Source organism: Trichosurus vulpecula, chromosome 3 (genome assembly GCF_011100635.1).
Source record: "Trichosurus vulpecula isolate mTriVul1 chromosome 3, mTriVul1.pri, whole genome shotgun sequence".
In the NCBI taxonomy this organism is placed as follows: domain Eukaryota; kingdom Metazoa; phylum Chordata; class Mammalia; order Diprotodontia; family Phalangeridae; genus Trichosurus; species Trichosurus vulpecula.
Genome location: NC_050575.1, coordinates 60,484,909 through 60,598,661, shown reverse-complemented (window position 1 = coordinate 60,598,661; position 113,753 = coordinate 60,484,909). Strand labels below are relative to the sequence as shown.

Below are 113,753 nucleotides of genomic sequence, written 5' to 3'. Positions count from 1 at the left end.
TTCAATTTGACATAATCAAAATTATCCATTTTGCATTTTGTAATGCTCTCTATCTCTTGTTGGGTCATGAATTCTTTACTTTTCCACAAATCTGATAAGTAAACTATTCCTTGCTTTCCCAAATTACTTAGAGTATCAACTTTTACTCCTAAATCATGAACCCATTTTGACTTTATTTTGGTATATGGTGTAAGATATTGGTCTATGCCCAGTTTTTGCCCTACCATTTTTCAATTTTCCCAACAGTTTTTGTGAAATAGTGAATTATTAGCCCAGAAACTGGCCTCTTTGGGTTTATCGAAGAGTAGATTGCTAAACTTGTTGATTTCACCTACTTGTGTACCTATCCTATTCCACTGATCCACACCCCTGTTTCTTAACCAGTACCAGGCAGTTTTGATGACTGCTGCTGTGTAGTACAGTTTAATATCTGGTGTGGCTAAGCCACCATCTCTAGCATGTCTTTTCATTAATATCCTAGATACTCTAGACCTCTTGTTTTTCCAAATGAATTTTGTTATTATTTTGTCCAGCTCAGTAAAAAAAAATTTTGGTAGTTCGATTGGTATGGCACTGAATAGATAGATTAATTTAGGTAAAATTGTCATTTTTATTATATTAGCTCAGTCTAACCATGAGCAACTGATATTTCTCCATTTATTTAGATCTGATTTTATTCGCGTGAAAAGTGTTTCATAGTTATGTTCATATAGGCCCTGGGTTTGTCTTGGCAAATAGACTCCCAAATATTTTATAGTGCCTTCAGTAACTTTGAATGGAATTTCTCTTTCTATCTCTTGCTGTTGGGCTTTGTCAGTAATGTATAGGAATGCTGAGGATTTATGTGGGTTTATTTTATATCCTGCAACTTTGCTAAAGTTGTTTTTTTACTTGATTCTCTAGGATTCTCTAGATAAATCATCATATCATCTGCAAAAAGTGATAATTTAGTTTTTTCTTTTCCTATTCTAATTCCTTCAATTTCTTTTTCTTCTCTTATTGCTACAGCTAATGTTTCTAGTACCAAATTGAATAATAGGGGTGATAATGGACATCCTTGTTTCACCTCTGATCTTATTGGGAATGCATCTAGTTTATCCCCATTACAAATAATGCTTGTCGATGGTTTTAGGTAGATGCTATTTATAATTTTGAGGAAGGTTCCACTTATTCCTATGCTTTCTAGTGTTTTTAATAGAAATGGTTGTTGTACTTTGTCAAAGGCTTTTTCTGCGTCTATTGAGATGATCATATGGTTTCTGCTAGTTTTGTTGTTGATACGGTCAATTATACTAATAGTTTTCCTAATATTGAACCAGCCTTGCATTCCTGGAAGAGGTTTACATTCTAACTTTTACATTGTCTTGTATGTCAGAATGGGGTTGGGGTTAAGGGGGATACAACAAGCGGGCATGAATCCTTCTGATCTTTTGAGGAAGTCCTGGGAAGAAAATGGGGCAAGGATTATAATTCCAGTTTATAAATCAGCACATTGATACTGAGGGAAGTGATTTGCAACAGCTCTAACAAATCACCTTCCTTAATCATTTATCAAGTGCTTACTAGAGGTCAGGTGCTGTGTAAGGGCCCAAGAATAAAAAGATGTATGGCTAGTAAATAGAGGAGCAAAGATGTGCCCAACTAGCTCTTTTCTCCTGTATATGCTGCCTCTGCCTTTACCTGGACGAGTGCTAAAGGAATCCTCATATGCTGGAGGGGAGTGTGCAAAGGAAGGGAGCAGAATAAACCAGGTGGTATTCCCTAGGTGATTTTAGCCCAATGCTGGCAGAGAGAACCTTGCATTCTGCATTTTTAGCCCTTTTCAATGGAGACCTAAATAAGCCTTTCCAAGTGACATGGAAAAATGAGTCAGTTCCATAAGTATGAACTAAATAGATTTTATGTTTCTAGCCTGGTAGGGAGTGGAGGGAGAGCAAAAAGTATGAGGCATGGCTTCTCCCCTGGGTGGGTGGGTGGGTCATGATGGAGAAATGAGTGAAATGGGTAATAAGGTCACCTGTACTGTGTACAGGTCACAAAGGACTAAAGTGAGTGATGGGGACCACAGTTCAGTGAGAGATCTGTGTGAGCTAAACTGGTAATAACTCCCATTTTTATAGGACTTTATGGCTCAGGGATGCATGACACTTTTCTCCCATATTGTAATTGAGGAAATAGGTTCTGAGAAGCTAATCTTTTTGCCTATGGTCACAAGGCTATTTAACCTAGAAGTTAGTATTAAACTCAGATCTGACTTCAGATGCAGCATTCTTTCCGATATGTAATCAACAACGTTTATTAAGTACTTCCTGTGTACTGTCAACTAAGGATAGCCAACAAGCATTTATTAAGCACTTATCTAATACCAAGCAGTCCATTAAGTGATGGGGATATAAAGAAAAGCAAAAACAGCCCCTGCCCTTACATCTCAATTCATGAAACGAAGGAGTTAGCATTCTATTAGGGAATGCAATATATTCATGGATATGTCAATACCAGTTACGTTATTTTTTAAAAAAAAATGATGGAAGGGGAGAGCACCAACTACTGAGGTAAAGAACAAAGACCTCATGGGAGAGAGGCTATGCTTGAGCTGAACCTTGTCAGGAGCTAGGGGGTTTCAAGCGACATGGATGAGAAAGCATTCCAGGCATGAGAGACAGAGGTGGAATGTTGTGTGCATAGAATGGCAAATAGGCCACTTGGATCGGAATGTAGAGTACGTGAGGAGAATCATTGTGTCATCGACCTGAAAAGACAAGCTGGAACTTATTGGGAAGGATTTCAGATGCTAAACAAAGGAGTTTGTCTTTTATTTTATTAGGGGATCTACTAAAACCTGAGCAGGGCAAGTGGCATGGTCAGACCTGTGCTTTAGGAAAATCCCGTTGGCAGCCGGATGGAGGATGGATTGGAGAGGACAGAAACTGGATTCAGAGAGGCTAATTAAAAGGCCATTGCGACAGTCCAGGAAGGAGGTCATGAGGGCCTGAACTAGCATGGTAGTTGTGTGAGTAGAGAGAATGGAATAGATGTAAGATTTGTTGAGCAAGTAGTCGACAGAGCTTGGCATCTAATTAGATATGGGGGAGGAGAGGATGAGAGAGGAATTGAGGAAAGCTTCCTGAATTAAAGGGACTTAGCCTGTTTATTGAAAGAAGGGTGAATTTTTAATAGACACATCTTCCCACCCTTTAGTATTCTTTTGTTACCACTCACTGTAATTGTCAGTAAGAAGGGGAAAGACTATAATTAAACATACTTTTTTCTTTCTTTCCCCCAACCTCTGTCTTCCTACAACCTTAGAGTATTGAGTGAATCTCAGTAAAGAACAGGTTCAAGTTGTGTAAGGGGTTGGTGCCGACCCCGGGGCTGCTGGAACCACTAGCACTTGGCCTGTTTCCTGGGTAAACCAGACAGGCTTAGTAGGAGTGGAACAACATGGCGCCCGGAGGAAGGGCCTCCGCCCTTGAGAAGCCCCTATAGTCTTCCTAGACATGCAGGCAGAGCCTGTCCAGGAGGGAAACACAAGCCCGGAAGGAGAGACCCAGTTGGCCATTGCCTAACGCAGTGCCTTGTTACTTTACTTACTAGGGACATCTTTGATACTTTACGGGGACATCCTGCCTCGTGTCTCACGTAGCCCATGTAGCTCTGGTACAGAGAAGCAGATACCATATTGCAACATGCCCGAGCATTCCCATGCCCTTGTAGATACTATAGTGCAACATTCCTGATTATTCTCATGCCCATGCAGATACCCACACTGCAACATTTCTGTTCTTTCCCATGCTGTCATCCTCATAATCATTGGCCTCCTGCTTATGATCACGCATTGCAAACCCTACAAAAATGGATGATTTCCCCCAATAAATCGGAGTTGCTTCCACCTTGACTCCCACCTCATTCATCGCGTACCGAGACAGGTCCTTGCCAGTCAAGGACTCCCAAAGGAGATCGTAACAAAGTTGAAGCTGCAATCTAATTAGAGGAGAGAAAACAGATAGCTTCATTTCCTACCAGGAACTATACTCTCCTCTGCTGCATTTCCCCAGCTCCTGTCCTCTTGGACATGCTGAGCCTTTTTGGGGGAGGTTATAGAATCATAATATTCAAAGTTTGAAGGAACTTTAAAAATCACCAAGTCCAATTCCCATATGAAGAAGGAATTCCTTCTAAGACATCTCTGACAAGTATCATGTAGCCTCTACTTGAAGATGGCTAGTGAGAGGAAATACAGCTTCTCAAGGCAATCCAATCAATGTTTAGATAGTCTTCAGTGTTGGGAAGCTTTTTCTCATACTTAAGTGGAGCAGTGATTTTATAAGTGTTGATCTTCCTCCAGGGATGCAGATTTCCACTCATCTATACCTATATGCGTCTATATCTATGCCCATTATGTTTGTCTCTTGCCCATATTCTCCATTAGGTTTGTCGGAGGGGACCCACCCAGTGTATTTTCTCTCAATATGATGGCAATACTGGTGGAACACATGTACTGTCCCTCACTCTTGACATATGACCAACTCTCTCTCTCTCTCTCTCTCTCTCTCTCTCTCTCTCTCTCTCTCTCTCTCTCTTTCTCTCTCTCTCTCTCTTTGTCTCTCTCTGTCTCTCTTTCTCTCTGTCTCTCTGTCTCTCTCTCCCTTCCTCTGTCCCTTCTTCCCTCCCTCCCTCCCTCCATCTCTCTCTCTCTCACTCCATACATTTATCTGTTGATGTTCTTTACCCTGGTTCTTTAAAGTTCCTTGTTTGTTATACGTGGAAACTTGCACACACTTCCTGTGTGCCTCTCCACTGCTCTCCTTTTTGATTCTTTGAAGGCTGAAGCAACCATGATTTGTAGACATATGGATTGTTTGAATTGTTTGAATCCTGGCTTTAAAAAGATGAGCCTTTGTTTTTGAGAGAAGATTGGGGTCATTAAAGGACTTTCCCCAAAGGCAATCAATCCCACCCTTCTCTTTAACTTTGGGTTCAGCTCACTGTCCATTTGTACTATCTGCCCAAGAAATATATACTGATAGATGAGTTCTATAGATTTGTAGACCTGAACACCTCTCTCCTAGATTGTTGTATTAGCCTCCAACTATATACAATAATCTGTACAATAGCCCTTAGTCTTCATCCACTTGCTTTTTCTCATGTGGATGATTAGGTGAAACTTTTATGAGTGGTTACAGGTCTTTTGCAGAAGGTTCTTTAATGTTTTGGGACTTGATACAATCAGCACACAATGTCTTCCCCAAACCCATAGGGAATTTTCCTTCAGCTTGGACTCTGGGCTGTACCTCTTCCATGACAGTAGTTAACACCTTTGGCAAGTATACATATCTTTGTTTTATGCCCTACCTGATCTTTGTGATCTTTGTGATCAGAGAGTCATTGAACGAAGTTCTCTTTTAGGTTTTTTTTTTAATTTTTTTTTTGTAGAGGGGAAGGCAGGGCAATTGGGGTTAAGTGATTTGCCCAAGGTCACACAGCTAGTAAGTGTGTCAAGTGTCTGAGGCCACATTTGAACTCAGGTCCTCCTGACTCCAGGGCCGGTGCTCTACTCACTGTGCCACCTAGCTGCCCCTATCTCTTAGATCTTTTTAGGAGTCTTGAAGAATATTGATGTTTGGATAGAAGTCACTTTGCTGGAAAAGTTTTAAGCAACCAAATCAAATGTTTTCTTATAATTAATAAACAATAAGCACAGTAGAGTCTTGTATTCTTTAAATCTTTCAGTTAGTTGTTTGATGGCAAAGACATGGTCTCCTGCGCTAATAACACTTGGAAAAGCTTGCATCTTCCCTACTAATACCTTCATCCATGATGTCTTTGATGTTAATATAGCTAACTCTCTTAACATTTTTATTTAGATGGGAAAGTAGGCATAAATATTGGTAGTTCTTGATATTCTGTCACCTAGGGAGGTATTAATAAAGTCTAGGATTTTTTCCCCACACCTTTAATATCTTCCTCTCCTTTAAATATCCTGTGAATTGATTCCTCACAATTGTCTCCTCCAACATTTATACTTGGCCTAATCTATCTGCTTTTTCCATCTTTGGATTTTTGTTTTTTTTTTATTTTTGATATTCATTTCTTCCTCCTTTACAAGCACAATGTGATTATAAACATTTGTTCCATTTTGATCCTAAATTCCCTCTGATAGCTTTGCTTAGTTGGGTCTCTTGCTCTGCTTTCTTTAAACTAGTTTTTCTCCTGAAACAGTTTTACTGTTTTGAGAGGTGATACTGCTGATAATCTTGCATCATGTTCAAATTATTTTACAAGAGAGTTCAGATTCTTAACTGGCATTGTATTTGGCTATTCTATCACTCCTCACTCCACTTTGGAAGTAAACCAAGTATTTGCTGTTTAGAGTGCTTTATAAAGTTATTTTAGCCTCTTTTTAAAAAACAGCTACTTGTTTATATCAATTAAAACCACTATATGAAATTATTCTATGTTTTTTCATTCATATTTCATTTTTCATAATTGATATTTCATTTGAATGTCATAACTAAAATTTTCAATTGTATATCACACATTTTCCTAATTTTTATTCTATCTTTAATATTTTTGGTCTTTGCTCTAACAGTATAATTCAAGAATAACTCCTACATCAATGATGAAACATTTCCTGTCAAAATATAATCAATTTCATTTTTTTAAATGGTATTATTCAGTGTTTGCCATGTATATAGCCTAGAATAGGAGTTTGGTGAACTATGTTCCATGGGCCAAATATGGCTCACTGCCTGTCTTTGCAAATGTAAAACGTGAAGACCATTTTTAGTTTGCAGGGCATACAAAAATAGGCAGTGGGCTGGATATAGCTTACAAGTCATAGCTTGCCAGCCTCTGGCCTAGCAATTCTTTTTTCAAAGAAAGTATTCATGATATGTAAACTTGAGGTTTCTGTGTAGCCTATAAGCCATTGGCCTCTCTCATGTCTTATTCTGGGTCCATGTTTTCCAGTATATTTAACATAAGCCTCACCTATTCCAACATATGCATTGAAGTCACCAAGTATCAAAGTGTATATTAATTTAATTTGGAATGTTATCAAATTACTGAGTTCTTCATAGAATTTTTTTGCTTCTTCAACCTTTACAGCGGCTATTAGTGCATAAGCTGAAAGTATTTTCATGATGATCTTTTTGCAAATATTCATCATGAATAATATACAAAATGTGCTGTAAGATGACTTACTGTCCCAAGAAAAGACAGTATTAATTGCCTTTGGATACATGAAAATTTTTTCTTCCAGTTTTTTCTTTTGCCTCTCCAAGGAAAATCTATGACATATCCTTCCATTTAGCTTTAATTTCCTTCATTCTTTTGTTTTCATGTATAGCACCCCTTCTGGGATATTCCTCCAATTTTTACTGGCACAATCTGTTTGAGTCTCTACGGGGGTGCCTACCACCTTGGGTTCTACAAGTAATCCATTGAGTCAACATTCCAAACACCAGTTTGCTTCCCATTAACAATCTTCTAATAGACTCAGTTATCTCTTAGGAAATTTTTACTAAAACATCAAAGAAAAAACTGAACTTGGAATCACTTCTACAACATGGTGAAGCATTGGAATAGGACTTGGTGTAAGTCATCCTTACATTGAGATGAAATCTGCTCTTAATTTCTACCCTTTGCTCCCAGTTCTATTTGCTGAGGATAAACAGACCGAGTTTAAAATTAAACTCTTTCATGTGACAGCTTTTCAAATACTTGAAGACAATTATCGCGTGTCCCCCAAATCTCTTCTTCAGACTTCATAAACATCCTGCTTCCCTTCCAGCAATCCTCATATTTAGATTCACCTCAGTATTCTTTCCTGTGGATGCTTTCAAGGTCTTTAGTGTGCTGCCTAAAAGTCATTGCCTAGAATTGGACATAACACTACAGATGGGGTCTACTCAGAACAGAGTACAGCAGGACTATCACCTTCGTTCTGTAAGACTGACCTCTATTCCAACTGAAATCCCATAAGCCTCTTTGATTGTTACGTCACACTCTTGCCTCATTGATCTTGCTTCTACTTTTTTTTTACATGAACTGATGTGTAGCCACATATACCATCCCATAATTCTATAGTTGTTTTTTTTAACTCAAGTGAAGGATTTTATAATAATCTCTCTTAAAAAATCATTCAATGTGTTATTCCTCCCAGTTGTCTATGTAGTTAATAAATACAAATGCATGTAGAGGTGAGCACTGAACTAGGTGTCAGAAAGACCTGAGTTTAAATCCTGCCTTTGGACCCTTACTAGCTCTGTGACCCTGGGCAAGTCACTTATCCTCTGTTGGTTTCAGTTTTCTCATTTGTAAAACAAGGATAATATAGTACCTACCTGATAAGGGTGCTATGAGCATCAAACAAGATAATTTATGTAAAGCCCTTTGCAAAATTATTTATTCATGTAGGGGGGAAGGCAGGGCAATTGGCGTTAAGTGACTTGCCCAAGGTCACATAGCTAGTAAGTGTGTCAAGTGTCTGAGGCTGGATTTGAACTCAGGCCCTCCTGATTCCAGGCCAGTGCTCTATTCACTGTGCCACCTAGCTGCCCTGCTTTGCAAAATTTAAAGTGCTATATAAAAGTTATATAAATAATTCAAATACATATTATTACATGGCACTTGTGCCTTCATCTGGGTCACTGATGAAAATGTAGCTCAAATGAATGCCAAGTAAAGGGACTTGTGGCTACTACTAGAGACCTTCAAGCACAATGGGTCCAGTTGTTCAGTTTTGAACCCACCAACAAACATTTATTAAGGGTTGGCTATGCCAGGCACTGTGGATACAAAGACAGATGAAACAATCCCTTCCCCTCAAGGATCTTACATTCTAATGGGAAGACAACATGTACACATATACGAGTTTACCAAGTAAATACAAGATAATTGTAGGAGGAAGATACTAACAGTGGTGGTGCAGAAGGGAGGAATCAGGAAAGGCTTCATGGGGGAGGTAGAGTTTGAGCTGAATTTGGAAAGAAATTAGGGATTCTCAGAAGCACAGGTGAGGAGGGAATGTATCATAGGCCTAAACAACTGACATGGAGATAGCAGAAGGAACTGTGTGATAAGAACCTACAGACGAGATCACTGTCATACAGACCACACCTGTCAATCTTGTTCACATGGCTGCAGTGAGAGATTGTTGCTGAAATCTAAGTATACTACGTACCTGGCATTTCCCGGATCTACCAGTCTAGTAGCCTTGTCCAAAAAGGAAATGAGGTTGGTCTGGTATAACCTGTTCTTGTTGAACCCATGCTACCTTATAGCCTTTCTAAGGCCTTAAAAACCACCTGAGTTCAAACCTTTCTGGAATTTCCCAAGGATTGTCATCATGCTCCTTGGGCTGTAGCTTGAAGACCTTGAAAATCAGAAAACTTGCTTCATCTCTAGTCTGGCATCACCTTTAGCATCACCTCTGATTTCCCAAGATCACTGAGAGGTACTTAGAAATCTTATTGATAGCTCCAATTTTTTTCCAGTGCCATGGGATATAGTTCAGAGGGTCATCAAATTTAGAGCTGAAAGGAGTCATAGAGACCATCTAGTCTAACCCCTTTATCTTAAAGGTGAGGAACCAGAAGCCCAGAGAAGTTAACTCTCCCAAAATCACACGGGCGGTGCTGACTTGAATTTGGTGAGGGCAGCTTAGTGCTTGCTCTTTTACCATCTCTAATCTTCGGTTTCAATTCCCTATGAAACCCTTTTGTTCTATATTTCTCCTCCTGAGGATCCTTCTCCTTGGTAAACAGAAGTAATGTAACAGTAGAGTAGTTTTGCCTTCTTTTCTTTGTCATTGATCATACATTCTCCCTCAGCTTAACTCAGCTAAGAGAGTTCTTTCTGACCCTTTTCTTCTAAGACCATGCCAGTTTTAAAATCTGAGCTCACTGATGAGTTCCCCCACGCACCAGGCTGATCTCTTCAAACTGGTCTTTCTTCCCTTCCTCCTTCATCAAAATCATAGCACTTAGAAGGACAGAACTTTTTTCTCCAGAGCATCCCATCCCTCCTGAGCATGTGACAGGGTCATAGAGTTAGAAGTGGAAGGGACCTTGGAGGTCACCTAGTCCAACCTCCTTATTTTACAGATGAAGAAACAAAGGGTCAGAGAGATTTGTTCAAGGTTGCGCAGCCAGGAACTTGCAAAACCAGGATCCAGACCTGGGCCTCTGACTCTAATGCTAGCATTCTTTGCACTGCACTACGCTGAATGTCCCCTCTAGAACCTTAGGCCTTGGGAAATAATCTTTCCTTCCTCTGAACTTCTTGAAATCTCCCCCTCCCTCCTAACACACCCTCCCCCACACTCTCCCCCCTCCTCCCCATCCTTCCCACCCATCTTTCCCCTACCCCACACTTTGTTGTTCAGTAATTTTTCAGTTGTGTATGACTCTTCATGACCCCATTTGGGGTTTTCTTGGCAAAGATACTGGAGTGGTTTGCCATTTCCTTCTCCAGCTCATTTTATAGATAAGGAAACTGAGGCAAATGGGGTGACATGGTTTGCCCAAGGTCACACAGCTAGTAAATGTCTGAGGCCAGCTTTGAACTCAGACCCTACACATTATCCATTGTGCCCACCTGGAAGCTCTACAAACACAGACACAGACACAGACAGACAGACAGACAGACACACACACACTCTTGAAGTCTGGGGTAATCTACTTTTCTCTCTTTATCATGAATTCTGAAGATAGCAACTTTGAAGAAAAGCAATTATATTTTAACCTCTAGTTCACTAACCTGTTCTTTCCTTTTTATTGGTCAAAATCAGGTCCGAATCCTTAGTGCTCCTCCTCACTTCCTTTCCTTTACCTGAAATGACATGACCTAACCTTGTGTCTTCCCAGTAAAACAATTCAAGAGAGCCATAACACCCCTCACTGCCACTCGCTTCTCCATCCCCACCCCCTCCCACTGTAGGCACTAAGATAATGCCTAGAGAGGGTTTAGCAGCTCCAGCATGAAATGAAGGCCAGAGATAAATATTAATTAATTAATTAAAATCTTTTGATCCTGCAACATCCCTATGAGGTAGGTACAATTATTATCTACATTTTACAGATGAAACAACTGAGGGAGCCTTAAGTGACTTGCCCAGGGTCACACAGCTATGAAGTGTCTGTGGTAGGATTTGAACTCAGGTCTTCCTGACTCCAGATACTATGCTTCATCCCATGCGTCGGCTAGGTGCCGGGAGTATTAGAGTGGTCCTATCTCAACCTAGAAGGGGAATTATGAAAATATTAGTGTTTAGAAGAGGAAACTGAGGCCGAGAGGGGATGAAATGACACTTTTGCTCAAGGTCACACAACTAGTTAGTAAAAGGAAACTAGAACCAGTGTTCTTTCCATTGTAGTTACCTCCTTTATTTCTTTAACCTCCAATCCTTCCATAAAACTCTTGGAGTGCAGATCAGTAAGGTAAATGTTGCACCTTAATTTAGCCTTTGTGGCTACTTCTCTCCTAAACATCTTCCCCCAGCAGCCCCCAAGCCAGCAAATTGTGTTTTCCTTCACTTCTGAGTCACCCTGTGGCTTTTACTATACCTATCTCCCCATTCCCCCAAACCCTGCCCCAAAACACATAGTGAAAACCACCCTTCCTAAAGGGCAATCTCTTTTTAGACCTCAAGGGTCAAGCCCACCCCCTCAATTTAGAAACCTCCTTTACACCCTAGTCCCAAACTCCCTACCCCCAGATGAAAATATGCGTGGGGGTGGTAGGTGGGGGAGATTCCCTCCTGCACAAAAGCAACTAATTATGGAGAATGGCTTGAGGCAAACTCAATTGTTTACAGAGTGCTGGAAGGTGAGATCTGGTAGTTACTTAGCCAACCACAAACATACCACAGGCACCGTCTCTCTGAGTCTGGAAAGAGAACCCATGGTACCTTAGAATAGCTGAGTTAGGAGGTACCATAGAATATAGAATGTTTAAGCTGAAGGAACCTTAGAGCTAGAAGGCATCTGAGAACATAAAATGCCAGGGCAGGAAGGGACCTTAGAGGGGTCATCTCATTCAGTATTCTCCTTTGTTCTTTTCATTCATCCATTCGCTTGTTTTTAACAAAGATGGAAACTCTGCTCTGGATAAAGACAAAACTGTGCTTTCTCTGTCCTCAGCCCATGATTGCAAAAGCCAGAATGGTAGCCTGGGAATAAGCCTTGTTCAAAGTTGTATTCAGGATTACAAAGTATTTTATATCTGTTATTTGGTCATGACAATAACTGTGGAGTTAGCTAGTAAAAAATTATTATTGCTTGTTTATTCTAGCAAACTAAGGTCCATACATTGGTTTGTCAAAAATAATCAAGGCAAACACTTTTGTTTGGGATGATTCTTCCCCTACGACCAAACTTGTTCCTCTGACTCCCAATCTCACCATCCCAACCGCCTGGACTACATACTGCTAATTGTAGTTTAGCCCTTATCTTTTCTGAACAGTCTTAGGGAAGCTAGCTATAGCAACCTATAGATATGATGAGTGATCCGTGAGTCAAGATTAGGAGGGGAAGTGCTGTGACTAAGAGCTGGGTGACTGAAACCTACAAAGAGCCCCCAAACCCAAGCTGAGCCAATAATTTCCATACCCCTTACCCCATATATAACCCAGTTTGCCTCCCCTCCTCAGAGATGTACAGTAAGTATGGTAGGGGAGAGACCATGGGGAGGAGAGGTTGGGGGAAAATATATGCATACACTTTTAAGTTTAATCTGCATTATTAACACTTTCTTAAGTCTAGGCAATCAACAAAACAATAAATATAGCATTTGCTGACTTCTTGAGGTGTAAATGCTTACACAAATCATGCTGAAAATTTAACAATCTGCTCTGCAAGCCGGTTAGAGCTGGTTCCAGAACATGCCTGATTGACCTCTAGTCTAGAGCTCTTTCTACCACTCCATGATGTTGTTATTAGTTATTTGGCTGTCAAAGGGGACCACGACATCAGGGAGGTAATGCCATGCTAGGGAAGGGTTAACAACCTCTATTTTATTTTTTTGTGGGGGGAGGGAGGAAGTTCCAAGACCTCTGAAAATTCCCCTACTGGGAGGGGGATCCCTCTGACGGAGCGAATGGACCCTAAAGTGAAACCAGGTAAAAATATTTCCCAGACCAGGATGACCTGTGTCTCTTCAATGGCCCTGTGCCCACTCAAAATCCCAAGCAGTCTGGGTTGGGAAGATCCCAAGGTTTTCATTTTACAGGTAAGGAAATAGTGACTTGCTGAAGGTTACACAACTGTTTAAGTGGCATATCTTGTATTTGAACCCAGGTTTTCTAACTCCTAATTCAATGGTCTTCCTTCTATGCCACGTTGTCTATTGGCTCAGTCCAACTCATTTCCTCTTTTCTTGCCAATGGCAGTGTGTAAGGTGCTCTACAAATCAGTGGAGAGTCTGTCCCTCCCCTTGAGGAATTTACCCTTTAGCCTCATTTATCTTACCCTATTTTTCATTCTTATTTCTTTTTTCCTGGCTTTGGCTCCTGACATCTCTTCCTCAAAGCTTTTTCTACCTCTCTCAGGATCAGAGGTCTTTCAGGCCAGGGTAATTAGAGTGTAGTATTTGCATAGTCCTGGGATCTCAGCATTCTGGAAATCCCCCTGGGTGACCAGCGCTTCCTCTCTGAGGTCAGGGTACGTCAACAGATTGCTCCTTCCCCTCTCCTTCTGCTGTGAAGAAGCCAGGAAGTCAGCCTGGGCAGCCTGTTGAGGCTGATGCCAAAGTTACAGCCTGGTACTTGGCGTGGAAAGGGGCTCAATGAGACAACCATCCACCCCTCAAAGATGGCTTAGAAAGTATGAAGGAGAGAAGATGATTTGGGGCTTAAAGACACAGTAACAGGTTCAGAACAGCGGTCCAGATAACCCTACAGTGTATTGTAGTGGAAAGGGAATAGGGCTTGAAGTTTTAAGATATGCATTCAAGACCTGTCTCTGTCACTTACTGAGACTGTGACAAAGTTTCTCTCCATTCTCCAGGTCTCAGTTTATTTATTTATAAGACAGGGGTGGTCTTTAAGGCCCTTTTCAGCTTTAACATTTTAAGTTCTAGGGCAGGTTCCCCACCCCTGTTCTAGAGTATCCATCATCTCTAATGTTCTATGATCTAAGATCCCTTATATCCCTGGCATTCTTTCTAGTTCTTGATACACTTATGCGTTGATGAGATCTGACCACTGCCACCTTTCTCTGTAAAACAGTCCATCTTCTTCTTCTGGGTGCCTAGTCCCCTGAAAGGGGAAGTTCATGGGAGGTTTCAAGGTGTTGTGAAGCCAGGAACTACAGAAGCTGGAATAGCTTTTTGATGGGGGCAGCCAGAAGATGCCAACAGGGTGAGCCCACCTCCCCTTCCTTCCTCATTCTTGCTCTCTCCCTACGGCAATGCAGAGGACAGAGAACTCCAGCTCTCAGTAGTCTAACCAACACCTGAACAGGAAATCTCATATATAGCATCTCATTTAAGTAGTGATTTAAAGACTTTAAAGACCCTAGGGATGACAACTTAAAAAAAAACCAACAAAAACCAACAAAGCTGGGGTGTGGGGGTGGGATAGAGTTATCTTAGATGACCTCCGTGTTCCCTTCTAGCTCAGGTATTCTGTGTTCTTAGGTCCCTACTGGATTTGACATTATATGTTTGTTTTAGGAAACTCCTCAAACAGCCCATTTCCCTCATGGACAGCTTAGATCAGAAAGTTTTCTGAACATCAATTCTCTAAAACACAAAGAGAGGAGACCTTAATGATATTTGGGGGACACACACTTAAGCTAGCCTAGGCCTTTTCCCAGGCCACTAGGTCGAGGTCCTAGATGGGGGTGTCACACTCTTTGGAGCCAAAAAAGAGTAATTTGTCTGAATCAGGGAAGGGAAAATCTAGCCTCTGTCTGAATTCTCTGATGGTGACTGCCTAGATCCCTACCATTGGTAGCTGTGGAAGTTTAGGAAATTTGGGACAGGTTCAGGTTCAAGGACTGGACATCTGAGGGGACGATCTGTCTCTATGTTCTCATTGTGAAGGGATTATTTATTATGTGTGGGGGAGTATGTTTGTCTTCCCTGCTGGGAAGTATGGGTAAATGTATTTGCTGATGAAATCTCTTTAGTTCATTTCCTAAGACCAAACTCAATGATTTATACCACATTTACCGTATAATCTTGAATCTTTCCTGAACTAATAAAGAGGAGCCTGACCTGGGTTCTAGTCTTTGCTCTTCTTCTAATTTGCAGTATGACTTTTGGCAAGTCCCTTCCCCTCTCTGGGCTTTAGTTTTCTGTGTATAAAATGAACGGGGACTGTTCCTCCCATCTCTGATAGTCTATAACTTGCAATTAGAAACCTAGATACTCCCTTCTCTATCCCTGACTCATCCATATAACCTTGAGTCAATTATTTAATTTTCCCCAGCTCCAAGGTTCTTACCTCTAAACTGGGCAATTATCCTGCCTTTGAGAGGAAATACTTTAATGAAATAATAGTGGTGAAAGGACTAAGGCCATTGAAACAGAAGGTAGCAGTAAATGTCATTCCTTTCTTGCCTCTAGGATGAAATACAAACTTCTCTTTGGAGGTTTGTATTTTTTTTTAAGGGCTGTCACAACCTGGCTGCACCCAACCTTTTTCTAATTTATCATGCTTTTTTACCTTCATACATTCCATTCAAGTCAAATGGTTCTCCTTGCTGTCCCTTGCTTATATCTCCCACCTCCATGCCTTTGCCTAGGCTGTCTCTCATACCTGGAATGCTCTTTCTCCTCACCTCTGCCTCTTAGAAAACCTAACTTACTCCAAAGCTCAGTTCCAATGTGATCTCCTACTAGGAACTTGTCCTGATCTTCCCAGTTGCTAGTGCCTTCCTGAAGTCATTTTGTATTTACTTTGTACATGTGTTACATCTACTAATACTAATATGCTAATTCCTCTGTAAAATGTAACCTATGTGTGGGCAGGACCTGTTTCATTTTGAGTGTCTAGAGCATAGTGGGATAGGGCCAAGGACTGAACCTGTGATTTCATTGCCATGGGGAACTCCCAGAGGAGGACACTCCTTCTACCAGTACAAATCAGCACCTTCTCTTTAACTTCTGGTCTTAGAAAGTTGCCTAGAGTTCTGAGGATTTGTCCAGAGTTACACAGACAATGTTTTAGACCCAGATCTTTCTGGCTTCAAGGCCAGCCCCTATCACTATGACATCCTGCCTCTAAGATATATAGTAAGCACTTAATAAATGCTTATCGACTGATTATGTTATGGCAAAATGCATATTGTAACAGTAGAGACACAGACTCATGTTCTGTTTAAGCTGGAAAGAACCTTAGAGATCATAATTCAACCCATCCCCCCTACCACTTATAAATGGAGAAACTCTTTTGAGGAGCTAAGTTCTGCATTTCAGTGAGATAAATTTAATCCAGAATAAAAATTCAGTGACGGGTTTTTCATTGGGTTCTTCAGGAGGTCCTTATACTATTAATTGGGGATTCCCAGCTTCCCCTAAAATGAGGGAGTAAAAGCTGGACTCCTCTCCCTACCTCGATCCCTCTGGAATCCCCACCTTACAGAGAAGTGATCAGACTCCCCTTCGCACCCAGGACACATTCCAGTCAGTAAGTGGAAGCAGAAAGAATGGGAAGGAACAGGAGGAAAGAGTGAGCTGAGCATCTGGAGAGATTTCCTCACCAGACCAGATGAGCCTGGAATCCCCCACTTGCAGCATACTGGGGCAAAACCAAAGTCTGCTGGGAATAACCCAATGGAGGGGCTGGGTTTGAAACCTCTGCCAGTCTCCTCTCCTCCCTCCCTTCCCCCCCACCTCTGGTTTGTGATCCAACCTCTGAATCATCATCTTTCTACCTTCCCTCAGTAGTCCCCCTCCTTCCCCCTCCAAAAGCAGTGACCTCTAATCTGGGAATTGACCAACAAGGGTTGTTTAATAAAAGGGAGTGTGCTTGTGTTTGTGATGTGTGTGAGCGAGTATGTGTGTGTGTAAGAGAGAGAAAGAGCTGAATCTGGAGTCTCAGCTGGGCTTGGTGGGGCTGGCTGTCTGTTGTCTCCCTCTCTCTCGGGGAATTCCCCTCCTGACTAGAAGTCGTCAGCTTTGTGTTCCTTCCTTCAGTCTCTCAGTCAGCTGAGGAGGATTCGGATTGTAACCCCCACCCTGAGACCCTTCCCCTCCTGCACCCTTTGAAACTGGTGAGTAACAGACATTTATTGGACTGGGGGAGAGGGCAAGGAAGGCAACAGGACCCAAGGCTAAGGGTTCTTCTTTCTAATGTCTCTATCATAGTTCCTTCTGGGTCTGAAACGAGAAACAAAGGCTCCCTTTGCTCCCTCCCCCTCCCCATTTCCAATTTGACTCTTCCCAGCCTGGCCAACTGGTCATCTGTCCTGTTCCTCCCTTTACTTTCCTCAGCTTTCTTCTTTTCTCTCCTTTTTCTATTCCATCTCTTTCCTGCTTCCTTCCTTTTTCTTTTTTTCTTTTTTCTCTTACCTCTCCCATTGCTCCTGGATTTGGGAAAATGCAGATTGATTTGGGAAGGGTCTGTTTTACCCTTTGATTTCCTCTGGGAGAAATTGGGATGAGAAGGGGTTCTATGGGAGCTTTGGCTCCTGGATAGGAAAAGGCATGTGGGATATTTAGGGCTGTTGTACAGGATTTTTAAAGTGCTGCCTTATACTTTATTAAGCATAATATTAAAATGAAAGAAGCAGATTCCTCACCCCTGTAAGGAAGCACACTTTAACATTGGGACAATAGTTAGTTACAAGTGATAAAGTTAAGGTCCTTGGTGGTAGTGGTCACAGGAGGATGAGGTGTTCTTTAGTACTTCAATCACTAAGAATGATGGTTTTTCTCCAGCCTACTAGATGAGAGAGAGCTGGGGTATCTTTGGGCTGGGCATAGCCTAGTGGATGAGGAGAAGGGAAGAGGAGAGAATTGAGAAAGAACCAAGCAGGAACATCAGAAGAAGCCTGCCCAAGTGTCTCGTTGTGGAATGAGAGGACCCGGGTTCTAATGTGACCTATCACTAACTGTTGCACCTTGGGGACAATTCAAAGTTTCTTCATCAACAAAATAAGGGCATTGGGCTCCATTTCTAAGGTCTCACCCAGTTTTAAGTCAGGAGGCAGGAGGAGAATGGGACAGAGCCAAAGGAAGGGACTGAAGAAGAGGAGTTGAGGGAGCCAGCAGGGATTGAGAAGAGGAAGAGGGGAAGAACGAGTGGAGGCCAAGGAGACTGGTGGGATGAGAAGTAGGGCTCGGCAGAACGAGGACTTAGTCTAAAGAATTAGGTCAGAACTTTCCAGAATTAGGAAATTAATCTACCCTATTAGTTTCTCTATTCATGTTTTCCCAAAGGCCGGTACTTGACTGTACTCTCTGTTCTCCACATTCTGCTGCCAGATTAGAAGATTAGGACAATCAGATGCAGCTTCCAGTCTTAAAGTGTGAACCTGCCCCAGCCCCTGCCCCCCACGCCTCTGCTTGCTTCAGCCAGAGGAGAGCTAAGGGTCAGTCTCTCTGAGGTCTTCCCAGCAGCTGTCGGAGGGGGAAAAGAATGGCAGTGTTGGGCCTTCCTTCTTGGAAGGCCTGGCCTGAGCTCAACTGGGTTGGGTCCCATGGGGGAAAAAGACAGGGAATTTCCCCCAGTGTTTCTTTGCCTTTTCCTGTTCTTGGGCTCCCCATCAACCCTCCAATGAAAAGAAGGCATGCAAGAGGAAAGGCTAGGGGTTAGGATGTGAAAATAAACCAGAAGGAGAAAGGCATCCTGAAAACACGGAGCAACTTCCTATGTATGTAAAGGGCCAAAACCAAGCTGGCCAGTTCATTTTGCTTCCTATTGGTCTCTTTTCCACTCTCTATGAAGGGTCCAGAGACAAGGTGGACTCGGCCCTCCACAGCTCCAGGGAGAGATTTTGGGGTCCAATGACAATCTACATCGCTCTCCCTCAAATAGTTTCCGGGGATAAGAAGCACTGATTGTGTCTCAGGTTCATAAAGAGGCAGGAGTGGAGAATGGGATAGGGGAAAGGTCACTTAGGACATGGAGACTTTGATTTCAACCCAGGCTCAACAGTGAAGTAAGGTACTGGATTCAGAAGTAGAAGACCCGGGGGTCATATTCCAGGCTCTGCTACTTACTACCCGTGTGACCTTGGGCAAGTCACTTCCTGATCTCTGGGCCTCAGTGCCCTAATCTATTAAATGGATGAGCTGGGTTAGATCAGAAGTTTCCAACTTGGGATACATATATCTCTTCTCCCACTCTCCTGTCCCCCACCATTTGAAGCTTATCAAGAATATTTAACAAATAAGACACAATCCTACTGAAATTAATCTCTTTTGTTTCTCATGTACATATCTCTAGAATTTATTTCCTTTTATTTTGAATAGAGGGCATGGAAATGGGTAGGGGGTAGCTTACCGAAAGCCAAGGGGTATAGGGAAGAAAAATATTAGAAATCCTGGATTAGTTGATCTCAAAGGAACTTCCCAATTCTTAACGTTCTCCAGTCTGTGGCTCAGTCTTCAGAGTTGTCTGCCCCGGCAAACCCCTGGGGGAAACTGTGATAGTCTTTGTAGGAATTTTGAAAGAGTAGTTTTCCCACTTTGTTGAAGTTAATAACAGCTCACATTTTTAGAGGTTTGCAAAGTGCTTTACATACATTTTCTCATTGATCCAGAGATAAGTAGCTAGAGGTTGTACTCCCAGTCCCAGGCTTTGGGGGTTAATTTCCTAACCTGGAAATCCCCTTTCTAGCAGGTGTCTGGGGTAGGGGGGAGCTCCTCCTATTCTCCATTCCTCCTTTTCCAGAGGGGGTGCCCTATTGGGAGCTTCCTGAAAGTAGGAAATCTGAAAAGAGAAACTGGAGGAGAGAATTGTTTAAATGTGGTTGTCGGTGGGTGGACAGAGACTTGTTGGCTGGTTGGTGGGAATTTGATAATTTTGCATTTGTGGGTTTAACAATGGACTGTGGTGTCACAGAAAAAGCCCTAGATTAGGGGTGAAGAGACCTTTAGCTACCATGCTACTGCCTCTCCAGTGTAGAGGACATGATCTGGAGGGATTTGGTTAGGCTGTGGGGTTAAAGGATAGAGCCTTTTACCTCCACCGATCCTACACTGAAGTGATTAACTATGGTTCGAATGTGTTGAGTATCCTGGGCCTGGGCACTCGGCTACCCATGCCTCATTGGAAATGGATCTATTTGAGGTTTTGGAGTATATCCACACCTATCAATGTATGAAAAATTAATAAAAAATATTTATTAAGAGCTTACTATGTACCTTACAAACTCTGTGCTAAGTGTGGGGGACACAAATACAAAATCAAATACAGTCCCTGCACTTAAAAAGATAACCTTCTATTTTTAAAAAAAACACATTTATTTTATTGTACAGCATATGTTTTAGCAATACAATGATTTAAAAATACAAATTGTGTCCATCAATATCAGTCCTATCCAATCAAGGCAGTGCATTGAAGTACTTTTGTTTTCAGTAGCAAAATGATGCAGTGTATTTTCAGTATTCCTTTTTAGAAGTGTGGTTCAGTACCTGAGTTTTAATCCAGAGTTATAGTAATATAATATAGTAATATAATTTCAAGAAATTATATTGAAATAAATGTGGTATACCATAGCAAAATTATCCTTTGTTCTTTCTTTCAAAAATATTATTCTGTCCTTTCATTCCAGTTGAGCAAATTAAAACAAAACTAAACCTAGAAAATAAAGCCCTCATTACATAGCTACATAGTATGATAAAACAATTTTCCACATCGACCATGTCCAAAAATGTATGTCTCTTTCTCCATTTCAAATTCATTGCCTCTGTCAGAAGGCAAATGACATTTTTTTTTCATCTTTAATCTTATGAACTCATGGTTTACCATTAGCTTAAATCCTGATAAAAGGAGAGAATACATACAAAGGAGTGGAAATTGGGGAAGGGTATTTTAGTTCAGAAAGTTACAAGGATTGTGAGTGAAGTATGTGGGGAAGAGTAATACAGTCTTTCCAGGAACAAAGACCAAGTTGATTCCTAATCTTAGTCACAAACACCTGCCCTAATCAGTCCAGACAAGCACCTTCCTTAGTCACACCCTGACACCCTTTACATGAGGTCAAGAGACTTTCCCTCTGTGTGTGAAGCCCCTTCTTACTCTGATATTCTATGACTTAACTGTTTTCTGACAGACTGTATGAAAATTTTTAAAGGGGGGAAGTTTATGTTTGTTTTTGGTTCTTGGTGATCGTCTAGGCTCAACCTCTATCTACTGTTGTATGAAGGTCCTTGATCACTTGGCTATCTACCATCCCACTCTTTGGGGATCAAATTGACAAGACTTATTGGCTGGGAGGAGCTCTGAAAGGATGAAGCCAGAATGTGGGAATCACAGAGTCACAGTCAGTCAGCATTTAAGGGAATATTTGTTGTCATCGTTGAGACGGTTTTCAGTTGGGTCTGACTTTCATGACCCCATTTGGGATTTTCTTGGCAAAGATACTGGAATTGTTTGCCATTTCCTTCTCCATTTAAAAGAATGGGCTCCCCCCAAACAACACTTGCCAAGTCATAAGCCCCTTTTCATTAAATTATTTTTGTCTTTGTAGATCCAGGTAATTTTGGCCTCTCAGATTCTGATCTGAGGGAGGGAGATAATGGCCTTGGGTAGATTCGAAGTTGGGCTGATGCTATCCTTTCCTTTCCTTCTCATCCCCATGCTGGACATGGCACAGGATTTGCTAGGAAGCATGATAACTCCACAGATCTAGAGCTCAAAGGAACTTCCAAGGATCTCTAGTCCAATCTTCTCACTTTATAGAAGCCTCTCTTTTGACTTTCTGAAAACACTATTCCTTTTAGTTAAAAAATTGCATTCAAACCAACACATGGTTTTTTAGTCATCAGTAAGTCAGTTAGTCAACAAATATTTACTAAAATTTACTATTTGCCAAGCCCTGGTGATACCAAAGAAAGGCAGAAACTGCACCCTCCATCAAAGAGTTCACCTTTTTTTTTTTTTAAGGAGCTCACATTCTAATGGCGCTTTTCTTTAGTATTGTTGTCAAAAGCTGAACCACGCAATCAAATGCATGATTGATGATGAGTATTATAGGTGGGTTCCGAAGGCCTGGGGGTTTCGTAGTTCTAAGGCCAGAGTTTTCAGGCTGACCCTGGTCACTGCTCTGAGATCAAAGCTTTCAAATTTTCTTTGTACTCAGGCCACACAGAGAAAAAAAAATGCAAATAGTTACATAACATCCATTAAAAAAAAACACCGAAAAACCAAAAACAAGCACTTTTTTCTGGATAGAGTTTGAATTTCAGGTCTCCTTAGTTAGTTTAAAGAAGTAATAGCTGGAAAAGGTTAGCTGGGAACTGGGTGAGGGAAAGCTAGTAGGATAACTGAGTGGGCTGCTGTATAAGATTGGGCTGGAGCTGGGGACGTGTACAGAAAACTGCATGTTTGGAGGTGTTTCTTTGTAAATACTGTCTTGGGTGTTTTTGAAGTTATGCACAGATTAGAACACATGCATGTGTGTGTAGTTGAAAGCCTAGCTCAACTATCCTCTGTCTTTCTGTGACATTTCTTTCTGGGTTTTGCTACTTCTCCTTTTATTTATCTCCTTTTAAAGCACATTGTAATTATATTTTATTATTTTAATTTTGTGTTTATGTGAACTGAGTATTAAAACTGTTTTGAGATTTTGAGATGCTGCAACACAACTTGGATTGCTGTAAGACCAAGGTTGAGAATCAAGGGTTTAGAGTTTACTAGGGAAGAATATGTGTGTGTTTTAGTGCCTGAGAGGCTATGTGCCTATGCATGTAACTCTATGTGACCCCATGGGTGTGAATGTCTTTGTCTCCATGTTTGCATGTAAGCATTTATGTGCTTATATCCATGTATGTATGTTTACCTCCGAGCATATTTTCTTGTTTGTACATTCAGTTGAACAAATATTTATTAAATCTTTACTAACTGTAAGCCAAAAGGAAGGAAGGAAAGAGGGAAGTAGACAAGAAAGAAAGGAAGAAAGAAAGAACAATTCTTGCCCTCAAGGAACTTATATTCTATTGGGAGATCCAGCAAGTACACAGAAAAGTAAATACAAATTATGTTCAAATTAATGCAGCATAATTTAAAAAATGAGAGCCTTAACAACTTGGGGGGATCGAGAAGAGCCTAATTTAGGATCTGTGCTCTGAAAGAACCTAGGAATTCTATGAGATGGAGGTGAGGAAGAGGGAGGATGGGCCGCACATGGATGACCACCTCTCCAAAGCCACTGAGGCAGGAGATGAAATGTGTGGGGCCTAGTTAGCAAGCCTGTTCCACTAGAACAGATTGCCTAGGAATGGGGAAGTCAAATTAAGTAAGGGTGGTAAATTAGGGAAGGAGCCAGCGTGAGATTTTGTATTTTTTCCCAGGAGCAATAGGGAGCCACTGCAGTTTGTTGTTTTTTTTTTTTAATTAGGGGAGTGGCATGGTCTCTGTTTAGAAATATCAATCATGTCACCAGGTGAAAGGAAGATATGTTGGAGAGGGGCGAGATTAGAAGCTGAGAGACCAATTAAGAGGCTATTATTGCCCGGGCTGGAAGTGATGGGAGCTCAGGAAGGAGAGTGGAGGCTGGATGGGTGGAGAGAAAGCTATTGTAGGATTTACCAGTCTTGCAACTGTCTGAATAAAGGAGGGGCTCAGGATAAGGACGAGACAAGGGATATCTATACTCACATTGTGTGCCTTGGTTTGGTTTGAATGTTTCTGCCTTGCTTTGGATCCCTAACACTTAATAAATGCAGACTGATCCAACGACCGACCCTCCAAGACCCCCCTAGACCAGTGTGGAGTCCTTGACCTCCAGTGAGAATAGTTTGAATTTACGTAGCACGGTAAGCACCAAATAGACACTTTTATTACCTCCATTTTACAGACGAGTAAACCCAGGCACAGAGAAGCTTCGTGACTTGCCCAGGCTGTGAGGTAGGATTCGAACTCAGGTCTTCCTGATTCCAAGTTTTGCACTTGCATTATCCCCCATATGGCCTAGATCCTCGACCACAGCTAAAAGTCTAAATCTATGCTCTCAGGGGTGTATCTGTTTAACATCTATGTCCAAGGGTCTGAATGCGTATGTTTGTGGAAGTGCATGTGCATGTGCAAGTGCACACTGGTGGAAGTGTGCGCGAGTGTGCTTGTGGAAGTGTCTATGTGTGTGTGCATGTGTGAGTGTATGCTAGTGGATGTGTGTGTGCGTGTGTGTGTGCTTGTGGAAGTGTGTGTGTGTGTGTGTGTGTGCATGTGCGAGTGTATGGTGGTGGATGTGTGTGTGTATGTGCTTGTGGAAGTGTGTGTGTATGTGCTTGTGGAAGTGTCTGTGTGTGTGCATGTGCTAGTGTATGCTGGTGGAAGTGTGTGCATGTGTGTGCTTGTGGAAGTGTGTGTGTATGTGCTTGTGCATGTGTGAGTGTATGCTGGTGGATGTGTGTGTGCGTGCGTGTGTGCTTGTGGAAGTGTGTGTGTATGTGCTTGTGGAAGTGTGTGTGTGTGTGTGTGTGTGTGTGCATGTGCGAGTGTATGCTGGTGGATGTGCGTGTATGTGCTTGTGGAAGTGTGTGTGTGTGTGTGTGTGTGTGTGTGTGCATGTGCGAGTGTACCCTGGTGGATGTGTGTGTGTATGTGCTTGTGGAAGTGTGTGTGTGTGTGTGCATGTGCGAGTGTACCCTGGTGGAAGTATGTGTGTATGTGCTTGTGGAAGTGTGTGGGTGTGCATGTGAGAGTGTATGCTGGTGCAAGTGTGTGCATGTGTGTGCTTGTGGAAGTGTGTATGTGTGCATGTGCGAGTGTACGCCGGTGAAAGTGTGTGTGTGTGCATGTTCGTGTGTATGCTGGTGGAAGTGTGTGCCTGTGTGTGCGCGCTTGTGGAAGTGTCCGTATGCGTGCGCGTGACAGCTCGCGTTGGTATCCACACACAAATCAGTCTATGCGAGGCACAGGCAAGCCCAGAGCCAAGGCGCGAGGATAGCTCAGGGACTGGCCTCGGTCTGAGCCCGAGCTCCGCCGAACTGCTCCGAGGAGCGAGCCGAGGCTCGGCTCCCCAGCCCCTCCCACCCCGGCTCCGTTGTTTATCTTCTTTGCCAGCACCTCCCCGGCCCGCCCCCAAGATGGGAGCCCCATAGGGCAGGCTTCCCGTCAATCATCCGGGACTTTCCCAGGGGTGGGGCCGTGGAGCGAGGCCTCCTCACTTCCTCTCTCTCCCGCCCCTCTGCGCGCCCCGCCCCGCCCCCCACCCTCGGAGGAAGTGAAGCCGGAATCCCCGAACCGGGAGCGGAGCCGAGACACCGAGGCCGCGGACCCCGTAGGGTGGGCTTGGCTCGGGTAAGAGCGAACCTGGCGGCGGCCTCAGGGTCTGTCCTGTCGCGGTGATGGGACGGCTCTGCCTGGCCGGGCCGGAGGATGGAGTGAGGGGGGGTGAACGGGGCCGACCTGGGCCCTCGGGGGTGGGGTGGGAGGTGGGGGGAGGTCGTATGTTTAGGTGTGTGTGTGTGCAAGCAGGTTTATGCCTTAACGAGGAGGGGACTGTTTACATACATATCTGTATGTATGTAAGCATCCGTATATAAAAATATATAATATGTAAATAATGAGGCGTCCCAAAAGTCTTAGTGCAGTCCAAAGCTGTTCAAGCCTCCAGCTATACGTCTAGCGTGTATGTCTATACAGACCTCTTCTATATAATCCTCTCTATATTTATAGACACGCGGCGCCCCGAAGGCCTTAGTGCAGTTATAAGCTGTTAAGGCTGTACCTGTATATATCTCCTATTTCTCCACGTAGCGTCCTCTGTGTTTATAGACGTGCTGTCCCAAAAGTCTTAGTGCAGTCATAAGCTTTCATAGCTTACACTGTTAAGCAGCTTAATGGCTACGTTGTACGTCAGTAAATACAGAGGATTATATGTACGCTATCCGTATGATTGATCGTCTACCCGATTACGCTTGTACAGCGTGTGTAAGGGAGCGCGTGTGTGTACGTAGGGGTTCACAGGAGTGTGTATGTTAAGCAGGATTGTAGAGAAGGGGCAGTAAGTCTTTATACGGGCATGGGAGTGATTGTCCACCCCGGACAAGACTCTGTGTGTGCAGCATAACGATGGCAGTGTGTGCACTGGCGGAGGAGGCTGTTTATGCACGAGGGGATAGTTGTTTGTGTGTACGTACATGTATGTGAATATCATATATAAACATGTATCTATTCAGTATGTGAGTGCATGCCTGTAGCGTGTGTGTGTGTGCGTGTGCGCGTGTGAGCGGGTGTGCTGATAAGGTATGAGATAACTTTACTATATCGGAATATTTTTCTACCCAGTTAGGAGCATACAGCACGTTTATGGGAGAGTGAACAGAATACAGTACAGGAATTGTTTGTAGGGGATTTTGAGTCTGGTTTTTGTGTATTTATGTGGGCAGGCACTAATTCGTGAATGCACAAGTACAGTTCTATATATGGCAGTCATACAGCATAGGATATTTTCAGTGCTTGTTTAGGGTGAACTGTACATATAATTGTGTGATGATGTGTGTTTATGGGTATATAGTATAGGAGGGGGTAGGGAACCTGCAGTCCCCAGGCCTCATGTGACCTTCTAAGTCCTTGGGTGTGACCTTTTGACCAAGTCCAAGTTTTGCAGAACAAATCCTTTTATTAAGGGGGTTTGTTTGGTGACGTTTGGATTCAGGCGGAGGGCCCCACTTGAGGACCTAGAGGGCCACAGGTTCCCCACCCTAGTATAGGAGATTTCGTGGGCATATGTGTGTACATTATCTATCTATCTATACCTATATCTATCTATTGAAGAAACTACATGGGGGCATGATCAGTTCCTTTACATATATATGTGTATATATGTGTGCATATGTATATGTGTGTGTATATATATATATAAATATACATATATAATTGCCAACATTATATAGCACCTCAAGGCTTGCAAAGCACTGCACACGTATTCTCTCATTTACAATAACTATATGTATATACATACAAATGAATGTGCATATATAGATGCCTCTAAGTGTGTATGTGAGAAGAGACGATGAGCTTGTGGAAGGCAATAGATGGGTATTCATTTCTTCATCCTTCTCGACTTCTCCCTCTGCTAGAAAGCGCGGGAGGGTGAGGTTAGGAAGGTTGGTGAAGATGGCAGCTCCCTTGGGAGAAGCACCTTGAGGTGAGCCTTAGGGAGATGTCTTAGGTTTTAGCAGCTGCTTTTCCCTCCTCCTTGGCTTACTGTCTGTCCCCTGGAGACCAAGGAGCCCAGGCTGAGAGCTGGTGCTCATGCCTAAATTGCCCCCACAAAATCTGTTGTCAAGTCCTCGGGAGTTTGACATTGGTCTAGATTTAACAATAATAATAGCTTGCCTTTATATAGTGTTTTAATTTCTGCAAAGTGTTTTACAGAAATATCTCATTTGGTCCTCACAACAACCCTGAGAGGTGAGTGCTGTGATTTGACAGATGAGGAAACTGAGGCAGACAGACGTTAATAAGAGACCTGCTAGTGAGTGTCTGAGGTAGGATTAGATTCCCCTGATGGACTCTGTCCTAGGCCCTCTTCTCTTCTCTTTCTGTCCCCTCAGTGATCTCATCAGCTCCTATGGGTTCTCCCCTCATTTATTGGTAGAAATTACATAGGAAGTCCTGGAGGCATCTAAACACCAAAGAGAGATCATTATCCTTCCTCTTCTCAATTTGCCTATTTCTCTTGGATTTGCCAGTATTCTTTAGTCACTGTGACTCAAAAGCTCAAGACCATTCGTGACTCTTCTATCTCCGTTACCCCACATATCCAATATATCAGTGGCCAGGTTTTGTTGGTTCTGCTTCTCAAACATCTCAGCATGTGTCTCTGTCTCTCCCTATCCCTCTACCCCCTCTCCCTCTACCCCCTCTTCTGGTCCTGTACTAGTCTTGTAGCTCTCTCTTTCCAGTCTTTCCCCTCTAATTTATCCTCCAAATATCTGCAAATTGCTGCTCCTAAAGTCAAGGTCTGACCATGCCACTCCCCTGCTCAACAACCTCTACCAACAGGTCCTTCTTACCTTTATGATTAAAAAGTAAACTCCTCTATTTGGCTTTTAAAGCCCTTCACCATCTGGCCACTGCCTGCCATTCCAGTCTTTGCAGCACATTCTCCTTATTCAGGTACACAGTGTACCTGACACACTGGCCTTCCATCTAATGTGTCTGTGCTTTTACACTCCCTCCCCCTCCTCAACTCTGACTCCTGGAATCTCTGGCCACCTTCAAGGATCACCTCAGGTCTCTCCTCCTCTAAGGAGCCTGTCCTGATCCTCTTAGATGTCACAGCGCTCCTCACAGAAATTACTTGGGCCATTTTGTCTGTGTTTTGTATTTATTTATTTTTTGAATGTGTTATTTTCTCCTAATAAAATATAATCTCCCTGAGGTTAGGGCTGGTTTTTTTTTGCCCTTGTATCTCCAAGTGCACTCAATAAAATGCCCTTTGAACAAGTGAAGGCTTATCCCTTATACTTGTTCCTGGGGATACGAGGAGAGAGGCAGTGAGGTGGTGCAGCGGCTGCAGCGCTGGATCTTTGGCCTTGCTAGCTTTGTGATCCTGGGCAAATCGCTGGGGATGATGATAACATCTAACCCACAGGGCTGTTGTGAGGATAAAATAAGATCAATCGATCAGTAAATATCTCTGAGGCACCTACTGTGTGCCAGGCACCGTACTCTGTGCTGGGGAGACAAAGAGAGGCAAAAGACAATCCCTGCCCTTAATGAGTTTGCAGTCTAACGGGGGTAACAGTACTCAAATGAATATATACAAAGCATGCTACACATGGGATAAACAAGAAATAACCAACAGAAGGACCGCACTAGAATAAAGAGGAGTTGGGAAAAACTTTCCAGTGAAAGAAGGGATTTTTAGTTGCGATTTAAAGGAAACCAAGGAGGTCTGTAGGCACGGCAGAGGAAGGAGAGCATTCCAGGGGCGAGGGACTGCCAGAGAAAATGCCAGAATGAGACTAATAAAGTGTTTTGCAAACCTTAAAGCACTATATAAATGCAGGCTTCTATTATTATTGTTATTATGTCTCTTAAGGAGCTTACATTTTAGTGGGAGAGGCTCAGGGAAAGATAATAGAGGGGGGAAGGCAGGGCAGTTGGGGTGAAGTGACTTGCCCAAGGCAACACAGCTAGCAAGTGGGTCAAGTGTCTGAGGCTGGATTTGAACTTAGCTCTTCCTGACTCCAGGGCCGGTGCTCTACTCACTGCACCACCTAGTTGCCCCGACACTGCCTTTTCCCTGGTATTCAGAGGACAGAGGTTGTCAGAAGATCCTTCCTGAATGAGGTAGACCTTAAAAGATAGAAACGTGGCTGTGAAGTTGAAGAGGTAAGGTCCCTTCTCGGGGCAGTAAGAAGATGTGTTATTGGAGTGCGGGGTAGATTGAGGAGAATTATGGCAGACCCACCTAGGAAGATGAGTTAGAACAAGGTGGTTGTTGTCTTAAATGCCAGGGTTTTATTATAGAGGCACTGGGAAGTCTTTGCAGGTTTTTTTGAGCAGGGGAGGGGCATGATGAAATGGCATGATTTCTCCTCTCTCTTGATGGCCATACTACTTTAAATATTCCCACTGATGTGTTATTTCTCTGTGTATTTCTTTTTCTTGTTTCTCTCCCTTCTCACTTTTTTCACATTCATATTTGCTTCCTAAACTTTTTTAGCTTTTTCAACTGATCCGTGCTGCCTTTTCCAGTTTGAACCTCTACTCTGTGTGCTCTTCTCTTGGGCAGAAGAGAGTATGTGGTATGTCTGATGGAAACCTCTATTTCCCCCACCCCGCCTCCATCCCCTCTGGGGACTCATTCTCACCACTACTTCCTCTAGGTTGTTCTCATGTATTTCTGCAAATGTGTTTGTGTGTGTTTGGGGTGGGGGTGGGGAGGACGGAATGTCACAGGAGGATGGAGACCTCTGTACAATTGCCTTCATTTTTTTATTTTCTGCTTTGAAGGGAGAATAGTATGAGGCATTGGATATGTGTGTTAGGGCAGATATTGCAGCATCCTTGTGATGAAATATTGGGCAGATGGTCTCATTTTTTAGTACTCAGTTACACCTCTTTGAGTGCTTAAAAAAACACAAACCAACGACTGGGTTATACTTCCCCCCCAGCTTTCAGTGTTGGCCTGAGCAGCTGGTTCTGCCATAGTAGGAAGTCCATTTGCTTTTACCTTCTTGGTCCTTAGACTGACATTAGCTCCTCCAAAAGGAACTTGTGAACCCTGTTTAGGAAGCTGATGGGCTCTAAAGAGCTCAATCTGAGTGACACCTATGGTTGAAAATTTGCTTAATCTGAGGACTCAACGACCAGAGACTGTTACTCGAGGCAGGAAGCTGTAGACTTGAGTCTGTTCCATTTATGGGTTGTTCACATATAAGGAAAGCAACAGTTGAGGAGGATGGGAATTGTGTCACTGAAGACTCATCTTCAGGAGCCTAGGGTTGGTGTTTTTATAGGGTGGAACTAATGGAAGAGGGAGCCAGTCCATTAATCAGGGAACATTTGTCTGTTTTCTCCACCCACCTCAGGCATGTTCTTTCTTGCAACTCACCAGCCTCAAGATCAAGTACTTTGCCTCTGTCCTTCTAAATCCCACTCACCCTGAGGTACCAGTTATGGACTGTTCTGGGTCTCTGTTCATTTGCTCTGTTTTATCCCCAGAGAATTTGGAAGGGAGGCTTTTGCTTCTCTTGAAGTCTGGTGTCTCTTTCCCTGATTTCCTTTCCCTTCTCTGAGTTTCCTCCAGTTTGAGGAAACTCTCAGGAATCATAGTTGTGTTACTGAGAGAGATGGACAAGCTTATTCTTTGCAAACCAGCCCTAGAAGCTTTCATTATTCAGGGTGAGTTTACTGTCCCTAAACTATGCCTTTAGCCTTCCCATTCGAAGGTCCAGGGAATGTTTGTAACCTCTCTGCTTACTGATCAGCTATATATTGTGCTCAGTAGTATATACTAAGAAACGTGGGAAGTTGTGGACTTTGGTGTTAGGGTTGGGGGGAAGGGAGGACATCAGGGAAGTATTTGGGCAGGGAACCAGTCTACTGACTTGAGGTAATTGGGAAGAGCCTCAATTTCCCCACTTGGAGCGAGATGTTATTAAAGTTACATTAGGTAGTATGGAGGCTGAGGAATGTTTGATTGAGAGAAGCTTGGGAAGGTAGTGGTGAGATGAGACCGAGGTTATTAAATAGGGAAAAGTGAAGGTGTTTGATATTTATGAGACAGTGTCACTAGAGAAGCCCTGTTGTAGTCTGTCAGATCCATTCTGTTTGGAAGGAAAGGGTTCAGAGTGGAGTATGTGACTCTGGTGGTCATGCTTTTGGAGTACTTAGAAACATATCTCCTCTTTTTACCTGTTTGCTGAGACCATGTCTTCTTGGCTTGTATTGGTAAATTTATCTTAATCTGGAAGAGGTACATTGAAATTAACAATTCAGTTCAATTCGGCAGGCTTTTTGTTAAGTGCCTGCTGTATGTCAGGCAGTATGCTAAGAGTGTGTAAGGCTAAGAAAAGTAGAGTAATATGTAATTAAGTAAGGTAGGAAAAGCAGGCCACATAGCAAATGGCTTTATGTAAATTTTTTTTTTTAAGAATCTATTATGTGTAGTCTGATCCGGAGAAGGAAGAGAGATGTGGTTTCTTAGGAAATGGACTGATTCTGTAGGACCTGGGTTCAAATCCCATTTTGTCCTGCTTGCTAGCCATGTGACTTTGGCAAGTCACTTAACCTTCTTGGGTCTCACTTCCTTCAGCTGTAGAATGAAGGAGTTGGACTAGATAGTCTCTGAGGTTCCTTCCCCCTCAAAATCTATGATCCGATCAGGAAGCAATTGCAATAGTCCAGATGAAAGGTCATAACTCAAATTGTATATGGAATGGGAAGAGAGAGAGAGAGCTGTAGAGATGATTTTCTCAAGAGGAATAGGGAAGTTTGAAAAAGGGATGGATTTAGGGGCAAAGATAATAAGTTCCTTTTTAGATATATTGAGTTTGAAATAGCTAGTGGACATCCAATGGAAATGGGCATCCAGTGGAGATGTCCAGCAGCAATTGGTGATGCAGGCCTGAAGCCCAAGATGAAGATTAGGACTGGCTAGTTATATAGTTTTGGGAGTCGTCTGCATAGGGATTATAATTGAGCCCATGGGAACTGATGAATCAGTTAATAGGCTGTGTGTGTGTGTGTGTGTGTGTGTATGTATGTGTGTTACTGTCTAGATCTCATAATTAATTTAGTTGGCTTTTCTTTTAAGTACTTGAATAATAGGCCATCAGAACATGAATATTTAATATTGATATTGTTTTATTTCCTCTGATGTCTTTATAATGTATTTTCCTTGCTTATCTCTCAATGTAGTTTTGCTTTGTTATGATTTACACTCTTGTTTTTTTCGGTTGAGGCTCAGTAATTCTGCCTTAATTCTTCATTTACATTTTAAGTACATTTCTTCCATGTATCAAATTGTTGGGTTTAACTTTCCTAACCCTTCTGCCACTCTCCATTTTATGGGTCAGTTCATCCCATTGACATTCACAGTTAAGCTTGTTATATTTGTTTTCCCTTCCATCAAATCTTGCTATAATTTTTCTTACTTTAGAAAAGTTATTTGCTGTTGGTATTATTAAAACAACCCAATCTCAGTCTCTTCCCTTTCCTTTCCCAAATAGAGCCAAGTTGATGGATCTTGTTTTCCCCATCTTTTTTTGGTGGGGGGGAGGTTAATCAACCTTTTAGTTAGTTTGGTTTACTAGTGGCAACCCCCTTCTCTTCCCTCCTTTTTACTTTTCCCAGCTTAGTCTCAGTTCAGTCCAGTAAGCCTGCTATGTTCTGGGCCTTGTGTCAAGCCCATGCAAAGACACAAAAATCCTGAATAATTCTTGCCTTCAAGGAGCTTTTTAAAAAAATCTTTTCTGTTGGAGGCAGCATATAGACAGACAAATGCAATATTTTTATTTCTTTTTCTTTGTGTCTATATATGTATCTGAAGTAACTTATCAGGAGAAACACTACTAACTAGATGAATCAGAAGAGATCTTTATAGAAGGTGGCACATGAGCTGGAAATTCCAAGATCTAAAGGTGAGGAGAGCATTCTAGGTAGAGAAGGCACAGAAGCTGGAGATGAAATGTCATGTACCACGACTAGTTAGATGAAGACTATCTGAAGTATGATCGTGGGAAATCATTCTGGAAAGTATATTGTAACAAACTTGTGAAGGACTTTAAATGCCAAAAGTAGAAGTTTGTTTTTTATCTTTGAGGTAATAGGGAGCCACTGAGAAGCTACATGAACACCGGGATATCAGTTTGACAGATAATGTAGCCAAGAAATAGTAGACTGGAGGCAGGGAAATCTTTTAGGTGAATATTACAGCATTATAGTGAAGAGGTGATAAGGACGTGAACTAGGGTGCTGGTCCTCTGAGGGGAGAAAAAAGGTTGACTAGATCTGGCAGACCTCACTAAAAAAACAAAGGAGTGAATAGCTTTTAGGAAATGAAAATACACAAAAGTAAAGGACAATCCTCAAAAAGAGAGTCAAAAAGCAATAATATGAAATGAAAGCAGCTTAGAAGCAAGGGCATTGACTAATGTAAGGAAGAATGCAGTGTATTGTTTCCCAGCAGTTAATTTGAATATGACTGTTTTCAAGACTTTGGAATTTATTGCTGGGAAACTGCTTCAAAGAACTGTTTTTAGCACTATGGGACTGTTGTATAGTAACCGTTTGTGTTATATTTGATAGAAATACAGATTTTAAGTTTATCATTTTAAGGTCAAGGTGAGTCGTTTACCGTCTTGAGACATTGTTTTAAAGCGGGGGGGGGGGGGGGGGCCGGTGAACAGAAGCAGAGAGTAGAAGTCATGTGAGAAGATGAGAATCACTAGACAGAAGAAAGAAGCGTAGAAGCTAGAGTAAGTAGCTGAGAGACCTGAGCAGAGGAAGACATGGACAACTGAACTGAACACTGAGACAACTTAGGGCCTGAACATCCGGGCCTAGAGGGGAGTGAGGGAGAGAGGGAGGAAAAGAGGGAGAAAAGAGAGACAAGCTTTGTCAATGGGAGTTGATGAGAGGACAATACTAATGCTGAGAGCTGACTGGAGGAAGAGAGAATCCTCTCTGTGGATGAAGGACTGGATGGGCTTGCCTGCCTTGCTCTTTAGTACCATTTACAGCTTGAAAGAATTGAAACTTAATTCTGCAGGGTTCTTAACTTGCAATAGATTCCACGAAGATCTGTGAACTTCAGTTAGGAAAAATGTCTTTATTTTCATTAACCTCTAACTGAAATGTAGCATTTGCTTAAATTATTTTAAAATTATAGCACCTACTTCATAGTATTGTTGTGAGGATCAAATTAGATAATATATCTATAAAGCATTTAGAGCAAAATGCCTGGTATATAGTAAGCGTTTAATAAATCTTTCCTTCCAGTTTTGAGAAAGAGTCAAAAGCTTCACTAGATTGACAGAGGGTCTCTGATGTAAAGAAAGGTTTTTCTTCAGTTGTTTTCAGTCCTGTTTGACTCTTCGTGACCCCATTTGGGGTTTTCTTGGCAGAAGTACTAGAGTGGTTTGCCATTTCCTTCTCCAGCTCATTTTACAGATGAGGAAACTGAGGCAGACAGGCTTAAGTGACTTGCCCAGGGTCACACAGCTAATAAATGTCTAAGGTTGTATTTGAACTCTATCCACTACACCACCTAGCTGCTTTCAGAAAAAAGGTAAAGAACAGTTAAAAGTCCATTTATTCTGTTAGGACAATGTTCAGCTTTGCAGGATAAATTATTCTTGGATTTCAGGCATTTACCTCTGTATTTTACTATATGGTAGTGCAGTATTTACTTTCTTGTTGCAAATGAATAGGAGCTTCTCGGTGCATGATCTCTCTCTCGTGTCTCTCTGATGTGGGAGCTCTGGTGCTTGGCAGTCATATTTCTGAGTTCATAAGATCATAGAATTAGAACTAGAATGGATCTTAGGAATCATCTAGTCTAAGGGTTGCTAACCTGGAATCCACCAGCCCCACGAGGGGTCCATGAATAGATTCTAAGGGCTCCATGAAGTTGGATAGGAAAAAAATTGCATCTCTTATCACTAACCTCTAATTGATAGTTAACATTTCCTTGAGAACAAATTATTCTGAAAAGCAGTTCATAGGTTTCACCCATAGGGTCTATGATCCAAAAAAAAGATTAAGGATCCTTAATCCATAATCAGCCCTTTTGTTTTACAGATGAGGTTTATAATCTGGTTTCAGTCTACCTTTCCAGGCTTGTTTTTTTCCCCTTTACATACTCCACGTTTCTACTAAACCGTCCTTCTTATTGCTCTGCCTGGTTTTTGCACCTTTGCATAGGCTCTTCTTTTGTTCCTTGTGCACAGGGAGGACCAGCACCTCTGCTGTGAGGGCTTGCTGCTCATCCACCTTCGGTGTCTACCTGTCACCCAACTCTCTCATGTATAATGTACAACACTTGTGGACCTCCTACTTTTACAAAATGTGGGGTGGGAGTGTCTTCTGATGTTTGTTTTTCAAGCTATGTTTGTTCTTTATAATTTTGCAGCACTTGTTTTTGGTTTTTTAATGGTGGTTTCTATTTGCATTGTTGTAATCATTTTGTATATAGTTCTATCTCTATCTGTCTATCTATCTATCTATCTATCTCTCTATCTATATCTTTCCATGCTTCTCTGTATTAATCACATTTGTCATTTCTAACAGCACAGTAATATTCTGTTATATTCACATACCACAAGTTGTTTAGCCATTCCCCAGTTGATGGGCGTCTATCTACTTTATTTCCAATTCTTAGCTATCACATGAAGCACTGCTATAAATATTTTGGTGTATATGAGAACTTTCTTCTTATCAATGACCTTCAGGGTATATAAGCCTAATAATGTAATCTGCGAATTAAGGTGGACATTTTAATAATTTTATTTGATAATTGTTGTGGAATGGTTGTACTAATTTATTTCTCTACTAATAATGTACTACTGTGCCTATCTTCTCTCAGCGTCTCCAACGTTAACTATCCTTTTTTTGCATTCTTGCTAGTTTACAGGATTTAATTTCTATGTACATTGTCGTAATCATTTTCTGTATAGTTAGATCTGTCTATAGATATGGATATCAATGTTGCTTTGATTTACATTTTACTTATTACTAGTGATTTGGCACATTCTTTCAAGAGGTTTTTCATAGTTTGCAATTCTTTTGAGAACTGTTTGTTCATATTCTTTGAACACTCACAGTATCCATGGGGGGAATGGCTTTTGATCTTATATACTAGATGTCCCTGAAGTCTTGTGTGGTTTTAAGCTGTTAGAGCTGAATTGTTTATATGTCTTGCAAATAAATCCCTATCAGAGAAATTTGATACAAAGACCTTTTTACCATTCATTCCAGTGCTTCCTTTCTTATCCTAGGTGCATTAATTTAGTTTGTATAGAGGCTTTTTGGACCCACGTAGTCAAAGTTAACTTTCACCTACTGTAATTGCTTCTATCCCTTGTTTAGTTAAACGTCCATTTCCTATGCACAGCAGTGAGAGGTATTTGATCTGCTTCTCTTCTGATTTTTTGATGGTGTGATCTTTAACATTAAGGTCATATATCCATTTAAAACGTATTGTGGAATATGGTTTAAGGTGCTGGCATAAGCGTAATTTCTGCTGGGCTGTTTTCCATTTTAACCATCAGTTTTTATCAAATAAGGAGTTCCTTTCTAAGTAATTATGTTTTCTGGTTTATTGAACAGTGGGTTATTGAGTTCCATTGTTTCTGATTCTTCTTTGTCTAGTCTGTTCTATTGATAAACCCATTTTTTTAACCAATGTCAAATACTTTGAATGTCTGCTGTTACACAGTATGGTTTAGGTCTGGAAGTACTATTTCTTTTTCATCCCTGCCTTTGTTCATAATTTACCTATTAAGGCAATGTATTCTACCTCTTGTTTTTTAAATGCATTTTCAGTATTTTATTGATTTCTCTAAAATATCTCTTTGATAATTTGGTGGTAGCATTAAACGTATAAATTAACTTGGGTGGTATGGTTACTTTTATTATATTGTCATGACCCCCAAATGAGCACAGAATGTTCCTCTTAAATAGTTCTTTATTTCTTTAAGGAGTCCAATACTTTTCTAAGATTAACTTCTAAACTTTTTTACCTTTCACTCCTTTATGTCTTCCTTCATTTCTTCTATAAGGCCTTCAACAATGCTGGCGGTTCTTGTGTCCGTCCATTCTGTTCTCCTTTCTTCTATTGTCGGTATAGTTACAGAATTATTCTCCTCTTGTTTTAGCCTATGATTCTCTTTCCCCATAGTATATCTTAGTTATATATTAGAGGCTTCTCTTTGCTTGCTTATTTCTTAAATCTTTCTGTTTTTCTCTCCTTCAGGAGTCATCATTTTGAGAATTTCTTTCCTTTCTTCTTTTGATTATTTTACTTTATTTGGTGTGAATTTCTCTCTCTCTTGAGTTGCTGAGCTTTTTTTACACTCATTTCTTCCAGAATTCCTGTGGTGCAGAGCCATTGTACCACTGGCAAAATCTATGAGCCCTCAAGTATTCTATAACCTAACTATGCCAGAGTAGTTTAGGGTACTGGAGAAGGGATGATAGGAGTATGGAAAGATTAAGCAGCCATTCTTAGTTCCTTCTTGCTACTCTCAAAAGAGTTGGAGAAAAAAAACCCCTTTTCTGGTAACCTTCTTACTGCTATCTTCTTGCTGATCAAAATATGTATGGAAAAGACCTGGTGTTTTTTTAGAGCATTGTAAGTTCAGTATGGATCAGCAGTGTAAAACTGGTAGCCTCAAAATCTCATATGATTTTAGGCCGCATTGATAGTATAGTGTGTGCAAAATGAAGAAAATTAAATTCCCACTGTTCAGATCGTATTAAGAATACATGATTCTGATCTTGGTGCCACATTTTAGAAAGAATGTGAGCAAACTGATGGAAGTCCAGGGTGGCAGGGTGACTAGGATGGTGAGGGGACAGCTTGGAACCAAAGTTGTAAAGTGAACTTTGGTCTTACGCAAGTGTGTACATTTAGAATGCGTGGCTCGAGAGAGGCTCATACCTTCACCCTGATTCTCCGCAGATGAGGCAGAGAAACCAAGCTACGAGTGTGGCCTGGACCTTCAGGACTTTAACACTGAAACATATTTGGCACCCCTTGTTCTCCTCCCATGTGGAGTTTGCTTGTATTCATTTAGAACTTACTAATTTTCTTTTCTCTTTTAGTTTAACAAAACTTAATTCCACCATTTTCTACATGCTCTTTGGTTGAGGTAAGACAAAGAACTCTCAAAGTCTAGTGATTTCTCTTGGACTCCAGCTTTTATATAGAGCAGCCTTCTCTGTCTCAACAGAGTATAGGCAGAGATGAGATTGAGACCTTTGTGTGTGGAAAGAAGTCAAAAGGACAGAGAGCTGGGAGAAGGTGTTTGGCTATAGGCTCCAGCTAATGAATGGAGTGTCCTTGTTTGGCCTTCATTGCTTTGGTGTTCTGGGAGGTTCCTTTGGTTGAGGGTCATACTAAATGCCCAGGAAATTGGTTACTTCTAGCGACCAATAAACCTCATAAAGAAATGGTACTGAAGTGTTATCTTCTTCTTTGGCACTAGCACGTGGTGGACCCACAGTAAGTGAATCCCAGAGACCCCAAGAACCAGGGATCTCAGGAAGCCCAGCAAGCTGCTGCCTCCTCATTCTGTGAACACAAGGATAGGTAGTTTATTACACAAGTTTGCAAGTTCCATACAGTACATAGTGAAAAATATGTACTGTCCCTTTTAGGGTTTTGTCAGGATGCCTAGAATTAAACTTGTGCTGTCTTCTTCAGTCCTTTCTTAACATCTGGGGCTGTGGGTTTGAAGCACAGACTCACACATCCCATTGCTGCTACTGTCACTCCTCCCTCCAGAGCCCTTGCACTTTGTTTTAGCAACGTAATCTCGGCTATAACTCTCTGTGGTTATTTCTGGGCCTACCCACTTGTCTGTCTGGGTTGTGAGCAGCCCCCATACCCAGCCTTTTTCATTCTGGTGTGCGGTCCCCTACCCTACCCTGGGAAGTACTGTGTGAGGGGGTGGGGGAAGAAGGCAGGAGGGGAGTTTCAGTCTTGTTTTGGAGAAAAGTAACTGTCTTGTCTCACCTTTGGGTTGTTTCTCTTTCTAAAGTAGCTGATAGGGGGATGGTAGAGATTTTGAGAGGTAAAATTGTGGTTTATTGATTTAATTAAGAGGAAATAATCCCAGATAGTTGTTGAGTTGGGGCTGGCCGCGTGTTGAGAGAGTACTGCAGACATTCCTCACTGAGATCTTAAAGGTGGAGCTAAGATGACTTACGTGACAGCATGGAATAGTTGAAACAGCAATGGACCAGGATTTAGAAGATCTGAGTTCTGTATCTCCTATCTTCTACAAATCACTTAAGTTTCTTTGATGTTTGGAACTAAAGGAATGAACTAGAAGATGCTTATTTAAGGACTCTTCTACTTCTGAGATTCAGTTATTATTTAATTTACAATCCTGAGGACAAAATTCTTATTGTTTTTTAAGGAATAGAAATGATTCTTCCTGACCATGGTTCTCTATATGTTATAATGACAAGGATGCTCCATTCATTATGTAGCCAAACACCTTCTCCTGGCTCTCTGTCCTTTTGACTTCTTTTCACACACAGAGGTCTCCATCTCATATCTGCCAAGCCTCTAAGAACTCTTTTTTGTTTCCAAGTCTTTTGATCTTGGGTGTATGTCGGTATGTCATGCCCTAGAGTGGGCCTGGCTGGGGGAAGAGGTTCCTTGGTGCCAGGAAATGGACTGGCTGAGTGCTGAGCCAAGTGGCTCTGATATCCTGCTGTTGTCTTTACAGTCAGGTGGGCACGAGGTCTGGTGGCTAAGCTGCCCCCATGGAAGGGCGAGGACCATATCGGATCTACGACCCCGGTGGTGAGGGCAAGCAAAGAGAGGAATCTGCAGCTTTTGAGCATCTAGTGGAGGAGAATTCCCGACTGAAGGAAAAAATGCAAGGGATAAAGATGTTAGGTAATGCAGACACCTGCCTTCCCTCTTTTCCCTTTCTCTTCATCCCAAGTATACTCCAAGGTTCTCCTTTCCATGGTCTTGCCATCCAAGGACCTTTACTTGTAGCCTGCTGGGTATCTCCCAAGTGGAAGCTAGCCGGGGAATAAAGTTTGATATTGTAACCTACTCTGGTGTGTACTCCTGGCTCCTTGGAGTCAAGATACTGCTACCTTATGGATCCCAACCCTACCCAAGTGTCTCCCTAGGTCAGTAACTCCTCCCTTTCTGCTCAGGGGAAGTCATTTCCCTGACTGTCCCAGGTGGACAAGATGGAGAACGGAGTAAGGGATAAGGGGACCTGTATTTTTGCTCTTACTCTAAGGATAGGAAATAGAGGGAAGAGGTATTAACTGTCACCTGAGCTCCTAGGTGTTCGACAAGATATTTATGTGGGTGTGCCACTGGCTGCCTCAGTGGCAAAGTGTTAACTTTTAGAGTCCTAATTTCTGGAATTATATAGTAGAGAAACAGGGCACAGGATCTCTGCTCTATCCTGTTTATTCATTCATCCAACATACATTTATTAATTGCTTAATGTGTACAAGGTCCCAAACTAGGTACTGTGGAGATAACAAGGATAAATACCTTTTAGAAATGTGTAACCTATTCTCGGGGGTCAGGTAGTTGATCCCCAGTGAAGAGTGCTGTGATCTTGGGTAGCCAGATTTATTATACTTTTGTCATATAACCACCTTCTTCTGGTTTTGGGATTCAGAGGAATGAAGATACCCCATTTCTTCTCTCTGTCCTAATATCTATTATATTAGCCTTGTCCTCGTGGCTGTTGGGGAAGCGTTCTTCCTTTGGCTTCATGTTTCCAAAGACCCTGAGAAAGCTGCCAAGCTTCTAAGAGATATTTTTTAGGTCTTAGAATTCTATGGGTGTCACCAAGAAAATCTGCCATTCTGGCTAGGCTTATGCTACAGTCACTCCAGGAAACACTACTATGACTTACGCTGTGACTTAAGAGTCACAGGTTGGTGTGGTGTGTAGGGGACTTCTGAAGTGAGCTCTTCCTGCCCTCTCAAGTACTCTTGTTTCTTGCTCCTTCTACCAAGTACCTACCCTAACAATTAGCTATAGAAGTGGTGGAGAGAGATGGAAATGGTGGGTCTAATTTTAAATTAGGAAGACAGTGCAAGATGGGTTATTTTAAGGACAGTTAGATGGTGTAGTGGATAGAGCACCAGCCCTGAAGTCAAGAGGACCTGAGTTCAAATTCAGCCTCAGGCACTTACTAGCTGTGTGATCCTGGGCAAGTCTCTTAACCCTGATCGCCTCCAAAAAAAAAAAAAGAAGGTCATTGCTACAATGGAGCCTATGTCCATTTATGCAAGCTATTTTTCAGACCATGAAGTCCATACTAAAATGCTCCTTTCTCTCCTGGTAATCAGGGAGGGGACACAGTGCCCAGCTTCCAAGGGGAGAGAAGTGAAGTCTGGTAGGGTTGAAGCAGTTTCTCTCCCAATGGCTGCTTCTTTGTATCCTTTTCTAAGGATGGGGAATTGGAAGTAAGCTCAGCTAGTTCACATGAGCAGTTCTAGGCTGTGTTTGAAGCACACAGCTCTGTAATCACTTATTCCTCCATTTCTGGTACCTGCCGTGTGTGGGTTATAGAGTAGTATGATTTTCAAACCTAACCCAATGCAGACATCTGTGACTGCCCCCCTTTACTATAATAAGACACAAGCAGAGAGAGATTCTGACCCTATTGCTGAATGGGCCACAAATAACACCATGCCTTTGAGCCTCAGATGGCCTTTCCACATAATTCCATGGCATTTTCCCTGCAAGCTCTGCTCACTTGTCACATGCCAGCTGATCTTATACAGAGTATAGTGGTGTCATTCTATCCTGATGGAAGTGCTCTTACTTTAGCTTTTATTCCACTTGCTGCAGCCCTGGGGCCATGGGAATATCCCTCGGTAATCTTTCACATGCTATGGAAGATGCCTCTCATGCCCTCCTATGATTCTGCAGTACATCATTCTCCCTTCATGTATTATACCACTAAATACCTCTGCTTCCTTCACATCCTATTTCTTTTCCTAGCCAAATCCTTCAGTTTTATATTATCCAAACTCTTATCTTTCTTATAGGGTCTAACTAACCAGCGTTCTTATGGCAAGATTTTTAGTGGTGAATATAGGAGAGCTCTCTGCTTTCACAGAAAACTGGGCAGATACTTCGTCTTAGGTCCTTGGAGTGCAGGAAGACCTTGGGACAAATGGGCACCTTTGAGCTTTGCTTTGGTGTCCCCATGGGCTTTGGAAGGCATAGTTACATTCTTAGCCAATCCGTGTCCCAAAATAATTGAAAATTATCACCCAAATCTGAGCATTCATTTTAAATAAGTTTTTCCTTATCCACACTGTCAACAGGCAGGCAAGGTGGCTTGGTTTGGGCTTTGTTTCTTTCACCTACTTTCTCCAGCTGGGCTGCTGTGATGAATCCAGTCATGGGAAAAGTGGGGGAAATCCAGGCATTAAACTGGAACATCTAAACTTGGGATTTAGGTAGCTTGGTGGATAGGTGTTGGTCAGGTAGGATAAGAAATACTAAGGGAACTGAACTTTCTTCCTGCACTTTTCTCCCCCTCTGGCCCCAGGGGAACTGTTGGAAGAATCCCAGATGGAGGCATCCAAGTTGCGCCAAAAGGTAGAGGAACTGGCCAAGGACAATGAGCTTCTCCAGCCATCTCCTCCCTCATCTTCCTTTGACCACCTAGCTGAGCTCACAGGTATGATGGTGGTGGGTTACCCTAGGATGGAAGTCCCATTGTGTACCAAAGAGGGAACCTGTTTATCATCCTGAAGTTAACTGTATCCATGTACATTTATTCATGCTCCCATCCAAGTTATGATCTTTTATTTTTAAATAAAGGTTGAGTCTCCCCATCTCAGCCAGGTTGGATGTACAAGGGCAGCTCATGAGCCCAGTCCCATTATGAACTGGCATGGGAGCTTTGATCTTCTCCCTTTCTGACCTGGGCCGTTCACTCTTTAGACAGCTTCGTAGCCTCCCTGCCCCTGGGAGCGCACTGTATTGATCCCGAACTTCATTCAGACACCTGACCTGGACAGCTGAGCTCATAGCAGCTCAGAATTCCCAAAGTCAAGAGGTCTGTCATCTTCATTCAGGTAGCAGGGACCACTGATGTGTGCCACCACACCCTGCTTCACTTGTGATTTTGATACTTCTACAATTTGGGTCTCAGTTTCAACCTTTATAAAATGAAGAGATTAAGAGTCACAGAAATCCTGAGCTGGAGAGGACCAAGAAAGGACTAGAAAGAATCTAGTCCCACCTATAATGAAATAAAAGACTTTCTGCATTATTTCCCACAAATGTTTTTCCGGCCTTTTCTTAATGCCTTCAGTGATAAGGAATCTGACACCCTCTGAGGAAGCCTACTCCATTTTTGGACTTCTTGAGAATGGTTTCATCACCTTTTGGGAAAAAAAACGCAGCTGTTTTCTGCTATTGGTTAGCTTTCTTGGGGTCAGTGTTCGTCCTATCACATTCATTTTGGATTAGGTGATCTCTAAGTCTCCTTTGAGTTCTAACATTCTATGTTCTCAGGTCCCTTTCAGTTCTGATATTTAATGATCTGTGTTCTCAGGTCCCTGCCGTTTCTGTAGTATGTGATTCTGAGTATGCCTCAGATCTTCTTTCTGTGGTCATTTAGGTGTTTACAGTTATTTAAAGGTATGAGAGGCAATATGACATAATGGAGAACCAGCGGGACCTGGAGTTAAGGGCACAGGTTCGGATCCTGCCTCTGACACTTAGTGCTATGTGACCATGGGCAAAATCACTTAACTTAAACCTCAGGGAACTCTCTAAGCCTTGCATACCAAGCTATCCACACCAACAAAAGCAGAGAACTTTGTATGTATTGACATCTAAAGCCAGGGAGATGAACTAGTTCTCTAATTTCACTGTTTTTGTGGAAGAAAAAATGTCAAATGATAAATTATTTAGCTTTCATTGGAAAGCCTTTAAGAGGGAAGACTTCTAATGTTTTTACATGAGAATTTTTACATAGGAATAGTAGAATACAAACATGGTTTTACTTCCTCTCCTTTCCTTCTTTCTCCTCTTCTCCCACTCCCAAAAGGAGTCCACAAACCTTCTTTTTAGCCCTACTTTGCTCCCATGATGCCTAGGATGTTATGTCATTTCTGTGTGTGCCTCAGAGAAAAATTCACGCAAGTGTTGTTCTCAACAGCAGATGAAAACAGCTACTGAAAAAGTTCCCCTTTGACCGTATCGTTTCATTGCCCAAGGCAATATCATATGTTACTTACCAGGTTTATGCAATGGATTCAATTTGTCTAATTAACAACATGAGCGCAAATATGCAGAAGTTCCTTAAAGTGCATATTCTTAAGCACCAGGACTGGTGTCAGGAAGTCCCTGAGTTCAAATCTGACCTTAGATACTTTCTAGCTGTGTGACCCTGGGCAAATCACTTAACCCTGTTTGCCTCAGTTCCCTCATGTATAAAAATGAGCTGGAGAAGAAAGTGGCAAACCTCTCCAGTATCTTTGCTAGAAAACTGCAGAGGGGTCACGAGGAGTCAGACACAGCTGAAGCACAGCTGAACGAGAAGAACGACGAATCCTCGCAAATGTTTGATAATGTCAGTTTCCTCAGCCAACCCCTTTTACAGTTTCAGTTCACTTCAGTATTTATGATTTATGGTGCAATCCCCAGAGGCAGGGGCCATTCCACTTGTCCGTCTGCCTCCATTCTAATTTTGTTTTAGAATGTTCCATATAGAAGATGACTGCTTTTCATGAGAGCTGGCCATCTCCATTAGTGATCCGTTCCAGTGTTGGGCAGGTGTCCTCACATTTCCCTTATATCTAATTTGTCTTGTTTGCTACAGTTCAAGCCCTTTTCCTCTTCAGTGGCAACCATAATAAATGTTCACCTAAATCCTTTCAGTGAGTTAACCCTCACAGCTCCCCTGAAAGATTGTTGGTATGAAAGACTGTTGTTATTCACCACTTCACAAATGAGAAAGTCAAGTGCAAAATGGTTGTCACCTGGTAAATAGTGTGAGCACCCGTAGTCCCAGGAGGTCTATCTTTTTCAGATTATCCAAGGAAGTCAGAATTCAGGAATTTCTTTAAGATTGCTGACCATCCCTTTTTAGAGAACTCTAGCAATCACATTGAATCTTTGCCACAACCCTGTAAGAGCGTAGAATCACAGGAGCATAGGTCTAGAGCTGAAAGGGACCTCAGAGGCCAGGTAGCTCAACATCTTCCCTTTACAGATGGGAAAACTGAGGGTTAGAGAGGGTAAGTAATAAGGTCACACAGGTAGAAAGTGACAGAGCCAGGATTTGAGTTGAGGTTCTGTGACACTGAATTCACCTTTCCATTCTGACCCAGAAGCTATCACTGGCTGCTTGCTTGTTCCCATGATGTTTGATTGGATCCTTGGGAATAACTTAGAACAAAGGAGTTAGAGCAGTTTTGTTTGGCTTTTTGTAGTGACAGGCCTAAGGGATTGTAGGGAACTTGCCCATTTGTGGAGATTTTTTATAATAACTTGTGGAATAATCTGCATAGTTTGCATTTTGAAGAGATCGGACAGGAACAGTGGCCTGGATTCTCAGGAATTTTTCCCAGTCCTCTGTGGAGATGGTGTTTTACAGACTCCTAGTTCTCATAGTCAAGGAAGAAAGAAGATACTCTTCTATTTGAGAGACCCTAAGGAGGTAGAACCAGCCATCCATTTTCTTAAACAAATTACTAAAGCCAGCCTACTGGGAATATTGCTCATAAACCTAGAAAAATCTAAATTGAGAAGTCTGGTCACAGTATCTATTTACTTGGCTTCCCACTTGGCTTCCTTTTCTCTCTTTTCCAGGAGGGAATACAAACCCAGAGTTGTCTCCAGGCAGCCCAGCTGGTTCCAAGAATGAGCAGGTACCTGCAGTTCAGAAGACTCCATCCAGTGTAAGTTCTAGCAGCAAATGTGGTAGATATTGTACAGATTCTCTAGGTTTAAAAAAAAAAGCTGGCACCTAGTCTAGTGGAAAAAAAGTTGGATTGTGATTCAGTAAACCTAGTCATTCATTTATTGTATGACTTTGGGCAAGCCACTGATTTTTTATAGGCATTCCTGTTTTCAATTCTTTTAAATAAAAAAAAATTATGTATATGTATTATTTTATATCACCTTCATTTCCAGATATATACCTGCTCTCCTCTCCAGAGGAAAGAGCCATCCCTTGTAACAAAAATTTAAAAAGAAGACAAAAGCAGTTCAACAAAAGTAACCAATACATCAGTTATGTCTGACAGCCTATCAATATTCCATGCCCAAAGTCTTCTACCTCTTCAATATGGGAAAGGAGATATATTTTCTCAACTCTAATCTGGGGCCAAACTTGGCCATTTTAATTATATAGTATTCAGTTTATTTTTTAAAATATATTTCATTCTTCATTTTAAAAATATTTTCCCCCAATTATACGTAGAGACAATTTTTAACATTCACTATTTAAAATTTTGAGTTCCAAATTTTCTCCCTCTCGCCCTCATCCCTGCCCTCTCTGAGATGGTAAGCAATTTGATATAGGTTATATATGCGGTCACAGCATTCAGTTTAAAAAAAAATTCTTTCCATTTATACTGTTGTAGTCATTTTGTATATTGTTTTCATGGTTTTGCTTATTTCACTCTGTATCAGCTCATGGAGGTCATCCTATGCTTCTCTGAATGCATTATTTCTTTTTGGTGTTGTAATATTCCATTACATTAAAAAACCACATTTAGTCTGTACCCAATCATTTGGCACCAATTTTGTTTCCACTTCTTTGCTACCACCAAAAGTACTGTTATGAATATTTTCTTTGCTAATGTATATCCCCATTTTCAAAATGAATCTTAGGACAAAGGATCCTTGCCCATTCTTAGAAGGACAAACTCAGTAAGTTCAACCAACATTCATTAATGGGATCACATTTATAAATGGCCTCATATGCTCTTTATAATCCGGCTCACCGCCATCTCTCCAAGCCTACTTTATATTACTCCTTTTCATACATTCTGTGTTCTAGCCAAACATGCTATTTTTTATCTCTGTGTCTGTTCCTGGAAAACACTTTCTTCACTTTTATCTCTTAAAATTCCTGGCTTCCTTCAAAGTTTAGCTCACTATCACCCTCAGTAGGTCTTTCCTTAACTGTTCATTGTTAGTGCCTCTTTTATCCTGAAATTACTTCTTATTTACTTATCTTTATACTTGTTGTATCTGCCCAGTAGAATGTAATTTCCTAGAGGGGAGGGACCATTTTTTTTGTCTTTTTATAACTAGAACCTAGGACAGTGCTTGGTATATAGTAGGAGTTTAATAAATGTATATTTGTTGCTGATGTTGAATGATTTGAACATTTCTAAAGCATGGCCCTAGGTAAAGTGAAGGAATTGCCCCATTCCTTTAGGAATATAAACTAAATGCCTCATTTGGTGATGTGTGAGTATAAGGAGAGACTTAGGGTCTACTACTGTTGAAGGGAAGGCCCTGTTAGTATATAAGGCGGGTACCAAAGGTGGGGTTGAGGAACTTGTGTTGATGGATCCAGCGAAGGGTAGTGCCACACTTCCTAAAATATGGACATGAGAGTTGGACACATTAGAAACAAGATCTGGCTGTGTGGAGCTGTGGAAAGGCCCTTGGACTAGGAACCTGGAGAGCAGTGTTGTGATCCCAGCTCTGCAACTAAGTGACCTGGTGATCTTAGAAAAATCACTTCTAAGTGTTATTTTCCATTTCTGTAAAATGAAGGAGTTGATTTGATCTCTAAAGTTCCTTCCATCTGAGACAACTGTGATTCTAAGTCTCTTAAGTTCTTTTAAGCATTGGCCTCTGGGAACTTTGGAGTGAGAATAGAGTGATAGACAGAGGTCTAGTCTGGGTTTTTGAGGTAGGAAGGGGACAAACTCAAAGCTGCAGCAAAATTCCCAAGTGTGCCTGAACCAGATTAAAATGTAATTGGGAAATATTTAACAAAATAAATAAACAAATGATAAACTTAGATGATGTTAATTTCTAGTTTTCTAAGTCAGCATGCTGCCCCCAGGGATACAGAACATAGTAGAGAAAAAAGGCCAAATTCAGACTGTTTAAATTAGCAACCCCACAGATTGTCAGAGTAAACAAACTAAAGTCAGAAGACCCTGCTTATTAATATAATCAATCCTGATTCTGCCCTTGATTTATTGTGTGATCTTGGACAAGTAATTTCACCTCTTGGGGCCTCAGTTTCCTCATTTGTCAAATAAGATATTTTAATGAATCTGTGATTTCATTGTGTACATCCGTATTGTTCCATAAATCTTCACAAAGGACCTACCCGTTAAGCTGAAGGCCTACCTCTAGTTTTGTTTTTTAATATTTCATGGATTCTAGTACAGCAGTAGGCCTGTTGATCTATTACAGTATGCTCTTTGTGGTCAGCCTATCTCCTTTTCCAATCGCATACGTCCTTGGTTGTTACAGTCTCCACTGGGGGTCCTTGACTGGCAAGGACCTGTCTCGGTACGCGATGAATGAGGTGGGAGTCAAGGTGGAAGCAACTCTGATTTATTGGGGGAAATCATCCATTTTTATAGGGTTTGCAATGCATGATCATAAGCAGGAGGCCAATGATTATGAGGATGACAGCATGGGAAAGAACAGAAATGTTGCTGTGTGGGTATCTGCATGGGCATGGGAATAATCAGGAATGTCACACTATAGTATCTACAAGGGCATGGGAATGCTCGGGCATGTTGCAATATGGTATCTGCTTCTCTGTACCAGAGCTACATGGGCTACGTGAGACACGAGGCAGGATGTCCCTAGTAAGTAAAGTAACAAGGCACTGCGTTAGGCAATGGCCAACTGGGTCTCTCCTTCCGGGCTTGTGTTTCCCTCCTGGACAGGCTCTGCCTGCATGTCTAGGAAGACTATAGGGGCTTCTCAAGGGCCGAGGCCCTTCCTCCGGGCGTCATGTTGTTCCACTCCTACTAAGCCTGTCTGGTTTACCCAGGAAACAGGCCAAGTGCTAGTGGTCCCAACAGCCCCGGGGTTGGCACCAACCCCTTACACTTGGTGATGGTTGTTTTTGTGTTATCATTGATAATATTCTAGGGCTTACTTACTCTACAGTGTGCTTCCTCTTTGTTCATCTATGTCAGAGGTGTTAAAATCAAAGGGAACCTGATTAAAATACATTTGGGAAATCTTAAATGAAATAAATAAAACACAGTACAATATGGATCATGTTAATTTTTGGTTTTCTAAGTCAATATGTGCCCCAATCCATGCCTGCTTGAGTTTGACACCACTCATCTACATTTTTTATTGTCAGATCATGCTGTTTCATAATTTGCACCAAGAGACTTTTGGTGTTAAAGATGAATTTTGATGTTGGGAAAGACCTTGAAATCATTGAAGGTTTTCCATTTATAATCCAGTCTACTTTCCTCATCCTTAATTCTAAATCCGAATAAGATACTTGTTGAAATGTATATAGTACTCCAGGAAGTATCTGTTTTTCATACTTTTCCTGTGTTGATTGCTAGGTCAGTCTTATCTGACTAGCCATGAATCTCCTTGACCTGCAGTATTTTGGGACTTGATGCAGTCATCACAAAATCATCTTTAGTTGAACACTTGGAAAACTTCTCCAGGAGAACCTGCGGGGAATTTCTGTTCCATTTGGACTCCACTATCATGGATTAGGAGCTGGGAGGTCATCTAGTCCAGTCTCTTGCCTTTACTCATGAGGAAACTGAGGCTCAGAGGTTAAATGATAAATTCATACATAAGCTCAGCTCTTACAATTCTAAAGTCACACCTCTTTCCATTATATGTAATCTGTATTTTATGAATACTTTCTTTAGAAGAAAGTTACAAGACACTTGATTTGGTGAATAATGAAATATCACAAAAAAAGAAACTATATGTATGTCTGTATATACATGTACATACACACATATATACATCCATCCATCCATATATATACACACACATATATATATACATATACATACATACATACATATATGCATACAGTCAGAAAATGACTCGTTACTAGTATGAGAATAATTTTTGTTCTTAAAATTTTCTTTTCTGTTGTGAATTTAACAAGCACCAGCAAACACAAACATTTCAAAATGATGTGATTTTGAGTGGGATTCAGGGACCCCTCAAGGACTGGAGTACTGGACAGTGTCAACTGGAATGAATTCATAGACTCAAGCATTTTTTAAGTCAAGGTGGCAAAGCTTTATTTTTATGCTTTTCAGCGGGCAAAAGTTCTTAAGGAACCTGTGACCTTAGAAGGGTACAGTCAAAGTTTTTATAGGATAACCTATAGTAAAAACATGTGCCAACTATGCTAACTAAGTGATTCAAGGTGGGATTAGGGAGTGGTTAAGGAGTGGTCAGTTCTTAAAGCAACATACACTTTTTGTATCTACTGTGCTGGTGTTTTACCCAGAGTTCACCAGGAAAAGCCCAAGGAGGGGGGGTGCCACAGGGAGGTGTGGTTTTTCGGTCTGCTACATCACTAAGTTAACTAGTGGTCAGGGCTGACTGAAGATTGCCTAGTCTGCCACCATCAGTGTCTTGTTTGACAAGATAGATGTAGGGAATATACATATGTCTTAAGTCTAGGGCACACATAATGAGGAGTCCAGGATACATATAATGAGGTAGGGAGTTGGTATAGATAGTTCAGTGGTTACTGAATATCTTTATGAGCTAGTACAAAGCCAGTTCAAACTAATAATTCCTACAGGTGTGGTTTGTTACTGTACCAGGGAGAGAGAGAAGTATTTTGCTTGGGCCCACTCATGAGTAATTGTTAGGGGTAGTGTCCTTGGGCTGGAGAGAAATTGCCAGGGATAGTGTTTTGAGACTAGGGAGAAATGTGATCTTGGAATTAGGGTCCAAGCATAGGCACCCAAGCACTCCATCAAGAACAGCAAAGCAGGAAAGAAAATTATATAAGAAAATGAACTTCACTGTACAGTTTTAATAATAGACACACACACATATTAAGTTTAACAAGGCAGCAACAAAATTTCTGTGTCCTCTTTTGCTCTTTTTTTTTCTTCTGTTCATTAAAAAAATTATTTCCTAAGGCTGTTTTTTTCATGTCCATCACTACACACTAAACTACTCTCCCTCTTCGAAGTAGAGATCCTCAAAGCAAATATGTAGTCAAGCAGTGTAAATGAGCACATTGGCCATGTGTGAGAATGCGTGTCTCATTTTGTGTCTGTGTACCATCGTCTTTCTGCCAAGAGGTGAGAGATATGTTTCATCATTAGTTTTTTGATGCTGTGATTGGTCATAGGTTTTTTTGTCCTACTTCATTTCGCTCTGTATCAGTTCATACAGATCTTTCCACATTGCTCTAATCTGTCATTTTCATTTCTTATCCTACAACAAAATTCCATTGTATTTATTTTCCACCCTTTGTTTAGTTACCTGCCAATTGATGGACATCTATTTTGTTTTCAGTTCTTTGATACAACAAAAAGTGCTGCTAAAAATACATGTGGGCCCTTTCTTTTGTCCTTGACCTCCTTGAGCCCCATGCCTAATAGTCATATTAATCACTTCCAAATTAGGTGTCCACATGCATATGCAATCATATTATCATCTAGTTAGAGCAAAGGTCAAAACCAACACCAAGATAGAAATTGTCTGCAGTTTCAGCAGCTCCATCTTGATCTATCATTGAAATGAACTGTTAACTCTGAAATATAGGAAAATGATAAAAGTTAAAACATTGTATTCTCATACATTTTTAGAAAAAGTTTAATGTAAAGTAGTCACCACAATGAGAGGGGTCAAAAGAGTCCAGAAACTGCTTCATCCAGTGAAATTAATAGAGTACAAAATCATTTGTAAAACAGGTAAAGATGTTATCCTTCTTCATTTCCAAGTGCAGGAAAAATTTCTGAGCAATAATCCATATTGAGGGTTTAAGTATTAGACTGTAAGCAATTCCCCATGAAATAGGATGTGTAGACACAGTCTGTCCTTAATCTTTTATGAGAAGTGAGGGGGTAACAGCAGATCTCCAACTCTGCTACAAAGCAATCACGATTTGGAACAGAGGAACAGATGAGGTACATAATATATAGAAGTAAATCAGCATAGTAGTCTTGCATTAGGTAAGTCTAAAGATTCTACTTATTGGGGGAAGAACTTAATATATGACAGAAACTGTTGGGATAACTAGAAAAGAGTATGACAGAAAGTAGGTATAGACCAATATCTCACACTCCACAGTAAGATAAGCTCCAGATGAGTACATGACATAAAGGGTGACATCATAAACAAATTAGAGGGTCTTCAGAAATTTGGATAGGGGAAAAATTCATGACCTAACAAGAGATGGAGAGGGTGACAGTAAATAAAATGAACCACTTTGGTTATATAAAATTAAAAAGTTTTTGCACAAATGAAACCAATGCAGTTAAAATTATAAGAGAAGTGGGTAAATAGGGGGGAAAACTTCGCAGCAAGTTTCTCTGATAAATGTCTCCTTTCTAAGATATATAGGGAAATGATTCAGATTAATAAGAATAAGAGCCATTCCCCAATTGACAATTAAGGGATATGAACATGCAGTTTTCAGAGGATGGAGTCCAGGCTATCAATAGCCATATGAAAAAATGCTCTAAATCACTAATAATTAGAAAAATGCAAATTAAAAACAACTTTGAAGTTCCGCCTCACACATAACAGATTGGCAGAGTTGACAAAAAAAGTATAATGTACATTAATGCACTGTTGGTGGAGCTTTGAACTGGTCTAGCCATTCTGGAAAAAAATTTGGAACACTATCCAAAAAACTATTAAACTTTGCATATTCTTTAGCCCAGCAATATCAAAGAAAGAGAAAAGCACCCATATATACAAAAAATATTCATAGCTGAACAAGTTGTTACATGAATATGATAGAATATATTGTGCTGTAAGAAATGTTAAAGGAAATAGTTTGACAGAAACTTGGAAACTTGTATGAACTGATGGAGAGTGAAGTGAGCAGAACTAGGAGGACAATTTATTTATTTATTTATTTTGCTTTTTTTGGCAGGGTGATTGGGGTTAAGTGACTTGCCCAAGGTCACACAGCTAGTACACGTGTCAAGTATCTGAGATCGGATTTGAACTCAGGTCCTCCCCACTCCGGGGCTGGTGCTCCACTCACTGCACCACCTAGCTGCCCCAAGGAGGACAATTTAAATGATAACATTATTGTAAACAACTTTGAAAGACCTGAAAACTGATCAACATAGTGACCAATTCCAGGGGACTCATGATGAAACATGCTCCCCACCTTCTGATAGAGAGGACATCAACTTAGAGTGCAAATTGAGACATAATTTTTTTGGACATGGGCAATGCAGGAATTTGTGTTGCTTGTTTGTAGTGTTTTTCTTGCTTTCTCAATGAGAGTGGAGGGGATAGGGGTAGGAGAAGTGCTGTAGTGGGGGAAAGGAGGAAGATGGGAGTAGAGAAGTAGAGAAGATTTTTTTTATTAAAAATATTATTTTAAAAAGTTTGTTATGGGAAAACATAACATTAAGTGAAGTAATGTTATATAGAAAGTTGTATCTATAGAAACTGTTACGCTTTAGTGAAGTACATTAATCATATATTGCAAAAAAAATGTTTTGCAAACTATTTGATGTTTACCTGTCTTTGTGAACTTTCCAAATCAGACAGTGTAGATTAATCTTGGACTGCCTCCTTAGAGGCCTTAGATTTGGGGTTCTTACTCTTTTTTATATCTTGTACCCATTTGGCAGTCTGGTGAAGCCTATGGACTCAGTCTCAGAAGAGTGTTTTTAAATAATTGAAGAAAATGCTAAATGTCAGTTACTGAAGTAACTTTTTCCTGCCCAAGTTCCCATAATCCCTGAAATCTTTCAATAAAACTACTTGGAGTGTCCATGAACTCCAAGTTAAGAGCTCCTTCCCTAGAGACTCTGGTTTCTTCTTATTTGGGACTTTCATTGTTTGCTTGGTCTTACCTGGGCATAACCTGGACCTATCTCTTTATCCAGGGTACCTCATCTGAGTTTGAAGTTGTCTCCCCAGAGGAACAAAAATCACCTTCAGATGACAGTGGTAACAATTGCATGTTGGTGAGTTGCCTAAAGAGGTAGAACCCCAGGGTCACCAAAAGGTCTGTGAGATAGGGAGAGTGGTCAGCTGCTTTCTCCCTTCTCTGCCACTCCCCCCTTTACATTTCAGTCACTGCCCCCAAATGAGAAATATAAACTGTTGCCCCCTATCAAAAACCCCAGAGGTAATCAGAGTTCTCTCTTTGGACAGGAGCATCTCATTCTACATGCGTATGTACAGAGTGCATTGATTTCCCTGTTTTAGCTCTATCTGTATCACGTGATTTTGCAAGCCTGGGCATCCTGCCAGTGGGGCTACTAAGGTACAAGGGTGTCTCCAAAAGCCACGTGAGTCAGCCCTTTGGGACACCAAGCCTCCGCACCCAGCTTTAGTAGAAAGGACACAGAAAGTCCTGGATGATGAAAGCCTGTGATTAACCCTTTTACGTTTACCACTCTGGCCCTCCCAAGTAGGCAGTAATTTGCCTTCAGGTCAGGAAGCAAGTAGACAGGCAGGCATTCACTTAAACTAGGTGTTCTCCAGCTCTGTTGCTTTGTCCCCATCTTAGTCCTCAATACATGTTTGTCATCATGTGTCTGTTGGCTTTAGGCTATTATTCCAATTAAGGGCCTTCTGGTGGCTTAGAAGTCACTGAGTTCAAACCAGAGGGAATTGGCCGTTGTGTGTTCTGAATGGCAGCTGGCAGTTTTGTACCAAGATTATAGTCATTCAATAAGTCTCCATTAAGCACTTGCTTTCTGCCCAGCCATGTGCTAGACATTGAGGAAGATCTAAGAAGATTCTCTTATCTCAGGAAATTTAATGCTGAAAAAATCAGTGAGGGAAAAAGTTTTACTTACAGACGTCATGTTAGCACACAGGCATGATGTGATTAAGTGGTAAATTCTGTGGTTCACTGTTCTGAGTATTGTTCAGAGTAGAGTCTGGAGTGAACGGGAAAGATTTCTTGGAGGAATGGAGACTTGAGGAAGGCCTTGAAGGATAGATAGAATTTAAAGAGGTGCTTGTAGGGGATAAGCATAAGGAAAGGCACAGAGCTGGGAAGGAATATGCTATATATGTGTGGGATTGTAAAGAGATGGATTTAACTGGCCAGTGTGGGAAATTGGGCTTAGGGTGGAGCCAGATTGTGGAAGGGCCTGGAGAGCCAGGAAGAGGCATTTTGGACTTCACATAATCAACATTAGGGAATCTCATAGGTTCATGAGCCAGGGGTGAGGTGGAGGGTGGTGATAATATTTCTTCACTCATTAAACATTATGTGCAAGTCCCTGTGCTAGGTGTTAGAGAAGAAACAGATATGAATAATACATAGTCCTGACCCTCAAGGAGTTCATTTGGGAAGATAAGATATGGTCATAAATAACTATAATCCAAAGCGGAGTGTGTTAAGTGTCATGTGACAACTGTAAGAAAGTCCTGTTGGGATTTGGAAAAGGGAAAGATTACTACTGCCCTAGAGGAGGGAAGAAGACAAAATAATTTTCTCCACTTTAAATAATACCTTTAGCTTTCTTTTGGCATAAGGAGATTGGAAAGTACTTTAAACTCAGGAGGAAAAGTGACATCTAAATCTAAGATATGATTATTTCATATGTACTCTGTTCATTGGGCCCTTATCCTCTGCCCTTCACCATTCATCCTGGTAGCCCAGGCAGAGGAGAAACAGCAACTGGGAGCAGTGGAGGAGAGTGGGAAAAACACTGAATATGGTCCTCTGGTGCTTACTAGTTATGTGACCTGTGGCGAGTCATTTAAACTCCTTGTGTCTCAGTTTCCTTGTTTGAAGAATGAGTCTGCTGGAGTAGGTGGTTTCAGAGGTCTCTTCCAGCTCTACATTTCTGATTCTGTAGTCCAGGAAGGGAAAGAACAAAGGTAGCTACCTTGGTGGCTGCTAAGATAGATATCCTCCTTCTAGCCTCCTGCTCCATGAGTCAGTGGCACACAGGAAATTAATGCAACCATGGAATTTCCCCAGTTTTGGACTGGGGCCAAAGTGGGAAACTGAGTCAGGGGAGAAAGGAAAAGCTGGCTTCCTGGATTGATGTGTCACTTCTAGGAAGGCTGCCTCATTGTGACTATAGGGAAGGTGAGGGAATATGGCATAGTTTAGCTAGAGATGAAACTGGACATGCCATAATGGTTTGGGACCTCAGTTTGTCCTTATGTGTCCATTTCCTATCCTTCCTCCCATCCAAGTAAACAATTGCCTTTTTCTTCTTCCTAGGATCTGGCACCCTTGCCCAAGGAGGACAGCAACCTGATGCTACATTTACAGCGGTTGGAGAGCACCCTAAGTGTCTGTGCTGAGGAGCCTGACCATACTCAGGTCTTCACCCACCTGGGACGAATGGCCTTGGAATTCAACCGGCTAGCTTCTAAGGTGCACAAGAATGAGCAGAGAACCTCCATCCTTCAGGTGAGGAGCAACTTGGCTGCTGGGGTGGTCAGTGTGGGCACACAGGGAGTTTGGCAGTGGAGTTAAACAAAGAATTTTTAGTCAGTATCACTTTGGATTGTATAGAGATTTTTTCCCCTTTTTCAAAGTGATATCATTTTAGGCATATACTCTTGTTTTTAGACCAATATATTGCACATACACACACACTACTTTTCATTTCATATAAGAGAATAACTCATGTTTTTCTTGCATGTTATTGACCTAGTTTGAAAGAGCTTATTTTTCTCAGGGAGGATTAGTGTGAGAACCTGAGTTCAAATATGAACTCAGAAAAAAATCCCAACTCTGCTGTTTGCTACTGCTGTGTTACCCTGACTGAATAGTTTAACCTTTCTGGACCTTAGTTTCCTCATCTTTGAAAGGAGAGACTTAGACAAGATGAACTGGGAGATCTCTTCAAACCTTGAAAGTCCTGCTTATATGTAGTGAAACTGAGTAGTGGAGAGTCTAAAAGAAGATGGATCGTGAACTTGTGTGAAAACGAATTGCATCAGATGTAGTTCATTCTTAACTTTTCCGTTTGGTTTTGCTAGGAATCTGAATGTGTGCTTGCAGATAGAAATTTGAGTTCTTCCCAGACATGAGGAACAGGGGAAATATGGGGAGAAGGAAATTGGGAAATGTGAGATCCACGAAGATTTAGTGGTTGAAGTTGACTTAATAGCTTAATGATTCCTTCCCTGATCACTCCCTAGCAGCCTCTCATGCCTGTGATGTTCTAAGTTTGATGATCACCTCACTCAGCAGAAGAGAAAACTCTACTTATAAATCCCTAGACTCTAAAATTTAAAGTAATTTTAAAATTTTAGATGATACTTAGAATTTTAAGTAATATTTTAAGTTATTTAGTAATTTTATAATGTTAAATATTGAATCATGGACAAATAATACTTATTACTCTTTTCTGTTCGCACCTGTGATTTCATTGGTGTTAGAGGTGGCACTTGACCCTTGGCTAATGAGAATTCACTATCTGCATTTTTTTTTTGAGAGGAGAGGGCAGGGCAATTGGGGTTAAGTGACTTGCCCAAGGTCACACAGCTAATAAGTGTGTCAAGTGTCTGAGGCCAGGTTAGAACTCAGGTCTTCCTGACTTCAGGGCTGGTGCTCTACTCACTGCACCTGCATTTTGCAAGTTTAGGATGATTGAAACTACATGGAGCAAAGGACTTGCCCTTGGCAAGTGTCAGAGCCAAGATAGAGATCCAGATCTCAGTCCAAGTGAAAGTACTGTTAGCACCCCACACATGTGCCTCTCAGATACCATTACTGTCCTAGAGAGGTTGGGAAGCCCCAGTATGCTGCCCCTAACTTCCTCCTGATCTCTCTGGAATAGATGGAAATCCTTGTGATCTGAAGACCAAGAGGAGCATTCTTTAGCCTCTGCTCTCTTCAGTTTATCATTTATTACTTCGTGGAGAGGGTTCAAGGTTTTAAAGGGTCTACCTGGAGGAAAAAAGACTTGGGTGGGGGCAGGGAAGTGGCATCTGGTTGCCAGATTTGAGGGACTGTCCTGTAGAAGAACGCTTGTTCTGCTTGGCTTTCAGGGTGGATTTCACTTAATCAGAAGGAAACAGAGCTACTAAAAAAAATCAAATGGGCTACTTCGGGAAGTAACAATCTCATCTGAAGAACTTTATTTTGGTTTTCTATTTTTCAAGCACATTTTAGAGTTGGACTAGATGACCAGTATTGAATTGTCCATTCACTTGGACCATCATTTATTAAATGGCCAGGTGCTGAGGATGCAAAGACAAAATGAAGCAGTTACTGGTCTCAGGGAATTTACAGGCCATATAGAGAACTTGCATTTTTGAAATACCTTGATTTTTTTGAGGACTAGAAGGTTCTTAGGCATGGCGTATGATTGGGGCAGGACTATTTGAGTGAATCAGGGGCTAATGGAGCTGGAGCCTCCTTTACCTGTCTGGCTTCCTTCTCTCACTTCTCCACTTATCTTCTAACAGTGTTGTTGCCTGTCTCTACCTCATAGACACTGTGTGAGCAGCTCCGGAATGAGAATGAGGCCCTAAAATCCAAATTGGAAAAGGACCTAGAGCAGAGGGACCAGGCCACAGAGAAACTTCGGTAAGAATCCCAGTGTTGGGGGTAAGGGCAAGGGGCTTGATTTAAGACAGAGGTACCCAGACTTCAATCATTATGGGCTTCATATCCACACCAGATATTAGAAGCTCTTATTGTCTGACCCCTTCAGGCTCTTTTTTTCTGGCTCTCACATGTTGGGTCCCTCAGTTTCCCTTTCTGCAGGTTGTGCAGAATATATTCTGAAATTACCTTTTGAACACTGGCAGAGCATTAAAATATCCAGAGCTCCTCAGATTAAGGTTTGATGATAATCAGAAACATTCTGAAAAATAGAAAAATACATGTGAAGCTTCTTGGTAATATAGCCCTGTGGTGACTTTTGGAGGTGAGAAAACTAAGTATTATGGTATTCCTTGATCAGTTCTGCCTAGAGCTGACTCCCCTGGCAGTGAGCATAGTCACATTAGGGATACTGTATTCTCAGAGCTTTGCTGCCCCCTGCTGCTCCATATGCTGCCTTCCCTTCCCAGCTTTCCTTGGGCAGCTTCCATGCAAAGGGGGAGCAATCCTGGACTGTTCAAGTTGGAAGTGCCTTTAGAGGTTATCTAGTCTAGAGGTGTCTGACTCACAGCCTGGGCCACAAGTGGCCATCAGAACTCTGGAGTGCTGGCCAGAACCAGATTAAAATGTAATTGGCAACTGTTTAACAAAATAAATAAAAATACAATGTCACATAGAAAATGTCAATATGTGGCCTCAGGGATCCCTTTTTGTTTGAGTTTGACATCACAGATCTAGGAGACCACATGTCTCCTGCTCCTGACCTTTGTACAGCTACTGAGTTTTCCACTTTCTTTTTCCATTTATTCCTCTAGGGAAGGCTTTCTTCCCTAGAAGAATCCTAGGAAAGTGCTTGTTAGTGGATTTGTTTCTTGTGGGGTTCCAAGGAGCTCAAGATCACAATGTGACCCATTAGCCATAAACTTAAAAAAAGAGACTAATTTTGAAATTTTTAGCATGGAAGGATCTTGATTTTTCTATGTTTTTATGATAATATGAATGTCGTTAACAATAAGAATACTTCTTTATTTTAATATTTCAAAAGACTTGTCATTTCATCAATAGAAATACTCTTGCTGCTGAATCATCACACAATCTTTGCATTCCTTAGATGATTTTATGTGTTGATATGGCCAAAAACATCATTCCTTGATGGCCATCCTTTTAGTAAATGACCTGGTCTTTTTTGCTAGTCACATAGTTTCTCATTGAACCCATATTTGAGCCTTCTAGCTTCGTAGGACCTGCCATAAATAATATTTTCCTGGAATAAGCTTCAGGAACTTAGAGACACTTTCATCTACCATCAGAGGACTTCAGTGGAAAGAACAAGAATTCGTAGTATTGCAAAAGTAGGAAGCAGGGCTAAGAGCAGTACTTCCCCAAGTGTACTGTTGTGATGACATGGACCTCTGGTGAACTAAGCAACTGGCCCACAATGCAAGTAACATTTTAAAATATGGTGGTCCTGACTTATACTGGCAGGAAGAGCCAATAGTATTGTATCTAGGCACTATTGTATAGGATGTGGCAGGTTGGGTACTAGGACACAAAAAATCCCAAATCATTCCACCAGGGAATATTTTTTTGAGTACCTGCAGTGTCTCCAAATCCATATAATGCAAAGGCTTATAACATTAATCTCTTTGCTCTCACTCTCTTTCCCTTCCTTCCCTCCCTCTTTCTTTTCCTCCTCCTTTCCCTCTCCTTTCTTCCCTTCTTCCTTTACTTCCTTCTTTCCTTCCTTTCTTCCTTCCTAGACTAGGTCTCCGTATCTTGACCTATGGTCCTCTTGCTGATTGATAAGGAAGCTTTGATCAGCTCCATTTCTAACTTGGGTCAGTTTGCTCCTCTTTAGGCAGCCTTGTGACCCTCTGTTCCTAGGGGCTCCCATGTTAGTGCTGGATTTAGTGTGGACACCTGATAGACTTTAGCCCTAGAGTAGTTTGGATCTCCTGAGCTCAAGCAATCCACCAATTGCAGCCTCCCCAGTACTAGGGATTACAGGCATGTGCTGCCATACCCAGCTAATCTGTCTACTCTCATATTTTCTGCTTCTAATTAGAATCTGTGTTAAGAGGCAAGAATAAGTAGTTAGATACAATATGGCTTTACTAGTGGTGATTTACCCTGACCACAGTGCTACCAACGTGCTGTTTTTTGCAGAAGAAAAGATGTGACTAGAGCCTTTTGCAGTATATAGTGAAATGATTTGTCAACTGGAAAAGTTTGAAATTTATAGGTCTACTGGAATGATGTAGGGATTGGGAGATACTGGTTTGAATTTGGGCTCTGTAACCTTGGAAAATGGTTTGGCATCATAGAATTTAGAATTGGAAGGAACCTTAGAGATCACTTAGTCCAGGCCCCACTTACTTACAGATAAGCAAACTAAAGAGATTTTATACATATATCTATATCTATATCTATACCTATATCTATATCTATATCTATATCTATATCTATATCTATCTATCTATATATATATATATATTTATATGTGCTTTGCAACCCTTCAAGTTATCTATAAATCCTACTTATTATTGTTATTATATGCTGCCACCACCTGAGGTTTTAGGGGCTTGCTGTCTGAAATTGCAGTTCTACAACAGAGCCCCTTTCCCCTATCACCCATGTAGTCTATCAGATACGGACACTCGTTCTGCCTATGAATTGTATTCCAAGTTGAGGGAATTTGAAGTCTGGGATACTGTATCTTTCTTTATAGAGAGATAGAGGTAATAGGAACTGTGGATTTGGAGGCAGTAGACCTGGAATTCAATCCTTGAACTGAATCTGCCGCTCTCTGAGTTGTTTGATTTTGGGCAAGCCTCTTTTAAACCTTCTTTTTCCTTCTTCTTCCACAAAATGGAGCTATTATTATACCTGTAGCAGCTACCTCATGGGGATATTGTGAGGATCAAATTAAAATATGTATAACGTTGTATAAATATTGGCTATTATTCTGATGAGGAGGAGGAAGAAGGGGAGACTTCAAAGTCACTTAGGTAGTAAGTAGCACTGCCTTTTCTGGGGACAAAAGATTTATGGAGAAGTATACAGTTTGCTTGACTTGGCAAGCAGGAGCAGTAGAGGTGCTGGGTTAAGTTTCCCATATAGATTACAAATTTTAAATGCAGAGATTGATGACACTACATATAGCCTTCCACAATGAGTCATGATAAGGTTCCCTTACAAAATTTATTTTTTTATTTGCCTGTGGTCCAGTGAAGAGAACCTGGAGCTAAAGAAGTTGGTTATGAGCAGTAGTGGCAAAGAGGGAGCCTCTGAGCTGCCGGGTGGACTAAGAACGGAGGTCTCAAGCCGGAAGTCCTTGGCGAGGCAGCAGCAGGTATGGAAGGTCAGAGGAATCTGGCCAGATGAATGGGATTACACCATATTTCTCATTTATTCCCTTAATCTCTTGGGTATTTACTAGTGTTGCATCTATGTATTCTATGTAGCCATCAATTGAAGGCTTGGGTAGGAGGTGAGGAGGTGGCAAGGACTGTGATTTCTCTCCGCAGCTGTGGCTTCAGGACACAGCTCTTTCTCCTTATCTCCTGTTTAGTCCAAAATACACAGGTAGTTTAGGTGAATACCAACTTTAAGGGAACTTGGTGTCTGACTTACGGAGACATTTGCTTCTCTGTGGAGAGGCTTTATGGTAAAGTGGAAAGAGCATTGGCTTTGGAGTCATGAAGACTTGGGTTTGAATCCTTTCTCTGCCACTCATTAACTGTGTGATCTAGGGAAAGTGTTCCTGATCTTCTCTGCACTTCAGTCTCTTTATCTTAACAATGAGGTTAATACTTATACTCCTGACCACAAAATTTTGAGAAAAGTGCTATGTAAAATTCAAAACACTATATAAATTTGAGTTATCATTTGTTATATGTTATATTTATTTTATATTTGATATATATTATATGTTATATGTCTTTAGAGCTAAAAGGGAGAGGTTATCAATACTTCAGGAATTTAAGAAATCATGTAGTTTCTAGTTACCCAGCATAGTTAAGATGTGTGGAATAGGATCTCCAGGTTGAGAGGATCCCAGAGATTATCTAATACAGCCTCCCCCTTGATTCAGAAGTCCCCTCTACAGTATTTCTGTCTTCCTCCACTTAACAGTCTCAGTGATGAGGAGCTCACTCTCTTGCTAGGCAATATATTCTTTGTTGGATAGAAAGTCCTTTCTTCTTTGTTGAGCTGAAATCTCCTTATAACTTCCCCCATTTGTCCAGGGTCTGTCTTCTAGAGCCACATAGCGTAAGTCATCTTATTTCTGAAAACATTGAAAGATAGCAGTCATATTCTCAATGACTTTCCTTCTTCAGGCAAAATATATACTGTTCCTTCAGTAGATGCCAAATGACGTGGCTTTCAGTCCCCATACCATCCTGGTCAGTCTTCTCTAGAGCCATTCCTATGATGTTCTGTACAACTAGAAACATCATTATTACAGGTGCCTGACCAGGGCAGATGCCGCAGCACTAACGCGTCCCTCCCTGCTGACGCCAGGCCTTCATCACTGCAGTCAGCCCTCTTAGCAGCTCGGTCTCATTGTTTTTGCATACTGAGCTCATGTGGTTACATTGATTAAGTTGATTCTCTTTTCAGTACTCTGGCTATGTCCTCATCAGCCTTATCCAGGCACTGCTTGTCTTAGGTACTAAAGGAATTTACAGTCTAGGGTGTGGGGATTCAGTCCCTCCTTTTTCAGATGACAGAACTGGGGGCTTTAAGAGGGTGGGGTTCTAGGTCGTAAAGCATGTCTGTGGTGGAGCTTGGGCTGGAACCCGAGTCTCTTGACTCTAAATCCTGCCACCATTTTCCATTCTTCCATTTCATTCTCAGTTCCATTTGCTACAGATTTGCTTTATTACCTAGGCACTTGCCCTCATTTAAAATTGTTTTTTCTGGGTGCCTTTTCTAACATCACATTCATTTCAGAATATATCCCCACCCTACCTACCCCCAACCTACTTCTATCAAGGTCTACCTTGGAACAACTTTTTTAAGTTCGGTAAAACCAGAGGATGCATGAGCTGTTCCTGTCAGCATCTGTAACGTTCCACACCCAAGGGTACATTTTTCACAATCCTTTCTTTACCTTGCATAGCTGCACTTTTGTCCCTTTCATGACCTCCCCTACCTCCCCTGCCCTGTCATTTGTCATCATTGACTGAGAAGTCAGAGTGACCCAATAAGAGCACTGGGCTCGGAGCCAGAAGATCTAGAGCTCTAGGCTCTGAGCACAGAGATGGTCCCTTTGGTCTTGGTGGCCACAGTTTCTAGTCTGGTGCCTTACGGAGAAATACCTAATAGATGGTAGTTAAGTTGAGTTCAGTTAATATCTGGTTACTAGCCAGTTTTCATCAGTGAACCTAGTTCTCTACCCATCTTATCCTGTCCCTTCCAGGGGTACTATATGTTTAAGAATGAAAGAATGTGAAAGGACTACATTGTTCTTAGCCTTTCCTGAAGGAAGGGGAGTTTCTGAGAGGCTCCAGGCCAGCTGCATCCTGCACCATCCCACTCCTGCCTCAGTGCAATAGGACACCATTCTCAGCTAGAAAGGAAGGCCAGAGGCTCACGCGCTCCCCAGAAATGCCTGCTAGGAAGAAGCAGATGAATGCTCTTGGGCTGCAGGCCTAGGACAGAAGTAAAATTTAACAGTGACTTCCAGTCAAGCCTGAGGGTCTTAGAACTCCATCACTACAAGGGACCTGCAAGCCAAGCCATCTGATCCAGACTTTTTATGTGACAGAAGAGGAAACTGAGGTGCAGAGAGGGAAACTGACATGTCTGATGACATAAGGCACATTTGTGGCAGATCCAGGACTCCTATAACTCCTCCTGTGTTGTTCTTTTGCATTATACAGTTTTTTTTCATTTCCACGGGCCTTTTGTTTTCTGTAAGAGAAGAGGTTGTTGTCTGCATGTGAGAGGTGGAGAAGCAGATGTTGGGGACTGGTAGATGCAAGTTGATGAAATGGTGGTATGGGGATGTCTAGAAGGGGGATAGCAAGGATGGAAGCATGAGGGTATTAGAGAATGTTCTCTCATCCCTAATAAACCACTGTTTTCTGTTCTCCCTCAGGCTGGTATGAGCCCAGGTAATATCCCTGAGGCAGGGACTGTGGGAGCTATTGAGAAGAAAGTGAAGGTCCTTGAGCAGCAGCGGAGTGAGGTAACAAGCCCAGAGTAGGGGCAGAAGGAGAAACTTAATTTCCCTTAAAAGCTCTCTGCTAGAATCTTGGCTGTATTTGCTAAAGGAAATACCTAGGAGGGATACTGTGGAGATCACCCATCACATTCTCTTTGATGTCTCCAGACCTGGAATCCATCAGGACTTTGGCTCTGGAATGGATAGGTTTTTACCCACTCTTCTCCCTGAACCAGAAGAAATTGCTTTGGAAGGGAGATTCCAGGTAGAAGCATCCTGGAAAGGCTTCTTATATCAAACATGTGGATACCCAAAGCTATGTCATCATATCTTAAGGCAAATTTCAGCATTTATTGTACAGATGATGAGTGTTGGAAAGAGTACTCACAAAGAAAGATTACAGACTACTTAGCTCTTCAATATAAACTCATAGTGCTTAAATTTCACTGATCAATCCTATTTAGCCCTGAAAGCAACACTAGTTCCTTTATTCATCATCCATTTTATTAACCTGCTGACTGTGATGTGCAACAGTCTATTAAACACTGGACAAGAGAGCTCTGTTCCTGCAGGCTGGTTTGCCTCTTCCATGTATAGACCAGGTTATTTTATGCCTCAAGGCATTGGCTGACTCTGTGCCTTTCCTAGAATGCTTTTCCCTCCTTTCCACCCCTCCAAGGCCTGTCCAGCCTTAAGACCCAGTTCAAGCCCTCCCTGCTCTTCCCTAACTGCTCCATCCCACTCTGATCACTGCCTTTCCTGACCACTACTTCATGTTGTACTAGCTTTGTCTTCTCAACGATACTATAGCCACCTGAAGGGCAGGGACTTTGTTTTCTCCTCTTCTAGCCCTTTGTGTCTAACACAGGACTAGCTGTATAGATTAGATGATGGATACAGATGGGTTGAGTTACACTGTATTGAGCCATGACCTACGTCTTCTCCCACGGCCAAGATTATGTGAAGGTTGTTTGTGTCAGGATTTGTAGAGAGCTGGCCTCCAGGTCCTTGTTAACTCTGGCTTCTTCCCATAGCTTTTGGAGGTGAACAAGCAGTGGGACCAGCATTTTCGTTCTATGAAGCAGCAGTATGAACAGAAGGTAATATAGGCCCCTTTCCAACCATTATGGACTTTGTTTGGATCAGTAGGATATGTTATAGTAGAAATACTACTGGACTCAAATTCAGGAGACCTGTATTCAAATCTTGACTCATACCTCTAAGTTATATGACCATGGTCCCTCACTTCAGTTTCCTCATTTGTAAAAGAAGGACAACAATCCTTGCATTACTTCCTTCATAAAGTTTTGTTTGGAAATCTTTATATAAACCTTATTGGACTGTAGACCTGTGAGTTAGTTAATTAATTGATTTGAGAAGAGGGAAAATATCTTAGTTTTTCACTGCAGTATGCCTGACCATTTTGGTTTCCATCTTCTTTCTCAAAGGCTGAGGATTTCCTGCACCTGAGTCTTGGGATGTTGGGTTTGTTGGGGGCAAGGATGGTTGAGCAGAGGTGGGACAGACCCTGACCTGAGCCTGTGACTCTTTGCTCATTATCGCATTCTCCTTCCTTTACACAGATCACAGAACTGCGACAGAAGCTGGCTGATTCTCAGAAACTGGTGAGCGAACTGGAAGCTGACCGAGAGCAGAAGCAGCGAGACTTTGACAGAAAGCTTCTCCTGGCCAAGTCCAAGATTGAAATGGAGGAGGCAAGCATGGTCCCCTCAGCCCTGGCACTTCCCCCTCCAGTCAGGCCTTTCCCTTATTCTGGTAGACTGTATCAAGGTAGAGTTGGAGAATATCCCAGAGTAGGAATAAGGAGAGCCTAGGAAACCTCAGGACCTAATCTCCCCCTTGAATGGGACTTTGATGACACAGAAGACTAGATGGACATTAAGGGATCATCTGGTTCAGCCCCCTGTCATCCAAGGCAAATAGTAATTGATTCTACCACCTCTTCTGTCATAAAAGCATAGAATTTGAGCACTGGAAGGGACCAGGGCTTAATCGTCCTGAGAATCAAGAAACTCTTCTTCAGAATCATACCTTAACTCATTCTTGTTTTTGTCCAAACATATCTCCTGGCTCTTTTCTATGCCTCAGCTCCTCTCTAGGAGGAATGAGACTCTGAGCTATTTCCATCTTGTCACAGATTCAGGAGGTGGGGTAACACCTTGAAACTTGAACTAAGCCATACTGTGATTCTTGAGCTACTGTTGAATTTCAGCAGTTGGAACCACTGTGTTGACACATGATTGATATCTTAAATGCACTTGTGCCTAGATTTAATGGTCATAAATTTCTGATCATCTATTTAATCAAACTTAAGCCTATAATCAACTCCTGAATCTTTCTACTGGGAAGTGCAGAGGTACAGCAGTAGGAATAATGCAAACGTCATTTCTTTGTGGCTTTGGAACACGTTGTGTGATGATGCTGATTTTTTATAACTGATTGGCCTTCTTAATCCTGTTTGGCTCAATATAATGTTCACATATCTCCAGTCCATCAGCTACATTGAGGGAAGAGCAAAGTGATTCTGAATTTTGCTGGAGGCCATGGCAAATTTGCCTTGCAGTTAAGCAGACATAAATAATCCACAAAATGGTTAATGGGGAGTTGAAGGTGCCAGTTGAGTATGGTTAAACTTAAACACAGGTAGAATAACGGATTCTCCATACCTGTGTCGGTTGAACCTGTTTTCCAATTATAGGGTTCCAGGGATTCCTGGGATCAGAGGAAATGCAATCTCTTCCTTCTACTCAGACCTTGAATGTATTCCTTCCCTCTTTCAGCAAATGTGTTAAGCGCCTGTGTGCATTAGGGTCTTGCGCTACAGAGTGAGGAAGATAAAAGATGAGTAAGACATGATCTCTACCTTCAGAGAGCTCAGAGTTTAGTAGAGAGATAAGACATGTATAATGCGAGTTGTTGTAGTTGTTTGTCCTTCATTCTCAAAGGGGACCATGACATCAGGAAGGTGATGCCATGACATGCATGTGAATTGGATTTAAGTGAGGGAGGGCTGTGCATGTGTGAAGAAATCAGAGAAGGCTTCATGGATGAAGCATCGTTAGAGCTAGACCTTGAACAACAGGAGGAAATGGCGGGGCAAGGCCGTTTCTGGCATAGAGGGTGACTTGAGCAAGGACAGGGAGGAGAGAAGCATGAAGAATATGTAGGAGGAAGTCATAATAGTTCTGTTTGACTGAACCGGAGAGGGGCATGTGATACAATCTTCTGTCTCCTTGGGGAGGAGGAATAGCCGGGGGTTAGTTTCCTAACTCGTCTTACACAAATAGACCTCTTTTCCCCCTTTTCCAGTTTTCACGCATTTTGTTTAGATGGCTGTTCCCGGCAAGATAATCTCTCAGCTTTCTTTGATATTTTTAACCTATTTGACCTTTACCATTAAGAACAGATGTCATGTCTGTGTCTCCCCCTTCCCCCTCTGCTCTTCTCTGCCTAGTTTCTTGTAGGAGTTTACCCCAGCATTCTGACCAGGAGGCTCTTTCTCTGCACTGCCCACACTGACACTCAGGGAAATGGATGAAGAAGACCTGGCCCTTTTCCTCCCCTTCTTGTAGGGCTCTGGCCTTGATTGTGCTCTGGCTCATCCTCCTCAAGCACGAGCCCTGTGGAGCTGAGACCAAACTCTAAGGCGCTGCTGGAGAGGGCCACAAATCTCCCTTTAATTCTGGGGAAAAGGGACCTTGGCATTGTACCTGAGTTATAGTCATGACTGTGTCACTCTCTGACTTGGGCCTGAGTCTCCCTGTCTGTCCCCTAGGGATAATACAATGCCTCTTGTCCTGTACACTTTGAGGATGAGATGAGATTATGGAGGTGGAAATTCTCTTGACTATATAAATTAGCATCATTATTGTGTGGGACCCTGGATTTCATTAGATACCTGTATGGGAGATGGTCATGGGCATGGTAATTGCCTCACCTCCTCATTCTTCTTCTAGAGTCTAAATTGTCTCTATCCAGATGGATTGATGATCTGCCGAATCATGGAATGAGACATTTTCTTGCATAAGGGGACTGTTGTTTTGAGGTGATTAGCCTGTATGTGGGAGTGTAGGAGTGAACCCAATCCTATACTTACATGAATGTAATTTTGTCCTCACTATCAGGAAGGTTTTACCCTTATGCACAGGGCTTCATACAGGGAAGAAATGAGATTTGAGAGTTAAATGGAAGTGGCTATGAGACACAGAGTAAGCTTCTTCCTCGCTCTGAGCCCATTTTCCTTGATAAAAATGGAGGAGTTAAACTAGGATTCAGGGGTGGGGAATCTGTGGTCTCAAGGCTACCTGTGGCCCTCTAGGTCCTCAGGTGCACCTTTTCACTCAATCCAAACTTCACAAAACTAATCCCCTTAATAAAAAGATTGGTTCTATAAGACTTGGACTCAGCCAAAAGGTCACACCCGAGGACCTAGAAGGCCACATGTGGCCTTGAGGTCGCAGGTTTCCCACCCCTCATAGGTGATCTTTCTTTCCAGTGGTGACATTCTGTTTCCTATAACCTAAGGCCCTTTCCAATTCAGTATGTGTTCTAAGGTCCCTTCAAGTTTCAAAATTGTATGCTGTGTATTTTGAGGTCCTTCATATTTAGCACTCCAAGATCTTACAAAGGAAGACAATCTACTTGTTACTTTTATAAAGCTGGGTTCTGAACCTGGGGGTGGAGTTCTGTGAACTTTTAAAAAAAATTCTATTTCAATACAGTTGATTCCCTTTGTAATCCTGTATATTTTGTTTGTGTATTTAAAAACATTATTCTGAGATGGAGTCCATAGTGATTTCAGCAGACTGACAAAGGGGTTTTTGACACCAGAAAAGATGAAGAACCCCTGCTTAGATAGTGTGGAATGAGGTGGAAGGTGAGGGATGGCTTTCTGCTTAGCTCCTACCTGTTTTCTACCCCAGGCTGATAAAGAGAGATTAACAGCAGAAGGCAAGGACCTGAGACAGAGGGCTAAGTACCTCCAGGATCAGCTGACCCCTCTTACTAGACAGCGGGAGTACCAGGAGAAGGAGATCCAGCGTCTGAACAAGGTAAGCATTTTGGTAGTCAGTCTGTTCCCAGTATGCCTTGTCCCTTGCTTGGTGCCCTGGGATAGCTGCCCACCTCCCTTCATTTCCCACTCTATGTTTGCCTTTTTTTTTGTTGATGACCAAGTCTTTGCTTTTTCTCATTTCTCTTCTGTCCAATCCCTACTGATCTTTGGACAGTTCATGGTTGGGGCAGGTGGATCAAACCAGAAATACAAATATTTGGCCACAGATTAGAAAACAACCCAAGGGCCACCATTATCCTATCAGTCACTGCTGCCCTGCTCCACCCCCCACCCAGCCTATCCTGATTACGCTACATGTGTGGCTCTTAAGTGCCAGGCTGGGGGGTTTCCCTTTTATTTTAGAGGCAATAGGGAGTTGTTAAATGTTTTGAGGAAGGAATTGACATGCTCAGACCTGATTATTTTGGCAACAGTGTAGAGGATAGATTGGAGAAGTGATGATGGCCTGAACTAGGGCCATGTAAATGGAGAGTATGGGGGCAGATTTGGGGGATTTGTGGAGGTAGCACTGACAGGACTTGGCAACTGATTAGATGTGAGTGGTGAGAGAGTAGAAAGAATCCAAGGATGGCTCTGAGCTTTCACATCTGGTTGACTGGAAACATGGTAGTGCCATCAGAGATGATTCGTTTAATGTGGGATGTGTGGAGTTTTAGCTGCTGATGGGATAGCAAAATAGGAATGTTCACCAGGCACCTGAAGGTACAGAACTAGAGCTGAAGGGAGCTAAGAAAAATGCTTAGGGGCAGAGACAAGATGGTGAAGTCGAGGGAAGAATAGTTGAACTGTCCCCCATACTTCTTCCACAAAGATCTAGAAAGCGCACCAGACCAAGTCTTGATCAGGAAATCCAAGGAAAAACAGTGAATCATTTTCCCATCTCAGGTTATCATAAAGAGGTAGACAGAAACATCTGTGGCCCCTGAGGATGTGGTGGCCAGGAACAAAGTATGTGGAATATTCTGATGCTAGGAGAGGCTGTGCTCAGGGGAAATGGTCTCAGGGCCAGCACTTGTGTAGGGTACAGGAACAGGTACCAATCGGCAGCTCCATTACTCATTTCCCAGTTCCAGGTCCCAGGTCCAGGGTGGACTGAGGAGGGGACTTATGCCTAGGGGTAGCATTTCAGGGTAAGGAACGGTATACTGAGCTAGGAACGAGTTCAGAAGCAAACAGGAGCTGTGTTGTGATTCTGACCCTAGGGGCAGAACAGGGTCTATTTCTAGTCTCTTGCCCAGTCTGAAGCCTGCAGTAGAATAACCAAGGCAGGAAATCCAGACCAAAGGAGAGCCTACAGTTCTGTCACTCTGACCCCGAAGGCCTCTCCAGATAGCTGATAGTCTGCTGGAACCTTTGAACAAGGACGAGATGACAGAAGTGTCACACACTCTCAGCTCCAGGTCAGACTGGGACGAGAGTGTCCTTGATCAGACCACTTTGGGAGTACTGAAAACTGGCAAGTCAGATTCAGGAATAACCCAATGGACAGTGCCCCAAGAAAGCAGCAGAAGGACCTCAAAGGACAAAAGCTCAGCTGAGGTGTTTCCTCCAGAAGTACAGAGACCCTACTCCTAATGTGAAATCTGAAGTCAGGACACAAACCCAGAGGAAGAAGATGACTCCAAAACATCTATAAGCCAAGCTTCAAATAGAAAAGCAGTTTCAGCACAAGTCCAGAATTATTGGAAAAGATGAATCAAGAGTTTTTAAAAGAAATACTAGAAGATTTGAAAAACCACATGAGAGTGCTGGAGGAAACAATGGAAAAAGCTGTGAGAGCTAAGGAAGAACGAATTGGAAAGAGAACTACTAGCTCGAAACAACAGGTACAAAAGTTTGCCCAAGCAACAAAGTCCCTGAAAATCAGAATGCTCTAAACAGAAGCTAACGATTCCATGAGTCTGTTGGTCAGTAAATAAACATTTATTAAGCATCTGCTCTGCCAGGCACTGTGCACACTGGGGATACAAAGAAAGGTAAAAGATAGTCACTGCTCTCAAAGAGCTCACAGTCTAATGGGCAAGACAACACAAGTGAGCTGTATCCATGAAAAATTTGAAATTATCAGCAGAGGGAAGACACTAGCATTAAGGTGGGTGTGGAAAGGCTTCCTGTGAAAGGTGGGATTTTAACTTAGACTTGAAGAAAGACCGGGAAGCCAGGAGGCAGAGGTGAAGATGGAGAGCTCTTTAGGCCTGAAGGGTGGGGAGAGAGAGATCCTGTGAAAATACTCAGAGTGCTGTCCAGAGTTTGAGGATCCACAAGGAGGTCTGTAGTGCTGGATCATAGAGTATGTGGTGAGGGTGAGGGCTATAAGAAGCCTAGCAAGGTGGAGAAGGTGGGGGCAGGTCATGCAGGGCTTTGAATGTCGAATAGGATTATATATTCAACCTTGAAAGTGATAGAGAGCCATTGGAGTCTGTTTAGTAATGAGGTGACATAGCTAAACCACTACTTTAGGAAGGTCACTTTGACAACTGAGTAGAGCATGGACTAGAGTGCGGAGAAATTTGTTCGGCTGACCAGCCAGCAGGCATTGCACATGAGGGCATGCACCAGGGTGTGGCAGCGTCAGACGAGAGAAGACATGTTTAAAATAGTAAGAAGGTAAAATTATTAGGCTTTGGCTGCGGATTGGATGTGGAGAGTGAGAGAGTGAGGAAATGAGGATAACACCTAGGCTGTGAGCCTGGGTGATTGGGAGGATGGTAGTGCTTTTCAAAGTCATAGGGAAGTTAGGAAGAGGGCGGAGCTTTGAGGGATCCGGAGAATGAGTTCAGTTTGTGTTTAAGCAGCATCTGGTTTGAGATGTTGAATAGACAGTTGGAGATGCAAGTCTGGAAGTGAGGAGAGAGGTTAGGACTGGATAAGAAGATTTAAGAATCATTAGCATAGATGATAATTAAATCTACAGGAGATGGCAAGATCACCAAGTGAAGTAGTATAGAGGGAGAAGAGAAGAGGGCCCAGGACAGAGCCTTGTAGGACACCCATGGTTGGCACATGTGACCTGGATGAAGAGCCATCAAAGGATGATGAGGAGTGGTCAGATGGGAAGAGAACTGAAATATTAAAGTCAAAAGCCTGAAAAAAATAGAAGAAATGTAGGCATGTCTGCAAAAAAAAACTGACCAGAAAACAAATCAAGGGGAGATCATTTAAGAACCATTAGACTACCTGAAAACCATTACCAAAAAATAACCTATTTATCATAGTTTAAGAAACATAATAGAAAATTTCTTAGGACCAGAAGGCAAAGTAGAAATAGAAGGAATCCGCCTGTTACCTAATGAAAGAAACCCCAAAATGAAAACACCCAGAGATATGACCAAAATCGAGAACTTCAAGGTCAAATAAAAGATACTACAGTCAGACAGAATTTAGATACCAAGGATCCTCAGTGAGGGGCACACACAGTTTAGCAACCACCATAATAAAAGTAGTAGAGAACTTGGAATCTGATCCAGAATGCAAAAGATAAAGACGTACAGCCAAGAATAATTTACTCACCAAAACTGAGTATAATCCTGTAGGGGCAAAAATGGTCCTTTAAGGAAATAGAAGACTTCAAAGCATTCCTGATGAAAAGATCAGAGCTGAGTAGAAGCTTTTAAATACAAATACAGGAGTCAAGAGAAACCTAAAGTGGCAAATGAGAAAACAATCATAAGGGACTAAACAAGGATAAACTTTTTACATTCTAATATATACCGATAATACTTATATTTTCTCAGAATACTGTCATCATCAAAGATCATAGAAGGAAGTCTAATTAAACAGGTGGCATAGGAGTAGTTCTGTTATGCTTTGATGATCTTAGAAGAATGGAAAGGGAGGCTAGGAAGAAATTACTGGGGTGGGGGAGGGAGAAGAATGAGGAAAATTAACTCAATTAGGGTGCATAAGTGTAAGTCTATACAAAGAAGGAGGAAGGTATGGGGGGAACAGGTAACGCTTGACCCTCATTCTCATCTGAAGTAGTCGAAGGAGGGATGAATACGCACACAGTCTGGTTCCGAAATGCATGTTACTCAGTAGGGTAACCGAAAGGAAAGGAGAGAAGGGAAAGGGAGGCACAGGAGAGGGAAAATTAAAGGAGGGATTGGCCTTGAACAAAACAAATTCTTAAAGATGAGATGGGGAACAAAGAAGGAAAAGTACAGAAGAATAGGATGGAGGGAAATAGTCAATTAACAGTCATAATGGACTTGGATTGGATAATTGAATTGGATGAGTTCACCCATAAAATGGAAAAGGATGGCAGCAGGCTTAGAAAGCAGAATTCAGCAGTAGATGCACCTAGACTTAAAATGAAGGGTTAGAGCAAAATCCGTTATGCTATAGAGATTGTCTAATAAGAGATTGTTACCAAATAGGTGGACCGAATTCTTCTTTCTTGCCCTCTCCCCTCTTTTCTGGAATGCTTTTTCCCAGAGAGCACATTTGACTGTGGAAACAGTTTGGCACATACATCCCTTCCTTCTGCACATCCTTATGCTAGGTCCCAGGCCTTCACCGTCCGTCCTTCTAGCTTGTCAGAAGAGGGAGTTTGAGTTAGAGGCCCTGGGGTTGCTTGGAGGAAGTAGAGTTTTTCCCACTTTACGGATAACAGTACAAAGATGGCCAGTGGTTCCTAAAAGGGATCTGGCCACGAGATGCTTCTTACAAACTGTCATAACTTGACTGTCTTTGATCCTAAGGCCCTGGAGGAAGCCTTGAACATTCAGGCCTCTCCGTCACCCACACCCACTGCTTTTGGAAGTCCTGAGGGACCAGGGGGGCTTCTGCGGAAGCAAGAGCTGCTCACCCAGAATGAATTATTGAAACAACAGGTAAGGAGGGTGAATGGGAAGGGAAGTCATGGGAACGGGAGAAGTCGGAGATGTGGTTTGTAGTGTGCGTACTCTGGTATCAAAATGAGGGTTAGAACAATTTGCCAGATGTTTCATGGGATTTTTGGCATGATAACGGCATTCTGTATCTAGACCTAGACCTCTAGCTTCACTCCTCCTTGATTCTCTTGGTTGATCGTACGTGAAATTGCAGTCATCCACAGACACAGGGTCTGGCACTCTAAAGTCTTTCAAAGGCCTAGGCCCTCATTAATGCCTCGACCTCTCCCTCCTGTCTGATAGGTTAAGATCTTTGAAGAGGACTTTCAGAGAGAACGGAGTGATCGTGAACGAATGAATGAAGAAAAGGAAGAGTTAAAGAAACAATTGGAGAAGCTTCAGGCCCAGGTTACCCTGTCTAATGCTCAAGTGAGAGTGGGAAACCTTATGGTGAAGTAGGAGGAAGGAGGATGGGGTGATGGAACAGGATGCCCAGGGCAGGCCCCAGGGAAGAAAGGAAATATGGCATAGAAAATGCAATATTCGGAGTGAGTAAGACCTGGGTTCTAGCCTTTCCTCTGATCTATACAGACTGTGTGGGCCTGGTTAACCTCTCATTTAAGTAATTATTCAGTAAATCAGTCCTAGGCTAAGTTACAAAACACTTTTGGTCTACATTGGGAGGAGAAAAGGAAGTTTCCTTAATGGGGCTCCCTTTCACAATGAAATCACAAGTCAGAGTGAAAAAAATCATTACTGATACCTGATGAGAACAGTGATGATTTATCACGACCTGTGGTCAGGTTCATGTGTCTAACAGTGGGAAGGAGGCTATGGATAAATCAACTATACAAGTTTTCTTTCTGAAATTGTGTCTGTGCAACAGAATGAGATATTTATATGGGACTGAACCAGTACTGATTCATTAATAACATGTTGCATTTCACATGTAAGGGACAGTGGCTATGAGATGGCCAGGGAGAAATTGGTATCTAGCACCATTGATGAGTGCAGTGACAAGTTGTGGTGGGCAGAAGCATCCTGGGTGAAAAAGCACGGTCATATGTGGTTGGTTTGGCTAACGTCTACCCTTCTTGCTTCTCCTTAGACTCATGCAAGGCCTTCAGAGTTTATCTTATCTGATCCCCTTTAACATGGGGAAACTGAGGCCAGAGAAGCAATAGGACTGAATATCATGATATTAGTTAGGGGTTAAGGGAAATTAGAATTCCTCAAATCTGATTCCCAATCTAGTATTCTTTCTCCTGTACTGTGTTTTTCATCTTTGGGAATGTCTCAGGCTTTGGAAGCCGAAATGAGGTATGAAGAGGTAGACCTGGTTTAGTGGAAGAAACTCTGGTATGGGAATCAGGTGACCTGAGTTCTAGAATTGGTTCTGCTATTGGTTGCTATGTGACTTTGAGCAAAACATTTCCCCTTTTCTGGACTTCACTTTCCTCTGTGAAACTAGGGAAGATTGGATTAGATAGATTATTAAAATATCTCCAGCTCAAAGATTCTGGATTCACTTAGATCCCAGTTTCACTAAGATCCCTTTCTATTCTAATGTTATGAGTATCTGAACATTCTGGGCACTGTTTTATGACCTTCCTCCTTCCTAAGATGTTCAGTATTTAGTCTTTTCCTAACTTTTCAGGCTTGGCAAACACCTAGACTATATCTGTCCCCGTGCCTTGACAGTTCTATAGACCTAGCTTTCTCAGGTACTGAGTGAAGAACCCTGGATAAGAACTATGTCAGATGGCAGGGTAAATTTTTCAGGGACTGCCTTGGGTGTACCCTCCTGGCTCTGGGCTCTTTGATTGGCCAGGTGCCTTTGTTTTCTAAATGGGTTATCTGTATTTCTCTTAGCTAAAGGCTTTCAAGGAGGAAGAGAAAGCCAAGGAAGCCCTCAGGCAGCAAAAGCGGAAGATGAAGGTATGGAACCCCGTGGTGAAAGTGGGCAGAGGTCCCAGACTAGTTTTTGGATGAAAATTGAGGCTTTTACAGCCCAGCAAGTTTTTTGCTTTGGTATTCTCCTGTTTTGGTTGCAAACCCTTTTCCTTTTGGGTATAGGTAACATATGCAGTGAATGGAATGCTGACCTTGGAGTCAGAAAAGTCAACTTTCAGGCCCATTTCTACCACTGACTGTGACCTTGAGCAAGCTCACTAAGATCCCTTCTAACTTTGTGAATTTATGACATTAATTTAAATTGTATTCCCTAAGGTTCTTGTGATTCTAAATGCTTAGGTGCTGCTGGGTAGAATGAGGTGACCTAGGTCATCTGAAACCTGAACTTGCATTTTGTCCTTCTTTGCAGGCCTCAGGAGAGAGATACCACATGGAACCCCTCCAGGAGCATATCTGTGGGGCCTGTCCCTGTGCATACCCACCAGTACCCCCATTCCTGCACCACCATGGTTTTGAGGACTGGTCAGAAATCAGATACCCACCACCACCAATGGGCACAGAGCATCCACCTCCAATCCCCAACTCCCGCCTGTTCCATCTGGTAAGTTACTTTCCTTGGCATTAGCCTAATCCAGTTCTCTCCTCAGATTTTTTCCTCTTTATGTCTCCCTTCCCTCAACCTACACCTACAGGGTTGGTATGCCTGGACCCAGCCTAGGGGAACTAGACTTCCAGGATCCCTTCCAGCTCTACATATCGATAGTCCTGTGAATTTTGCAGCAGGGTCAGTGCACTGAAAATGTGAATCTTCTCAGTGCCATAATCATTGGCACCAGAACTGAGCCCCTAGCTAGAAGGAGAAACCCGCCTTTGATTCTGGTCTGTGGCTAGGAAATTCTGTCCTTTCTAGCCCTCATGTCATTTCAGGATCTTAGGATTCATCAAGAAAAGATTGAAGGAGAAAGCATGAGCCCCGGCTTGATTTAGTCAAGTCCAAAAATGTCACCCGTTTCTGTCTAGAAATCTTAACATATTTTGAGTCTTGTTTCCAAGTCTTGTTGGCTTCTTCATCCAGATGTTTTCCTGTCTGCTAACTTTCTGTGCAGGTCCTGAAGGCTGGTTTACAGCAGCAACCTCGAAGATTATCTCCCGCCTTTCTCAAGCTCTTCCCCTCCAATCCAACCTGTACCTGACCAATCGATGTTCCTTAAACAGTTTCATTTCATATGTACTCTAAAGGCAGCATGTTCTGGCAGAAAGAACATTGGTCTTGGCATCAGAAGACCTGGAATTTGAGTCCAAATACTGAAATCAGTTGGCTGCGTGATCTTTGGTGAATCACTTTGCTTCTCTGAGGCTTGGTTTCATCATCTTTCAAATGAGCCTGATCGTTACACTCGCCTACCTCACAGGGTTGTGATGGCAAAAGCATTTTGTAAACCTCAAAGCATTGTCCAGATGTTAATTATTATTAATAATTGTTTCCTGTTGTCTGCTTCATCAAGTTAAAATCTTTCTTGGCTTCAAACCCTTCTACAATCAGACCTTATTCATCTGATCTTATCTCTCATTCCTCTAAGAAAAACAACCTCCCTAACAGCCCTGGCTCCCTTTTGAACTCGATAATGCAGGGCTTGTCCCATTTCCATGTTTTATTCCTCTTACCTAGAGTGCCTTTCTTCTTCCCTTTCACTTCTCCAACTCCAGCCTGCCTTTCAAGGTCTAGCTCAAGATCCTTCCTCATCTCTCCATTCCCTTATTATTTCCAACCTGTTTCACGTGTGCACATGTTTTATTTCCACAGCCTGATTATGAGTTCTTTAAGGTTAGAGGCTATGTTTCACACTTCTTTTGTACTCCCCACAGAACCTAGGACAATGCTGGGCAAGTTTAATAGGCCCTCAGTGCATATTTTCTGCTTAAACTGTTGGTGGGTTAGTTAGTGCTTGAATGATAAGTATGAATAAATATTTCAGCCAGAATATGCTTGGCGCCCCCCGTGTGGTGTGATGAGGAACCAGAGTTCCCAGGTGGATGCTGCCCTGGTCCAGCCTTCAGAGCCTGGTAAGGATTCTCTGATTGTCAGTGTTGACCTTTAATTTGGTATAGTTCAACAGTCATTTTTTAAACACTTACTGTATGTAGAACATACAACAGGGGAGATAAAAACTATAGACTGAGATATAGTCCCTGTTCTTAGAGTTTATTGGCTACTCGATTCATTTAAGTGATGGCTACCTCAGCTGTAGATATTGGCTGAATGAAGTAAAAGGTATCACTGACTCGACTTGGTGGGGACAGAATGCTTCAGGTGACCCTGGCCTGAACAATGGGTGGAAGGTAACTGAGAAGTGAAACTCAGGGTACACCTTCACTCCTCCCTTTTCTTCTTAGGTACAAATACTGCTCAAGCAGTGGGCACAAGAACTGTCGGCTTCTCAGGTGATGAGATAGAGGGATAAGAGGGCCCTCCTTGTCACTGTGACTTAAAGGGCCAGGGTTTCTAGCAATGCAGATGGTGGGGCTTAGGAAGAAATGAGGGGACCCATTGTGACCATTCCTCTGTAACCTGGATATCTTCATCTTTCAGAACCGACTGATCACGGATTACCAAAGAACTAGAGGCCAATCTAACCGTATGACCAGAGCTGCTATTGAAACAAAATTGATGGGACAGTAGGAGCACAAGGTGGGGACTGGGCCTTGTGTCTGTCCTTCTCTTCACCTCCTCCCCAATCTGGACCCTTCACAGACCACTGGGTTTTCTGCGTGTTAGGAACTCTTTGTTTTCCAGTGGGAGTGCCCACGGAAGACTTTTGTTTCCTATCTAGAAATAGGAAAGGTGGGATGAGAGAGGAGCTGGGATCTAAATCTCAGAGAAAAGCAGAGTGTTGTTACATGGCTCTGACACTCTGCAGCTGGTCAGAACCCTCCAGGTAACACCGTCAGGAGCTCTGGACTGTATTTTTCCCTTCTCTGACCCGTCTTCCCAAATGGACACATCCTCCCTTGGGCCAGTTTATTAATATGTGTTGGTCAAGGTTAGATCTTTGTTTTCAGACTTTAAAAGTCACTTTCCAGCATCTGCTCCGGAACAGATGCTGTAGAGAGCGCTGTTTTGGTTTAGGAGAAAAGAGTCAACAAGATGTTAATGTTTCTGGTTAAGAATAGCCCCATTTTTGAGCCTTAACTTTTCTCCCAGCACCTGTTTTTTTTCCCCTCCAGCCATGTTGGCTAGATACTTTGCAGGGTCTACTGTGCCTCAGTGTGGTAAGAGTGTTTGGGTTCTCTGCTTGTGGTCACCATGGCCTTTCCCTCAATAGTTCCCAAAGTTTGAAATGAATTTGGGTGTGTGGCTTTGGAATGAGAAGAAGTAAAAGAAGAGCGTGTGGTGGCATGGACTGGAATGTGATTGGGTGGTCCAGACCAGCTGTTGGGACAACTCTGAGACAGAAAACAAAGCTGAAGTTTTTACCTGGCTTTTCTTCACATCCTTTTTTCTTACCTCAAGGAGGGTTAGAATATGGGGCTCTGTGCTCTCTGACTTCCTAAGTCATTCTCTAGCCTGTTTACTTTTGTCACTTAGCCCTTCTCCCTGGTCCCATCTCTGTCCCTTCCAAGAATGAGTCTGGGGATGAACTTTCCCATTCCCTTCACCTTTGGGAAGAACCAGCCAGGGGGTTTGTGGAGCTGGCAAAGTTCCCACTGTCTGTTCTCTGAGGCCCCCAACTCCCACCATAGCCACACACTCTGACAGCTTTTCCTTCCCTAGGAAAGTCCCACTTTTCCAGATGAATACTCTGGACCCAAGCTAGTGAAGCACCTTGAGGTCTTAGACTCTGGAAGTCAGCACATTTGAAAACAGAAAGATAAGCCTTTGGCCTCTCACCAGGGCTGTATGTTAAGTTATGATTTTCATCACTCAGAGTCATGACGCACTACTTGTTTGGGGCTGAAGGGTTACCTGTGTGCTCCCCTCAGACCCACTGGCTAATCTCCCACTGATCTCTCCTCTCTGAGGTCAGGGGCTGTTTTTTGCCACATCTCTTTTCTCTTCCTTAGGACTCTGTACATAGTAGGTCCTCAATAAAGAGTTGTTGAAATAAATTTTCTAGCTCTGCTGTGTGACCTTAAACAAAACCAAACCTTAAACTCCGTTTGGGGTTCTCAGTTTTCTCTAAAATGAGATGGTTGGACTCATGGGACATTTTGTGTTTTGATGGACCCAACATTGCAAAGCTGGTAGCTTCTAATTCATCCCCCCCAAAATCCCTGAAATGGAAGAAACATGGAAGTCTCAGGTGCTGCAGAAAGGTTTTTATTTGTCACCAGTGCGTATGACTCAATGTGGGGGAGGGTGGGGCTAGAGTGATAGGAGAGGGTGAGCATCCCCCTGTAGGGGGCAGCATCCCTGCTTAGGTGTCACAACCTGAATGCACGAAGGGTCATAACACCTTTTGCAGGCTCTGATGGGATCCACCCTGGAGAGGCTTTGGATCCCACCATCATAAAGATGCCATCCCTTACTTTAGGACACTCTCTGTCTTCTTTCACACCAGTCTTTTGCCCTGGCAGAGCCCTTTGGGCAGCTCACCAGTGGGTAACTATGGGGTAGGGCAAAGGGGGTTTAAAGGGGTTGTTCAGAGAAGGGAAAGAAGGCACTCATTTGTACTGAGCTGAGGAAGGGGCCTGTCTTATTTTCAGTGGGTCACTGGGCTTCCAAAGCCTCTTACTTCAGATGAGCTAAGGCAGAGGGGTTCACTGCGGAGTCATGGGAAATTCCAGGACCAGGGTTCTCCTGAGGAACAGATCTGAGAGGTTCAGTAACCTGACTTAAAAGCTGATTTTCCTCTGTGGGTTGGGATTGGAAAACATTAATATTGGAAAATGAGTATTCAGTAGAGCAAGGAGCTAGGGTATGGAGGTGGGTGTCTGTACCTGTCTCTGATCTCATGCACACCTAGGCACCCAACCCCTGAAAATACATCTCTGTGTGTAGGCATTCTGATGTCTGCCCGTGCACCCACACACATTCTCTGAATAGCAGCGTCTTGTGGAGCAGGGTCTCAGGCAGACAGTATAGTCTGGTTAGGGCTTTGGGCTGGGGCGATCCCTTCCCTGAACAGTATCCCTTTTCTACTCCCTGAAGACAGCAGTTACTTCTGCCAGTCTTCAGCAGTCCTGCCTTGGCTGCCACGCTTCCGCAGATAGTCCAAGATGTCCACCTTGACTGTGCTGATTGTGGCCCGGTGGTACCAGCGCATGATGGGGACACCGTCTGGCCCCACCAGGAATTTCTCAAAATTCCAGCGGATGTCATGGACCTTCATGGGCTCCCAGAAGAGTTTGCTGGGTGTGCCCACAACTTCAGAGGGGGCAGGGCAGGAATTCTGCAGGGTACATGGAAGCATAGAAATAATGAGCGCTGGATCTTTTAGAATTAGATGCTTCCCTGCCTCTCTCTTCCCACACTCCCCACAAAATCCTGTGTAATAGTCAAAATACCAGGTAAAGTACTAAGGTCCTGCCCCATACAATAACACTGGATAAGATACTATTGCCCATATTACTGTCCTGTTGACAGATGGCCCTTTGGGAACCCCGCAAACTTGGAACCTTTTTAGCATCAAGACTGGAAAGGACCTTAGGAGTCACCTAAACTGGACCTCAGTTTCCCAGTCTATAAGAGTCTCTAATGTACTTCCTAGCATTGATGTTAAAAAGACCTTCAAGGCACTCCAAAAGCAAGACAGTTAATACAGGAACCCTGCCTTTCCTGTAGTGGAAATAATGTCGTTGTTCATTGGGGACTGGTGGGGAGAAGTCCTGATGGTTTGTGAAGCACTTTTATCAACAGCTCTATAAGGTAAGTAACACAAGTATTAGTGAGAGGCAGTGTGGGGTAATGGATAGAGAACTGGAGAGAACAGGATGATTTGTGTTTGAGCCCTGCCTCTGACGTCCAGTGACTGTATGATCCCTTAACCTCTCAGTGCTCTAGGGGGCTTTACTGAGCCTGTGTCAGAGAATGTGCTGATCTCTACTGGTGAAGGGAATCTCCTTACCCAGTAGTTCTGTATACCAGTGAAACCACAATTCTTGTTCCTGTCTTTTATGTATGAAAAAACTGAAGCCAGGGATAAGGTGATTCTTGCCCCACCCTTTGCATGATGCGGTACTGGAGAATTATAGTTGGCCTACATGGGGAGACCCTGAACTGGTCCTGGGTGCTTAGGCTAAGCATTGGTTCTCTCTACCTCAGGCAACCCACAACTCTCACTCTGGCATTGAACCTCATCTCTTGGGAAATTCTGCCAATAGGCGGCTTGCCCTTGAGAGAGATGAGAAAGAAGAGTGAGAGGGAGGGAGGGAGAGAGAGAGAGAGAGAGTGAGAGTGAAAGTGAGAGAGAGTGTGGGTACTGCAGAGTGCTCCGGAATCATAAGCTTCATGACTCCTCCCTATTGAAAGCAGCCTGAATACATCCCAGGCCACCAAGGCATCAAAAGTTCAGATTATTATTGTCTCATTCCCTGCTCAAACATCGAGTCCCCAGTCTTAGAATGTTCCTTTCCCTACCCCCACTCCCTCCAACCAGCAGGTAAGATGATGTCAAGATGAGTTGCGCGTGCTCTCTCACCCCTCTCCCTCCCCACCCCCATCTGTCTTTCTCTCATTTCTGTTCTGACTCCAGGTGTAATACTGATCCCACTTATACTACAGCTACCCAGAGTCTATGGGCAAGGGGCACCCATCCTGCTGTTCCTGGTGTGAGGTTGGTAGGTTTGTCTGTCCATCTGTCTCTATCTCTCTCTACCCACCTACCCATGGACACATCTAGCCTTTAACTTTATTACCTCACCCCTCAACAGTGTTGCCCCTTGACCATTACTAGGGGGCTGCCCAGGTAAGAAGGGGAATCTACCTCAAACCCTAAACAATTCTTCCTGCTAGAGTGACTGAGAAGCTGCTCAACTCACTCACCTTCAGGAATGTGTAAAACTTCTGTTCCTTCTCTCCATTAACATCTCCTTTCTCAAATAGCTGGAAATTGGGCACGAAGCCTCCACCTGGGCGTACGTACCTATAGTGAACAAAAATGTGGCCAGATGGGTCTGGAGCAAAAGCAAGCAAGGAATGCCAAGCAGGGATTAGGATGTGGTGAGGCCAGGGAAGGGAGGGCAAGGCGGAGCAGCCCAGGGTTGCAAATGGGATGGAGAGGTTTCTTTGGAATAGCTCCCTGAGCCACTGTTTTAAAATCTGTTTGTAATATAATGATTAAACCTCACACCGAAAGCTCTTTTTTTCTGGGTCTGAATTCATAGAGACTCAGACTTGATAAGGACTTTAGAGTTGAAATGGTATTGGACACTTATTGGATCGTACACTTAGAGCTAAAAAAAATTCCTTATTTTATAAAAGAAACAGAGACCAGGTAGGTAAAATAATTTACTTGAGCTCACACGTAACAAAACTAGAATATGAATGTAAGTCCCCTGACTCCAAGGTCAGTGCCCTTTGAGTGTTGAGCCCCCAACGTTTCTTCACTCACAGTTCTCCATCCTGTCCTCCTGCAGGATCCCTTGCCCTGTGCTCACCATGATGCCCATGGCTGTCCTCCCCCACCCATCTTGGCTTCCCATGATAAGAGAGGGACCTGAGCTTTGCTGGATTTGTTGACATGATTCAGGGATGCTCGTCTCCGGGACCACCAGAAACTGGGAAATACCTTCCCCCTCACCCACCAGGCCCAACTCACTTGAGAGCAGGAAGGATTTCTGAGTTCTGTCCTGGTTCTTGTTGTCCAAATTGGTTGCTGGGGAATCCCAGGATAACAAAGCCAAGGGACTTAAATTCTTCCTGTAGTGCATTCAATTCTGACCCAGGGAAAAAGTGAAGGAGGAGAGAGGGGGCCTTAATAGACAGGCAGAAGACCCATGTTCTAGCCCTGGCTCTTCCACTAATTTGCTGTGTAACCTGGTGGAATCACTTCAAGTCTGAGCCACAGTTTCATCCACCGTCAAATGGGGAGAAAAATCCCTCGTGGAACATAGGATCATGGGAGTTGACACATTTGAAAGCATCAGAACAGCAGAAAGTTCTGGATTTTTGCTGGTATAAGCTTATGGTGGGGGTGAAGAAAGGGGCTAGCCTCAGGCCTGAGAATTACCGTTTGGTTCAGCCATTTCTTCTGGGCTTCTGAAATGATCATGTGTGAATGTGTGTGCGTGCACCAGAAAAGCATTGTGGTAAAAATGAAAGTAGCTGTGGACCCCATGGGAGTCAGGAAGTGGGTTCAGATGCTGACTGGTACTTAATTGCCTATGTGACTGAAATTGCCAATTCTGGGTCCTAGTTTCCTCATCTGTAAAATGAGGTAGTTGGACTAGATCTCTATACGGCTTTTTCTAAAAAGATGCCTTCTAAGGTAGCTTCCAGATCTGACATACTGTTTTAGTGCCCCTTCTAGTTCTTTGGATTCTCCAAAGGGAAGGAGGGTTTCTATCAGGCTGGGATTTTTCTGAGAGACTCTTTACTCTCAGACATAAACATTGTTTTCCCTGAAAGTAGAATTGGAGTAAAGCAGAATAGAATACTCCCACCCCCATTCCCCATCCCTCCAGATATCCATAATTGGAATATGCCTAGCTGGTAAACAGTCCCTGCCTGTAGCTCCCGAGGGAGTTGGGAACAAGGCTTACCAAGGTACTGGAGAGTCAGGCCTCAGTAGGTGGCAACATTGACAAAGAGGACGTATTTGCCTGCATATTGCTTGAAAGGGATGTATTCATCACCGTCGATGGTGAGGGCCCCATACTCATAGATGGTACCTGTAATCCCTGGGTAGCAGTCCGTCTGAAACACAAGGAAAATGATGGAGATAGGGTTTTTTTTTTATAATAGCTTGATTTTGATAACAAATGAGGAAACTTTGTCAGGCATGAAGTCTTACATCACAATTTTTAGCTGCCCACAGAGCTACTGGGGAAGGGCACCTTTTTTTCTATCCCTTTCTTGCTACTAAGCCCATGCCCAGCCTCCAGAGAGCTCCATTTGGCCTAGATTCTCTTGGCCCAAGTACAGATGCCCCTTTCCTTCCACTTAGTCACCTGAGAAACAGGGTGGGGTTTTCAAAAGGACTTTACTAGTGATGAAGGGGATAGAGGATAAAATATAAGAAGCATACATAGACTTGCTGAGTTAGAGATACTGGGGATCTGCTCCAGGGGGTGGGGAGCCTCTCCCTGGCCTCACCTAACTCCACCTTCTACTCAAAACTACTTACCTCCTGGCCCCTACCAACCTGCAGCTTCATGACATGGTTAAGGCCTCCACCCACTTTTCTGAATCACTGTTCATATCCTACCAAGAAAATGGTTACCCAAAGCTCCTTTGACCAGGTCCTCAGTCCCTCAAGCACAGTAAGAGACCTCTAAATATGCCTGGTCTTAGGCATATCCAGTTTGGGGGCATTTAGAGGGTGATGGAAAAGGAATTAGTGACCTGAATACGATATAGACTGAATGAGAGAAGACTTGAGGAGACACACAATCACTGTCATCAAACATCATGGGAAGGGAACTTGAACAATTGTGTGGGTCCCCAGAGGGACCAACTGCAGGAGGACATAAGGAATAACCAGGGCTATTAATGAAATAAGATTGTGGCATCGAGTGCTTCCTTCTGAAGGTCAACAAGCAAAGGTTGGATTTATCAGGAACATTGGTTCAGATATAGGTTGGACTCAATGACTTTGAAGTCAGCTTGTACAGCAGGGGAATATGGATGGAACCACACGTGCAGGCCCAGGTCTGGGTTTTATCATCTCTACTACTGCTAGATAGCAAAGTTCTTGAGAGAAGGGGCCTCATTTTATCACATTTAATACTCATTTGTTGTATTGAACTGTTTTCATTGCTTGGGTGAAGGGAGTACATCTTGGTAAACCACATGGGGATGATGTCCCCCATAGGCACACAGTTATGGAAATGGACATGAGCTTTGGTTGACTTTTTCCTTTCTTTGGTTGACTCTGAGGCAGTGTATGTCTCCTAGCCTACAGGTTCAGTCCCACCCTCTTGTCCCAGCTTCACCAGAGCCTCCTCTTGGCCTGGGAAGTCATTTCCACTTCAGAATGCTTCCTACACACCATTAGCTAAGAGTTCTTATACAAACTGGCTTTGACTCTCCAAACCAGAGCCAGAAAGGTGCTTTATTGTGCTAGCTCTGTAGTTCAACACATTTGTGCTCGAGCGCGCATGCACACACACCACACACCACACACACACACACACACACACACACACACACACACACACACACACAGCTGGTCCTGGGCTAGGTGCCTCTCCATCCCTCTGAACTAGGATTCTCTTCATCAGCTTAGTCCCAAATGACCCTGATCTCTTGGAAGAGGAAGTCAGAAAGTCAACACATCATTGCAACCACCACATTTTACCTAAGATCAGAGTGTAATTTTACAATTGAGAAAACAAACCCAGGAGAGTGACTTACTGACGGTCTCTTCCTATCTCTTTCTGTCTCTCTTCTCTCAGTCTTTCTCTGTGTCTCTGTGTCTGTCTGACTGTCTTTATCCCTCCTTCCCTCCCACACACCCTCACATTAAGTGACAGAGCAAGGACTAGGGGCAAGTTTTCCTGACTTGCAGACTAACCTCTATTTTAGGGTCTAAAGGACCTAATTTTGATGTGGTAAGAAGGGGCTTAGTGCAAATGGTCAGGGAAAGAATGTAGGGCTTGAAGGGAACAGAGATCACCTAGTCCAATCCCTTTACTTTAGAGTAAACTGAGGCTCTGAGAGATTAAATGATTTTCCTGAGACTGTATAGTAAGTACGTAGCAGGTGGTGGGTTAGATGACATTTCTAGTTCAGGCTTGACTTTGGGCAAATTGCTTTCCCTCTCTCCTCATTATTGTCCAAAGGAAAATATTTGTTTCCCTTCCCAGGGCTGTTCTCAGGAGTGGTCAGATGAGAGACGAAAACTAATTTGAATGATAAGAATCCAAGAATGAGGACTGGATGATCTCTAAGGTTTCTCCTACCTCTCCAGATTCCATATCTATTACTTAATGGATCAGGATTAAGCTGCCTACTGTCACCAGGCTAGGAAAGCGCTGAATCTTTTTCCAGTTGGTATTGAAACAACTGCAGACAGATTAAGCATTCACTGTCTCATACAATGAAGCCATTAGAACCACGAGCCCTTTGAACTGTGCCTCCAGCACTTGAGACGACTGCATACTGTTGTCTCTATGCGTGAGACCGGTGGCTTGCATTTTCAGAATGGCTAATTGGAATCAAGACCAAGTCTGTGACCTGGGCCATGGTTTGGACTCCGTTAAATTCAACAAACATTAATTAAGTACTTATGTGGGAGGCACTGTGCTAGGTGCTAGGAATAGAAAGCAAAAAACCAAACAGGTGGCTCTCCATTTTCCTGGGAAGATAGAACATGGTTACGGAAAGCTGAGTCTGAGGGGAGGAAGAACATCAATGCCTGGTGGGTTGGAGAGTGGTTGGTTATTGGGCGAGGCCTCATGGTTCCATACGCTACCTGAGCTGAACCTCCAAAATAGAAGTGATTCTGAAAGGCAGAAATGAGGCAGATGTAGAAGCCAGGCATGGGAGATAATGGCTCATGTGGAGATACAGAGACAGGAGGTAGAATGTTGATCTCAGGGAAGAGCTAGTAATCCGGTTTGGCTGGACTATGGACTACATGAGGGAAATGACATGAAATAAAGTTGGAAAGGTAAGCTGGACCCAGATTACAGAGAAGCTTAAACACAAGGATGAGGATTTTGTACTTTATCCCAGAGGCAATGGGGAGTCACCAAAAGTTTTTGGGTTGGGGAGGGAGGAGTAACATAGCTCTCGAGCTGTTGGAGATCCTTTGAGATCATCCAGTCCAAACTCCTCATTTTATAGTTGAAGAGCTAAGGCCAGAGAGGTAGTGACTTGCCCAAGGTCCTACAGCTAGTAAAATGGCTGAGCCTGGTTTTGAACCCAGATCCTCAGACCCCAAATCCAGTGATTTTTACATTGTAGCATGCTTCCTCCTTATATCTTAGAAAAATTATTTTGGCAGTTATGTGATGGGCATATTGGAGAAGCAAAAAACTGTGGGCAATGAAAACAATTAGGAGGCTAGAATAATAGCATAGATGAGAGAGATGATGAAGGCTTGAACCAACGTGATGGTCATAAATGGAGAGAAGATGAATGCAAGAGAGATCGTGTGGATATTTTGACAGCACTTTGCTACTTGAAAAAAGAGGAAGAAGATATCCTTAGATTTGGAACTTGGTTGCCTGGAGGGGTGCTAGTCTCCTCATCATAAACAGAGAAGTTTGAAGATGTGAATGACTTGGGGGGAATCCAGAGTTCTCTTTTGGATATGGTCAGTTTGAGATACCAATGGTCTAATAAAGATGGAGATGGCAGGAAAGGTGGAGCAGGCAATTGGCAATGCAAGGCCTCATGAAAGAGATCCTTGCTGGATAATCTTAGAAATGACCATTGAACCCATATGATCACCAAGGGTCACAGTGTGGAGAGAGAGAGGAGTGGGGCCAAGGATAAATCCTTTGGAGACATCCATGCTTGAGGGGAGAAGATGGCAAAGGAGTCTGAAAGGGAGTGGTCAGAAGATAGGAGGACCAGCAACAGGTAGTTTTATGGAAGTCAAGGGAGGGGAGGGAATGATCTTATTTCAGTGGCTGCAGAGACAAAGGAGGATGGGGACTGAGAAAAAGGTACTGAATTAAGCAGTTAAGAAAAAGGAATTTAATAGGTAAGCAATAGGATTTTTAAGTGGTTGAGGAGTGAGCAGGTGGTGAGGATGCTGAGATAGTGAGAGAAGACTCATGATTGAGACTGAAAAGCCTAAGTGGGATTGGGTGATAGACTGAGGGGATGATACAGTCAAATGACTTTGTGAGGGGGGGGGTGGGTGGGAGTGGACCTGGCCATATTTCTAGGAAGCAGAGAAGCTAGTAGCTAGGGAAAGGTTGCAGAAATGGGGCAAGCTTCCATTGGAGAAGGGAGAGAGAAAATTGAGGGCACAAGTAGAAAGGCTTTATTTAGCCTTGGCAAAAAGACACACCTCTTCCTTAGAGACTGGACCAGAGGAAGGCTGAATTTACCTGAGAGATTCAGCAGAGTCTAAAGGTATGAAGTATGAGAGCCAAGGGGATACTACTATCATCTGTTGAGAGACTAGGGCTTTGGGATGTTGAGGGCTTGGGGAGAACATGTGGAACAGCAAATGGAGAATGTGAGTTAACAAGGGAAAAATAAAAGGATTGTCATGGAGCAGTAAGAGACCGGTTAATATTAAAAGATGGGAGTTTGCGGTGGACCCACTTGGCTCACTTGCATGACTTCCTCCACCAATGTCCAACAGCAAATCATTTAGTAGTAACTGAACTAAACAGAGAAAGTGGATGGTGAGAATGACCCAGAATGAACTGGTAGGGCATGAATAGCAGTAGAGGGGGTTGTGGGAGAGTGGGGGGGGTAGGGCAAAGAATTTAAGTAGGGTGGAAGACAGTGAGTAGTTGAATTGCTCAGCTAGAGGGTTAAGGGAATAAAGAGAGACCAGAGCAAAGGCTGGGAGATTTTGTGTGTGTGTGTGTGTGTGTGTGTGTGTGTGTGTAATGATAGGGGGAGATGATTAAGGCGAGAAATATGTTTTGGAGGAATGAGGCAGAGGGCAAGTTGGAAAGATAGGAGATTGTTATCAGAGGGGAGAATTTCAGAATCCAAAATCCTGGAGGTGGCACAATTTGGGATGATTATAGTATCTAAGGAATGACCACCCCTGAAGGTAGCTGTGTCAGCAGATTTGAAGGTGTTGAACTCAGAGCCCATGGTGTTCAAGAGGCCAGGAATTAGTTTATGGTCTGGGCTAAGAGCAGTTAGTTCTATCACTGTAGGGACATAATTTATTCAGAACTAGAACCAGGGGTGGGAGTCAGTGAAGTCAGCAGCTTCCTAGGGCACAACTTCAAAAGGGAAGCAATTAGGCACATTTAAAAATATATAAACACACATTTTAAAAAACAATTTTGCTTTGTTGGCATGTCAGTCCAGCCTAATTCACTTTCAGTTCTCTTGCCCACCATTCGTACTCTTAACTCTCCTATCTCCTTGCCTTAACTCTCAACACAAGTTACCTAGAAACTGGCTGTGTTCAGACTGCCATAGTCCCGAGCTAGAGCTTGTGCAGAGTTGTCTTGAGATGTCAGATAGACAGGACTCTGTTTGGCAACTGGTCCAGGTTCTTTCCACCACACCATAAGACTTGGTGAATAGTGGGTCACTGGTGCTCTTTGGCTTCCCACAATGATTAGCACCTTTGAGAGAGGAAGTGGGTATTCAGATTTCAAGGAAGCACATTTCTCCTTAAGCTTAAGCATCTCAGAGCAATAGGCTGCTCTCTACCACATGCCTGATAGCAGGGTTAAGATTTCTGTATCACAGCAGATAAATTTCATGGTAGCCTCTAACTTAAAAATATAATTATTTTTGCAAATATTTATCATATCTCCCTCCCAACCTCAATTGAATAATTAAGAAAAAGATAATCCTTATAACAAATATGCATAGTCTAGCAAAGCAAATTTCTACATTGGCCATCCATGTCGAAAAAAAGTGTGTCCTGTACTGCATTTTAAATCAATCATCTCTCTGGCAGGAAGTCTCCCCTAACTTTTGAGGGGACTTGGGAAGTTCACAAAGGTTTCACCAACTCAGATAGCCAGACACCCAATCTTCTTGGCCTGTAACCAGCCTATTGATGCAGAGTTGAGTGCTGAATGAGGAAGGAGTCAGAAGAACTGGGCTCAAGTACTAGCTCTGTTACTATGTGACCTCCCCTCTCTCTGGGCCACAGTTCTCCCTCCTTTTAATTGAGGATATTGGTTTTGCTTGACAAAGCATATTTGTTGCAAGTGTTTTTTCTCTTCCAGTGGGGAGGTAGGAAGGAAGAAAAGAAAATTAATTCTTATTAATTGAAAAAAAAGCATAGCCACTCTTTCAAATAAAGAAGGTAAGACTTAGATAATTCTTAAGGTCCTTTCTAGCCATGACAGTTTATGTTCGATCTCCTCCAAGAAACTTTGCTCAGACCACCACACCACACTGTAGATCTTAGCCCCTACAGCCCCTTAGAGTAGAATTCCTTATGGTTGTACTGAGACCTGTAAGTTTCTGGTTTTAGTGTTCTTAGGTCCCATCTTCCGTGTGAGAAAAGGCCCATGTTTTTATTCTGTTCCTGGGTTTCCTCCAAAGTGCTTAGTTAGCCCAGACTTCACCCATAGACATTACTGGTTCCATGGTGTTGGCACAGATATTCTTTCAGATATGTCCTGCTCCTGCCCTTGGGAGGAAGTGCTGCCCTCAAATATCTGATGAACTGAGGAGAATGAGATGGAGGATAGGAAGAAGGAAAATAGGACTTCATACCCACAACCACCCAACTTCTGTACTAAATCCAGTGAGAAAAGGTGGATGGAGACTGGGAGATTTCTAGAGACTAAAGGAAAAAGAGACTGGTGAATAGACCAGGGAGCACTATGGCTCCACTTTGGACATCTTGGAGATGGAGTGAGTATATCTATGTGAAGTTAGGATGCTCTCCAGCCTTGGCTTAGAATCTAGGTCTCAAGCTTGACCAAGTCTTCTCCCTCCTGCTTTGGAAAGAGAGTCTCTAATTCCTTACCATGTTCCACTGGCGAGCCCTGTCTTGGACAGACCAAAGACTACCACTCATGATTGTCCATAGGCCAAGCTTCACCATAGTCCCAGCCCCAAATCTGGCCCCCACCAACTTCACCACCCCACTCCTCCACCCCCCCTACCCCCCCCACCCTCCACCCCCACCCAATCTCATGTTTCTAACCAGTCCTAAACCTAGCCAGGATCAACCTCCTTCCCAAGTGCCTCCCTCCCCGCCCCCCCCAACGCTTGGGTAGTAATCCCTACCTCCAAGTACTATAATACTCAGCTTTCTCTTCACAGCAAGCCCCTACCCCTACTGAAGCTCAACCCAGACTACTTCATTGCTTTCAAAGGCAATGATCCTTGTAAGAAGACTGGGGCCTGAAAAGACTCTCTTCTGTAGGAAGGAGGATAAATATAAGGCCCTGCCTCAGGTCATTTTCCACCAGCCCACCTCATTCTTGGCCAGTAGCTGCTTTAATAAGAAGCATTCTGCATTGAGGCTTCTTTTTAGTTATGTTTGTTCAAGTCTGGGGCATAGGGTTGCAGAGAAAGAGGGGTGGGGACATAGTTCCTCCAAGACCAGACTTGGGATAGTATTGCCTACTGACATAGAACCCATAACTGGAAAGGACCTGAGAACACAAAGCATAAATTTGCAGGGACCAAAGGAAAAGAGAGCATGGTGGATGGGGGAAAAACAATTAATTTAGAGGCAAATCACCCGGGTTCTAAACCCTTGTTTGTTTGACTTTGGGGTCCAGTGACGATCTTTCTGGGCTTCTGTTTTCCTCTATAAAATGAGGGGGATGGTCATGATCTCTAAGGTCTGTGGCAGCTCTAAATCTCTGTATCCATGCTAAAACAAGGTCAAAGCTGGACAGACAATACCAAAGACAGAACTCTGGCAACCAGTCCAAGTTCTTTCCACCACACCATAAATGCACGCCCTCTTTACTTTGAATGGGCATTTTCCTTATGTTTATCAGTGAAGCTATCCTCTTCCTATTCTCAGGGGCAGTCTAGAATAGACTAGAATACTTTCTTTGGGCGTCAGCCTCCTTAGGGTTATACAGTCTTATTCGGACTGTTGGCTTGAGGGCTTAATTTAAAGAATATTTTTCATAGCTAAAGAGTTGGCTTCCTTTTAATCCCTCGTATCTTATTTTATGCTTTAAGACCATTATTCTGAGAGAGTCTCCCAGGCTTCACCAGACTGACACGAAAAGGTTAAGAATCCCTGCTTTAGCGGTTTGGGAACCAGTTTCCTCAAGCCCCCAGCACGAGCAAATCTCAGGATGCCACGTCCTTCTTCCTCGATCCCTATCCCTGAAGATGTGGCTCGGTTGTTGTCCAGAGGATCCTGAGGGGCTTCCCAAGTAGGAATAAGGTAGAAATGGGGAGCGGAAAAGAACGCGGGAGGTGGAGGGAAAGAAATATGGGGAAGGACCCCTCCCCCCCCCCCCCCCCACCACAAGGATAAAGACTCTTCATTACACCACTCCCTTCAAGATAGCCTAAGAACAGACCCAATTGCTTGCGCACGGTTCAGTCCTGGGAAGAGGGAAGAGACTCCTCAGTAAGGTAGAGAGAAAAGTGGATAGCGAACCGACCCTTCCCACCTGTCTGTCTCCCGATAGCTCCAGGGAGACAGCCTAACCGGGCAGGCAAGGTGGAGCGGACCCAGCGGGGCAAGTGCTCTCCTTAGCCTTTCCAACAGTCTCGGGGTGGCAGGGTCCTCCTTACCTTCATCCTTTCCTGGCCCCGGATGGGCTGGACGAAGGCGGACAGGACGAGCGGGAGAAGCCAAGAGACCTGGAGGGTTCCTCCCGCCATGGCTACGACGAAGGGGAAGCCCCGGGACTGGGAAGGGTCTGGGTCGCGAGCACCACCTCCCTGGGGCACTCACTGAGTGATCGAAGGCTCGGCTGCTTTATGAAACTCACCACCACCTTCCCGACCTGCAAGAGGAGACCAATCACAGTGTGCACCACGTCTTCCCAACCAATCGAAGACAAACAGGGGGTGTCCGGAGAGATCGCTATCATCATCCTCCGCCTCCAGCCTCAGGCGAGACTTGGAGACAAAATTGTTGGGAAATCTAGAGGGCTGCGCCAGTGCCCGTCACTAAACCGTAGCTTGGTTAAGCGCCCTGGGCACCTCACCCACCTCAGCGTGCCGCCCCCTGCTCATCCCCTTTGGCATTTGGGCAGAAGAATTGAGGCTAGAGTTGGAATCACAAAACTCTGCTGGTCAGACATTGTCTCTGAGCTTCAGCTGCCCCGCCAGCAAAAAGAGGCTGTAAGACTAACCCCGTATATGCATTTTTGACACCATCTCCCTACGCTTTTTACAATCCAAAATACGGGCCCCCCAGGATCTGATCTTGTGCCATCCACGGAAGAGAAGTAATCAGAAAGAAGGCGACTTAAGTACACGTTCTCTCTGAACCTCAGTTTTTCTCTTCTTAAAAAATTAGGGTTTATTTTTAGTAATCCCTAAAAGCGTTTCAGGTCCGACAAGCCTTAAATCTGAGCTCTTAAGTCTGGGAGTTTGCTTATTTAAAAATACAGAATACAAGACCCCAGGATCGGAAGGGGCTAAGAGCATAGAACATAAAACTTCACTGGCACCCTATTACCTACCAAAGTCCTCTGCCCGGCATTTGAAGCTTTCCAAAACTTGGTGCCACGTTAATTTTCCAGGCCTATTTCATGTTCTTGCCATTGACACACATACTGGGCACACTCCAGTCACACGAGGTTGCTCTTCTTGCGCAACGCTCCGAGCATAATCCCTACCTTGGACTGAGACCACCATCTTCCCTGTGCCTACAGTCTTCCTTCTTCCTCGTAACCTGTTGAATTGAAAGGCAGTAAAGAAGTCCGGGGGGCGGGGGTGGGGGGGGAAGCAAAGGATTTTGGAGTCGGAATCAAATATCTCATATGTCGCATCAGCAATGACGTTTGAGCTAGAAGGGATTTTATCAGTCCATCCATCAATTAATACCCGAACATTTACTTATGGATGTTCCAGGCACTATACCAGGTGATGTGAATATACAAAAACAAAAATGAAGTCACTCCTGCCTTCAAGGAGCTTATTATGTTCTGTGGGGGAAGTAAAAATGTATATAAATAAATACATATCCCAAATGAATACAAGCTAATTTGAGGTAAGAGGGCACTGGGAGGTATTAGGAAGGGCTTCATATGGAATGTGGCCTCTGGAGCTCAATCTTGAAATAATGGAATCTAGGATGTATAGATTTGGTCCCGGCATGGATAACAGACTGGACAAAAGTATAGAGTTGGGAGATGGGCCATTGCGTGTGAGAAATAGCAAGAAGGTCAAAATGGCTGGACCCTAGAGGATGGGAAGAGAAGCAATACACAATAAGGCTGGAAAGTTACATTGGGGCCAGTTTGCAAAAGGCCTTAAATGCAGACAGAGTAGTTTGCATTTTATTCTAGAGATTAACAGGGATCCACTGAAGTTTTTTGGATGGGAAGAGACACTTTACTTTAGAAAACTGACTTTGTTCTATTGTAGAGGGGAGACACTTGAGGCAGGGAGATCAATTCAAAGACTATTATAATAATCCAAGTGAAAGGTAAGAAGGGTCTGAACTGGGGGAGTTGTTGTGTGAGTAGAGAAGAAACTGAATGAGGCAAATATTGTGGAGGTAGAAACAGCAAGATTTGGAAAGTGAATGGTTATGTCAGGTGAGGAAGAGTGAAGAGTCAAAGATGATGCTGCAGTTGTGAACCTGGGAGACTAGAAAGGTAGTGATGTCCTTAACAGAAATAGGGATGTTTGGAAGAAGGTTGGATTTAGGGAGAAAGATAATGAGTTCAGTTTTGAAAATACTGAGTCTGATTTATCTACAGGATATCGGATTTGAAATATCCAGTAGGGATATATATGGGAACTAGATCTCTGGACTACAGAGCTCTGGGAATCATCTGTATAGAGATGATGGTTGAACCCATGGGAGCTAATGAGGCCATTGAATGGGAAGAATGTAGAAAAAAGGGCCCAAGACTGAGGCTTGGGGTCCCCTTCCAGTTAGAGAGTATAATAAGGATGATAACCCAGCAAAGGAAGATAAAGAATGGTTAGATTAGAGGACAAACAAAAGAGAACAGTGTCATGGAAACCCAGAGAAAATATTCAGGAGGAGAGATGGAGTCAACAGTTTCAATAGTTCTACTGGTCCCACCTCACCCTCCCAACCTAACCTCCAGCAGATTGTCAGTGACAGTATGTCTAGTGGGCCCCAACCATCCAATCTCATCTTCCTGCCATGTTGCTGATGAGGTCACCAAGCGTAAGAGTATAGTGTGGAAGTGTATGAAAAGCCTCTTTTCTCATAAAAACTAGGGCCAGGTAGAACAAAAGCTAGGGCCTTTTTGTTTCTTTAAGGGAAATTGATTAAGCAAGGATGATAACCAAACTTAACTGTTACCAAGGGAAGTTTGTTACCTTTCCAGTCATCTGAAGTGGCTAGTGTTACACCTACCCAAGGGAAGAATTCTTGGTTTCAGTGGTTCTCAAAGTGTGTTTTGGGACCTGAGGGTCTTCAAGACCCTTTCAGGGGATCTTCAAGGTCAAAACTATTTTCATAATAATACTAAGATGTTTTAATTTGGTAAATTAATATGGTAAATATTAATAGATATAGTCCACATAAAAGCTCTTGAGAAGTCCCCAATGATTTTTAAGAACGTAAAGGGGTCCTGAGACCAAACTATGTAAAGACTGTTGCTTTATTTCAATGAAAGGGAGGCACCCTCACTCCTATTCAAAAAGGATTCTCAGTATTAATCTCTCATGGTCCCTTGAGGATTCAGGAGGGAATAGGATGGTGACTTGGTTATTCGAATATTCTGGAATCTCAACCCAAATTGTATTTTTACATATTGTGATTTTCTTCTTTGAGACTCCTGTTATCTGAAATCATTGTGGGAGTCACGTCAGAGGGCATGGGGAATTATGCCTTTCCCCAACCTACAAATACTTGGATTTAAGAATAAGGTTAAGTGGGCAGCTAGGTGGCACAGTGAGTAGAGCACTGGCCCTGGATTCAGGAGGACCTGAGTTCAAATCCGGCCTCAGACACTTGACACATGTACTAGCTGTGTGACCTTGGGCAAGTCACTTAACTCCAATTGCCCTGTCTGCTCCCCTCCAAGAATAAAGTTAAGTTAAATAAAATTGTTTCTGGAAGACAGGTTTAAAGATGCACAGCACTAATATATTTTTCTTCTAAAATAGAGTAAGAAGAGAAGGGCATAAGGAGAAAAAGGGAGATCAGAACTGGAAGAGATCTAGATAGCTGCACTCCTACATTGTATAGATGAGGAAACTGAGGCTCAGAGAAAAGAAATAGCTTGCCTCTGATCGTATGCCTTGATATAATATATTTTGGAAAAAATTACATATTATTTTAAAAATTATTTGCTGTTTTGGAATTACCTGTGGTTCAGTCTGAGAGCTGACAGTCCTTTGTTAGGCAGGGCTGGTCTCTGGCTCAGGACCTTCTCTGCTGTCTCACAAACTGTTCTCTTTGAATAAATCCACATGATCTCCAACTCCTACCCAAGAAGGATACTGAAAGGAGAGGTAATGTTATTATTGGGTTTAGAATAAATGACCTTTCAAGAAGACGGCTGCTGATTTGTGCAATGTCATTTCTAACAACCTTACCTGGAAGTCCAGTAAAAAGAGCACTGGTCAGAACACTTGGGTTCTAATATCGGCTATGTTGTTGACTCAATATATAACCTGGGCCTCAGTTTCCTCATCTGTAAAAAAACTCCACCTTTAGCTCCTTCTCTCTAATAGGGATGTTGTGAAGATCAAATGAACAGATGATGTACCTTGGAAAGTTAAAAGCATTATACCCACGTACATATTTAAAACTTTTTTTTTATTGTGAATTTATCAAACACCAAATGTTTCAATATACAAAGAACAGAAAATAAGATTATATATGAAACTATGAGCTATTACATAATTTGTTTTTAGAAGTGTATGTGTAACACAGCAGTGAACTTCCTTCTGCTTTCTTCTATGTATTTTTAAAAATTTGTTGATGTAGTTTTCTCTCTTCTTTTTTTTTGTTTTTCCATCATTACTATCACTACTCATTCATCCTTTATCTTCCTCCAGCCCCCAATGAAGACCCCCCTTTTAACGGATTAATGCATAGTCAAGCAAAATAAACATGCAGTTGGCCGTGTCTGAAAATGTATGTCACATTCTGCACCTCGGCTCCACCAGAAGGTGGATAGCATGTTCCACAACTGGTTCTCTGGAATTGTTATAGCTGGTCATTACATTGATCGGAGTTCTTGAGTTTGTAAAGTTATCTGTCTTTACACCGTTGTTATGTATAGATTATTCTGGTTCTGCTCACTTCTGCTTGTATCAGTTCACACAAGTCTTCCCAGGTTTGTCTGAAACTATCTCTTTTGCCACTTCTTACAGTGCAATAATATTCCATTTATATCACAAAATTTGCCTAGAACCCCTTTTAAAAATTATTCTTTTTCGTTCTGAATTTAAGAACTATCAACAAATTTGAATATATCAATAAATGAAGAACAGAAAAAGGGTCATGTATGAAACTGAACTTATGTACAATTTTAAGTAAATATCAAATTTTATATAATCATAACAAATCTGCTGTAATCTAATCTAAATCTGTATATCTGGTCATCTGCCTTCTCCTGCGTATTTTAAAAATGTTTCTTTGGTGTTCTTTTCTTCTTTTTTTTTTTGCATCACTCGAATTACTAACTCCTCTCTTCCTTCCCTTTCCCACAGAAACCCTCCCTTGTAACCAACAAATATAGTCAAATAAACAAATCAACAAATTGACTTTGTTTGCAAACTTATATGTCTGTTAGGATCTTTAGTTCACCATGACTCTGCCAAAAGGTGGGTGGTATGCTTCCTCATCAGTCTTCTGAAATCATGTTTGGTCACTGCATTGATCAGAGTTCTGAAGTCTTTCCAAATTGTTTTCTTTTACATTATCATAGTCATTATGTACATTGTTCTCCTGGTTCTGCTCACTTCCCTCTGTATCAGTTTATACAAGTTTTCTTGGATTTCTCTGACCTGTCATATTCATGATAATATTCCGCTATATTCGTAAACTATCATTTGTTCATAAACTGTTGTTTCATCTGTCCTTCAATTAAAAAGTAACAATATATTTTATTGCTATCTTCTGTTTTTACGACAGCTAAATTTCTTCCTGTATCCCTCCTCCTCTCTTTTCCCAGAGAACCACCCCAATTTAAAACGCATTTTAAAAAATGAAAAAGATAAAGAGGAAAAACCCAGCAAAAGTGATATCTTAGTAGCTCTAAGTCCTGAACAACATCAAGTCCTCAGTTATCTCCCGTTCCTGCAATACACATATATACAGCTTTGTGTGAGGGGCTAGTCAGTCTAATAATGGAAGGAGACAATTCACAGCAAAGGAAAAAGAACTTCATTCTTTTCCCGGACTCTGATCTCCTCTCTCTGCACTCGAGGCAGGAACTTCTTGGCTTCATCCAATACAGGAAGAATAGAAAGAGCTTTGGACCTGGAAACCAAGATATTTGTGCTTGAGCCAAAAACTAACTATGCAACTTTGGACAAATTACTTCATCTCTTCCACTTGCTCATCAGTAAACTTGGATAATTATACTTGATGCTATCTCCTTTACGTTATTGTTATGAGAAAAGCAAACCATAAATCTCAAGGAAGGGCTTTTAAGGAGGACAGCTTACTCCAACCCCTATTCAGTACAGAGATCAACCTCTTTTGGAGAATCTTAGGAAGGGAAGGGACCTTCAAGCTCAACTTTACCTGAGCATGAATTTCTTCCACAACATCCCTGGGAGACAGGAATCCAGGTTCATCAAGCTATCCAGTGACAGGTAGTTACTATTCGCTGAGTTGTCCCATTCTACTTTCAATCCAACCTAATCCCACAAACATTTATTAAGTGCCTCCTGTGTGCCAGGCACTGTATTCTGGCTCTTGGAAAGGTTTTTTTTTAAATTTAGAAATGTGAGCTGTTTACTACTGTTATCATTATTATCATCATCTTATTTAATTCCTTTATTCATTTCCCTTAAATCAGAACTAGAATCCTGGAGCTGGAAGGGCCTTGAGGAAAGGATGTCTATCTAATCCAGCCCACTCCTTAATGCAGGAATCAGTCTCCTCTCTGAAAGTGGCTCTTCTCACAGAATCTCTACTTAATCACCAGTTCCTTCCTGCCTCACTGGTCACAGAAGAATCCTCCAGCCCAGGTCTGTCAGTAGAGTTAAGTCTAGCCATTCAGATGTGATAATGCTCCCCCATTTTTTGCTGCCTCGATGGCATCTTCTTATCCTACTAGTTCTCTAGGTCAGCCCAGTCTAGCATCAATTTGGTTAAATGGATAATTACCAATGACTCCATAGATACCCTGTCCACCCCTTCCCTCCCTTGTTCCAAAGTACCACCCGGTGTCCTTGAGAGAGGATGGAGAGAGGGAGAATTAGGAGCACAGTTAGACCCAATTGACAAAGACCAAAGCTTTTCCGGGCTTCAACATAGATGAAAGACCTGACCTTGTATAATAAGACATTACTCACGTTAATTCTAACAGTAATAATAATTCAAATTTAGGTAGCATTCATTATCTCACAGTAACTAACTGGGAGGCTGGGCAGGCAGGTGTCTCCATTTCACATATGAGGGATACTCTGGGGAAATGGGTTGCCTAATGTCACCTACAGAAGGTAACAGAGCTGGAACTGAAGATCTTTTAGCTCCCCCCCACCCCAGCCCAGGGCCTGTTCTACCTCTAATCTCTGTACACCCAAGGTCACTAGCTAAATAATAGCTCGAAGTCATGAACCTTGGACATGCCGTATTTTCCTTCTCTCTACCTCAATTTTCTTTAGTTAATTTTCTCCGGAATGAATCCCAGGGGAATGTGCACTTAAAGAGTAATGAAGCATATTTATGTACTTAGTTCAGCAGTTTTTAACAAGGTGCCCATGGATAGATGTTAGGGGGTTCCTGAATTGATTTGTTGAATATTTGGATAATCATATTTCGATATAATCAGTTTTCTTTGTAACCCTTTGTATTTTATTGTATGTTGAGAAGGGGTTCATAGGCTTCACAAGACTGCCAAAGGGAGTCCATGATGCAGAAAAAAGGTTAAGAACCCCTTGAACTAGGAGGACCCTGCCCTGTTGGCCCTTTTTAAGGTTCAGAAGGAGAAGCGGGAGGGGCATAGCCCTGATCCACTCTAACAGAACAGTAATATCTTCCAAGGTCAACAGCTCTGGCTTAAGAGTCAGGAACTCAGAGTTTGAGTTCTAGTTCTGCCAATAGATTTGTTGGGTGACCTTGTGCAAGTCACTTACAGATTTCACAGAATTCTAATTACTATGATTCAGTTTCTTAGCATGTTAGATAGGGGCAATAATCTTTGCCATGACTCATAGGAATCTAATGAGATAGTGGTTGTGAAACACTTTAGGAATGTATAACCCCATACAAACATCTGGGGATTGTCGCCTGGCCCTCCACTGGCCCCTCTCCCTTTCTTCCAGGGGATTAGGGAGAAAACCAGATAATCTTTAATTCTCCCCAAGCACTATCTTTTCCCACCCCGCTGGTCCCTCACAATGAAGCTCTCCCTCCCTTTAGGGACCAATGCCAAATGGGTTGGGCTTCTGGCTTGAGATAAGTGCCTGTGGAATCCTAGCCTTTGTGAAATGGTCTGGGAGACAGAGGCTGATCTGTTTCCTTGGACTCTTCCCTCTGGCCTGGGGCCTTTAATCTTCTGGGACAAGGACATCTGATCCCAAATCTCTTCCGGGCAGACTTTAGGAGAGTTTCCCCATCCTATGCCAAGGGAGTTGCCTTGCTCACGTCTCCCCTCCCGTCACTTTTACTCCTGTTTTGCCCCTCTCCACACTGAAAGCAATAGAAGCTTCTTCTAAGGTGGGAAACCTTAGAAGACCCTCAGATTCACAGGCCAGGACATGCTGATACTCAACAAAAGAAGGGAGACAGTAGTTCTAAGTGGTTCAAGGAATTGACTGCTGGATCTGCAGGCAAGAAGACAATTCTTCCTCAGACTGTCACTACCTGGGTAACCCTGGGCAAGTCACTTGTGTCAAACAACAAAGTTGAGGAAAAAACAGCAGATGCAGTGACCAAGTCTAACAGTATATATAACATTCTTCTCTCCTAATTCTGCACCACTGCCCACCCCCTTTTGGAGAGCAAGAAGAGGGAGGTCTATATTTGTTCTTCCAGACCATTATTAATAAGTTTTCTAATTACTCAGAATTCAACTTCCTTTTAGTGACCTTTTCCCCCTCATTTTAATTGTTGTAGACAGGGGAATATCATTTTCTGGTTCAGGTGACTTTATTCTGTGTCACTTCATATGCATTTTCTGGACTTTCTTCTCACCTCCCAGCCCCAGACTAACCACAAGTTTATTGATGCAATATAAAACCAATTATTCTCTTTACAAACCCTTTTCCTTAAGGTAAACCCATATTAATATTATCCTCATTTTACTAGATAAAGAAGTTGAGGTTTAGAGAATAAAAGTGATTTTCCCATTTTCACTTAGCTAACGTCAGAGCTGGATTTGAACCCAGGTCTCCAGACTCCAAGCTAGGCAAGTCATTCTCACTGTTGAACTTGAGCTTTTTCATCTGTAAAATGGGGATTAAAAACATACCACCTACCTTATAGGGTTGTCTTATGGAAAATAGTGACTAAGAGAACAAGACAAACAACTTTGGAAGATTGAAGAACTCTGAGCATGGAAATGACTGACCAGGATTTCTAGCCTTTAGAGGATAAAGCATGCCATCCACCTCCTGACAGAGAGTCTGGTTTCTGACCTTATTCCATAGAAATGCATCTCTCCAGTGTTATCAGTGATCTCTGAAACGTCAACTCTAAAAGATTTTTTTCAATCTTCATTCTTCTTGATCACTGCAACCTTTGACATTGTCAATGACTCTTCTCCTTCATACTCTTTTTTCTCTAAGTTTTCATGACACTACTCTCTTCTGGTCCTCCCTCTAACTGTCTTATCATTCCTTATTGGATCATTATCCATGTAAGGCCAACTAACTGTGGTTGCCCCCAGGGCTCTGTCGTGGGCCCCCTTCTCTTTCCCTTCTAAATTGTTTCTCTTGGAGATCTCATCAACTGGACTCAGTGATCATCACTACCTCTATGATTCTTAGATCTACTTATCCAGGCCTATCCAACCTCTCTCCTGACCTTCGGTCTCTCATTTTATTAATTTTGTTGTTATAGTCCAGGGCATTACCATCCTACCAGCCACCCAGGCTCAAAAACTAGGTTTCAGCCTCAACTAATCACTCTCTTTCATGCCCCTCCCCCCCATCTCACTGCCAAGTCCTGTCATTTCTACCTTCTTAACATCTCTCCCTTTTCTTCTATAATATCACCACCACCCTGGTGCAGGCCCTCATCACCTCCTACCTGGACTGTTGCATAGCCTGCTGGTGGGTCTACTGCCTCATGTCTCCGCTCCAGGCCATCCTCCACTCAGCTGCCTGTAGTGGAAGTCTGACTGTGTCACCCCCTCCCTGTTCCCCTTTCCCCATTCAGTCCATTCCAGTGACTCATTGCCTCCAGGATCAAATATAAAATCCTGTGTATCATTCAAAGCCCTTCATAACCTGGCCCCCTCTTAATTTTCCAGTTTTCTTATCACTTACTACCTAACACATGTTCTGCATTGCAGAGAAGATGCCTTCTTTGCTGTTTGTCAGACATGAGACTGTATCTCCATATTCTGCATTTTCACTCCCTGTTCCCCATGCAGGCAGAACATCTCCTGGCTACCTGGCTTCCTCCAAGTCCTGGATAGAATCCCATCTTCTATAAGAACCTTTCCTATTCTCCTTAATGCTAGTGCCTTTCCTCTGTTGATTATCTCCTATTTTTCCTGTATCTTTCTTGTTGTGTAGGTAGCTGTTCACGTGTTATTCCCTCACTGAGAGCAGAGACTGGTTTTGTTATGTTTTGGCTTTTTGTCTTTCTGTATATTCCCAATGCTTAGTGCAATGCCTGTGATGTAGTAGATGCTAATAAATACTTACTGACTGACTGACATGGCTAATATGGGCATTTGTTTTATTTGACTACCAATATTTGTTACAAGGGTTTTGCTTTTATTTTTCTTTTTCAGTGGTGGAGGGGAAAATAAGTGTTTATTGATTAAAAAATAAAATGTAGCTAATAACCAAAATCTTTCACATTGATCTAACTAGCTTTATGGTTTACAAACCACTTTGTCTCCATCATCTTTCAGTACCTCACAGCTCCCCTGTGAAAGAGGTAGGGGAGAGACAACTGTTTCCCTTTTGTAGTTGAGGAAATCAAGGCACAATGTGGTTAGATGATTCACCCAAGGTCACACAGCAAATTAATGTCAGAGCATAGACTAGAACCCAACTTTCTAGATTTCCAGTCCAGGACTTCTTTTTATTTTGTCTGAAGGCCCCTCAAGCTTTCCTTCCTGGTTCTACCCCTATTTCTATCTCTACCACTCCTGGCCAAAGGCAGTTATTTTTTTCTCATTTGATGAGAGAGAGAGAGAGATTGGGGCGAGAGAGAGACTGCTTAATGGGTCTAAATTTACTTCTTGGTTTGGGGTAGAATCTGCTTTCCCAGCAGATATCTAAATGCTAGTTGAGGATTTTATGCTCCCTCAAGTTCAGGGGTGGGGAACCAGCAACCTCAAGGCCATAGGTGGCCCTCTAGGTGCTCAAGTGTGGCCCTCCAAAGGATTCAGTCAAGAGGCTGAACTTGAGGACCTAGAGGGCCAGCTGTGGCTTCAAGGTTGATGGTTCCTCAGCCCTGCTCAAGTTCTACCTAAAGGCTTTCTCTGACATCCTGAGCCTGCTACTTCCTTCTCTTCCCAGGTGACTCTGGTGAAAGCAGCTGCTTTTCCTGCATTTAAAATACTGAGCTCTTTTTGTTGTCCTTTCCCTGAAGTTAACCATGCCATCCTTCGACTCGGTGCCTCGAACACGGAGTGACTTTATGAAAGCAGATTTAGAACCTCCTTTTTAGTAAAACTGAAAAAAATATGATAATTTTTTCTTTAGCCCCTTCCAGAGTCCTAGAAACAGCCTCTTGGAAAGGTAGATGACCTGAGGGATGTGGATTGAAGGTGATGACCAAACTTAAGTCATGTCCAAATAGGATTGTTTTGTCCCAGCCCACCCGTATGCAAAGGAGACATCCTTTCAACCTTCAGGAAATTGAAAAAAAAAGATTCAAAAAGGCCTCCTGATATCGATCCTTCAAAAGTAATGGTCCAGGATGGAGTAGAAATAGGATGGTGATTCATCTTTCTTTTCTCTTTCTTCCTTCCTTTCTTTCTTTCTTTCTTTCTTCCTTCCTTCCTTCCTTCCTTCCTTCCTTTCTTTCTTTCTTTCTTTCTTTCTTTCTTTCTTTCTTTCTTTCTTTCTTTCTTTCTTCTTTTCTTCTTTCTTTCTCTCCCTTCCTTCCTCTCCCTTCCTTCCTCTCCCTTCCTTCCTCTTCCTTCCTTCCTTCCTTCCTTCCTTCCTTCCTTTCTTTCTTTCTTTCTTTCTTTCTTTCTTTCTTTCTTTCTTTCTTTTTTTCTTCTTTCTTTTCTCTTCTCTCCTCTCCCTTCCTCTCCCTCCTTCCCTTCCTTCCTTCCTTCCTTCCCTTCTTCCTTCTGTCCTTCCTTCCCTTTCCTTTCTCTTTCTTTCTTTCTTTCTTTCTTCTTTGTTTGTTTCTTCCTTGCTTGCTTGCTTTCTTTCTTTTTTCTTTCTTTCTTCTTTTTCTCTCCCTTCCTTCCTTCCTTTCCTTCTTTTTTCTTTCTTTCTTTCTTTCTTTCTTTCTTTCTTCCTTCCTTCCTTCCTTTCTTTCTTTCTTTTTTCTTTCTTTCTTCTTTTCTTCTTTCTTTCTCTCCTTTCCTTACTTTTTTCTTTCTTTCTTTCCTTCTTTCTTTCTTTCTCTCCCTTCCCTTCTCTCCCTTCCTTCCTTCCTTCCTTTATTATTTCTTTCATTCTTTCTTTTTTCTTTCTTTCTTTCTTTCCTTCTTTCTTTCTCTCTCTTCTTTTCTCTCCCTTCCTTCCTTCCTTTCTTTCTTTCTTTCTTTCTCTCCCTTCCTTCCTTTCTTTCTTTTTTCTTTCTTTCTTTCCTTCTTTCTTTCTTTATCTCCCTTCCCTTCTCTCCCTTCCTTTCTTCCTTTCTTTTTTCTTTCTTTCTTTTTTCTTTCTTTCTATCCATCTTTCTTTCGTTCTTTCTTCCCTTCTCTCTTTCTTTCTCTCTCTTCCTTTCTCTTCCTTCCTTCCTTCCTTCCTTTCTTTCTTTCTTTCTTTCTTTCTTTCTTTCTTTCTCTCCCTTCCTTCCTTCCTTTCTTCTTTCTTTCTTTCTTTCTTTCTTTCTTTCTTTCTTTCTTTCTTTCCCTTCCCTTCTCTCCCTTCCTTCCTTCCTTCCTTCCTTCCTTCCTTCCTTCCTTCCTTCCTTCCTTTCTTTCTTTTTCTTTTTTATTTGAGCATTTTTGGAATGCTAGCATGAACTGTATTTTTAGATATTGTGCTTTCTTTCCCCTGTTCAGGATTCCCAACAATGTGATCTACAATCATTCGAGGGCGGTCGTGTTGGAGGACCTGGGGAACTATGCTACTTGGGACATCTCTCTCTCCAAACTTGAAACTTGGATATTAGATAAATATTAAATGAAATAAAATTGTTTGTGATGGACTTGAGCCTAAAAATGCAGAAAGGAAGGGAAGAAGCATTTATTAAGCACCTACTATATGCCAGGCACTGCTCTAAGAGCTCTACAAATATTATCTCATTTGATCCTCACAACATCTCTGTGAAGTAGGTGGTATTATTATCCCCATTTTACAGTTGAGGAAACTGAGGCAGATGGGTTAAGTGACTTTCCCAGGGTTGCTCAGGAAGTGGCTGAGGCAGTATTTGAGATCAAATCTTCCTGATTCTACAACCTGCCTTTATGGCATTCTGTACTCAGAGTACAGAGGTAATATTTTTTTTCCCTTTGACAACCTTAGAGAATACAAGAAATCATGGGATCAGGGGAAGAACACTTTACTGGAAACTGGGAAATGTGCTTTCCTGACTGTCACCAACACATTGAGTAACCTTGGGCAAGTCACTTCACTTAATCTGGGCCTCGGTTTCCTCCTTTGAAAATGAGGGAGTTGAACCAGGTAATCTCCAAGATCTGGTCTCACTTTGGAATTTTGTGGTTCAAAATCAAATCATGCATTTGATTAATGTCAGGTTCTTCCAGCATTCCGTTCCTCCTTCTTGAACTCCTCCCCTCCCCACCCCCCGCTGCCCCACACCAAGAGTGGGTGAGATATAATTACACCATCAAAGGACAGCATGTTTTCATCCTACCATGGTCTCGCTGTTCCTTCCTCAATGTTCTGTTTCTCTAAATGACTTTTTCATTTCCATTAATCATCGAGTCCTAGCTGCCAGAGTCAAAAATCCAAATGAATTCCCAGGGGAATTCATTCAGGTAGGGCCCTGGCAGAGGCCAGACTAAACACTAGAATTGTACAACCTCAGACTGAATTGTAAACACCCCCAGGAAGCCACCTCATCCAACCCTGGCTAAAGCAGAAATACCCTGCAAGTGGGTAGTGTGGTTCATGGCAGGGTGTTCATTAGCCGCTGAAGCAGTTCGGTCCTCTACTAACAACTCCAGCTTGCAAAGAATTTCCCCCTTAGATTGAATTGAAACCTCCCTTTAACCTTCACCCATTGCTCCTAGTTATAACCTTTGGAGCCAAGTAAAATAAGCTTTTCCACATGACAGCTCCTTAAATACCTGAGGACAGGGATCAGATCTCCTCTAAGTCTTCTCTCCCCCGGTTTCAAATTCCTTCCTTGTGTGATATGGTTTCGAGTCTCCTCCCCATTCTGGTTCCTCTCCATCTTGTGAGTGTCTCTCCTAAGATATGGTGCCCAGAACTAGACACAGGCCTCCAGGTAGAGTCTGACCAGGGCAGAGGACAGTGGGACGATCCCCTCTCTTGGTCTGTTAATGAAGTCTAAGATCGAACAAACGCTTTCACCTGGTACATGGTGTCACTGAGACCTTTATTTGCTGCATCTACAAATGCCAATGTCTATATGCCTTGTCCAGACAGAGATACTTTGAATCCACATGTTGTATACTTTGGAATGGTTAAGTGCTTTTTGCCACGGCCCCTCCTCTACACTGTGTGGTTAAAAAAAGACACTGGATCGGGTGTCAGAGGATGTGGGTTTGAATTTTAGCCCTGCTGCTTACTACATATGTGACCTTGGGCAAATTACATAATGTCTCTGGGCCTTATTCTCCACAAAATGAAGGGGTTGGACCAGATCTCCCTTTCCTGTCTACTTCCTTCCCGCCTCCCTCTAGAATCCTAGTGGTGCCAGCTTGCCCCAGTTCTGCCTGGATGCTTGCCCTGAACCTGAGCCCTTCTCTACCTCCCTCCTCTGCCTTGCTTTCCATAGGGAAGGACAAGGAAGGCAGCAGCACAAAGAGCCAGAGTTGGGGCTGGGGAATAATTATACCCTTAACTCACCCACATAGGGGCTGGGGAGGATGACTGGCATTGAACCAATGCACAAGCCCAGCCAGAAGAGCTCAGATAGGAAGAGATAAGCCAGGATCCTGGCCAGGGAATGAGAACTGGTAACAGACAGAGTGGTCTGAAATTGATTCAGAGAGTCAGGCTACGAAACCCAGGGATCTAGGGCTCTCCACTTCTTGCCCCAATAGGGAGATTCCTCCCCGCTCCATGGTCTTCAAAATAAGATCCCCATCCTCTAATGACTGCTTTTGTAACTACAGCTCAGTATGGATGCAATACAATTTTTTTCCCCTGCCTCTACAGAACCCTCTATGAAAACAATCTGTTATCTCCTAAATCTGAAGTGGGCCAGGAAAATAAGCATTTTACCAAGGGCAAATTTACAACCTGTAGAACTCCAGTGACTTGTTAAAGATCACACAGCAAGTTTCTGTTTAACTTGGACCTGGGAAAATCCAAGCAAGAGTTCTACCTAGTGGCAGTACTCTGTATGTATTGAGCTACTTGGAAATGGGGCTATAGGGTCATGGGATCATAGAATTTAGAGGCCATGGAGTCCAACTTTGTTATTTCACATATGAAGAAACTGAGGCAACAGAGGTCCTTGACTTGGCTAAGGTCACAGAATTAGTAAGTGTCTGAGGCAGGATCCTAGGCAAATCATCATCTGAGTGTGACAACATTATGTCAGAGGTAAAAATACCTTCGCCTTTTGTATCCTGTATCCCCTTCCTTCAACTTAAGGTTAGTTAGAAAAACTTAGAGGGAAAGTTTAGGGAGGAGACTTTCCTTTAAATGTTAGAGGTCTAGACATTTGGACCATCTGACCTTTGCAAGTCTCAGCAGAGAAGCAGGGAGGCCCAAGCTTGGCTCCCTTCCAAGCCCACACAAGGGGCCCAGAGCAGAAAGTCCTGGGGTACAAGAGCAGTGGAGAACCATGGGAATTAGGGCCTGGAGTGTAGAGGGTGAGGAAGGTGAAAAAAGAGGTAAAATGATAAAGACAAAGGGGAAACAGTTGAAGAAGTTTGGGACAAGAGACAGGGAAAGTAAGATTTGGGGTACAGAGAGGAAAAGAGAACAGGGAAGGGAAGGAGGGAGCCCTGGGCAGAGGGAATAGAGAGGGGCCAAAGAGGGAAGGAGATGGGGGAAAGAAGCGGGAGGCAGAAGTGAGAAAGAGGAGGAAGGGGTAGGGAGCAGAGGGAAGGGAAGGGAAGAGGAGGCAGGGAGAGGGAGGGGGAGAAAGGAGAGATGAGGGGAGGAGCAGACACAGGGAGAGGGAAAAAGCAGAGGGAGGAAGTTGAAGACAAGAGTAAGGGGAGGAAGGGAGGGAGAAGGACATTTTAAAAGAGGTAAAAGGGAAAGTTGATGGGGGCTGGGATATGACTTGGTCATGGAGCTTTAGCCTTTGCTCTCTGGACAGCTGGGGCAGGAGGAAGGTGGAAGTTGCCCTGGCTCACACCCAGCAGGCTCTTCTCCAGAGTGTTTATGAGAAATGTCAACTGCCCAAGGGCCTATGACCCCCTAGCCTGCTTTGGGCCTCTCTCGTGACAGACTCCTGGCTCCTGGTTATAAACAGCTTGTTTTTGGAACCCACTGAAGACAGTGTCCCCTCTTGAGAGGCCCTTCCTGGGGACAGTCTCTCTCATAGGCTCCCGGTAAACGAAGGCCACCCAGCAGGCATAAAGGAAGCATCCACTGTGCAGCAAGCCCAGAATCGGGCACTGGGTGCAGCGGAGAGCTAGTGAGGAGACAAAAAGGAAGAGAAGACTCAGGCCCTGCCCTGGAGAAGCTAGGGATAGAATTGAGAATGAAGTGCATTTAAAGTGGACTTTGAGACAGAACAAAAAGTTCAAAACATACCAAAATATCAGCAGGTGCACTTTTTGAAGTAGAACTAGAAACAAAGTGGGTGCCCATCAACTTGAAACAGCTGAGCAAACTGCATGGGAGCATGATGGTAGATTTGTCTAAGTCAGGAAGTAGCACATTGAAATCATCAATTCAAATGAATTCAAGAAGCATTTATGAAGTACCTAGCATGTGCAAGACATTATGCTGAGGGCTTGGGTTACAAAGACAAAATGAAAGAGGGTAGTGTGAAGTAAGGTAAGGTCGAAAAGGCAGGACGTAGCCATAGAGGAAAGGCCTTGAGGAAGATTTTTTTGGAGGCTGCAATTGGATTGGAGATAGGCTGGAGAAGGAAGAGATGTGGTAAAGTGGAAAGAGTTCTGGCTCTGGAGTCAGAGGTCTGGGTTTAAATCCTGCTCTGATGACTTGGTAACCTGTGACTGGCAAGTTACTAAATCTTCCTGGGCCTCAGTTCCCCCATCTGTAAAATGAGGGGGCTAGTCTAGCTGGCCTCTGAGATCTCTTTCAGCTTAGATCATGATCACGTTGGCCCTCAAGAAATATTATTTTCACTTCTGGCTAATATGGTACCTGAATGGAGGTAAACAACCAAACTCCCGTTAGCTGATTTTTAGCAAAAACCTAAATATAACACTAGATTGAATAATAATGACAATAGTTAGCCTTTATATAGTGCTTTAATGTATGTGAAGCATTATACCTAGCATTATACATTTTATCCTCATAACAACCGTGTGAGGTGGTTGCTATTATTAGAACCGTTATGCAGATGAGGGAACGGAGGTCCAGAGAGATTAAGTGACTCACTTAATCGTAGCTAGTCACATAGGTCACATAGGTAGTAATTGCCTGAGGATGAATTTGAACTCAGGTCTTCCTGACTCCAGGTCCAGCAAGAAATATAGTGAGAAACTACAGTAAGTGGCTTAATCCACCCCAGAACTGCACCAAAAGGCAGCCGGAAGCCCACAGGCGATGGGAAAGGAGGCCTCTAGTAAACCCTGTGTCATCATAGTCAAACAAGCAGCCAGCCTACCAGGGTAATCAGAGACAGACTAAAGACCTATAGTCTGTAAGGCTCTGTGTCTGGAGACAGTGAGAATGAAGGGCTCTCACAAGAAAGTCTCTGGATGGTTGGAAACTCCCATCTTACATATGACCAGCCTGGGTGCAGCAGAGCCTAGAAAAAGACATCTGAGGCTCAGGTCATCCAGGTCTGTAGCATTCTGTTCTGAGATATCATAAAGCCTCCTGAAGATTTACTATCCTGAATGTCCAAGATTCAGGGAGGATAAAAGCACGTCTAATATAAACAGGCCTCAGGCCTCCACAGGAAGTGGAGGTCAGTGGCAGGAGCTCAGGTGAATCAAAACAAGGTGGAGAAAGGCCAACCACTCCACCCAAAAGTTCAGCAAGAGGCATAGGCTGGTATTGGCACAAAGCTCTAATTTAGGAAGTGAAGTTGGAGATAAAAGTAAACAGAAGAAAACACTAACAGTGATAAAGAATTATTATAGATTCAAAGACACCCAAAAATCCATCCTAGCATATAATCTCTCCAGTTTCAGAGACTCAAAGGAAACATGTATTTTTCCACAAAAACAACATGAATGCCTAAAATAAAAAATGAAGTAAAATCCCGGGAAAAAGAAGTGTTAGGAAAATAAATAACAGAAAAGAAATTGGTAAATTTTGCTAGGTAACAGACTCCCTGAAAATGAGAATAACCCAAACAGAAATTAGTGACTATGAGGCAAGGAACTTTAGAACAAAATCAAAAGATCAAAAAATAAAAGAAAATGTGGGTCATTTTCTACCAAAAGCAACCAACTTAGAAACAAGTTATTCAGAGATAATTCAAGACTGATTTGACTCCCTGAAATCCATGATAAAAATGCTTGGACACCATGTTTTCAGAAAATTGTACATGAAAACTGGGTAGATCTATTAGAACTAGAGGGCAGAGTGAAAATGCAAGGGATCCCTGGATTACTCGCTTCCTGAAAGAAGCCCTCAAAGCAAAAATCCCAGGAATGCCATAATCAAAATCCAGAGCTTACATATGAAAAAAAATACTGAAAATAGGCAGAAAGAATTCAAATTCCAAGGACCATAATCTATGGGGTTGCGACCCACAGTTTAAGAAGTGCTAAAGGTGTCTCAAGTGGAAAAAGTTTAAGAAGCCCTGGTCTAGATCACACAAAACCCAGCAGCTTCTGCTGTAAATGAGAGGAGAACTTGGAATGCAATAGTCCAAATGGCAAAAGATAGGCTTACAACCAAGAATAATTTACCTCCAAAAGCTGAGTATAATCTTATAAAGAAAAAAAAATTTATCATTAATCAAATGAAGAAATTTCAAGCATTCCTAATGAAAAGACCAAAGCTGAGTAGGAATGTTGCAACACAAACATAGAAGTCAAGAGAAACCTAGAAAGGTGAAATTATTTGAGCAATTGATGC

General features: G+C 42.6%; 2 protein-coding genes across 10 annotated transcripts; one reads left to right on the top strand and one right to left on the bottom strand.

Moving 5' to 3' along the window:
- Positions 1-16,923: 16,923 nt before the first annotated feature.
- On the top strand, positions 16,924-81,118 carry TNIP1 (TNFAIP3 interacting protein 1). Of its 9 annotated transcripts, none has more exons than XM_036748853.1 (19): positions 16,924-17,219; positions 40,039-40,211; positions 42,859-42,990; positions 46,137-46,225; positions 54,350-54,430; positions 56,659-56,850; positions 58,886-58,980; positions 62,227-62,350; positions 65,105-65,194; positions 66,205-66,270; positions 66,754-66,885; positions 70,114-70,242; positions 74,966-75,097; positions 75,401-75,526; positions 76,970-77,035; positions 77,421-77,612; positions 78,988-79,075; positions 79,406-79,453; positions 79,602-81,118. In XM_036748853.1, exons 2-19 carry the CDS (start codon positions 40,076-40,078, stop codon positions 79,631-79,633), a joined length of 1,950 nt encoding a protein of 649 aa, XP_036604748.1. In that variant the 5' UTR covers positions 16,924-17,219; positions 40,039-40,075; the 3' UTR covers positions 79,634-81,118. The 9 variants fall into 9 exon arrangements, with proteins under 9 accessions (XP_036604748.1, XP_036604755.1, XP_036604751.1 ...); XM_036748854.1 differs by lacking the exon at positions 16,924-17,219 and adding an exon at positions 25,321-25,417 and having other exon boundaries at positions 75,401-75,505; XM_036748852.1 differs by lacking the exon at positions 16,924-17,219 and adding an exon at positions 25,321-25,417.
- Positions 81,119-81,313: 195 nt separating this feature from the next.
- Positions 81,314-108,938, bottom strand: GPX3 (glutathione peroxidase 3). Its single transcript, XM_036748545.1, has 8 exons — positions 108,668-108,938; positions 98,232-98,366; positions 95,399-95,610; positions 94,500-94,714; positions 85,712-85,865; positions 84,769-84,886; positions 83,994-84,093; positions 81,314-82,401 (listed from the first exon to the last, which is right to left on the bottom strand). The coding sequence occupies exons 4-8, from the start codon at positions 94,587-94,589 to the stop codon at positions 82,168-82,170; spliced, it is 696 nt and encodes a 231-aa protein (XP_036604440.1). The 5' UTR covers positions 94,590-94,714; positions 95,399-95,610; positions 98,232-98,366; positions 108,668-108,938; the 3' UTR covers positions 81,314-82,167.
- Between the last annotated feature and the right edge of the window lie 4,815 nt (positions 108,939-113,753).

Excerpts from the sequence above, each read along its gene's own strand:
- TNIP1 (XM_036748853.1), top strand. The coding sequence starts at position 40,076 with ATGGAAGGGCGAGGACCATATCGGATCTACGACCCCGGTGGTGAGGGC. Across the intron at positions 56,851-58,885 it reads AGAGAACCTCCATCCTTCAG|ACACTGTGTGAGCAGCTCCG; the intron begins GTGAGGAGCAAC and ends TCTACCTCATAG. Across the intron at positions 70,243-74,965 it reads AGATCCAGCGTCTGAACAAG|GCCCTGGAGGAAGCCTTGAA; the intron begins GTAAGCATTTTG and ends TTTGATCCTAAG.